Genomic DNA, 144,179 nt, shown 5'->3' with positions numbered 1-144,179 from the left:
GATTTCTTGCCGTTTTAAAAAACGTCAAAATTTTTTATGAAAATGCGGAGGTGGGACGAATCTTTGAAAAGTTTTTCACTATGAAACCTTTCTTGATGTTTAAAAAACACCAAGTGCTATGTACTTTTTACTTGATGTTTTTAAAACATCAAGTAATATATGTTAAATTCTTGACGTTTTGAAAATTTTCAAAAAGTGTTCACGTTACAACCTTTGTTGAGACTTTTAAAAATGTCAAGTGGTATTTAAATTTTACTTGACGTCAATAATACTATAAAAATATAAATAATACTTTAATATTAACAATTTAGGTCTCCAAAATTAATTTCTCCGTTTTTGTGTTGGTGAATGTTTGAATTGGTATTATTTAAACATTTTTTGGTATTATGTAAAAAAAAATTAATAATACCAAAAAATGAAATGAAAAAACAGTTTTATTTTTTTTTAAATGAAACTACACTAATATTATTTGTTTTATTTTAAGAAATCTTCATAAATATAACAAACAACTCAAATTTTTACAACGTGGTAAAGTTAACCATTTTTTTAAAGGTTTGTCTTCTCGTCCCGGTTTATCTTTCTGTCCTTATTTTCCATTCCTTTGTTTCATTGTCTTTCTTATTATTTTTCTTTCTTTCTTCTCATTTTCGTCTGTTCCATCATGTTTCATTCTTCTCGTCTTTCATTTTTTTCTTTTTTTGTTCAAGACGGTGTAATTTATAAAAGACTGGACATTTGTTCCGAATGGTTCTATACATAAAATATTTTGATATTTTTGAAAATACACCTCTATTTTATTCTATTTTAAATAAAACTACAATCGCACAAATCTCTACCGCCTCCTCTAAAACCCCTATTTCTCCAGCTTTGCCGTCTCAGCTGCTGCACTCTCAATCACCGTCTCCATTTCTCTTTCGGTTCCTCTCAGTCGTCGTCTCCATCTCTGCACTCATATCGCCGCTCCTTCCAAATTCGCCGCACCGGATTTCTTCGACCTCCCGAACTCGGCCGACGTGAAGGCGTTGGAGCTTCGCATTGGCTCGGGTGAAACCCCCCACTACTAGAAAATGGCTGGAAATACGAATCGAAGAACATAATGGCTGGAAATTTGCGAAGCAATCCTCGTGTATTTCGTTGAGGAGGTCATCACTGGATTCGATGAGAGCGATCTATATAGCTCCTGGGTTAAGGTGATCGATTATTTCACTTGTTTTTACTCTGATTTACCAAACTATGGTGTTCTTTTTTCTAATCTTGTGTTGGTTGTCCTGTTTGTTCGTTTAAGGCGGCAGCCACCAGAATATATCGGAGTCCTTCAAAGCCCTTGCAGCCACTGTAAATGCTGAAAATACCACGGTCGAGGTTGCGCTGTTTTCTCGAGCCTGCTCCTTCATTTCGCCTCTTTTTGGTTGCTTGGGCATAGCATTCAAATTTGCAGAAATGGACTGTTGCAATGGTCTTTGTATTAGTTTCTATCTTAATTTTTGATGTTGTAGCTGCCGTTTGGTCTTGAGGAACTATGGAAGATGAATTGGTGTAAAGTTTGGTTCTAGAATTTTTAGGCCTGTCTGTGATTGCCCAAAATTTGTAGGTTGTGGAAACCCAAGACTTACGTGGAAACGCAAGAATCGGAAGAACTACGGTAAAAAAGGAGAATAAATAGAGTACAATAGGAGTAAGAAACGAAAATATTTAGAAAATAAAATCTTATATATTATTCTTTTCAAAAGTAAGCCAAAATCCTACTTATTATAACACTAAACTATGTCCTTTTTTTGTTGTGTAACTACTCGTTGGAGAGTTTATTTTGTTGATATATATGTCTTATTGAAATGAATGTACGTAATGCAGGAAATGAAAAATGAAAATTCAGTATATTTAATATATTAATAACAGTATACATGACGTTAAATACATGTAAAGTATATTATCTTATCTCACATGTAAAATGAATCAAATATAGTATTTTATTTGACGTGTACACTAGAACAAATCTGGTCTTTAATGTCGGTTGGAAAAAATGAAAAAAGAGCTTTAATGTCATTTTTGAAAAGGCGGATGTTTAATGTCGGTTTTAAGCCGACATTAAAGCTGGAGCTTTAATGTCAGCTTTAATGTCGGTTTAAAACCGACATTAAACATCCTTGTTTTGAAAAGCGACATTAAAGCTCATTTTTAATTTTAATTTTAATTTTTTATTTTATAAAAAAATGACTTTCTCTCTCTTACTTTACTCTTTCTCAATCACCCACACGATTTCATCCTTCCAATTTCTTCTTCACTCCTCATTCTCATCTAACAATCTTCCCTTTCTTCTCTGAACAGTCGCTGCCACCACCACCACCATCGTCCCTCGTGCCCAGCCCGTGCCCGCCACCATCGTCGTCACTCCTCACGTTCTTCAAACACTGTTATGCTTGTCACCACCGTCGGGAGTCCTTTTCTTCAACCATGTTCATGTCCAGCCCTCGCCACCACCGTCGCCGTCTGCGTTTATCTCACAAGCTCCGATCTGGTTGGCTTGTGGCCAGATCTGTTGCAGAAGAGTCAATTAGCTGTTGCAGATATATGATGTTTTTTGCACTTTACTACATCGGCGAGCCAGATCTACAATATACTTAAGAAAATTGAATATCCTCCCTACATCGGCGAGGAGGATCGGTGTGAAGCGACGTTTCACGAGGACCCTAGTTGGAGTACTTCTTCCTCCATGGACGATCTTCTCATGTTCGATGTTCGTAGTACGATTCATTCTTCTTCTTATGAGTTTTTTCAGACCCGCCTTTGTTGTTCCTCCGCCGTGGATGGTGGAGCTCAGCCTTCTGCTTCCTCCTTCCGACTGAAACAGAGGAAGATGGCAGCCGATGATGATCTCGAAGATACTGCCACTTCTCCTCCTCATCCTTCCATTGTTTCCAAGGTACTTTCTATAGCAAATTAATATCACATTTGTGAATAATTTCAGAAGTAATTTAATATAATTCTTTTTATATTTTTCTCTGGAATATATTTACTTTCGTTGTTATCACAAATAATTTAAAAACTTTAAGGCAAAATTTGAAAATCAGTAGCATTTTTCAAAACTAAATATTATTGTTTGCTTTTAGCATCTTTAGAATTCAAATGTTTTCTAAATGATATGGAAACAACTGTATGAAAGGGTGAGATAACAAATTTTGATATTTTTTTAAAAATAGGTTTCTTTAATAACTATTTCATTCTTTTTCTTTTTCTTTTTTTAAATTAAACTTATTGTGTTATGCATTTTTGTTGAGTAAAAAAAAATTGAATTCTTTAGCCAAATTTCAAATAAAATAAGTTTTTTTAATTTTAAAATTTAGCTTGGATTTATCACTTCTAAAATGTTGACAATAAAACATAAAAACCAATAGATAAGATGCAATACTGTTTATGTACTTAATTTTAAAAGACAAAAAATCTAAATGAAATCAAATAAATACAAACAGGAGTTTTAGCCTAACAAAATATAACATAAATATAACATATTTTAGCCTCACTTCACAGCTTCACTTTGTGCATTTGAGGGTATCACAAATTCTTCTTGATTGGTTTTTTGGTTTTGCAGTATCTTCCTCATTTATTGAAAACAAAAAAGCCAATCTATGATCAATATTCGGTGTTATTTTCAATTGTAATCATCTGGCTATATGCACAACTCTTAACTTCAAGCACTGTTTATAATCACAAGCCCGCAACAACCCAGAAAAGTTGTCGCACAGATCAAGTTGGACTTTTGAGTACTGCTCCTTGGTAAAATATAGCTACTGAATCAGAATGTTCCTTTCAGAATTGTTGGAGAGTTCTTATATGGTCTATATTATCTCATTTCATTGCCTACAGGATTTACATTCCCTATCCATTTCAATGGGGAGGTCCAACTTTCAATGCTGGAGAAGCCTTTGCAATGATGGCTGCTTCTGTTGTTTCCCTCTTTGAGGTCAAGTTCTTTGACTTCATATGTATTAATTATATCTATCTTCTTTTCCATGAGCTATTTACCTCCTAGTCATCTTACTTCTAATAATAAGATATTTCAGAGTACCGGAACATTTTTCGCAGCATCAAGATATGGCAGTGCGACTCCAGTGCCTGCATCCATCATCAGCCGGGGTAGCGGTTGGCTGGTAAGATGTGCCATGAATGTCTAATTTGTGCTAGATTGGCGTCTAAGTTGTGCTAGAATTCTTCTTTTGTTCTTTACTTTTCTTATTAGCCATGAAATCTTATTTTCTCATCAATTCTTCTTTAATTTCAGGGAGTTGGAGTTTTGCTCAATGGCATGTTTGGTTCTGTCACTGGCACTTGTGCATCTGTGTAAGATTAGGATATATTTCACTATTTCGCATGATTTAACAGAATTATATGGTATGGTTGAGAATGGTTGGAATCTAAGATTTCGTCCAAAATTCTTCAACAATATCACAAGATCAAGTTGGTTGGCTATTGCTGCTTGAAATACACTTTAACATGTGCAAACCATCATATACAGTAAAATTGGAAGTGGAACATTATATATGACACGAAAATGGATTGGATTGGATTCTTGGTAAAAACCAGCCTCATTTATCACATGTTGTACTGTTCTTCTCTGATGGGTTTTAAAAAGTGTAGGGAAAATGATGGTCTATTAGCTTTAACAAGAGTTGGTAGCAAAAGGGTCATCCAAATATCAGCTGGCTTCATGATTTTCTTCTCTGTATTTGGTAGGCTAGCATGATTGTGACTAAATATTGATATATAATTTTTTAGCCTTGGAGTTAGTCTACTTTGCCTTCCTTTTTGCCTAACAAATTTGACTCCAATATCAGGGAAATTTGGAGCACTTTTTGCCTCAATTCCTCTTCCAATTATTGCTACCTTGTATTGTGTCTTTTTCGGCTATGTCTGTACGTACTCCCATCTCTCTAACCATATGTGAAATCTGATTCTAAAATTAACAAGACTAGATACATGGTTTGCAATTTGTCAATCGGTCCATATCTTTGTACGATTATTTTGCCTCATTATAATCCGAGTATTATTTTTTCTTTTAATTATCAATGAAAAGTGTTGTTTCCATTTTTAAAAAAATTATTGTTGAAGATTAGACACTGCTGACATTGATGTAATTTCCTACAGCCTCTGGGCTTGATTTTCTCCAATTCTGTAACTTGAACAGTTTCAGAACAAAATTCATCTTGGGCACCTCCTTCTTTTTGGGTTTGTCAATACCACAATACTTCAGAGAATATTATCACCGAGATTTGAATCCATCAGAGCACATTTACTCTGGCCAGGGATGGGTAAGCAAGCTGGAAGACACAAAACAAAGAATCAACTATTTGAATCTTTTAACTTCATTCTGTTCATATAAGTTCGTATCTCTCATTGTATCTTCTCTAGCATTTGTAGAAAAGCATATTTTCCCTCTCTCTTTCCATTAGCTTCCAAGTCTTCATCCACTCATGGAGAACCTGAAGAAGTCAGTGATCAAAATCGCTTACAGCAGAGACCATGCTGACCTCTCTCATCTGCATCGCTCTTTCATCCCCTTCCTCTACATGGCGTCTTCTCTCTACAAGCTCGCTCTCTCCCTTCGTCACTGTTTCTACCTCTACGGCATACTCCGCAAGCATCGGTAAGAATGGGATTTATTTTGAACTGTTTGATTATCACTTCTTATTCTTATTACTATTCGACGTTAGGAGTAGGCTTACTCGTAGTCAACAAATTTGGCTTATTATTCTGCCAATTCCTAGTCTGGATGTTGTTTTCTGTTGGGTTTCTAAGTGGCAATTTGGGGGCATGATTGAGTTACTTGAGCTCTAGGTAGTTTGTTTTTTTGAATGATTTTGCACCGTAATAGGGAAGGAAAAAGCTCGAGATTAATGCATTGGATTGAATTAATGTCTATTTGGATATTGTTTGTAGATAATTGAAGTCATATCGGGTTGAAAGCTAAGCGATTGTGCAGAGATGGCCAAGAGACCGTTGAAAATTGAAGATTGAGAAGGCATTTAGGATTTTTAATTATTTAATTCTTGTATTAGAATCTTTTTTCATGTACTATCGTAGAATATATAAACATAATATTAAGATTTTATTTTGTGTATGTACAAGACAAATATTATAGTTTCTAACATAATATGAATTTCATTGATTTGTTGGCATGTGAAAAACATATTTATCTACATTGACCCAATGTCGGTCTATAGGACAATAATGTAACAATTAAATAAAAATAAATTTGTAAAAGTGAATCCAAAAACTAGGCTTTAATGTCGGTTTTAAACCGACATCAGAGTTCAACCGACATTAAAGGGCTTTGATAACACTATCAAAGATGTCGGTTGAAAACTGACAAACCGACATTAAAGAGGCCTTTAATGTCGTTTTTAAACCGACATTAAAGCCCAACCGACATTAAAGGAATTCAATAACACCATCAAAGATGTCGGTTGAAAACTGACATTAAAGGCCTTTAATATCGTTTTTAACCCGACATTAAAGAGGCCTTTAATGTCGTTTTTAAACCGACATTAAAGCCCAACCGACATTAAAGGTCTTTAATAACGCTCACAAAGATGTCGGTTGCCAAGTGACATTAAAGGCCTTTAATGTCGGTTTTAAACCGACATTAAAGGCCAAAATTCTTCTAGTGGTAAATAGAGTTAAGTATACAATTTTACTTGATGTGTAAATAGTGTCAAGTATATTGTCTTATTTGATGTGTAAATAGTGTCAAGTATACTATCTTACTTGTCGTATAAAAACTGTCAAGTAAACTATTTTACTTGATGTGCAAAAACCATCAAACACATCTTACTTGACACAAAAATGACGTCAAGAAATAGAATACTTGACGGTTTTATAGTGTTAGGTAATGAGACTATACTTAACAACTAATTATTTGACGCTTTTTAAAACGTTAAGTATAAGTTTACTTGACACTGTATTAACGTTAAGTAATCCAAATTTTGTTGAAGTGATAGTCATCATAATTTCGAAACTTTAATCGGCATTCATATACTGATTATTCTATGAAGATGTAAATAGTAACTATATAATATATACTCTTAATTCAACTGAGATTTTAGGTATGTTTACATTAAGAAAGAAAATTAAGAATATCATTCTTCACAGAAACAAGAATTTTAGGTAAATTTCTAAATGGTACCTCTGAAATTGACCAAACAATGGGTCCACATTCCACGGGAAGAATCATTATTATACTTGAGAAATCACTTTGCATGAACAACCAGACCCGTTTGGATTGATTTGCTAAAATCAAGAAAAAAACGCAAAGGGAAGAAGGGCACAAATCGAAATTCTTGTATTCTTTTAACACCTCCAATTATGCTTTGCCTTTCCTAACAAAACTCTCCTATTTCACCAAAAATCTAAATTCTTAATAAATATAGTCTATATATATAATTATAATTCATTCCGATTCCTCCAAAAAGCCAACATTTTCTTTCGATGTCCTAAATCAATTTAAATTATCGATTCCTTTAATTAGTCAAATCATTCTCCAATAATCAGTTATTTTAAAATTTAATAAATTCAACCTGAATTATCTTAAATTAATAAAATTTCTCAAAATTTTTTACATTTCTTTTTCTAATAATTATATTTTAGTATATAATAATCAATCTTTTATTTATTAAGAACATTTTCAAAAATAGCAAAATATTAAAACGACTATTTACAAAAGTTCATCAAATGAAATAATTAATATCATATTCCATCAAAGATTAAAATTCTTAATAAATATACATACCCATATATATATACTTACTAATTCCAATTCTTCCAAAATCAATTTTTTCCATTAGTAGAAAAAGAGTATATGATGACAGTTAAATGCTGTCATAAAAAGATTTCGTGACAGTTATTTGTTGTCATTGATGCGACAGTCATGGAAAGCATTTTATGACAATTTTACAAAACTGTTACGAAATGTGTTTTACATGACAAAGAATAAATGTCACGAATCCTTTATTTTATGATAGATTATAAATGTCATTATTTAGATTTTATGACAAATAATAACTGTAATTGTTTATATTTTATGACAAATTATAAGTATCATTATTAATCTTGTTTGACAGATATTAAATGTCATTATTTATCATTTATGACTTTTATTAACTGTCATCATTTCACCTACCATTCTTGCCCTATTTTTAATTGAATCCCTGTTTTTCTTGTCCCCTTGCCATTACACACCAATACAATCACAAAATATTACATATATACTTTAAGATATGTACAATTGTTCTTAAAGTGTTTGTACATTGAAGCAATGAACAAGATATTTAAATAAGTACATTTGAACCAAAATTTCGCTACCAAACCTAAAAAAAAAACCTATAAATCAATCAATTGCCGCAAAAAAATAAACATACACAGATAAGTCCCAACCGCAAAGCCATGTAATCAGCTCAATTAATAGAACTCCAAAATTGGCGGATGAAACAGAGCTGCAAGTTAGTATAATTAGCTTTAGAATCATCAAGATAGGAACCATCGAGTTTTGAGTTCTCACTAACATAATAAAGTGATAGTGGTTGACTTGAGTATGAAGCGTTGTAAGCCTCTTAAGAATAATCAGTTCGATAATAGCAAGTGCAAGAGAGAATTTTGAGAAGTAGTGCAATAGTAATACTCAAAAGACTGAACATTAAATCGATGAATAAATGAAGTTCAAACTTTCTTTTAGGTTTGCAAACAAGTACTTGTAAAATTTTCCTTTTGTGGAAATTGGTTTTTCTCCATCAAGAGCTCCGAGGAAAACAAAGAAATACTAGCCAAACAAGGACTCTATGTTGATTCCATGGATGAGAAGTATGGTGAAAGACAAAAGTTGATAGTCGCCTTATGTTTAGTCCAGTTGATGGTGCTTGTGCAGATTCTTCTGAGTTGAAATTATGAAAATTGTGGGTCAAAATTACATTTAATACAATTTCTTCAATGCATCTGTAATGACTCAAACAAATTCCAAAGCTTAGAAACTAGAAAAATGGTTTGGTGCAATTTCATTTACCTTGAGCGTTTCAAATGGCCAAAGCCTTAGTGTAACGCCCCGAATTTCGAGGTAAAATTTTAGCATTTATGTGAATTTTCGGGATTTTTAAAATTTTGTAGATGATGAAATAATAATATAATATTACTTATCTTATTATCATTATTTATTATTATCATTATAATTTAATATTAAAACCTTTATTTATTTATTTATTTATTTATTTATTTTTATTTTTTTATTTTATTGAATATTATATTCATTATGTGATATTAATGTTATTTTAATTAATTAATATTAAAAATTTTATTATTAATTTTATTTTTATTATTTAATATTTTCTTTTATTATTTATATTATTATTATTATTATTTTTATATATGTATTTTGTTTAATATATATATATATATATATATATATATATATAGTAATATTTTTTTTAAACATACCCTAAAGGCGCGCGCGACCCCCCCCCCCTCTTTCAAATTCGTCTTCTTCTTCCTCGTATCACGCCGCCGCCGCCCCCTCCGCGTCTTCTCCTTTTTCCATTCTCCTTCTTCAGCCGACGCGACATCAGCCCTTCTTCTCCTTCTTCTCCGGTCAACCCGGACCTACAGCCGCCGTTCGTGGAAGCTTACCTTCGCTTCCATTCGGTTTCGTCGTCGGTCCTTCCAAATATCCACTTCGTATCCAGCTAACGCCACCGCCGCCACTGTCCATTCATTTCCACCGCCGAACGTCTCTTTCGTTGGCCGTCCGCCGCGTTGAAGCAAGTTGCATCGTTTGCCAAGCGGCCGACGACGAGCCTTCAACGATCGTGGAGCTCGAGTCTTGCAGGCGCCCGTGCGAAGCCAAGCCGAGTCGTGAATCCCAGCCGAGCACCAAGCCGTACCTGAGCCGAAAACCAAGCCGAACCGAGCCGCGAGCCGAGTCGCGAGCCGAGTCAAGCCGCGAGCCGAGCCGCGAGCCGAGTCAAGCCGAAGACCGAGCCGAGCCCCAAGTCGAGCTGAGCCGAGGACCAAGCCGAGCCGTAAGCCGAGCCGTGAACTGATCCAAGCCGAGCCGAGCCGCGAGCTGGCCAACCCAAGCCGCGAGCCGAGCCGAGCCGAGCCGAACGCCTCCAAGCCAAGCCGAGCTCCCTGTTCACCGAGCCACCTAAGCCTTCCTTCCTCCACTTCGGGTCACGGTGAGTCTTCAGTAAGGATTGTTTTTGATGATTTTCCTAATGTTGCTACATCCGATTCGAGTTTGAATATTGGAATAAGATTTGGTCCTACCTTTCATCCCTTGAAGGTATTAAGGAGTTGACGTTCAAGTTCTCGGGTTCCGCGGCAGGCTTGTTTGGAGATAGCTTTCTTTTCCTTGGGTAAGTCAACGGATGTTGCTTAGGACCATTTAAAATGACTTCTACTAGTATCATCGATTAAAACCTTCGTGTTTTCGTTTAGGTGGATCCGTTGAGCGTGGACTCGATCGAGGGGCATAACCGAGTATCAGGTAAGGGTTTTCCTACTACTGGACCTCGGATCGAGGCTGGAAACGTGGTAATCCACAGGGGATTACACGTTAATAACTGTACTGAATAAATGCATGTGAGTTTGACTTTAAGTATCGTTGCTATGTTCTTGTCTGATGTAAAGGTAACGCGACTGTTAGTTGTAGCTTGTGCGCCATCGGGTGTAAGGAATTGTGTACGGATAGGCACCGATGCCGGATGTTCGGTATATCGTAGTTATGTTAATGGGTTACGTTGTGGTTTGGAATGGTATGTCGAGGGACCTTAAAATTTTACGGTTAGGTACGTGGTAGTCTTTTGTCTGGATTTTGGTCATGGAGTCTGGTCGTGGAAGGACGGTGAGTCCGGTTTTGATTGACTAGTTGACTGGATCTAGGTATATCACAATGGTGTGCGAAGCGGAGACGCATATAACTACCGAGGATGTAGTTGTCTAAATCTATATTATCTGACTAGCGAGGCCTATGGCGAAATTGTAATATGAGTGTTGTTGGGGTATGACTGTGGTAGACGGTTTAGTATGCACTGAGGGGTAACGGTTAGCTTCATCTATGGGGTAGTGTACCTTACGGATATGTACATCCTTCGGGAGCACTAGACTGATATGTGCATCATGTGGGAGCACTAGACTGATATGTGCATCCTCCGGGAGCACTAGACTGATATGTGCATCCCTCGGGATCACTAGACTGATAGGTGTATCCTTCGGGATCACGAGACTGATATGTGCGTTCTACGGAACCACTAGACTGTTATGTAGGGTATCCCTGAATAGGAAGTTAACTGTTGTTCCCTAATGGGCCCAGTAGTGGGTCCCTTACTGGGTATATTTATACTCACCCCTTTTCTCTTCTTTAATTTTTCAGGTAAGGGTACAGCGAGGGGCAGACCGACGAGAGGCAGGAAGGATGCGTGAAGGCCATATGGACGCGTCTGGTTTTCTTTATGCTTCCGCTGATGTATTTTGTTAGAACATTTGGTTTTGTGATTTTGAGTTGATGACCTGAGTATTTTATTTGAAACTTTTGTGACTGTGATTTAAATAGGGCCCGAAACTTTTTTTTTTTAATATTTCTAACGTTTTAATGAACCGTACGATCCGTTATGAATTTTGTGTTTTGTGGTCGAGTCTTAGCACTGAGTAGTGACCTCAGCTTAATCCGAAAAGTTGGGTCGTTACAGTTGGTATCAGAGCGTAAGTTTTAGGTTCTGTAGACTGACTTATGATGTGAGTCTGTGTTTTGTGTCCTTATGGCTAAAACGATCCTTGTCACTCGTCAGGTACGCTCTCATGAAATTATATGTATAACTCTATATGCATTACCTTACCTAAATTAAACTGCGAAGTAAATTATCACTCATGACTAAAGGGATCATTGGTGGTTGTTAGGGGAAATGCCGCCAAGGAGGGGTGCACGTAGGGGTGGCCGAGGAGGCTGAGGAAGGGGAGCAGGACGTGTTCAACCTGAGGAGCAGCCGGTGGCCCAAGCCACTGACCCGGCTGCGCCAGTTACTCATGCGGACCTAGCTGCCATGGAGCAGAGGTTCAGGGATTTGATTATGCAGATGCGAGAGCAGCAGCAGCCTGCCCCGCCAGCTCCAGTACCAGCTCCTGCTCCAGCTCCTGCTCCAGCTCCGGCTCCAGTACCAGTTGCGCCCTAGGTTGTGCCGGATCAGTTGTCAGCAGAGGCCAAGCACCTGAGGGATTTCAGGAAGTATAATCCCACGACATTCGATGGGTCTTTGGAGGACCCCACCAGGGCTCAGCTGTGGTTATCGTCCTTGGAGACCATATTTCGATACATGAAGTGCCCTGAGGATCAGAAAGTTCAGTGTGCTGTTTTCATGTTGACAGACAGAGGTACTGCATGGTGGGAGACTACAGAGAGGATGCTAGGTGGTGATGTGAGTCAGATCACATGGCAACAGTTCAAGGAGAGTTTCTATGCAAAATTCTTCTCTGCTAGTTTGAGGGATGCCAAGCGGCAGGAGTTCCTGAACTTAGAGCAGGGTGACATGACAGTGGAGCAGTATGATGCGGAGTTTGACATGTTATCCCGCTTCGCTCCCGAGATGATAGTGACCGAGGCGGCCAGAGCTGATAAGTTTGTTAGAGGCCTCTGACTGGACATTCAGGGTTTGGTTCGAGCTTTCCGACCCGCTACACATGCCGATGCACTGCGCCTGGCAGTGGATCTCAGTTTGCAGGAGAGGGCTAACTCGTCGAAGGTCGCAGGTAGAGGTTCGACCTCGGGACAGAAAAGGAAGGCTGAGCAGCAGCCTACTCCAGTGTCGCAGCGGAACTTCAGACCAGGTGGTGAGTTTCGCCGCTTCTAGCAGAAACCTTTTGAGGCAGGGGGAAGCTGCCAGGGGGAAGCCATGGTGTGCCACTTTTGGGAAGCACCATCTAGGCCGTTGTTTATTTGGAACCAGGACTTGCTTTAAGTGTAGGCAAGAGGGGCATACAACTGACAGATGCCCGATGAGACTTACGGGGAATGCGCAGAATCAGGGAGCAGGTGCTCCACATCAGGGTAAAGTCTTTGCTACCAACAAGACTGAGGCTGAGAGGGCAGGCATGGTGGTGAGAGGTACGCTTCCAGTATTGAGGCATTACGCCTTAGTTTTGTTTGATTCGGGTTCGTCACATTCTTTTATCTCTTCCGCATTTGTGTTGCATGCCCGCTTAGAGGTAGAGCCCTTACACCATGTTCTATCAGTATCTACCCCTTCCGGGGAGTGTATGTTGTCGAAGGAAAAGGTGAAAGCATGCCAGATTGAGATAGCAGGCCATGTGATTGAAGTGACGCTGTTAGTCCTGGATATGCTCGACTTTGATGTAATCCTGGGTATGGATTGGTTGGCCGCTAACCATGCCAGCATAGATTGTTCCCGTAAGGAGGTAGCGTTTAACCCTCCCTCGATGGCCAGTTTTAAATTTAAGGGAGAAGGGTCAAAGTCGTTACCTCAGGTAATCTCAGCCATCAGGGCCAGTAAACTGGTCAGTCAGGGTACTTGGGGTATCTTAGCGAGCGTGGTGGATACTAGAGAGGTCGATGTATCCCTGTCATCAGAACCGGTGGTGAGGGACTATCTGGATGTCTTTCCTAAAGAACTTCCAGGGTTACCTCCTCACAGAGAGGTTGAGTTTGCCATAGAGTTGGAGCCGGGCACGGTTCCTATATCCAGAGCCCCTTACTGAATGGCCCCCGCAGAGCTAAAAGAACTGAAGGTGCAGTTACAAGAATTGCTTGATAAGGGATTCATTCGATCGAGCGTGTCACCTTGGGGTGCGCCAGTTTTATTTGTTAAGAAGAAGGATGGATCAATGCGTCTATGCATTGACTATAGGGAGTTGAACAAGGTAACCGTTAAGAACAGATATCCCTTGCCCAGGATCGACGATCTATTTGACCAATTACAGGGAGCCACAGTGTTCTCTAAGATTGATCTTCGGTCGGGATATCATCAGCTGAGGATTAAGGATGGTGATGTACCGAAGACAGCATTTCGTTCCAGATATGGACACTACGAGTTTATTGTGATGTCTTTTGGTTTGACGAACGCTCCGACAGTATTTATGGACTTGATGAACAGAGTGTTTAGGGAGTTCCTAGATACTTTTGTGATCGTGTTTATTGATGATATCTTGATATACTCCAAGACGGAGGCCGAACATAAGGAGCATTTACGCATAGTTTTGCAAACACTTCGGGATAATAAGTTGTATGCAAAGTTCTCGAAATGCGAGTTTTGGCTGAAGCAGGTGTCCTTTCTGGGCCACGTGGTTTCTAAGGCTGGAGTCTCTGTGGATCCAGCTAAGATAGAGGCAGTCACCGGTTGGACCCGACCTTCCACAGTCAGTGAGGTTCGTAGCTTTCTGGGTTTAGCAGGTTATTATCGACGGTTTGTGGAGAACTTTTCTCGTATAGCTACTCCTCTTACTCAGTTGACCAGGAAGGGAGCTCCTTTTGTTTGGAGCAAGGCATGTGAGGACAGTTTCCAGAACCTTAAACAGAAGCTAGTTACCGCACCGGTTCTTACTGTACCTGATGGTTCTGGCAGTTTTGTGATTTATAGTGATGCTTCCAAGAAGGGTTTGGGTTGTGTTTTGATGCAACAAGGTAAGGTGGTCGCTTATGCTTCTCGTCAGTTGAAGAGTCATGAGCAGAACTACCCTACACATGATTTAGAGTTGGCAGCAGTGGTTTTTGCTTTGAAAATATGGAGGCATTACTTATGTGGTGAAAAGATACAGATCTTCACAGATCATAAGAGCTTGAAATACTTCTTTACTCAAAAGGAATTGAATATGAGACAGTGAAGATGGCTTGAGTTAGTGAAGGATTACGATTGTGAGATACTGTATCATCCAGGCAAGGCAAATGTGGCAGCTGATGCTCTTAGTAGAAAGGTATCACATTCAGCAGCACTTATTACCCGACAGGCCCCATTGCATCGAGATCTTGAGCGGGCTGAGATTGCAGTGTCAGTGGGGGCAGTCACTATACAGTTAGCCCAGTTGACGGTACAGCCGACTTTGAGGCAAAGGATCATTGATGCTCAGAGTAACGATCCTTATTTGGTTGAGAAACGTGGCCTAGCAGAGGCAGGGCAAGCGGTTGAGTTCTCCATATCCTCTGATGGTGGACTTTTGTTTGAGAGACGCCTCTGTGTGCCGTCAGATAGTGCGGTTAAGACAGAATTATTATCTGAGGCTCACAGTTCCCCATTTTCCATGCACCCAGGTAGTACGAAGATGTATCAGAACCTGAAGCGGGTTTATTGGTGGCGTAACATGAAGAGGGAGGTAGCAGAATTTGTTAGTAGATGCTTGGTGTGTCAGCAGGTTAAGGCACAAAGGTAGAAACCAGCGGGTTTATTACAACCCTTGAGCATACCGGAATGGAAGTGGGAAAACGTGTCCATGGATTTCATTACAGGACTGCCGAGAACTCTGAGGGGTTTTACAGTGATTTGGGTTGTGGTGGACAGACTTACCAAATCAGCGCACTTCGTTCCGGGTAAATCCACCTATACTGCTAGTAAGTGGGCACAGCTGTACATGTCTGAGATAGTGAGATTACATGGAGTGCCAGTGTCGATTGTTTCTGATAGGGATGCCCGTTTCACTTCCAAATTCTGGAAGGGTTTGCAGACTGCTATGGGCACGAGGTTAGACTTTAGTACAGCTTTTCATCCACAGACTGACGGTCAGACTGAGCGCCTGAACCAAGTTTTAGAGGATATGTTGCGAGCGTGTGCATTGGAATTTCCAGGTAGCTAGGACTCCCACTTGCATTTGATGGAATTTGCTTATAATAACAGTTATCAGGCTACTATTGGCATGGCGCCATTTGAGGCCTTGTACGGCAAATGTTGTAGATCCCCAGTTTGTTGGGGTGAGGTGGGTGAGCAGAGATTGATGGGTCCTGAGTTAGTTCAGTCTACTAACGAAGCGATACGGAAGATTAGATCACGCATGCATACCGCTCAGAGTAGGCAGAAGAGTTATGCAGATGTGAGGCGGAAGGATCTTGAGTTTGAGGTAGGGGACAAGGTGTTCTTAAAGGTAGCACCTATGAGAGGTGTCTTACAATTTGAAAGGAGGGGAAAGCTGAGTCCCTGTTTTGTTGGGCCGTTTGAGATTCTGGATCGGATTGGCCCTGTAGCTTATCGCTTGGTGTTGCCACCATCACTCTCGACAGTTCATGATGTGTTTCATGTTTCTATGTTGAGGAAGTACGTGCCAGATCCATCCCATGTAGTGGATTACGAGCCACTAGAGATTGATGAAAACTTGAGCTATACTGAACAACCCGTTGAGGTGCTGGCTAGAGAGGTGAAAACGTTGAGGAATAAAGAAATCCCTTTGGTTAAAGTCTTATGGCGGAATCACCGGGTGGAAGAGGCTACATGAGAGCGAGAAGATGACATGAGGTCCCGTTATCCCGAACTGTTTGATGAATAAAACTTTCGAGGACGAAATTTCCCTAAGGAGGGAAGAATGTAACGCCCCGAATTTCGAGGTAAAATTTTAGCATTTATGTGAATTTTCGGTATTTTTAAAATTTTGTAGATGATGAAATAATAATATAATATTACTTATCTTATTATCATTATTTATTATTATCATTATAATTTAATATTAAAACCTTTATTTTTTTATTTATTTTTTTTATTTATTTTATTGAATATTATATTCATTATGTGATATTAATGTTATTTTAATTAATTAATATTAAAAATTTTATTATTAATTTTATTTTTATTATTTAATATTTTCTTTTATTATTTATATTATTATTATTTTTTTTTATATATGTATTTTGTTTAATATATATATATATATATATATATATATATATATATATATTTAAACAAACCCTAAAGGCGCGCGCGACCCCCCCCCCCTCCTTTCAAATTCGTCTTCTTCTTCCTCGTGTCACGCCGCCGCCGCCCCCCTCCGCGTCTTCTCCTTTTTCCATTCTCCTTCTTCAGCCGACGCGACATCAGCCCTTCTTCTCCTTCTTCTCCGGTCAACCCGGACCTACAGCCGCCGTTCGTGGAAGCTTACCTTCGCTTCCATTCGGTTTCGCCGTCGGTCCTTCCAAATCTCCACTTCGTACCCAGCCAACGCCACCACTGTCCATTCGTTTCCACCGCCGAACGTCTCTTCTGTTGGCCATCCGCCGCGTTGAAGCAAGTTGCACCGTTCGCCAAGTGGCCGACGACGAGCCTTCAACGATCGTGGAGCTCGAGTCTTGCAGGCGCCCGTGCGAAGCCAAGCCGAGTCGTGAATCCCAGCCGAGCCGCGAGCCGTACCTGAGCCGAAAACCAAGCCGAACCAAGCCGCAAGCCGAGTCAAGCCGCGAGCTGAGTCAAGCCGCGAGCTGAGTCAAGCCGAAGACCGAGCCGAGCCCCAAGCCGAACTGAGCCGAGGATCGAGCCGAGCCGTAAGCCGAGCCGTGAACTGATCCAAGCCGAGCCGAGCCGCGAGCTGGCCAACCCAAGCCGCGAGCCGAGCCGAGCCGAGCCGAGCCGAACGCCTCCAAGCCAAGCCGAGCTCCCTGTTCACCGAGCCACCTAAGCCTTCCTTCCTCCACTTCGGGTCACGGTGAGTCTTCGGTAAGGATTGTTTTTGATGATTTTCCTAATGTTGCTACATCCGATTCGAGTTTGAATATTGGAATAAGATTTGGTCCTACCTTTTATCCCTCGAAGGTATTAAGGAGTTGACGTTCAAGTTCTCGGATTCCGCGGCAGGCTTGTTTGGAGATAGCTTTCTTTTCCTTAGATAAGTCAACGGATGTTGCTTAGGACCATTTAAAATGACTTCTACTAGTATCATCGATTAAAACCTTCGTGTTTTCATTTAGGTGGATCCGTTGAGCGTGGACTCGATCGAGGGGCATAACCGAGTATCAGGTAAGGGTTTTCCTACTACTGGACCTCGGATCGAGGCTGGAAATGTGGTAATCCACAGGGGATTACACGTTAATAACTGTACTGAATAAATGCATGTGAGTTTGACTTTAAGTATCGTTGCTATGTTCTTATCTGATGTAAAGGTAACGCGACCGTTAGTTGTAGGTTGTGCGCCATCGGGTGTAAGGAATTGTGTACGGATAGGCACCGATGTCGGATGTTCGGTATATCGTAGTTATGTTAATAGGCTACGTTGTGGTTTGGAATGGTATGTCGAGGGGCCTTAAAATTTTACGGTTAGGTACGTGGTAGTCTTTTGTCTGGATTTTGGTCATGGAGTCTGGTCGTGGAAGGACGGTGAGTCCGGTTTTGATTGACTAGTTGACTGGATCTAGGTATATCACAATGGTGTGTGAAGCGGAGACGCATATAACTACCGAGGATGTAGTTGTCTAAATCTATATTATCTGACTGGCGAGGCCTATGGCGAAATTGTAATATGAGTGTTGTTGGGGTATGACTGTGGTAGACGGTTTAGTATGGACTGAGGGGTAACGGTTAGCTTCATCTATGGGGTAGTGTACCTTACGGATATGTGCATCCTTCGGGAGCACTAGACTGATATGTGCATCCTGCGGGAGCACTAGACTGATATGTGCATCCTCCGGGAGCACTAGACTGATATGTGCATCCTTCGAGAGCACTAGACTGATATGTGCATCCCTCGGGATCACTAGACTGATAGGTGTTTCCTTCGGGATCACGAGACTGATATGTGCGTTCTACGGAACCACTAGACTGTTATGTAGGGTACCCCTGAATAGGAAGTTAAATGTTGTTCCCTAATGGGCCCGGTAGTGGGTCCCTTACTAGGTATATTTATACTCACCCCTTTTCTCTTCTTTAATTTTTCAGGTAAGGGTATAGCGAGGGGCAGACCGTTGAGGCTCAGGAAGGATGCGTGAAGGCCATATGGACGCGTCTGGTTTTCTTATGCTTCCGCTGATGTATTTTGTTAGAATATTTGGTTTTGTGATTTTGAGTTGATGACCTGAGTATTTTATTTGAAACTTTTGTGACTGTGATTTAAATAGGGCCTGAAACTGTTTTTTTTTTAATATTTCTAACGTTTTAATGAACCGTACCGGTTCGTTATGAATTTTGTGTTTTGTGGTCGAGTCTTAGCACTGAGTAGTGACCTCAGCTTAATCCGAAAAGTTGGGTCGTTACACTTAGCCTCATTTTCCCACGTTCTCCAGTCATATATCTGAACACACACACACAAAAAGGAAAAATAAAAGGCAAGCTTCAAGATGTCATGGAGATCAAGACAGAAGAATTTGAAGGCAGACTGATTATGAGATACATCAACCTTAATCATAGCCAGGGCAATGGCAATGAAGCTATATAAAACATGGGTGACACCGAGAACGAATATTAGTCGATGAAGCTGCTCTAAACTTTCATATGAAGCAAATGATTCACGACCCTGGAAAGCAAAGTAACAACATATTGAATAACAGATAAAATTTTCAAGTCATCTTGACTCGAACCTTCTGATCGAGCATCATGTTAAAATCAACACTAGCTCACCTAATAAAAAGTCCAAATAGTTATTCTAACATGAATTTAACTATTTCAACTAATTACTAGGGGCTCGTAAAGATTTAAATTCTTCGTCAAATTAAAAAAAAAAGCACATTTTAAAAATTACTTTTAAGTTCCCAAAACTTGGTTTGGATTCTGAAAACGCCTAAATAGTAGACAACAGACCAAAAAATAACTATTAAATAGAAGTAGACTAGTAGTGTTTATAAACGTAAATAGTAAGAAATCGAATGGTTATCAAACAAAAAATAATAATTTAAAGTTAAATGAACTTCATAAAGCAAGCTATCAGAAGTACCTCAGGACAATACTCTCGTATCTCGTCGTTATTGTGCTCCCTTGGAATAGAACCGTTCAAGCTTTGAGTTGCAACAAAAATATGTCTAACTCGTTTCAGATCAATCTCCAACGCACAAGGATAGAAACGACTGCTCAAGACAGATGACTTGACACAAATTCTTACAATAAAACCAATCCAGTGACCCATCAACAATTAAAGAAGTCCAAAGAGCATCATCTTTGTTCAAGAAAACAAAACCCAATCAAGAAACCATTGAAACAAATCAACCCAAAAGAGGAAACTCAAACACCCATATATCTGATTTCTCACCTTCTTTAATCTTCTCCAACGCAACAAGTAATGATTTTCTCTTCGTCCTATTCAACCACTAGCAAAAAAGAACAAAAGGGTCTCAATCAAAAGATTCAAAAAACAAGATTCCATCAAATACCCAGAAAGATGTTGGAAAAACAAACGTTGATCATCGTTGTTGTGCCGTGTCAAATCACTGCCTTGAAAGCAAGCGACCTTGATGCTAAATCGCATATGTCGGGTTGCTCCCGAAGGTTAACACAACTTCCACACTCTAGTATGCACTCGTAAGAGTTAGGAATAGAATCAGAAGGAAAAACGGTCAGAGAAAAAAATTAGAGTTTTGTTTTGTTGAAAAGGAAAAAAAATCCCCCAAAAACTTTTCTTTAAACATATATATATATAAAAGAATTATGATTTTTGAGTTATAAAATATATTAAATAATAACAATTTTTAATTTCCAACTCTTATAAAATAGTACAATGATAGTCATTCCCAACAATCCCCCACGAATGGCTACCATTGCAATCCAATTAAAAACAGTAATAAAGCATTTTCTCTGAGCAAAGAAAGAAGTATTATAAACTTAAACATCAATATCTTTCGATTTGAATTGACGCGTAGTGAGGTGGGGCAACAATCCAATTAAGAAAGTAAGTTACCTTTTGAACTTTCAATAACTATGGTTGAGACCCCACAACACGTTTTACTTCTTAATTTTCCATCGATACTGCAATAAAGTCTATCACACTAGACAACTCAAAATTGTGCTATTTAAGGTCGTGCACATAGAACCTCGGGTCAACGTGAAAACTCTAGAAAAAGATTCTTAAACTTTTTCATAGAAGGCGGCCACACCCTCACAATCAGGTTTATTGGTTCATCAAGTCTATCACAATAGACCACTCAAAACTGAGCTATGAAGACTTCACAATAGTCCACATTAAGACCAACATCATCAAGTCTATCAAAGAAAAACCACTCAAAAAAGGGCTATGGACTATCAAGTCTATCGCAATAGACCACCCAAATAAAGGGCTATGGACCATCAGATGTTCGAGTCTCATACTTGTTGAAAATCCTAAAATTACTCTCTCCTTGTTAAGCTTTTGGAGAGATGACTTACAAGTTTCCTCAAACCTCACATACTTCAAGAAGATAATTCTTTCATTCAACCATCATCTCATAACTCCATGTTTCAAATGAATATGTCTTCTTTTGCCATAATACACTATTCTTAGCAATACCCTATGGCCGTGTATGAATCTTAATACAAATATATTGGTATAGAGGCCCCCCACAATAGTACATCTCCCATTAGGCTTCTATGTCATTCATACTAATGGACCCATATATAATGGTACATTTTTTTTTATTAAGAACACATATCCACTAGTAAAGCTTACCTCGCCATTCTAAGTTACCCGGTTTGCATACACTACCTATTTAGTATGGTAGACAATAATTACAATAAACCAAAATCTATTGGAATCTTAAGATATCTTAATGAATGACGAAGAGCAATAAAATAATCTTAATCAGGATTATGTGTGTATCTCAATCTTCTCACAACATATGCAGCAACATGTCTTGTACAGTTAATCTTTGCATATTCAGATTGAGAAACACTATCTCATTTACTTTCCTTAAGGCTCATTACTGATAAGAGCACTATCAAACAATTAAAATCTATTTAATAGTATTCAATGTGTGATTGACATAAATCAAAAGATTCTCAATAATATTAAACTCATCATATTAGTCTCACATAAATCTTTCATGACTTCAAGATGTGATAACTTTATAGCATTACTAATATTTATGTTTGTATCACATAAATCTTTCACATCAACATATAAACATATAATCACACAATAAACTCCAAACAAGTTTTAGTAAACACATATATCAACAATTTACTACTCGAGACATTGTTTACAGTGTTGTTAATGTTTTTTTTTTTCCTCATCAAAATTTCAGGAACTAGTTTAAGACCATAAAGAAATTTGACTATACCAAGTTACCATTGAGGAATATCATCTTTACATACACTTGATGTATTAGAAGACTACATACAGCTACAAAAGCTTTTAAGGCTCTATAGTGGGTAATTTGGTCGTATGAGAATAAGAATCAAAACATTCTAAATTCCACGTTTGATTCAAAATATTTTTCATTAGTCTAAAGTTACACCTATGTACTTATGATTAGTTTCTTTATCTAATGTGAGACTTTAGTCGCATTCCCAACGATCCTCCCCTCGAACAAAGTTCCAACTAAACCTCCCCTAAAGTAGACATCCATCCATTAAACTTTTATCTAGGCTAACTCCTCTCTAGAGCATATTGCCTATTCAATAGAGCTCAACCATGGATAATACTGTGACTACTTTTAAGGTTCCACTACACCTTTGTTCGACCTAGCTAGGATTATATCAACAAGGCTAAACCAGAACAACATGACTCTGATACCACTTTAATTTGGAGACACCTTAGGGTATAAGTCCCCCATGTTTCTTATAAGATATCACATATTCAATAGTTTATACAATATCTTAATTTTTCATAAGATCCTATGAAATCCATAAAGAATGAATTTGCATATTTTCATACTACTAGCAAACTGTAGTAATATGCAAATAATATTGTACAACCAAAGTTGTTTACAAGTAATAGTAATACTTTCAATTTCATGAAAATTAACAGCCAAATTAATCAACAATTCATGAAGTAAGTCATGCATAACTCTGTCACATACGACATATACATTTCTACCTATGCTAACATGCTCATAGACATGCTCAAGTAGATCACGCTATTCACAAACTGATATATAAATCTAAATATTCACAAACTGATTTGAATATATAAATCTATATGCAACACTATTATGAATATAATCAATAAACATGATCAAGAGTTTTCAATCATGCCGAAGATTTCTTGAATACAAGATATGCTACCTTAGTTAGACGCCCCCACACTTCTAAATTTTTAAATGCAGAACATATTTAAAGTTCAATAATACTATTTTGTTGAGGGGAATAAATTTCATGAACAAATCCATTTAGTTCACAAAACTCTATTCTAAGGTATTCATGATCTTTTTGTTTAATTGACTTTCTACTTCTAATTAATCTTATGCATGATTCATGCCATACATTATTTTCATCCAAGAATGCATAGACTAATTTAAGTCATCACAATAACATTCATTACTATAACATAAATTTGTCAAACTATACAAAATATTATAGTATATACTCATCAAATATATATATACGGAATATTATCCTCAAATATAGCATAGAAATAAACTCAATAAATTCTTAGCCCATATATGTACAAATTAAATTTGTGGAACACAAATCTATATAAAGTTCATTCAAACTTAACCATAAAAGGCTCAATTGTATTAGTTCATATTCGTAAAATAAATTCCCAATCAAAATATCTTCAGAAGAAAATTTCAATACCATTTTTATCCAAATTAACAATATTTGGAAAAATTATATATATGGTAAGCTGAAAACTTTCTATTACACAGTGAAAGCTCAAATGCTAAGTTGCTTACTAATTTATTTTGGTCATTAATTTCTAATTTATTATGTCCAAATATTTACAATTAGATTAGTGTCATAATGCCAATTAACCAAAACTTCAAGATTCGTTATGCACGGTATCTTCCAATTTTGTAATGCATAACAAATTATCAACAAATCATCATTTATATATTTTATTTTACTTATTTATTTTTCATTAATATTTTCCAATTTTAGAAATAATTGTAATGAATAAATTATAGTTTACTAGTCAAATAAATAAATAACAACTTACCAAAATAAACAATAATTTTAGAAAATTACTCCTAAAATTTAGCCCAACTTTTACTAACTTACCAAAATATTGGGACACGTTACACACCTAAAGAGAAAAATTCTTCCATTGTGTTCCCACATTAATCCCAACTTTACCATTTTGAAGTTTTAACTCTCAAATTCTTCATTCCAAGCCGAAAAGAGCATAAAGAACCAAGTAAATAAAGAAAAATAGGTGAATTACATAAAGAAACTGAAGACATACGTTGGCTTCAAAAGATTTTATTCTCAATTTTGCATCAAAGGCAGATCGAAACACATTATCTTATAATACCCACAACAACAGTTAACCCCTTCAATAGATGGTTGTAACCAATTTACACACCTATGATCTAAACCCCAATCAAATTCCCCCAATGAATTCCATCAAAACAGCTAACATTACATAGCCAAACTTCAACAGAACCAATTCTTATCGAGGAAATATCAAGCGATAAGCATTAAATCAAAGAGATAGAAAGAGAGGCAGAAAGGGAATTACAAAAATCAAAACTTGCCAACAACCCAACATGAGAATGAAGATGAATTAGTTGTGGTACTTATCTGTTTTGACATGCCTCGACTCAGGGAAAGATGCTCGAATGCCTTTTCTTTTTTTTTTTTTTTCTTTTCAGATTTGATTAACATTTGAGAATTTTGCTTTCAATTGTTGGAAAAACAAACGTTGATCATAGTTGTTGTGCCGTGTCAAACCACTGCCTTGAAAGCAAGTGACCTCGATCCTAAATCGCATATGTCGGGTTGCTCCCCAAGGTTACACAACTTCCACACTCTAATATGCAATCATAAGAGTTAGGAATAGAATCAAAAGGAATAACGCTCAGAGAAAGAAATTAGAGTTTTGTTTTGTTGAAAAAGGAAAAAAAAATCACCCAAAAACTTTTCTTTAAACATATATATATATATATATATATATATATACACATATATATATATATATAAAAGAATTATGATTTTTGAGTTATAAAATATATTAAATAATAACAATTATTAATTTCCAACTCTTATAAAATAGTACAATGATAGTCATTCCCAACAAAAGAATCATGATTGATTTTACGTTTTTGGTCGAAGAAAAATCCAAGAGAAACCATGAGAGTGACCACTGTGGCAAAAGCCCAAGTGGGGATAATGGCCAAGGATCGTCCCTCTTCTCCCATTTCCACAGCTTGGACCGATCAATTAATTCATCTTCTGCAAATAATCGTTTCAACCGTCTCCTCAAGTATGGGATTCATCAGAAGAAATCACATTAATTGCAGCAACGAATGGTGGGCTATAATGTTAGCTGAAAACAGAGACCATCAGGAGGTGGGGGGTCAGGAAATTAAAGAAGCCACCAAGCATTATTAGATGTTTCAAAGCTAACAAGCCAAATGGGGTTTCCACTTGGTGTTGTGATTCTTCAACTGTGGCTTTGAAATTTCTAAAACTACGAATGTGAGTGCATCTGTCGTTTTCCATTCCTGCATAGAAGAAAGGTTAAAGAAGTCATATCATAAAGAAGACAAAAGAAAACCGGCAAGGGAGAGCTTGAATCGACAAGTGAGAGAGTTTTAAAGAGAGAAGAGGAAGGAGCACGAAATTTGGGATGCTGCAATGTTGCTAGTAGAGGAAGTAGATGGTGACGGAGTAGTCGAAGAGAATAAGAGGGAGCACTTTGACCAAAAAAAAAAAAGAAACTCAAATTCCATCTCTCTTCTTTTTGTTTCTTTTGATGTAATTTAAAATAAATACTTATAATTTAAAAATTTATATTTAATGATATTTAAAAACTATTATAGACTCATAACACTTGAAAATTGTCATAAATTCTTTAAATCCAAAAAATTCCATTTTTTCTCGCAAAAGACGCGTACAGTAATTTCTTCCCTCCTTTCAATTTGAGATAGGCAACTATCATAATAGGTGGTTTTTCTTGTATGTCCTTAACTCAAATCCTCCATTCTTTTAATTAACCAAATCTACTTCAATAATCACTTATTTGAAATTCCATAAATTCCAATATGAATTATTTTGACCCAATAACATCCAAATATTTAAGATAATTAATAAAAATTCTCTGAAAATCTAGGTTGTTACATTTCTTTTCTTAATAATTAGATTCTAATTATTGATTTTTCATTTACTAATTAAGGGTATTTTCAAAAATAGCAAAATATTGAAACTATTTAAAAAAATTCATCAAATTCTCTATAGCCCATTTTTTTTTTTTTTATTTTGTAATAGTTTCATTTTGGGCTATTTATAACAATTCTCATATTAATTACATAACCAAAACTATATAATTAATAACATTATCCACCAAATTCAAAAATATTTACTTAAATATACATACCCATATATATTTAATTAATTCAACACATTACACCAAATAAATTCCTAATTTCAATCCATCTAAAACTTCTAATAATGTAATTCTAAATTATTCAAGCAACACAATTATCTTAAATTGTTTGATGTTACAATATCTTTGTGCTCGAAATAACGCTTTGGCCCATTCTCTGGCTTATAAGGCTTTGTAACAAACTTCTTCCTTTTTCTCCTTAACTCGAATAATTTGATCTCTTGCTTCTGTTGATGTATTTTTGTAATAGGCTTGGTGTTGTTTTCTTCTTAAAAATAATGGTTAATACTATATTTCATTAGCTATTATTCATCAAATATTTTTTCCTCCTTTGAGAAAATCAAATATTTTTTCGAGTTCTCAACATAAAAAAAATTTACCAACTATTATTTTTCTATAATTAAAACCAAACACCAAGAATTAGAAAAGGAAGAAGCACTTCCTAACTAAATTACAAAGTTAATCTCTATGATTGGAAAAAAAGTTAGATTTATATTTTTTTTTTAAAACAAGAAAGTTGGAAGTGAATTGTTTAGTAAAATATCATAAATGGTCAATATAATTCTTGTAAATATTAGTCAATCAAGTTATAAAAATATAATTTTAAGTGATATAAATTAAATTCTAAACTTTTTCATAATTCTAAACTTTTCAAATTAAAGTTAAATTTGAAATTTAACCTATAGATAAGAATAATGGTATAGAGGACTCTTTTTAAAGGACACAAATGAAGAATAGCTTCAAGTTAAAAAACAAATAAGGTTTGACATTTTGCTGATATCATTATTTTGTGAAAATAAACTTTAATCATCTCTTCTTCATTCCTTCCTCGTTTTGTTTCATTTTTTCATTTTTTTGTTTCTTTTCATTCTTTATTTTCATTTTTTGTGCTGTCATATTCTTCTTCCATTTTTAAGCTTTCTTTCATATTCTTCTTCCAATTTTAAGCTTTCTTTCTTTTTCTCGATCCCCTTCTTCTTTGTTGTAAACCCTAAATCTCAAAAACCTTTTCAAATCTTTTAAGGACTTTAAAAAATGATTACGAGTTTAGTGGTTAATATTATATAAAAAAAATAGCTTGACAGTTATTAAATCCAAATCATAAAACCTCTTTAGACAAGTGTTGTGACTTTAGTAAAAAAGAAAATTTTACTTCAAGAGTGAGTTAAAAAGGGCTTGACAACAAAGGTGATGGGCATATCATGACAAGAAATTTGTATTGCCATTAAGTAGGAAATGAGGCATGCAAGGCCTTTGAGTAATGCAAGTATGCAGTGTAAAGTATCTAAGTAAGTGGTTTCAAGTATTAGTCATGCAAGCATGTGGTGTAAAGAGGATAGTAGAAGGTGTAAAGCGACCAAGTAGGTGGTGTCGACTAATTCATGCAAGCTTGAGGTGGAAAGTGTAAGTAGGAGGTGTCAATTTCAAACAATGCAAAAGCTTCTATAAATAGGAAACTTTGAAGAAGAAGAGCATCAAATCTACTCGTCCCACTTCCTTATTTTTACTTGTAAGATCTCTTAAATTGAGTCTAGTTGTGATGGTGAGGCTGCAGACTGAAAAGAGATGAGAAGAAAGGCCAAGATTTGAGTTGAAGTACAAAATGTCATTTCTCAGGTAGTTTTGAACCGTGTTCAAGCTACAGGACGAACTTCTGAGGGTTTTGAGCTGAAATTTGGAGTTAAGACACTTAAGACATTTTTAAGCAAATTTGTAGAAGAAAGTTTTATTATTCAAGTTATAGGTTAAGTTATTAAGCTCCAAAGTCAATTTATGGTTTGGGCTGAAAAACCCAGCTTCTAAACATTGCACTACGTGTGGCCAAGCGTCGGGGTGGGGCTGTTAGTGAAGAGGGTGATGGTGCCTTGGGGTGTGCCAGGTGCACGTGACACTACGTGCACTGGGCACGCGGCAACAAGGTAGGCAGGCGGCCATGCGCACGTGCATCTGACCTGTTGCTCATGCCTACGCGCTAACCAGCCTTTTTGGGCATTTTTTTTGGTGTTTTTGCCAATTTTGATTGATGTTTTGGTATTTTTTTTATTATTAGGGATTACTTGGAATATAAATACCCTATTTTTAGGAAAAGTGAAATTTGGTGAAATTTTTCGAGCTAAGGAAGGAATCATCACGTGAGTGAGTAAAGTTGATTTTAAAATGTTATTTGATACCATGATTCAGCATACAAGCATTAGCTTGTGAGTACTTTACTTTGAATGATTTCTAAGGATATTTACAAGTTTAATTGTATGAAAGGCTTTCCTAAATGTCAATGGTTTCCAAGTTGAGGTACAAGCTTATTTAATTGTTTTCATGGAATTATGCCAGTACCATACAATTACCTATGAATGTGTACATTTGGTTCCAATATGATTACATCATTGAAGGCTTTATAGAAGGGCCTATTGCGATTACATCAATGAAGGCTTTGTTACCTATGGGAAAAAGGTTCAGTAATATTTGACCTATGATATGAATGTATAGTAGGAGACTTAGTATAATATGATAAAATGTTATGGATGTTGGAAAAATCTTATGAAAAGTTTCTAGACGTTTTATTGTACTATGTTTCAATGATTTCTGTATTTGAAGCCAAAACTATTTGAAATTTATGGTTTGAAAATATCACTCACCGGACATTTTAAGCTTATTCTTTCAAAATTATCTCTCTTTCCAGGTAAGGATTACTGCCCCAAGTTAAGCTTATTACTGTCATGCCAACAAGTCTCATAAGAAGAAATTATAAGTTATTGTAGATAGGTAGTATCGGGTGGATGTTGTATAGAAAATTGTATAGAAATCTAGATAGTCAAAATCTCTACAAATAAAATTATGTATATTTTAATATTATAATGAGTTGGGTTGCACTTGAACGTCATTAAGATTAGAATGAGGTTTATGTTTCCGCTGTATTTTTAAAAGATTAAAGGAGTAGGGTCCCCAAGTATCATCGAGGTAAGAGATGGTATCTTGACCATACATTGTCTCTCGAATCTTGAGTAGGTGTTTTGGGAGGAGGTACGACATCTGTTCTCCAATTTTTTCTTCATTCTATAGAAGCTAGAAAAAGAAAGAAGAATCTGAAGAAAGAAAAAAAATCAAAGAAAAATGAGAAATAGGTACTTGAAACAAAAAAAGAAAAATAGAAATGAGAAGTTATTCATGAGCGAGAAATAATATTTAGGAGAGAGAATCAGAAACAAGAAATAGGTACTTGAAATGAGTAAAAATAACAAGAAGTGAGAAAAAGGCCAGAGTTGAAAATTTTAAATATTATGTTGGACAAGAATGAGTATCGGAGGACGAGAATAAGAAGCAAGAAATAAATAGTAACATGAAGAAGTTTGCAGCGAACTGAACTCGTGCATATGGAATTATTTTGATAAATTAAAAGACAGTTGACATCATCAAAAGACCATCTTTGATTAGATTTCGAAACTGGACCAATTTTTATTTGGGCCTTTGAAGGAGCTATCCGTACAAAAACCCAAACAACATGGGTAGAATCCCACCCGTATCTACGAACTGAGAAAAACACAAAGGCAATCATCTTTTTGTGGTTCTTTTTTCTGTTTTCCATAGAATTATGATTCGACTTCCATTTCCCTGATTAGAAAAATCGTGGGAACTTGCTTTTTGAAAGTTTGTTTTGATTAGAAAATCGAGTGTCCAAGTTCCCATCCTCACTACCGAACTATTATTATGCATTACAAATTCTCAAATCCCATTTGTTCTTTTCCAATTAATTAAGTTGCCTTTATCGATCGCCAAGATGTATTCCATTACTTGATCTATTCCTCTCTCTTTCCATTGCCATTGGGTTCTCCTCGATTTTTCATGTCCCTTTAATTTGTTTTCACATCCATGGCCGATTCGCCCAAGAAGATTATCATCGACACCGACCCTGGCATCGGTATTGTCTCTGATTTTGTCCTTTTTGTCTTTTTTTTGGAGACATTGATATTAAAGATTCAACTGAGACTTAAATTCCTACACCTCTATTCATATTCGATACTAATTGAACAAATTTTTGAATTTGATCCGGTTGGAGCCTGATGATCCTTTTTTGTCTGTAGATGATGCTATGGCGATTTTTCTGGCTTTACAATCGCCAGAGTTAGAGGTGCTTGGATTAACGACTATTTTTGGGAATGTTTATACTACTCTTTCTACAAAAAATGCGTTGCATCTGGTGAGTGATTGATAAATTGAAATGATAAAATTGCTCTTTAATCTACCTTCGCTTAAGATTGTTTATCTCTTGCGTTTTTTTCCTTTCTCCTTCTTTCTCACTTCCCCTTTTGTTATATTATTATATGACGTTAGTTTTTGCTTGTTCATCAGTTGGAAATTGCTGGTCGGACTGACATCCCAGTGGCTGAAGGATCGCACGTCACAATAACTGTAAAATAATTATCTTACATTGAGTTGTTCTCAGATCATATCTACTTGTTTTGTTTGGTTGGGTCTTGACTTTGACCGTTTAAATATGTTCTTTTTCTGTCAAAACTTCGCTCATTTTTCAATCTTTTTGTTCAACATTCAACTTTTAAGAGTAATGTGTGAAGGGGATGTTGAAATACCAATTTTATGAAAATGCTATATTCGTTGGGTGGGGTGGGGGGGATAAAAAAATCACTTCAGTTCATAAAATTTTACACTTAACAAACTATAAACATCACTATTAGTATTTATATTCATATAACACAATATTGTTCATGTTTCATCTGGCCTTTTCATGACCTTTTGAGTAAATAGATATGGTTCATCATATCAACATTTAACCCTCTGCTTTATTGAAACAACAATATCACCCTCTGAAAATATTGTGTATGAGTATGTGTGTATATATATCAACGGAAGTTTTAGACGTTTAATGTAAGGCCTTCGGGAGCCGAATTTATTGTTAAAAGAAGTGTAATATTTTCTGCATGATACTAAGGACATTAGTTAGCAAAGGTTAACACCCAACTATGATTTCCTTTTTCACACATTGACATTTGAGATGCAAATGCTAAAATCTAACTTGATGAATGAATACTCTCTTTTTTCTTTTTGGTTGAGATATTTGTTAATTGGATTTGTTATTCATATGAAGAATGGTACAAAGCTTCGTGTTGCTGATTTTGTTCATGGGAACGATGGACTTGGAAACCAAAATTTTCCACCTCCAAATGGGAAGCCAATAGACCAAGCAGCGGCTGTTTTTCTTGTTGAGCAGGCAAATCTTTACCCTGGAGAAGTAACACTTGTGGCACTAGGACCACTTACAAATATTGCACTGGTCAGATTCTAAATTCCTAGGCAAAATGTAAATTTCACATTTCTTCAGTCCAATTTACCCACATAAGGTTGATATAGGCCTTGCAGTTAGATTCTGGATTTGCAAAGAAAATTGGAAAGATTATTATTCTTGGCGGCGCGTTCTTTGTCAATGGAAATGTAAATCCTGCTGCAGAAGCCAATGTAAGTTGCTTTACTCTTTTAATGCCACTATAACTCTTATGACTCCATTCTCTGCTCCCCCTGTCACTATTTTTACGCTTGAAACTGTATTTCTCTACCTTGTGTTTCCTACTTTTATGCATATTCTTACGATAGTGAGACATCCAAGTCTATATATATATATATATAAAAAAAAGTCTATATCAAAGTGTTTTAAGGATTTGAAACTACCGGATTGAGAGAGGAGGTTATAATGGTAGAGGAAAATGCTCTTTTGTTCCCTTCAATTAAAAACAAATCTAAAATTCCTGGTTAAAGCCAAATAGAAGTCATTATAAAATTGATTTAGGGATTTGAACTTGGCACATTAAAATAGAAGAGGTTATAATGGTAGAGAAAATTTCTCTTTTGTTTGCTTTCATTGAAATTGAAGAAAATATTTAAAATTATTGGTAGATAGTCAAACGAGAAGTCATAAAATAGATTTTCTTTTCTAACAATGTCACCATCTAAAACCAAATTGCTCCTATCCTACGACAGTCTATCCATCCTCCATAAAAGTTTCCTTTTACTCCCGAAATCTATTAGAGTATGTCGGAATAGAAACAATGAACTGTAGGGAGGGAAAGAGACCATCAAAGTTAAAGAGGATGGTTTGAAATAGAATCCGGGAACCGATAGATGAGCATAAAAAGAAAAGAGACTAAAATTTTTTAGATTTCACTAAATAGAGATGTAAGTTCCTTCATGGCGAGTGGAATTCTCCAAATTGTGGAGCATACTTGTTAAAAGAGAATTTAGAGGTCAGGAGGTTGTCGGGTTTTGTGAATTATTGAAGCAGCTTGAAGGAGAGTCATTTACTGGAGGTGTAGATTTGAGAGCGTGGAATTTGGGTATCAGCCGAAGTTTTAGTTAAAGCATTGGACAAGGACATAGGTGGCATTAAGTTGCAAAAGAGTTTTGAATTAGTCTTTTAGAAATTTAAATGTCTCAATATTGAGAAGTTAATCATTTTGCGTATTAAAAAGTTTTGATAATTTTGAATAGCTATAAGCCCGTTTGATAACCTTTCCATTTCTGTTTCTTCTCTTTTGAGAACAAGAAGCAAGAATTATGCTTGATAACTATTTTTGTTTCCTGTTTTTGGAGAAAACAAGACATAAACATACATTTGTGATATATATAGGTATGTCATACGTTAAACATAAAGAAATAGTTTATCAAAAGTTTATCTTATTTAATACAAGAAAGTCTGGATGTCAACTAAAATATAATAATAAATTGTAGCATATCCTTTATATATTATCCAAAATGGATTCATCTCTAACTCAAGTCATTTGTCTTAAATGATGTCAAATCGAATCCAACTTAATTATATAATTATGTAAATATCGTAGTTGTAAAATATTAAAGTTAAGCTAAATTAGAAACATTTATATTAAATTCTAGGTAAATTTTCATAAATATAATAAACTACTAAAATATTTACCGCCCAGTAACAAAACTCATAAAGTTAGCAATTTTTTAAATATTTTAGGTTTACTCTTCTGTTTTTCTTCTCCCCTCTGCTACGATTTTTTTCTATATCCTTTTTCCTTTTTTTTTTTCGTTGCGATTTCTTTCCATTGCATTTCTTCTTTTCCTCTTCTTTTTTTATGTTGTTTAGATTTGGGTAACCAAATTTGATTTCTTTCTATCGTCTTTCTTCTTTTTCTCTTCTTTTTTTCTTTTTCTTACTGCAATTTATTTCAATCGTCTTTATTCTTTTCCTTCTTTTTTACGTTTAAATTAACCAAATCTGATTTCTTTCTATCGCATTTTTTCCGCTACGATTTCTTTTATTGTCTTTCTCTTTTCCTCCTATTTTTTTACCTCGTTTAGATTAGGGTAACCAAATCTAAAAGATCGTGTATAAAGAATATTAAAAAAAATTGTTTAGATTGGAGTAACCAAATTTAAACGTCCGTGTACCAAAAGAATTAAAAAAAATTGTTTAATCAAGTCTAAACGATTGTATACCAACAAATCTTGAAAAAAATAAACGATTGTGTAAACAAATTTAAATGATTGTGTACCAAAAGAATTTTGAAAATTTTCGTTTAGTCAAATCTAAACGATCGTGTAACCAAATCTAAACGATCGTGTAACCAAATCTAAACGATCGTGTAACTAAATTAAACGATCGTGTAACCAAATTAAACGATAGAACTGAAAAAATAAGTCGTTTAGATTTGACTATCCAAATCTAAATAACCAAATCTAAACGATTGTGTATAAACAATAGTCAAATCTAAACATAGTGTACCAAATATATTACATGCATTGTTAACAGCGTGGTTGACGGGACATTTTTGGTATTTTTCATTGTGGGTCTGTGAGCTTTTTTTCCGTTTTTGGGATTATTTTATACGGTGTAAATATTTTGCCAATTTGTTATATTTTTTAAAAGTCCCCTAAATTCTACTCATTGTTCTCTTAAAAATAATTCTACCTAATTTCAAATCATATACTAAAAATATTAAAATTAAAATAACATATAAACACGTAAGTTGTAAAATTTAATATTAAAAAATTGAATTGTAAAAAAATTAATATACATATTGAAAATTAAAATAAGGAAAATTTTCATAAATATAACAAATCGGTAAAATATTTACGACTCATGTAACAAAATGAAAAAGCCTATGAAGTTAACCATTTTTTTAAATATTCTTGGTTTGCCCTTCCCTTTTATCGTCTTTCTTCTCCTATTCTTCTGTGATTTTTTTTCTTTTCCATCATCTTTCTTCTCTTTCTTTTTTTTTTTCGAACTGTTATTTGGTTTAAGATTGTGTATCAAATATCAAAAATCTATTTTTTTTTAATTTTTTTCAAACTGTTATTTGGTTGCTCAAATTCGTATACTAAATATAAAAGATATTAAAAAAAACGTTGTTTAGATTCCAAATCTAAACGATTATGTACACAAAATAGCCAAATATAAACAATAGTGTACCAAAGAATTTGCCAAATCTAAACGATCGTAAAAGAATCTTGAAAAAACCGTTTAGCAAAATCTAAATGATCATGTAGTAAAATCTAAGGGGGCGTTTGGGGGAATGGTTGGATTATGGGGGGGTTAGGGTTATGTAATCCAACCCCCGTTTGGGGGAAGGGTTATGTAACCCTAGTTTTAACTCCTTAACCCTTCCTCAACCCTTCTTCAACCCTTCTTAACCCTTCTTAACCCTTCTTCAACCCTTCTTAACCCTTCTTCAACCCTTCTTCAACACTTCTTCAATCATTCTTCACAACATTATCATAACACTTCCTTCATAACCCTTCCCCCAAACACATCTTATCATAACACTTCCTTCATAACCCTTCCCCCAAACACATCTTATTATAATCCTAGGTTTATCTTAACACTAGGTTTATCATAACCCTAACCCTCCATAACCCAACCCTTCCCCCAAACGGCCCCTAAATGATTGTGTATCAATGAATTTTGAAAAAATATCGTTTAGATTTGGCTACCCAAATCTAAAGGATCGATCGTGTAACCAAATTAAACGATCGTGTATAAAAAATCTTGAAAAAAATCGTTTAAATTTAGTTAACCAAATCTAAACGATTGAGTACCAAACAATAGCTAAATCTAAATGACCGTGTAATTAAATTAAACGATCATATACAAAGAATCTTAAAAAAAAAATCGTTTAGATTTGTCTATCCAAATCTAAACGATCATGTATTAAACAATAGCCAAATTTAAACGACATTTTTGGTATTTTCTATTGAGAGATTTTTTTCGTTTTTGGATTGTTCTATACAGCGTAAATATTTTGCTACAAAAACCCCTTAAATAAATATAAGTAAATAGTAGATAATTTTAAAATTCAAAACTAAAATAAAATAAAAATATAGATTAATTAATTTTTAAATTACAAAATCAATAGGGGCACTTGCAACAAAAAGCAAAATAAGTTATAATAATCAAGTTCATAGCACACAAATTTAGTGTTATACAAAATGTAAAATGTCACAACTTGATATACATTTGCCACTTCTTGATAACCTTTAATACACCTGATTACTGATATACATTAGATACATTTGATGTATATAATGCGCCTAATATCCCTTGATACATATATAATACGCCTAATATCCCTTGATACATATTTAATACGCCTAATATCCCTTGATACACCTGATACTTCTTGATATACTTGATATACATTTGACACTTCTTGATAACCTTTGGACCTTGATACACTTGATGCACCATGATACTTTATGATATACTCAATATCCTTTGATACATCTGAAACATCTTGATACACCTAATATTCCTTGTTACACTTGATTCTTCTTAATACACTTGATACAATTAAAAGCTTCACTAATGAGTTTTGATACACTTGATGCCCTGCTAATAAACTTGTTATGATTCATTGGTATAGTCCACAAACTTGATACGCTTGATGCATGTGATATGTTTGATACACCTGGAGTACTGCAAATACACTTAGTATTCTTTTCACTGATACACTTGATTGATTAAATACATTTGATATGCTTGAAGTCTTACTTGTACAATTGATACACTTGATTGATTAAATATACTTGATATGCTTGAAGTCTTACTTGTTTTGCCAATAGAAAGAAATGTAGTTTTGCCAAACCCAAGGTTAAATACCTTGGTTATATAATATCAAAACAAGGAATAGAAGTAGACCCAGAAAAAATCAAATCAGTAGCCAAATAGCCGTGTCCAACGAATATGAAAGAAGTGCGTGGATTTCTTGGTTTGACTGGGTATTATTGAAGGTTTGTTCGTCATTGTGGATCCATTGTTGCTCCTCTAACTCAGCTACTCAAAAGGGGGGATTTAAGCGGTCCAGTGAAGTAGAAGAAGCATTTGAGAAACTTAAAAAGGCTATGATGACTTTTCCTGTTCTAACAATGCTTCATTTTCTCTTCCGTTTGAAATTGAGATAGACGCATCAAGGTATGGGATAGGAGCAGTGCTAGTTCAAATGAAAAGACCTATTTCCTTTTATAGAGTCATACTTTGGCCATAAGAGATAGAGCACGACCTGTCTATGAGAGAGAATTGATGGCAGTGGCTTTTGCAATCCAAAGGTGGAGACCGTATCTGTTAGGGACTAAATTTATAGTCAAAACAGGTCAGAAGTCATTGAAGTTTCTACTTGAACCTTGTAGTTCAACCACAGTGTCAGAGATGGCTAGCCAAACTTTTGGGATATTCCTCCGAAGTGGAATATAAGCCAGGACTGGAAAACAAGGCAGCCGATGCTCTCTCCAAGATATCACCCGACATGAACCTATGCAGCTTGTCAGCTCCAACTATTGTTGATCTTGAAACAATTAAAGAGGAGGTGAAAAAAATCACAAGTTGCAAAAGATCAGCAAAGATGAGTGGCTCGGGTGAAGCAACCGAAGGAAATTTCTCAATCCAGCATGGGATGTTAAAGTATAAGAATAGGCCGGTAATTTCTAAATCTTCATCCTTAATTCCTACTATACTTCATACATATCATGATTCGGTTTTCGGAGGCCACTTGGGATTTTTGAGAACTTATAAAAGATTGACGGCTGAACTATATTGGGAGGGAATGAAAGCTGATGTAAAAAAAATATTGTGATGAATGCTTAGTATGCCGAATAAATAAGGCACTCACTTTGTCTCCTGCTAGTCTACTTTTACCCTTGGAAATGCCTAATCAGATTTGGAGCAACATTTCTATGGACTTTGTAGAAGGATTGCCTAAGGCCCATGGTTTTAAGGTGATATTTGTTGTAGTTGATCGACTTAGCAAATACGACTATTTTCTATTGCTCAAACATCCATACACAGCCAAGACAGTAGCCGATGTGTTTATCAAAGAAATAGTGACGTTACATGGCTTTCCTTCTTCAATAGTATCAGATCGAGACAAGGTCTTCCTCAATCATTTTTGGAGAGAACTTTTTCGTTTACCAAGAACTAAATTGAACTGAAGCACGGCCTATCACACTCAAATAGATGGGCAAACTGAGGATGTAAATCGTGGAGTAGAGAACTATCTAAGATGCTTCTATAGTGAAAAGCCAAAGGAATGAGTGAAATGGCTGCCATTGGCTGAATATTGGTATAATACAACATACCAGAGAGTGTTGGGGATAACACCCTTTCAAGCGGTGTATTGACGGCAACCTCCTCCTTTAATCCATTATGTGAAAGAGAAACAACGAATTCCACTTTGGATGAACATCTCAGAGAAAGAGATGTGGCTTTAGGTGTTTTAAAAAAACATCTAAGGGTGGCATAAGAAAACATGAAGAAATATGCTGATAAAAAGAGGAGGGTCGTGCAATACCAAGTAGATGACATGATGTTTCTTAAATTGAGACCCTACAGGCAGTCGTCTATAAGAAAGAAAAGGAATGAGAAACTCTCCCAAATTCTTTGGACCTTACAAGGTTATTGAGAAGATTGGTCCTATGGCATATAAATTGGAATTACTAGTTGGTACATCCATCCATCCGGTTTTTCATGTTTCTCAATTGAAGAAAATGATCGGTGAACATGTGAATGTGTATCCTACAACACAATATCTAACCACACAATATCTAACTGAGACTCATGAGAGGAAGGTTGTCCCTCAAGAGGGTGTTGATTATCGGAAGGATGAGTCAGGGAAGAGGGAAGTGTTGATTAGTTGGGAGGGACTACCGCAACATGAAGCAACATGGGAGAATATGAAGAAATGCAGATGCTATATGCAAATTTTTACTTAGAGGACAAGGTGAATTTGGAAGGAAGGAGTAATGATAAACCTCCAATTATTCTACAATATAGTAGATGGGGGAAAAAGAGCACGTGTAAGAAATAGCAAACTATGATAAGCTATGTTAGTTAGTTAGTTAAGGCAGTTAGTTATTAGAGAAGTATAAATAGCATAGTTCGACGGGAAGAAAGGTATGATTTCTGTATTAGAGAAATTAGGCTTGTTCATCCTTAAAAGAAAGGAGATCAAGAAGTGTAACCCTAATTCATTGAATTGAGATCTCCTCAATTCAATAGTCCTGTAATATTCTATCAATTTGTTGAAATAAAGAGAGTAATTCTTTTGTTAGTTTCGGTATTCATCATTACCATCTATAATTTAGGGACCAAAAGTGCTTTTTAATCAAAATATAAATCCTCACAACCGAAGTCTCTCGAGAATAATACATCTGTATTATTAATATTATTATTAAACATATAGGACCTGTTTGATAACGCGATTCTTTCTTGTTTCCTGTTTTTTGTTTCTTGCCTTTTAAGAAACAGACACGTTTGATAAATGTTTTCTGTTTCTTGTTTCTAAAATTTGAGGAACATTCCTCAAAAGTGAAAGATATATGGGAGAAGAGGGAAGATCCTTGGCCATTATCCTTGCTTACTAATTTATTTTGGTGATTTAATGATCGACGCAATAACCTCTTCGTTCTGCAACTTCCCTCTCACCTTCATGTTCCCTCGATCATTCAATCCTACCATGGAGTTGATTGACAATTCAACACAAGTTGTGTTAATTCCCTTGACTTCTACATTGTTTAACTCTTTCCTGTCTGTTTCCTCCTCTTCGATAATTTCAAATTCCTCATTATTATCGGTTACTACAAACATTCGCAACTCTCTTTGATCTCTCATCTTCCATTTGTGATGGGCCGAATATTTCTCATTGCACTTGAAACACAAGCCTTTCTCCTTACGGGCTTGGAACTCAGCATCAGGTAGTCGCTTGAATGTTCCTTCTCTTTTAACTTCATTGGTATTTGATCCTCTCAAAGTAATGGTTCTTATAGGGAATGTAGTGTTTCCCCTGTTTTCAGTTACAGAGGTGTTCCCAGTAGTTTTCGAAATTCCTCCAGAATTTGGCGGGTATTTTCTAGTCGCGTATCCATTTAAATTGGCTTCCCCCCTTATGATTTCTCTATTCTCAACTAACTCAGCTATTCCCTTTGGTCTACAAAACTCTACTTCGGCTTTTATCCAGGGGAACAATCCATTCATGAAAGTTTCTTCAATTACTCTTTCTTGTAAATCAGATAAGGGAGCTACTAGTTTATGAAACAAGTTTCTATATTCTTCTACAGTGGTTTCTTGTTTAATTCGAAGGAACCTTCCACATATTAATCCTTCTCTCATCGATCGAAAACGTATTAATAATCGATCCTTCAAATCCGCCCAAGCCTAGAAACTTATTTCTCTCCTCTTGTGATCGGTACCAGTTTAATGCTGGACCTTTGAAACTAATGGTTGAAACTACGATTTTCTCGAATTCACTAAGTTTGTGAATTTGAAAGTACCTTTTTGTGTGGAACAACCACAAGTCAGGATCCTCGTCGTTGAAGACTAGCATCTCAACTTTCTTGAACTTGTTTCGGTCGCCATTGTTATCCTCTGTATTAGACTTCTTATTGGCTTTTTCAGAACCAGTTTCGCGATTGGTAGATGGTTTGTTTTCTTTCGGGCTTGTCGCTTGCGATTCGCGCGCCATAGATTCCGATGACCTTTCGCTCATCATCGATCTCTCATTTGCTACCGTTTCCATGAATCTCAATATCGCCCGTTGTTGCTTCTTGGATTGCAGTTGCATCAATTCCAGATTCTTCGTGATTTTGGTCCGGCTAAATTCGATTGCAGGAATTTTACTCATCTCTTTCTTCATTTCGACAATCTCTTGATCGATCAATTCCATTCTTTCCTCAATTCTTGTCTGAACCATTTTGGATTTCTTCCCCAGAATTCGGCTCTGATACCAAAATGATGAATATCGGAACTAACAGAAGAATTACGCTCTTTATTTCAACAAATTGACAGAATATTATAGGACTATTGAATTGAGGAGATCTCAATTCAATGAATTAGGGCTACACTTCTTGATCTCCTTTCTTTCAAGGATGAACAAGCCTAATTTCTCTAGTACAGAAATCATACCTTTCTTCCCACCCAACTATGATATTTATACTTCTCTATTAACTAACTGCCATAGCTAACTAAATAACTAACAAACACAGCTTATCATAGTTTGTTATTTCTTAGACGTGCTGTTTTTCCCCCTTCTACTATATTGTAGAATAATTGGAGGTCTATCAGGTAACAATTTAGCTTTAAGCTTTACCATAAGTAACAATTTAGTTATTGAATTGTAATAAGTAACAATTTGTCTATCGACTATACCATTTGTATTGATCCTTTTCTTAAAAATAAAAATTTATAAAGGCTTAAGTTATTGAATAGCAAAAGTTGGCGCTTAATGTTGAAGAGATTTTTCATGATAGGACTGAATAGCTACAAATTTCAAGGTATATGGATTAGATTTTTGCTTATTAAAATTTAAGGCAAATTGTTACATATCTAAAAGTACCAAACTGTTGCCAACTAGAGTTAAAGAACTAAACTGTTACTTTTATGAAAGTTTAAAGCTCAAAAGTATTTTTCATTCTAATATTTAATATGATATTGAAATACTATTACTCATCAATATTATTTGATCATAATTATAGTAACTAGTACTAACAATATGAATGGATGGTATGAGCATAAATATATAAAACCTAGAGAGTTATATAGTCTATGAATGGCTTTTCTATGCCTCAACACCCTGTCCTGTAATTAGTTCCATAGCACCTAACCTAGTACTGACTTTGTTGCCAATCATTTTTGTTAGTTTCACGTTTACTGTGAAAATACTAAGAAATCCTTCTATACAAGCATAAATCTTTTGTACACTAAGGAATGTTGTAATAAACCCGATAACTTCCACTATTACTATTTTATCTGTTTCTAAAACTATATTCCTCGTGGTGAAGTTTAAAATGGTGCGTCTTTTAACATTCCATGAAAATTATATTTGGTACAAATGTATTTTTTGGTGTGTGTTTCTCTTTTACTTCATGTTTTCCATTAAAACATTAAATAGTTATTAAATTTGGTTAGCTATTTGATTTTTGGTTTTTAGTTTTTGAAAATTAATTACAAAAGCACTACTTTCTTCTACCAACAAGTTTTTATATTTGTTATCAATTATGTAAAATTATGTTTAAAAATCATGTTTTGATATTAGTTTTCGAAAATTTATTTTTGTTTTGAAATTTTGACTAAAAAATCAAATCTTTCTTCAAGCGAAGTGAAATTTTTTATTAGAAAATTTGGAGGAAACAAAAATAAATTTCAAAAATAGAAAACTAAAAACGAAATTGTTACTTCTGTGGTTGAGCAAAGAGGAATAGAAAAGGAAAAACAATCTTAACTATATGATGGAGTCTGGTTTAGTGATTTCAGTTCTAACCCTTGAGATTCGACAAATAGATATTTGGGGATCCAGAAGCTGCAGATATGGTATTCATAAGTGGGGCTGACGTGATAGTCGTGGGGCTAAATGTTACACATCAAGTTGTCTTGACAGGTAATTGTTTTTTGTGTAAACTAAAGGATTGAGGAAACTTATTTGGTAGGTTAATTTCTGAAAACTGTTTTCAATGTAAGCAATAGCAAGGAAATGGAAATTACGTTTCGTTTCTTCCACTTGTTTTCTTTGTTATTTCAGTTAGCTGTTCGGATATAGTTATCTTCTTCCTTTCAGATAGATTTTAAAATTAAAATATTAAAAAACAGTTTTAGAATGCAACATTTTCTTTTTCATATTCTGATGGTTAAATAAATCATGTGAATTGTCTCAGCATAGTCTGTGGTTGTATAGAGCAATGTCATGTCTATGTTTTAATGATAAGTCTGTTTTATTCTTTAATAACGTCAATTAGCTTGTATAGGCTTGAACAAATCTATGTTGAAAGAATGGATTTAATAGAACCTAAATGCATTGCAATATGATAAAGAACTAAAGAACCACTCAAGCCTAAACCAACTTAACAGTGCATACGATCCCAACTTCTATCCAAATAGCTTTCCTATCAGAAACTGGGTTCGTTGTTCTACCAATTATCTGTTTATCTGGATGCATTCTAATCTTCTATTGAAACTTTTCCTAAATGCTTCCGTCAATTTGTCACTTAAATGTGTATTTTTTTTTAGTACTCCCAAGGATTTTAATCTCTTTTCTGCTCATCTCCTTAGCTAATTTATAAAGTCATTTGTTTTCCCTTGAATTTGGCTAAGCTCTGTTTCACAAAACAATTTTAGAGGCTGATCGCGACAAATTGGCACGTTCAGGCGGGAAATTCGCCAAGTATCTCTGCCAAATTATGGACATTTATTTCTCTTATCACAAGGATTCATACGAGATAAAAGGTTAGCCTAACCCTAATGAATAAATAGGGCCCAAAATAAGCCCACAGATTCAGGAGCAGATTGTTTGACTTATTATTGTTGCATGCCGCTAATATGCGTGTAGGAGTTTACCTCCATGATCCAGCAACTTTGATTGCGGCTGTCGATCCCTCACTTTTCACATACACCGAAGGAGTAGTTCGAGTCCAAACGACGGGCATCTCAAGAGGACTCACTATTTTGTACAACAAGCAAAAAAGGTAAGTTTGTTTGAGTAGGCTGTTTCTCCAACTTATTATTTGTCAAATAGTTGGTCCTTTTAAAAGTTTCAGCTATATATACAAAAAGGTCGGTAATTGGTTAATTTGAAATAAACCAGGTTTGGTGAAGTGAGTGAATGGTGTGATAAGCCAACTGTGAAGGTGGCAATCACAGTCGATGCTCCGGCTGTTGTTAAACTGGTAATGGACCGATTAATCGACTCCTAGAAAACACAAGAGTTACCAGTTAGAGATTACATATTCAGGAATGTAAAATTGTATCATTCAGGTTTTCACTTTCATTGTCAATGCAATAATGAAAGCTCTCACAGTACAAAGGCCGTGTCACTATGAATTAAATAAATTGTACGTCGAAGTTGGCTGATCAACTTCTTCTCATGTAATTTGATATTGAGTTTTACATTAATCTTTAAGAACTTAGAAAGGATCTCTCTCAATTATCCTTATTTTGCGTTTTCTGTTTATGAAGAATTTATTTCATGTAGTTTGTGGGTGATGGTTTGGGATTGATGTTGGAACAGCCTAAACAGTATGGCCCAAAAATCACTTTTAATTGGTAGGATAATAAAAAGGAGAATTCGTGAAAATAGCAAATATGAGGATAGAAATTGAAAAATAACAATCTGTTATATTATTTTGATTTATGGCAAAACTAACTTCTATAAATATTTTTCCACTCTTTTTTGGCCCGAATTTATCACTTATAGATAACAATTGTCCATATACAAATACAATGTATTTGTTAAGATTAAAGAATCAAATAAAATATCACATATCACGAATACAGTATATTTGTAAACACACTTATCTATGATAATTCTTAACTAAATAAAAAAAAATTTTATATTGTTCTGCCAGTTGGATTTTTTTTTCCAATATTTTTGTCTGAGCATACCCTTTACAAAGGATATTACGAATATAGTGTATATGTAAACACATTCACTTTTGCTAAATCTTAACTAAACCAAAAAATATTTTCTTGTTGCATAAGATTTCACCACGTCACAAGAGATATGACTTTAGTTTGAACACCCCTAATTATTAGGATTTAAAAATATTAATTCATAATTTTTTATATTTCATATTATATATCAAAAATTTATTAAATAATACACATTACAAAATTTTATTAACAATTTGGATCTACAATTTATATTATTCTCTAAAATCCTCAATTTGAATTCAAATTTTACCTCATATCCCTAAAATAACAAGCATAAATTCAACTATTTCGCATTTTTTATTCTTCAAACTATTTATCAAAAAATAGACATAAATTATACATAATACATTTGATATTTATTAACCTTTTGAGTTTAGAAATATATATCTCACCCTAAAATAGTTAGTTTTAATCTCAATTTGTAATTTTATTTTTATTTTTAAATCTAATTTTTACACTTTAATTTTAAATAATTAGTTTGAATCCCTAAAATTATGGTAAAGATACCAAACTTAAATATATAGATTATCATCCTTAAAATAATACTAAAACAACAAACTTCGTCTACAACATTTTCATTCCTAAATTTTGTTGATTTAAAAATAATTTTATAAATAATACATAATATGGAATTTTTATTTTGAATTCAAATTTTATGCATTATCCCTAAAAATGATGCAAATATATCTACAAGATTATGGGGTCTGTTATATTTTAAACAATTTATTAAATGGCCTTAAATATGTCTCAATGGCATTTTTGTAATTAATTGAATCTTATTCTTAAGAGAATCGTCGACTTCTCTCCTTCCATTAATTTCACTGATTTGAAAGACAACGTCTGAAAAGTTTGAAGTGGGACGAGATCTATATGAAATCGAATTAGCAAAGGTTCTCTCTAATCAACCTACTCTTAGTCGCAAATTCCTCCAGCACAATGACGGTAATTCGAAGAACCGGCGGAACGACATTCCTAGACTTTGCTTTTTCGACGATCTCCTTCATGAAAGATGCGTACTGCCCACCAAAGATGCGTACTCTCCTCCTCTGTTTCTACTCTGCCAACGTCGACTTGTTTCCTATTCAAAGCTTTCATATTTACCAGAAGGAGTAAACGTTTCCTATTCAAAGCTTTCATTTACCAGAAGGAGTAAACGAGCTCAAGTTATGGGTTCTGTCCCAAATGTGCCGAAGCATGTTCTTCAAACCAAAAACTAGCTGACGACAGCGACGACAAGATCTCCGAGGAAATTAAGAGATGGGTTGTTGGGATTGAAGGAATTGAAGGATTGGAGGATGGTGAGGGAGTGATTTGAGAAGGGTTTAGAGATGAAGAAATCAGGGGAAAGAAGGAGCAAGACGAAAATCCCAAAGTTTTTTGTCAGAGGAGCTAACAAGAAGAAAATCCAAAGACTTTGAAAAATTTGAAGGAGATGAGCTAGAAGCTCCAATAGTTTCTGCAAGATGAAAGTTTGATTTTAACTATAGGGTATTTGTAGTTTCTTAAATAATTGTATTTAGGATTCAATTTTTTCAGTTAGGTAGGGGCATTTAGGACATTATTCTAACAATTAGTTTTCCATATTTTCTGATTTTGCTATTTTACCAATTTAAATAAAAATTTGTCATTTATCCAAAGTAAACCTTCTATTTTGCTATTATTCTTGTCAGCCCTAATAAAAAATTACGAGGTTCTCACATGCTTCTTTTGGTGATTGCAAAACGTTTTGCTTTTAAATTGACTACTATTTTATGTTAACAATGTTTTCATATATTTTTATTAAACTGAATTTTCATACGTCTAAAATTAGAGGGTATCAAAATATTTACAAAATATAGTAAATTATAGTAAATTATTACAATCTATCTACGATGAATTGGCATCGACATAGACAAGATAGACTCTATTTGTGTTTATCTGTATCATGATAGACATAGGTATGTCTATTTTAGTCTATCGTGGTCAATCATAGATAAATTATGATATTTATTGTATTTGTAAAATATTTGTAGAAATTTTGTCATTTAAAATAATTTTTTTAAGTGGAGAACAAAATAATTAGAAAATTGTATTGTGTGATTGACTACGGTGGATAACTAGAGTGAATGAGTATAAAAATGGATGTGTTCTTGGTTGACCTTCTTCTTGAGTTAATTGCATAAATGATAAAAATAAACCTAAAATAATGGTATATATAGCACAAGGAAAAAGTAGTAGTATATCTAGCACAAAAATTAGCAAAAGACTAAAATATTAATGTGTTGTCACCATTTATCATTGATGGCATATGCCACGAATAGAAATTATAAGTGGTAGTCACTATCACCGATGTTTGCTATCAATGATAGATTTGAATTTGAGATATGTGGTATCAATTGATATCATTAATAGCGACTATTAGCAATAGTTTCTATCAGTAATAACTACTAAGATCATACTAATTTTTGATTTGAGAAATGTACTATCAGTTGTTACCACTGATATCTTTTATAAGTGATGTTGCTAACATAGAAGGATATCATCTCTACAAGTGACATCCATAATAGGCTACTATAAATGATATATCAAGGTAATGTTTCTATAAAGTGACATTATGATTATTTGTTTTTAACATAAGTGGACAAAGAAAAGAAATAGGATGAGCCTCCTATGAGTGATAACTTTGAATCACTAATATCATTAATCCATGATTACTTGTATTACCGATAGTATAAATGATATCAAACTTTATTTACCTTACTAATAGACGTCATGTAATTTTTAATTTATAATTGCAGATTATTGGATATATTCTTAAAAATAGTACGAAAATGAATAGATCAGATGTTATAACTGAAAAAATGGATGACCTTGTTATTGAGAATAGACGAACAAAACCAACCAAGAAAATTTTAGAGAATACAAAACAATCCAAAAAAGACAAAAAAAAAAAAAAAAAGCAAAAAAGAAAAAGTATCCAAACAAAGCTACAAGGCATTCTTCAAGATGGAATCGTGACGCTCCAAACTTGGATATTAAAATACCACAATGTAATAATTAGGTGTTTGCTTGACATTTGATAGATTTTTGTTTGACAATAAATTGTTACAGTTTTGTTTGACATTCGATTACAATGCTTAAACTTTTGTAAACCAAAACGTCAAGAAGATATAGTGGATATAGTTTTGAAATGAAATTGATATGGTTGCAACTTTTGTTGAAAAAATTATTGATTTCAAGTTATCTGATGGAAAAAACAAAACAGAGACATGCAGCAACGGAAAATAAGGATCATGCTTTACTCTATATGCATCTAAACGATTTAGAAGCTAACATGCATATGCTATGCGTTGGACCTAAACGAAGTGAGAGGAAGGTAAACGATGAACTTACCTTTGTAGTTCTCAACTTCTTCTTTGATCCAAAGCTTTTTCTCTTTTTGAAAATCACGAGCAAGGACAACCACCAAGCTGACCTACTATGCTTAGGACCAAGAACTGAGTTGTAGGACTCGGCTATGTGAAGAGAATTTTTGAGAGAGAAGGGAGTCAATCATTTTAGGTGTTACAAGAGCAAAAAAACCCATTCTCTTCTCATTCGGTAATGAGAAATTTTTATATGAAATCTACATGCAAATTACATGCAATATCATTTCATATAAGTTCAACACCTCACTAATCCATTAATTATCAATGGGATTAGTAGCTTCAAATTCACAATTAATTGCCACATTTCCCATTAACCGTTAATTAATAGAATAATTAATCAAAGGGGCATTTTGGTCATTTGATCAACTTTAGTTAAAGTCAAACTTTAACTTTTCTTAGTCAAAAGTCAACTTTTTGACTTTTTACTAATTTTCCCGTCTTGACTAATTCTAACCTCCCGAGTATGAATCCGTATTCATTTCTCTAAAATTCAAATCATATTTGAATATAAATTTGGTCAAAGCTCAAAATCAACATGTTGACTTTTGACCGTTCTCTAAACTTTTAAATATGAATCTATATTCATATTTATTTAAATCATATTTAAACAAAAAACTTAAAGTTTACTTCTACCGACTTATATATTATATATATTTGTCGGTTCCTCTCTCTTATCTTTATTCGAACAATTCGAATTACTTCAACATACTTGTTCTTAGTTGAATCCATATGAGCTAGTAGGGGAACCTAATGGATCTATAAATCATGGGCTCCAACGATCTGAGATTAACTGGCTAAACTCTTTTAGACCAAAGTTAATCAACATTCGTTAACTCAAGAGTCATTCCACTAAAGACTCTTAGTTGTACTCCCCTCACTATAGATATATTTCTGTCCACCTGATATAACCATAATGGGTAAGTTGATCCTTCACAGGTTGTTCATAATCTTGGCTGGGTCAAAATACCGTTTTACCCCCGAGATTACATCTTGCTCCTTAAGACCCACTGATCCACTATTGAACAATTGATTTAAGGTCCAACCTATGAATCAGAATCCTTTTTGGGCCAATGAGAAGGTGGGGTCCCTTGTTCAAGACTTGGATTCAGTCCTTAAAAGAACAACCTATCTACTATCCTAGAAGTGGGTAGGAGTGAGTTTCATCTTGCACCATATGTCCCTAGCTATCCACTCGATCTTACCCTAGAAATGGGAGGCTTATTGGGCCAGCGATGTTGAGCTGCCCTCATCTATGCAGATCTAAGGATACTACCGAATGAACAAAAGTTTATAGTTAGCTCAGGATTAAGATCAAGTTACCTAGGCTATCATAAATGAAATAGTCAGTTTATAGTTTATGGTGTTATAACTAAAAGTGACTACTTCGTGGTTCCAGTCTTATGCAAACCATTTACATAGGATGCCCCCACTCCCATGTCTCTACATGAACGATTCAGGATTACATCATTTGTACTAACTACGAAGTGGGCGCATCCATAGTGTTTATCCAGAATAAGGTGCACAAGCTTATTCATACACTATAGACCATTTGGGCTATTAACTTGAACTTAATCCATGTTTATGTTTTTACATAAAGCTCAAGTATATATGACAAACTAGTAAATAGCCTCGGGACCTTAAATTTATTGGCTTTAAGATGCATTCAATAATAAATTTTATTGAATCAAATAACAAAGTATGAGTTTTAAGACACAAATTCCAACACTATCATCCAAAGTTCAAGCTATTATAGATTCATGAACAACATATTGACATATTGTCATTGATGTTATTGATAGAAGTCATCACTAATAGCATGATATTAGTGATATATAGAAGTCATCATTTATAGCATGAGAGAAATGAAAGTCGAGGAGAAGGAGACTAAAGGGGAAAATTAACATCTAAAAAAATTCAACATATGACCAGTAAAAAGTTGTTTTTTTTTGCTAACATGAGTTAGCTCAATTGGCAACTGTATGTACCCATGAACAAGAGATCTTGGGTCCAAATATTTCCATCCCTACATTTAATTACAATACATTTTTTAAAAAACAAAGTTGCTTTTTTGCAAATATTATTTCCTTGTGCTATAGATTTTATTTACTTTTCTAAATTGTGCTATTTAATGCAATTTTACTTTTGTTTTTTCTTTTATTAGATAATGTTCTCATTTTTTACTTTAGGAAAAATTGCATCTTTACTCCTCAAGCTTTGAAAAATATATGTGTTTTGTTCATGATTTAAAAAAAGTACTTTTTAGTCTTCAAATTTGTAAGAATAGAATTTGATCTCTGAGTTTTCCAAAAGGATGTTTTAGTTCATGAGTTTTTAAAAGTAGGTTAAAAAATGGGATCTTTTCAAAAGTATAACAAAGTGGCAAAGTATTTACACTGTATAGAAAAATTCCAAAAATGGAAAAAGCCAAGAGGCCCACCGTGTAAAATACCAAAAATGCTCTGTCAACCACATTGTAAACAATGTGCGCGTAATATATTTGCGATCGTTTAGATTTGGTTATTGTTTGGTATGCGATCGTTTAGATATGACTCAATTTATATTTTCAATTTTATTGTTTAATTTTGTTACACAATCATTTAGTTTGGTTACATTTAAATTTGATTACATGATCATTTAGATTTGAGAACCCAAATCTAATCGATTTTTTTTTTAAATTTGGTACACTATTTTTTTAATTCTTTTGGTATACGATCGTTTAGATTTCTCTAAATGATAATTTTTTTTTACACAATCATTTACTTTTTTTACACGATTGTTTACAGTTGGCTACTCCAATCTAAATGATTTTTTTTCAAGATTCTTTATACACGGTCTTTTGTTTTTTCTACACGATCGTTTACTCTTTTTATATCATCGTTTACATTTGGCTACTCCAATCTAAATGATTTTTTTTTCAAGGTTCTTTATATACGATCTTTTATTTTTTTACACAATCGTTTACTTTTTTTACTCGATTGTTTACATTTGGCTACTCCAATCTAAATGATTTTTTTCAAGATTCTTTATATACACGATCTTTTATTTTTTTTTTACACAATCGTTTACTTTTTTTACACAATCCTTAGATTAAATAACCTGGGAGAGAGAGAAAAGATTGGAACTATGGACTAGGGTGGGGCTAAATATATCTTTTTCTTTTTCAATAAAATTACAAAGGAAAAGAAAACGGCCTAATTTTTATCTTCAAAATGTCCAGCCCTTTCCAAAATACTCAAGAGCCCAATTTATAGTGAATTTACATGCAAAGTTCATGTACATGTAAGCTCATGGGCCAACACATAACCCACTAACAATTACTGGACTTAATGTCTTCATAGTGTGGTAACACCTAGCCCACTATAGTTAGTTGGATTTTTTCACTAACTTTGGTCAAAGGGCAAAATTGTCATTTGGTCAAAGTCAAACTTTGACTTTTCAAAACAAAAAATCAACATTTTGAATTTTTATAACTTTGTATGTCTTGACTAATTTCGACCTCCAAAGCATGAATCCACATTTATTTTCTTAAGGTTTAAAACACATTTAAATATATTGTCGATTAAACTTTGATTTTTCAAAGTAAAAAATCAACATTTTGACTTTTTACAACTTTGGCTATTTCCATAATTTTTGAGCTTCGTGAATCCATATTCATACCTTTAATATTTAAGTACCATTTAAACATAAAGCTTTATCTGTAATCTGAAATTCGATGTCTATATCACATATAATTGTTGGTTTCTCTCTCCTCGCATAATTTAAACAATTCGACTCATTCCATCATACTCTTCTAAGTTTATTCCATATGAGCTAGCAAGAGACCTAATGAATGGACTTATAGATCATGGGCTTCGATGATTCGAGATTGACTGACTAAACTCTTTTAGACCGAGCTAATCAACATTCTTAACTAATGGGTCATTCCATTAAAGTCCCCTAGTTGTACTCGCCTCATTATAGATATATTTATGTCCATTTGATATAACCATGATCAGTAAGTTAATCTTTCATAGGTTGTTTGTAAGCTCCAATCCTTCCTTTTTGTGTTGACGGTTTTCTATAAGATATTTCTTATCTCTCGATTAGAAGTTTCGGCTTGTCCGTTCGTTTGAGGATGGTATGGTGTTGAAATACGGTGTTGAACATCATATTTTCTCATCAAGGCTTCAATGGTCCGATTGCAAAAGTGTGTTCCTTGATCGCTAAAGATTGCCCTTGGGATGCCAAATTCGTTACTAAGTAGTTTACAATATCGGCGTACCATGGTGCTTGAAGATTTGTTTGAAAGAGATGTTCATTAGGGAAGTCTTCTTGAATTGGCATACTTTCTTGCTTTTGTAAATTCGACTAAGATGGTCGGCTACAGAATTGTTGGCTCCTTTTCTATCCTTGATGGTTGGGTTAAATTCTTGCAAAAGTAAAACCCATTGAACAAGCCTTGGTTTTGATTCTTTTTTTGATATAAGGTACCTAACCGCTGCATGATCAGTGTAAACAATTACTGGGGAGCCAATAATGTAGCTTCTAAACTTATCTAAAGAAAAAACGATAGTAAGAAATTCTTTTTCAGTTGTGATGTAGTTAGATTGTGCTTGGTTAAGGGTCCTAGATGCATAGTATATAGCATGCAATTTTTTATCTATCCTTTGTCGTAAAACAACTCCTAATGCTAAGTTGCTTGCATCACACATTATTTCGAAAGGTAAATTCCAATTAGGAGATTGAAGGATAAGGGTAAAGACTAACCTTTGTTTGAGATCATCAAATGCCTTCTTACAATTGTCATCAATCAGAAATGGTACATCCTTTTGCAAGAGATTAGTTAGAGGCAAAGCAATTTTAAAAAAATCTTTTATAAACCGTCTATAAAAGCCGACACTACCAATGAAGGATCTAACATCTTTTAAACATGTTGGATATGGCAATTTTTGTATAACATCAAATTTTGCTTTATCTACCTCTATTCCTTTTGAAGACACTAAGTGTCCTAAAACTATACCATGAGACACCATGAAATGACACTTTTCATAATTCAAGAAAAGGTTAGTTTCTATGCATCTATTTAGAATTAATTCTAGACTGGTTAAACATGCATCAAAACTATCACCATAAACTGTGAAATCATCCACGAAAACTTCAATGCATTTTTTAATAAAGTCGAAAAATATGCTCATCATGCAACGTTGGAATGTACCCGGTGCATTACAAAGACCAAATGGCATACGCCTAAATGCATAAGTTCCATAATCACAAGTAAAAGTTGTTTTCTTTTGGTCTTCACATGCTATATGAATTTGGTAAAAACTAGAAAATCCATCTAAGAAACAAAAATATGATCTACCCGCTAAGCGTTCTATCATTTGATCAAGAAATGGTAAGGGGAAATGATCCTTTTTTGTTACCTCATTGAGTTTCCGGTAATCTATGCACATTCTCCAACCATTTTGCATTCGCATCGAAACCATCTCACTTGTGTCGTTCTTTACAACGGTCACCCCGGTCTTCTTTGGGACCACATGAATTGGACTTACCCATGTACTATCCGAGATGGGGTAGATAATTCCAGCATTTTTTAGCTTTAGTACCTCTTTCATGACAACTTCCTTCAATGTTGGGTTAAGTCCTCTTTGTGGTTGGATTTTGTCTTTTGCTCCCTCCTCCAAGATAATACGGTGCATGCAAAAAGTGGGAGATATGCCCTTGATGTCGTTAAGAGTCCAACCAATGGCTTGCTTTTTTTTTCTTCAAGACTTCGATAAGTCTTTCTTCTATTTTTTGGTTTAGTTCCCTTGAGATGATTACGGGGAACGTATTCTTTTTTCCTAAGAATATGTATTTCAAGTGTGGTGGGAGAGTTTTGAGCTCAATCCTTAGTTTCTGTGGAGAAAAGAAAAGATTATCACAATTATTTTTTTCTAAAGCACAGTCAACATTGGGTTCTCTCTATTTTCAACCATTTCTTATTTAAAAAATTCATCATGTATAGACAATTCACAACTTCATCATGCAATTCTAATGAACATAAAGACAAGCATTCATCTGGATATCTCATGGATTAAAAAATATTGAATGTGACAATGTCTCCATCAAACTCTACACTCAAGGAACCTTTATCAACATTTGTAATGGCTTTTGCAGTTTTAAGAAAAGGTCTTCCTAATAAAATAGAGTGAGATGGTTTTAGGCATGCTTCATTCATTTCTAATATGTAAAAATTCACCGGAAAAATTAGTTTGTCAATTTTCACAAGGACATCTTCAACTATTCCTAATGGTGAAATAAAAGATCTATCCGCTAGTTGTATGCACACACTAGTTTTTTTGCAAATTATTGAGTTCTAGATCTTTAAAGACATTGTATGACATGACATTTATGGATGCTCCTAAGTCAAGCATTGCATGAGAAATTAACCTATTTCCTATTACATAAGGTAGAGAAAACATACCGAGGTCATTGCATTTTTCTGGAATATTACTCTTTAGAAGAGCCAAAACATTTTGACTTACCACTGCTCTTTCTTTTGTTTTCCTCTTGTTGGTACACAATTCCTTTAGAAACTTTGCATACCTCGGGACTTGTTGGATTGCATCGAGAAGGGGCAAGTTGATTTGCACCTTTCTAAACATCTCCAAGAGTTCTTCCTCCTTGGGTGTTTCCTTCTTTTTTGGAGCCAACCTAGAGGGAAAAAGAGGTTTAGGTATGTAAAGAGTAAAATCATTAAGAGGAGATTTATCATTTTTAGAATTAGATGGTGAGGGGTTTGTTTCAACCTTTTCTTCCTTGGACTTATTCTTACTATTAAGAGGTAAGGGTTTGGAAGTTACCTTTTTCTCTTTGGTGGTGGGGGTTCAAGAATCTTACCACTCCTTAATGAAATGACACTTACATTAGCATGGTCCAGTTGAGCCGAAAGTTTGCCTTTCCCATCCATCTTGCTTATGGCGGTAGTAAGTTGAGTCATTTGTTGTTTCATCTCTTATTGAAAAGAAAGAGTGTTAGTTGCCAGCCAAAGCTTTGATAATATCTTCAAGATTCATACCTTGGTTTGAAGAGGTGGGTGGTGCTTGTATATGCTTTTGGTTGTCATTCCCCCATCTTAAGTTTGGGTTGTCTCTCCACCCCGAATTGTATGTATTACCGTGGGGGTCATATTTTCGAACAATGTTTATATCCTCGATCACCTCGGGACATTTGTCATTTGGATGACCAACCAAGCCACAAACTCCACACTTGGTTACTTTAAGAGGAGTACCTTGTAATAAAGAAGTAAGAAGAGTAGTCATATTTAACATTTGTGATTTTAATTCACTTACCACTTTTGTTAGAAAATTTTCAAGCTCCGATGCTCTATTCCCAAAGCTTTGAGAATTTTCTGTCATTCTTGAAATGAGCTCCCTTGCTTCGGTGGGGGTCTTGTCGGCTAGAGCTCCTCCAGCCGCCGCATCTACCATATTCCTGTCGGAAGACAAAAGACCGGAGTAAAAATATTGAATTAAAGAAGGGTCGGAAATATGATGGTGAGGAAAGCTAGCACAAAGCTCTTTGAATCTTTCCTAGTATTCCAAGAGGGATTCTCCAAAGGCTTGTCTTATCTCATAAATTTCTTTCCTAATATTTTTTGCTCTAGAGGCGGGGAAAAATTTCTCTAAGAATCTCTTTTTTAGACTACCCCAAGTCGTTATGGAACCCGGTTCTAAGTAGTAGAACCATCTCTTTGCTACATCCGTAAGGTAAAAAGGAAAGGCTCGTAAATTTAGTTGTTCTTCTGAGATGTCGTGAGGTCTCATGGAATCATAAACCATATGAAAATCCTTAAGATGTTTGTGTGGGTCCTCTCCGAAACTTTCTTTAAAGATGGGCAAAAGATGGATAAGTCCCGGTTTTAATTCAAAAGGTTGAGTGGTTGGGGGTATGACTATACAAAGAGGTCTTTGGTCCTTCATCGGGCTTGGCAAGCTCTCTAAGGGTCTTTTCTCTAACTTCATCCATATTCCCTCTACCAAGGTTTGGATCTAATGGAGAATCTAGGCTAGATTCTAAACCTCTTAAAGGTTCTTGGTTAGAAAGATTGGGGATGCTATTCTCTTCTCTCCTTTCTCTTCTAGTTCTACAAACCTCCCTATTTAAATCTTCAAAGTAAGGAAATTCTAAATTTGAAGAATGGGTCATGCAAGAAAGGAGAAGAGAGAACACAAAAAATTCTACACGATCTCTTTATGCCTATATATTTTTTTTCTTTTTTTTTTACAAAATGAATATAAGAATCAAGAAGCTCTAAAAGAAAGTTTGAAATCAAAAAGTCTTGAAAACTACACCGTGCTCTCCGGCAACGGCGCCATTTTTTGAAATGATGTAATTTTTCTTGAGGTAAGTCGTTATCAAAATGATGGGTTGTTATGGATGTAAGTATGCAAAACAAGAATTTATTCCTAGTCTAAAATAAAAGAATACAAGAATAGAGAAAGACTAGATGAAATATGAGGGTTAAGGATTACCTCAATTACCTTTCAAAGTTATCTTTTTAACCCTTCTTACCTTTGTGGAAATTGAGAGTAGTATGGGAAAGAAGGGTGTCGAACCTTATAGAGCACTTAGGATTCAAAACTTCAAAATTTACAAACAAGGTCGATTAGTAGCTTTAAGATCTAAAAGAAAATTAGGAACACAAAAAGGGGGGGTTTGTGGAAGTAATTCTTGAACTATAGTAAAGAACAAGCATTAAGGGATGATTAGTGACAACAAGTAATTCAAGTAAAGTTTTTCTTTCAAGTTTAGTAGAGGGACTCTTTCTTGGGCAATTACCATGTTTCTTATCACTGAAAAAGAAAGAAGATCAATTAATCTTTTCTTGAATATGCAAGAATGAAATTTTTACAAAAAGAAAGTAACCAAATCTCTATTAAAACATGATCAATCTCAGGAACCAAAGCATGTTCAAATTGAGGCAAAATTGCAAGAATCAATTAGTAGAAAATTAAGACAATTTCAACAATTAATTCATCATAACAAACCATTGCAAATCAAAATTTAAGTTCAGCACTTCAAGAGTTTGTAAAGAAATTTCAATGAAAAATTGATGGGAAAAACTTAATTATTTTATTGAAATTTCAAAAGAAATTGCAAAGGGAAACAAACAATAAAATAAAAAATTGAAAGATATCGAAAAGAATTTAATTCTCAAAGAAAACATGGTAATTTAACTCGAGAAAAAGTCTCAAAAGATTACCTTAGCCCATGAAGATTGATGAAATTCTTGAAGAGTTGTTGAGGAAAGAATCCATTTCTTTGACAAAAGTAATCTTTTATTGATAAAGTTTCAAGAATTTTGCGACAAGAATTGAATGAAAAAGAAGATTTTTTTTTTACATTCGAATTTTTCTTTTTTCTCCCAAAAAAATATGAGGGATTTTATAGAAGAGAAAATGGGAGAAAAAAATGGAACTAGGTTAAAAACTGCCATTTTGCAGTTAAGTTTGGGGAAGATGATGAACTGGGTCACGAATAGGCTTGGGTTGGGTCTTGGGTTGGCCCAATTGAAGAGAAAAATAAAAAAGGAAACGCGGCTGCTGAGATTCGAACTCATGACAGGGGAGAGGCGCGCGTGGACGAGGGCTCGACACGTGGTGGACTAGGCGCGGGTGGCAACCGGTTCGTGGATCGGGTTGTCGGATCGTGCGAAAAAATGAAAGGAAAAATAGGGGTGCGCCTGGGGTTCGAACACGCGACTTTGAGGCGGACGCGTGGTGTGATCTGGTGATGCCACGTGGTGCGATCTGGTTCGTCTGATCTTTTCCAATTTTTCAGTTTTGCCCTTGAACTTGTTTTTTATCGTTCTTCTATAACTTCGATTTAAGTGATTTCAGTGGTGTTGGACTTGTATCGGGGTAAAGTTTTATATTCTGCATAAAAATGACATTTTAGTGAGTAAATGGATAAATGTTAGGAAAAATTAGTCTAATAATGTTAGGTCTAAAATAACCCTAACAGTTCTTATAAGAGTATTAATGACAATATATTCGTGTCGAGTGATAGATAATGATGACACATTTAAATTATCAATGTAACGGTATTAATGACAATATTTGTGTCAAGTGATAGATTACGGTGACACATTTAAAGTGTCAATGTAAGGGTAATAATGGCAATATATTCATCTCAAGGTATAGATAACAGTGACACTTTTAAAATGTCAGTATAAGTTTATTAATAACAATATATTCGTGTCGAGTAATAGATAATGGTGACAGATTTCAAGCATCAATGTAAGAGTATTAAAGACAATATATTAGTATCAAGGTATAGATAATGGTGACACATGATTTGTGTTAATGTAAGGGTATTGATGACAATATATTGCTGTTGAGTTATAGATAACGGTGACATATTTATTACGTCAAGGTAAAGGAATTAATGACACAATTTTGGTGTCATCTAAGCATATTTAATGACACATATTTGAAAATATCATTAAATAGGCTTTCTTGACAGTAGCTTCATTGACGCAAAAATTATGTCGTTGAAAGTCTTTATGACGCAAAACTTACGTCGTTAAAACCTAAATTTGTAGTAGTGCCTCCCACTATGTCGAGGCTCTCTCAACTATTGAGAAGGATGCGATTTACCTAATTTACTAGTTTTATCAACTACTTTAGTGGATGAACTAGGAATATTAGTAGTATCTTTGGAAATCTCATTTAATACTAGTTTACTGTGAGGTTGATATTCCTTATGTGGTCTTCCTCTAAGAGTTTGGCATTTGTTGATACAAATACTTTATAATCTTGAGGACCGTAAAACATACCACGTCTTGATTCTTTTGAATAACCTACGAATAGGCATAATTTTGAACAATGTTCTAATTTCTTAGAATTTTGCACTAACATGTGTGCCAAGCATCCCCAAATTCTAAAGTGATGTTGTTGAATAAGAAATTTTGGAACCAATCACAAATTGCCACATCATTTACTAAAATAATTATATTTGGGATTAACTAAAAATTGGCATGTGTCCCAAATTAAATTTAAAGACAAATTGGACAATTCTAATGATGTCACGTGTCTTTATTATGAAAATTGGGTCAAATTAATTATTTTGGTTCAATTAAATATTATTTAGTTAGGCTAAAATTCAATTGAACCAAAAAATAAGCTTAATTAAGCCTAAAATAAAAAATGACCCAAATCCATGTGATTGAGCCCATGGGTATGGTCTATGGACCAGAACAGGCTCAAGTCCATAAAAGCCCACCAGGGAACTCTATAAATAGAGGAGTTCTCTTCATTTGTGGGGTTGAAAATTTTTGACTCCAGAAGGTCTAGAGAGAATTCTCCCAAGAGATAGAAGCCTCCTCAACTCCTGAAGTCGACCATCCTCGAAGATTGAAGCTCCTTTGAAGATCCAAGCTTTCTTCCAAGTCTTCAACTTCAAGATACAAGCTTTCTTCCAAGTCTCCAACTTCAAGAACACCTTCGAAGATTGAAGCTCCTTTGAAGATCCAAGCTTTCTTCCAAGTCTTCAACTTCAAGATACATGCTTTCTTCCAAGTCTCCAACTTCAAGAACACCTTCGAAGATTGAAGCTCCTTTTGAAGATCCAAGCTTTCTTCCAAGTCTCCAACTTCAAGAACACCTTCGAAGATTGAAGCTCCTTTGAAGATCCAAGCTTTCTTCCAAGTCTTCAACTTTAAAAACACCCTCGAAGATTGAAGCTTCTTCGAAGATACAACCTTTCTTCCAAGACTCCAACTTCAAGAACATCACATGCTTCGCTTCCTCAAATCAAGCGTAAGCATCCAACCTAGAGAGAATCAGAGGATCAGATTCTAGAGATCGAACCACATCGCATCAAATCAACATAAATACAACATCAACACAAGTTCAACTCCACGAAACAAATTTCTTCGAAAATCTCGTGTGAACAAATTGACACGTCAAGTGGGACATCTCTACCTCTCATCTCTCTCTCGTCATTCAAATCTACAAGAAAATCAATGGCATCAAAGAAGGCTGCGTCTAACTCTTCTGTTGCGAGCGACGCTTACACATGACCCATCACCCGTAGTCGTTCTAAGGGAATCATTCAAGAGCAGGATCAAGGTTCTAACGTCGCTCAGAGCATTCTCAAGCAATTGATGGAGTCTCCTAAAGCTGGGATTGTCATCAAAGAAAATCCTTTGTATGATAATTCTGATTCTGCCTCTAGCAAGTCAAAGAAGGAAGCACATCCTGACGTGATGTCTGTCATGATGGCTAATATAACGGCCGAAGCTGCCATGTCAGAGATGGAGAGGAAAATTAACTTCCTGATAAAAGCTGTGGAGGAACGAGACCATGAAATCACAGCTTTGAGGGAGCAAATGCGGACTCGTGAAACTGCTAAGTCAAGTCAAACTCCTGTTGTCAAATCTACTGATAAAGGAAAGAATGTGGTACAGAAAAACCAACCACAAGAACAATCAGTCTCTGTTGCTTTTCTTTCAATTCAGCAGCTACAGGATATGATCGCGAATTCCATTAGAGCTCAGTACGGAGGACAGCCGCAAACTACTTTCATGTACTCTAAGTCGTACACCAAGAGAATCGATAACTTGAGAATGCCACTTGGGTACCAACCTCCAAAATTCCAGCAATTCGATGGAAAAGGCAACCCAAAGCAACATATCGCCCACTTCGTCGAAACATGTGAAAATGCAGGATCAAAAGGAGACCAACTTGTCAGGCAATTCGTTCGAAGCTTGAAAGGAAATGCCTTCGAGTGGTACACCGATCTGGAACCAGAAGTCATTGACAGCTGGGAACAATTAGAAAAGGAGTTCCTCAATCGTTTCCATAGTACCAGACGTACCGTAAGCATGATGGAGCTTACAAACACCAAACAGCGGAAGGGAGAGCCAGTCATCGATTACATAAACCGATGGAAAGCTCTAAGTCTTGACTGCAAAGATCGACTCACCGAACTGTCAGCGGTAGAAATGTGCACCCAAGGCATGCATTGGGGACTCCTCTACATTTTACAAGGGATAAAGCCAAGCACATTTGAAGAGTTAGCAACTCGCGCTCATGATATGAAATTGAGCATTGCCAGCAGAGGAACCAAGGATTTTCCTGTTCCTGAAGTGAGAAAAGATAAGGAGGCAAAGAGTGCCGAAAAGGTAGTGAAGAGCTCTATGAAAGAATCTATGGTCGTAAATACGTCCCCATTGAAGTTCTCTAAAAGAAAAGAAGGGAGAGCTGAAAAGAAGGATGATGGAAGCGAGAGACGACGTCTGACTTTAAAAGAAAGACAGGAAAAAGTCTACCCATTTCCTGATTCAGATATTGCTGACATGCTAGAGCAACTATTAGAAAAGCAGCTGATCCAACTGCTGGAATGTAAGCGACCTGAGCAAGCAGGAAAGGTGGATGATCCCAATTACTGCAAATATCATCAGGTCATCAGTCACCCGGTAGAGAAATGTTTTGTGTTGAAAGAGCTAATTCTAAGGTTAGCTCGTGAGAAAAAGATCGAGCTAGACCTGGAGGAGGTAGCCCAAACAAACCATGCTGCAGCAATGATGATGTCAGAAGCTCTTGTGCCAAGATTGATTTTTTAGCAAAGGGAAAGCTTGGTCCAGTTCGGAACCTTCGAGCCTGTAGTGGTCTGATTCCATCAGGAAGTTATACCCGAGGATTCTCAAGAAAAAGAGATTGATCGAAGAAGACAATGAAGGGTGGACTATTGTGACCCGCCAAAAGAAAAGAAAGTCAACTCCGATCCAAAAAGAGCCTCGCTTCTACAGAAATTATAAAAGAGGGAATAAGGCTCAAAAGAATAAGAAAATGAAGAAGACTTGAAAGCTTAAACTCATGCACGAGGAAGATAAGGATTTCCCTCGAACTCAGCGCTTAGTAACCTTGGCAGACTTCTTTCCAACAAGATTCCTTGGTGATCATCAGGATGAAAACCCAGGAGTTGTTGCATGTCATGCTATTAATGCAACCGAGGAAAAAAGCATCCCGCTAAGATCATTAGAGGAAGGAGTGTCAAAAGACCTATCAAGGTTCAATGTGGATGATTTGTTATCACTTCCTCAAGAAACCAAAACCATCCTCATTAATATATTGTTGAATTCAGCAGCATCAAGTTTGAGTGCTCCAACTGTGACATACGAGAGTACTCCTTACTGCATGTCTATAGACTTCTCAGATGAGGATTTACTATTGGGATCTAAACTTCATAATAGACCCTTGTATGTTTCTGGATATGTTCGAGAACAGAGAGTTGACCGAATTCTCGTCGATAATGGATCAGCTGTCAACATAATGCCAAAATCGACTATGAGGCAATTAGGCATCTTAATGGAGAAACTCTCAAATAGTAAACTAGTAATTCAAGGTTTCAATCAAGGCAGCCAAAGAGTAATAGGTATGATAGATACCCTTAGAACTCATAATTGGTGCCTGAAGGCTAGTGCATTGTTTCATGGCATAGATTCGAGGACCACTTATAAGTTGTTACTCGGTCGTCCTTGGATTCATGGAAATGGAGTAGTAACATCGACACTACATCAGTGCTTTAAATTTTATCAAGATGGTGTAAAAAAGGTTGAAGCCGACTCCAACCCATTCTCAGAGGCTGAATCTCACTTTACAGATGCAAAGTTTTATTTAAAGAATGACAGTAGCCCAGAAGCCGTGTCTATAGAAGTTCCTCTTGTAAACAGAGAAGATAATTTACAGCTAAAATCACTTGCAAGCAAGGAACCACATAAAAGTATAGGAACCTTTCATTCTGGAAAGAGTGAGGCGTCCACAAGCACCGCAAAAAGTGTGATCTTGATGGATGAAAAGACTTCAAACCCACCGATTTTGCGCTATGTCCCCCTGTCGAGGCGCAAGAAAGGCGAATCACCATTTGTGGAGTCCCCACAAGGCTTGAAAGTTGGTGACATTGAAATCCTAAAAGAAAGATTCACTACACCGCTTACCAAAATAACTAAGCAAGAAATAAAGATAGACCTAACAGAAGCAAGCTTGCCTTAGAGGCGGACGAAAGACGGGTTCGACCCCAACGCTTACAAATTGATGGCAAAAGTTGGTTATGACTTCACAGCTCACACCGAGTTTAAAAGTTTGAAAATTCACGAACAACCTAAGCTTTCCTCAACCCAAAAGAAGCTGTTACGTGAAGGACATGCTATACCCATGTCAAGAAAAGGACTCGGATACAAGTCGCCAGAGCCAATTCGTATAACTAGAAAGGGGAAGGAAAAAGTGGTTGACAACAATCATATAACTGTAAAGGAGGTCGATAGCATGGAAGAAAAAGAAGGTGACAGTCAAAGAACCTCAGCATTTGACCGAATTAGTCCACATGTTGCACGCGCCCCAGTATTTGAAAGACTAAGCGTGACAGAGGCAGAAAGAAAAGATCATCAGTCAACATCTAACCTTGATCGACGATCGGCCTTTGAAAGGTTAAGCATAACTAAAAAGAAAAATGCACAAACACCTCGTGCTCCAATCATTAATCGTCTTGGGGATGAAGGCCTACATGTCCAGACTGATTCTAGCATAGACACAAAGAAGAAGGAATCAACATCTCGCGTGTCGGTTTGGCGTCGAATTAGGCATATAAACGTCGAGAGTCGCCATGGTAAGGAGTTTCCTTGTGAGGAAAAGGGAGAAAGAGAAATTCGTAGCAAAGTTCCTTCCCGAATGAAAAGAAAAACTTTTGTTACTCTCAATACAAGTCAAGGTTCCTTGAAAGTGAAAAGACATGATGTTATATTAACTAATCCTGAAAAGGAAGACTGAGAACAAGGAGAAGGTGAAATCTCATGTCATCACATCACCATTCTTGAGAAATTAGAGATTGAAACTCCTGAAGAAGATGCGGAAGATGCCCCACAGAGTCTAGAGGATGGTGGCCAATCTATTGTAGACGAGCTGAAAGAGATAAACCTTGGTATAATAGAAGAACCACGCCCAACTTTCATTAGTGCATCTCTCTCTAGTGAAGAGGAGGGTAAGTAAATGAGTTTGCTTACAGAGTATAAGGACATTTTTGCTTGGTCGTACAAAGAGATGCCAGGACTTGATCCAAAGGTAGCAGTCCATCATCTTGCAATTAAACCAGGGTATCGACTGATTAAGCAAGCACAACGACGTTTTCGACCAGAGCTTATTCCCCAGATCCAGGTTGAAGTCAACAAGTTGATTGAAGCAGGATTCATTCGCGAAGTCAAATATCCCACATGGATAGCAAATATTGTCCCTGTCAGAAAAAAGAACGGGCAGCTTCGTGTTTGTGTAGACTTTCGTGACCTGAATAATGCGTGCCCTAAAGATGATTTTCCTTTGCCCATCACAGAAATCATGGTTGATGCAACTACTGGACACGAGACACTATCCTTTATGGATGGGTCGTCTGGATATAATCAAATACGAATGGCCCTTTCAGATGAAGAAATGACAGCTTTCAGAACCCCAAAGGGAATATATTGTTACAAGGTGATACACTTTGGATTAAAAAATGCTGGTGCCACTTATCAACGTGCTATGCAAAAAGTGTTTGACGATATGCTACATAAGTATGTCGAGTGCTACGTTGATGACCTTGTGGTCAAATCCAAGAGACGACAAGACCATTTGAAGGATTTAAAAGTTGTGTTCGACCGCTTGCGAAAATATCAGTTGAGGATGAACCCTCTCAAATGCGCATTCAGTGTAACTTCAGGAAAGTTTCTTGGCTTTATTGTAAGGCATCGAGGGATTGAGATAGACCAGTCCAAGATTGATGCCATTCAGAAGATGCCAAGGCCAAAGAGTTTGCATGACCTAAGAAGTCTCCAGGGACGATTGGCTTACATTCGAAGGTTCATCTCCAACCTGGCTGGTCGATGCCAACCTTTTCAAAAGTTGATGAGAAAAGGAGAAAATTTTGTGTGGGATGAGGCTTGTCAGAATGCTTTTGATAGCATAAAGAAATACTTGCTCAATCCCCCAGTATTAGGAGCTCCAATACCTGGCGAGCCATTAATATTGTACATTGCTGCACAAGAAAGGTCTCTAGGCGCATTGTTGGCGCAAGAGAAGGAGAAAGGAAAGGAACATGCTCTCTACTATCTAAGTAGAACTTTAGTTGGGGCGGAAGTTAACTATTCTCCCATTGAGAAAATGTGCCTTGCACTTTTCTTTGCCATCGATAAGTTGAGGCATTATATGCAAGCCTTCACGGTTCATTTAGTAGCAAAGGCAGACCCTATAAAGTATGTTGTGTCTAGGCCGATTATCTCTGGACACTTAGCCAAATGGGCGGTTATACTCCAGCAATATGACATTGTCTATATTTCCCAAAAGACGATAAAAGGACAAACGTTGGCAGATTTTTTGGCGGACCACCCAATTCCTTCAGATTGGAAGTTATGCGAGAATTTGCCAGACGATGAAGTTTTCTTCACGAAAATGGTGGAACCTTGGACTATGTATTTTGATGGCGCAGCGCGAAGGAGTGGTGCGGGGGCAGGCATCGTCCTCATTTCTTCTGAACAACATATGTTACCTTATAGCTTTATGCTTGCTGAATTGTGCTTAAACAATGTGGCTGAATATCAAGCCTTGATAATTGGCCTTCAAATGGCATTAGAAATCAGAGTATCATTCATAAAAATTTACGGCGATTCAAAGTTGATAATCAATCAACTCTCGCTTCAGTATGATGTGAAACATGAAGACTTGAAGCCATACTTCACTTATGCTAGACAATTGATGGAAAGGTTTGACAGTGTGATGCTGAAGCATGTCCCTAGAACAGAAAACAAAAGAGCAGACGCATTGGCAAATTTAGCCACTGCCTTGATGATGCCGGATAACGTAGCTCTAAATATACCACTTTGTCAAAAATGGATTATGCCTCCACTTTTGCTTGAATGTCAGGAAGCGAACGTAACGAAATCTCATTTGATTAATGAAGAAGATTGGCGTCAACCCATCATAGAGTATCTTGAGCACGGAAAACTTCCGAAGGATTCTCGTCATAAAACTGAGGTACGAAGAAGGGCTGCACTCTTTATTTATTACAAAGGAACTTTATATCGCCGTTTTCTTGAAGGACTTTTTCTTAGATGTCTTGGACAGAAAGAGTCGATAAAAGCTCTAGAGGAAGCACATGCAGGTGTCTGTGGAGCACATCAATCGGGACTAAAGCTTCAATTTCAGTTGAGAAGAATGGGCTATTATTGGCCTAAGATGGTTCAAGATTCAATGGACTATGCAAAGAAGTGTGAAGCTTGTCAATACCATGCAAACTTCATACATCAGCCTCAAGAGCCTCTACATCCATCTGTGGCTTCTTGGCCGTTTGAGGCTTGGGGACTCGATCTGGTTGGTCCTATTACACCAAAATCATCTGCAGGACATTCTTATATCCTTGCAGCAACAAATTATTTCTCAAAATGGGCTGAGGCCATTCCTTTGAGAGAGGCCAAGAAGGAGAACGTGGCAAACTTTATTCGTACCCACATCATCTATCGATACGGTATTCCTCACCGAATTGTGACAGATAATGGAAGACAATTCTCCAATAGCATGATAGATAAATTATGTGAAAAATTCAAGTTCAGACAATACAAGTCATCTATGTACAACGCAGCTGCGAATGGCCTAGCAGAAGCATTCAATAAGACGTTATGCAATCTTCTAAAGAAAATTGTCTCCAAGTCGAAGAGGGATTGGCAAGAAAGAATCAGTGAAGCATTGTGGGCTTATCGAACCACTCATCGCACTTCTACGAGAGTTACACCATATTCGCTTGTTTACGGTGTAGAGGTTTTCCTTCCTCTTGAAAGAGAAATCCCATCATTAAGAATGACAGTGCAAGAAGGATTGACTACCGAAGACAATGTCAAGTTACGTCTTCAAGAGTTAGAAGAACTTGATGAAAAACGATTAGAAGCTCAGCAAGAATTGGAATGTTACCAAGCCCGAATGTCTAAAGCTTTTGACAAACATGTAAAGCCCCGATCATTTCAAGTTGGTGATTTAGTACTTGCAGTAAGAAGACCTATCATCACGACAAGGCATATGGGAAATAAGTTTACACCTAAATGGGATGGACCCTATATTGTCAAAGAAGTCTACACAAATGGTGCATACAAGATTGTTGATCGAGATGGATTAAAAATTGGCGCAATCAACGGCAAGTTTCTCAAGAAATTTTATGCTTAACGTCATTATATAAATAAAAAAATTGAACTACGTTATGACTTGATCCCTATATTATAAAGGGTACGTAGGTAACTTAAGGGAAACCTTAATTCAGTCCAGTAAAAAAAAAAACTTTTGAACTACGTTATGACTTGATCCCTGTATTATAAAGGGTACGTAGGCAGCTTAAGGGAAACTTTAAGTTCAGTCTAGTAAAAAAAAAAAAGAACTTAGTTGAGAAGAATGGAAAGCAAGAGTAGTGTCATGATTACATAAAGCATGGCATTAGCAATTGATAGTTTTCGTTCTCATCAAAGAATATCAACTTAAAGTTGAAGATGCCTTACTGGGGGCAATATAACAAAATTAAAAAAAAAAAAAGGTGTGCCACTAGGAGCAAGATGTTGATACTTATAAAGTGGCATCATTCTTTTGAAGTTCAGCACTCCATCGCCAAGTTTAGAAATTCCTCAAAATCAAATTCGAAGGATTTGTTAATGTTTCTTAAAATTTAAGTTCACAGAAGATTAGAAGTTCCTCAAAATCAAATTTTGAGGCTTTGTTGATGTTTCTTCAAATTCGAGTTCAAAAAATTTCATAAAGAATCATTAAAATGCAAGACTGAAAACTTCACCAGTGCTCCACTGACTTTAAGGATTGCACTGTTATTTTTTTTCCATGTACAAGATCGAAGGTTTCATCGATGTATTCTCATATTCAAGCTCAAAGGATTCTTCTTCAATTTAAATTTAAAAGTATTGTCTTCTTCAAACAAAAAAAAAATTAATTAAAAAAAAGACTTCATCATTGCCTTTTCAAGCAAGTTTGAAGACCTTAGGCTTCATTGGTGTAGAGGTGGCTTTTCCTCCTCTAAAAAAAAGACAAAAAAAAAAAAAAACTCTATCTCATTTCTAATATGTTATAGCCTTGAGAGGACGACAACGGTGCAGCTCTACCATTGCTTCTCCAAGAAGACGTCGATGGTACAATTTTGCCTCCACCTCTCCAAACGACGAACGTGCCCGATCGCTCCTACAAGGGGGTGGATCTGACGGCAAAAGCCCGATCATCCCCCGATAGAAGTTGGATCGCTGACGGTAGTACCACCTCTCTAAACGACGAAGGTGCCCGATCGCTTCTACTAGGGGTGGATCTGACGGCAAAAGCCCGATCGTCCCCCGATAGAAGTTGGATCGCTGACGGCTGTATCACCTTTCCAAATGACGATGGTGTCCGATCGCTCCTACCAGAGAGTGGATCTGACGACAAAAGCCCGATCGTCCCTCGATAGAAGTTGGATCGCTGACGACAGTATCACCTCTCCAAATGACGATAGTGTCCGATCGCTCCTACCGGGGGTGGATCTGACGGCAAAAGCCCGATCGTCCCCCGATAGAAGTTGGATCGTTGACGGCTGAATCACCTCTCCAAATGACGATGGTGTCCGATCGCTCCTACCAGGGGTGGATCTGACGGCAAAAGCCCGATCCTCCCCCGATAGAAGTTGAATCGCTGACGACAGTATCACCTCTCCAAATGACGATGGTGTCCGATCACTCCTACCAGGGGGTGGATCTGACGGCAAAAGCCCGATCGTCCCCCGATAGAAGTTGGATCGCTGACGGCAGTATCACCTTTCCAAATGACGATAGTGCCCGATCGCTCCTACCAGGGGGTGGATCTGACGGCAAAAGCCCGATCGTCCCCCGATAGAAGTTGGATCGCTGACGGCAGTATCACCTCTCCAAATGACGATGGTGCCCGATCGCTCCTACGAGGAGGTGGATCTGACGGCAAAAGCTCGATCGTCCCCCAATAGAAGTTGGATCGCTGATGGCTGTATCTCCTCTCTAAATGACGATGGTGCCTGATCGCTCCTACCAGGGGTGGATCTGACGAAAAAAGCCCGATCATCCCCCAATAGAAGTTGAATCGCTGACGGCAATATCACTCCTCTAAAGGACGAAGGTGCCCGATCGCTCCGATCAGGGGGTGGATCTAACGACAAAAGCCCGATCATCCCCCGATAGAAGTTGGATCGTTGACGGCAATATCACCTCTCCAAACGACGAAGGTGCCCGATCGCTCCTACCAGGGGGTGGATCTGACGGCAAAAGCCCGATCGTCCCCCAGTAGAAGTTGGATCGCTGACGGCGGAGTTACTTCTACAAATGATTTAAAAACAAAAAACAAAAAAAAAACAACAATAAAAAAAAATAAATCCTTACCTTTTGACAATAACTCTAGTTCCTAAAAAAAAAAGATGGAGAGTGAAAAAAAAATTATTATTATTAAAAAAACAAAAAAACAAAAAGGGAGAAGAGAATTTTTTTTTCTTTTTTTCTTTTATACCTTTGTTCTCCTCAATGAGAAAAGAATGATCATGGTATGAGTCTATTTATAAGGCTAACAAGTCCAATTCCTAATAGGATTTGGAAAGGTTTTAATTTCCTTTTTAATAATAAATAAAATCAAAATCCAATTTCTAATAGGATTTGAAAAGGTTTTAATTTCCTTTTTAATAAGAAATAAAATTAAAATCCAATTCCTAATAGGATTTGGAAAGGTTTTAATTTTCTTTTTAATAAAATTAAAATTCAATTCCTAATAGGATTTGGAAAGGTTTTAATTTCCTTTTTAATAAGAAAGAAAATTAAAATCCAATTCCTAATAGGATTTGGAAAGGTTTTAATTTTCTTTTTAATAATAAATAAAATTAAAATCCAATTATCTAATGATATTTTTTATTTTGGAATAAAATCTCGGACTCCACTTTTAAAATATTCAAACATATTTTAATATTTTAATTTTTAAAATGAAATTAAAATTCAATTATCTTATATTAAAATTGGTCATTACAAATTATTAAAATCAAATCAAATCATCATCAAACTTAAATTTTTATCCTCAAATTAAAGTAAATTTTGGATAAAACCTTATTAAGGATTTGCCATATCCCAACTATTATTTCAAATTTAAATCAAACTCATGCACTAAATTCATAGTTTGATTAATTGGATATGTCAAATTGAGCAAAAAAAAAAAAAAAAAAAGCTCATATTTGAACTTTAAATTTATCTTTTCGAGATTGACCCACTCATACACATGCATAAATCTCGAAATGGGGCATTTGTTGAATAAGAAATTTTAGAACCAATCACAAATTGCCACAACATTTACTAAAATAATTATATTTGGGATTAACTAAAAATTGGCATGTGTCCCAAATTAAATTTAAAGACAAATTGGACAATTCTAATGATATCACGTGTCTTTATTATGACAATTGGGTCAAATTAATTATTTTGGTTCAACTAAATATTATTTAGTTAGACTAAAATTCAATTGAGCCCAAAAATAAGCTTAATTTAGCCAAAAATAAAATATGACCCAAATCCATGTGATTGAGCCCATGGGTATGGTCCATGGACCAGAACAGGCTCAAGTCCATAAAAGCCCATCAGGGAACTCTATAAATAGAGGAGTTCTCTTCATTTGTGGGGGTTGGAAATTTTTGACTCGAGAAGGTCTAGAGAGAATTCTCCCAAGAGATAGAAGCCTCCTCAACTCCTGAAGTCGACCATCCTCGAAGATTGAAGCTCCTTTGAAGATCCAAGCTTTCTTCCAAGTCTTCAACTTCAAGATACAAGCTTTCTTCCAATCTCCAACTTCAAGAACACCTTCGAAGATTGAAGCTCCTTTGAAGATCCAAGCTTTCTTCCAAGTCTCCAACTTCAAGAACACCTTCGAATATTGAAGCTCATTTGAAGATCCAAGCTTTCTTTCAAGTCTTCAACTTCAAGATACAAGCTTTCTTCCAAGTCTCCAACTTCAAGAACACCTTCGAAGATTGAAGCTCCTTCGAATATTGAAGCTCCTTTAAAGATCCAAGCTTTCTTCCAAGTCTCCAACTTCAAGAACACCTTCGAAGATTGAAGCTCATTTGAAGATCCAAGCTTTCTTTAAAGTCTTCAAGTTCAAGATACAAGCTTTCTTCCAAGTCTCCAACTTCAAGAACACCTTCAAAGATTGAAGCTCCTTCGAAGATTGAAGCTCCTTTGAAGATCCAAGCTTTCTTCCAAGTCTCCAACTTCAAGAACACCTTCGAAGATTGAAGCTCCTTTGAAGATCCAAGCTTTCTTCCAAGTCTTCAACTTCAAAAACACCCTCGAAGATTGAAGCTTCTTCGAAGATACAACCTTTCTTCCAAGACTCCAACTTCAAGAACATCACGCGCTTCGCTTCCTCAAATCAAGCGTAAGCATCCAGCCGAGAGAGAATCAGAGGATCAAATTCTAGAGATCGAACCACATCGCATCAAATCAACATAAATACAACATCAACACAAGTTCAACTCCACGAAACAAATTTCTTCGGAAATCTCGTGTAAACAGATGTAAGCTTCCTTTACGCCCTTTCCATAGCTCATAAGGTGTTTTTTTGAAACACTTTTAGAGGAAGTGTTATTCAAAATAGAGATAGCCGTCTCTAAAGCATATGCCCAAAAAGAATCTGGCAACTGAGCAAAACTCATCATGGAGCGAACCATGTCCAACAAGGTTTGTTTCTTCTTTCTAATACACCGTTCTGTTAAGGCATACTAGCTAGAGAACAAATTTGGGTTTTAATGACGCTAGATTTGCGTTATAAAGAGTTTCAACGACACAATTTTTGCATCATTGACGCCACTGTCAAGAAAGGCTATTTAACGACACTTTGGAAAATGTATCGTTAAATTTGATTAGATGACATCAAAATTTTGTCATCAATACCTATATCTTGACACTATAAATATGTCACCGTTATCCATAACTTGACACAAATATATTGTTATCAATACCCTTACATTGACGCTTTACATGTGTCACCGTTATCTATACCTTGACACCAATATATTGTCATTAATACTCTCTCATTGACTCTTTAAATGTGTCACCCTTATCTATAACTTGATACGAATATATTGTCATTAATACCCTTACAATGATACTTTAAATGTGTCATAGTAGTCTATCACGCAACAAGAATATATTGTTATTAATACTATTACATTGACAATTTAAATGTCTCACTGTTATCTATCACTCTACACAAATATATTGTCATTGCTGCCCTTATAACAATGCTTAAATGTGTCACTTTTCAATATAACTTGACACTAATATATTTTCATTGTAAATTTCGTTACACATAATTCTTATAAAGAAATGTGTTTTGACGACATTGTTTCTGTTTAATAAAGACTTATATGTTGACACATGTTTGGTGTCGGTATTCTTCATTTTCGCAACACATATTTTTCTTTCATATATTCCTTCAAAAAAATTTAATATTAAATTTCAATATTACCACATATGTTTAGAAAGATATTTATATAGATAATAAAAAATGTAAATTACATTGTCGGTAAAGGTTTTACAAAAATCAAAAAGATTAATTAACTGTAATATTACATGTATGTGTGACCTAATCTAATCAAATTGACGCATAAATGAACTTGATCGATACCATGGTCCATGGATTCTTCAACTAACTGCAAATTTGAAGAAAATGAACCTTAGTCAACTTTCATTATAGAAATTAAATGCATAAGCATAAGCATAAACATTAAGTACTAAATATAAATCACCTTTTTAATAAGCAGATTATGAACTTTTCAAAATAAGCACCCAAGGTTTTTAATAAAAAACCCACAAGGAATGCAAAAAAAAAAAAAAAAAAAAAAAAAAAAAAAAAAAACCACTGACTACATAAGCATAAACATAAGTATAGGCATAGTATACAGGTGTTGCAAATATAAGCTTCGATTTAGTCTTTCTAAACCTTCCATTAAAAACAAGCAAATCAGAGTAATGGAAGAGACATAGGATCAATCAACAATGTGACCACGTGAAATAATCAAAGTCAAAAGAAGCAAAACTACATCAAAATTGTAGAAAAGAAAAAGAAGAAAGTGAAATGAGATGAAAAATTACATACAGATCAACCATGAAATTGAGTTCATTTGCAAAAAAATAAAAAAAATCAACGTATATCTTCAATTATTACTATCGGATATGATAATCATTTGAATTCAAACAACATAACCTATAAATCAACCAACGAGAACAACTCCTTAAATTGATTTAAATAATACGTGAGGGACAAAAACGAAAGGAAACGAGTTAAGAATAGGACAGGAAATAGAAGAAATAGAAGCATACCACTTTTCAGACTTCAGAAACAATAGAGAGGACTTGACCTCATTTTTCTAAAAAAGTCAAGCTATGGCCATATGGTAGAGCCAGGGTTGAAGAAACAAGCATATTTAAATGTTTTTTCGTCACAAAACAGGCAAAAATGAAAGGAAACAAAATTAAGAACAAAACAACAAAAAGAAAAAAAATAAGACATCGTTGTCTAGACTTCGGAAACCATCGAAACGACTTGATCTCATTTTTTTAGGAATGTCAAGCTATGGTCATTACCTGTGTCAAATCTAGAAGATAATAATAATATATAAAAACAAATAATCTAAAATGTACTCCCTTAAAAAATTATGGTGCAGCAGGTTTAAATAGATAGCATAAAGAGCCATAAAAGGTGAAAAAGTCGTCCCCAGTACCATATTGAACTAACAAGGGAGAGAACCACTCTCATAGCCACTTTGATGAACGCTAACGATCCCCTTGAATGAGTTCTCTTAAAAATTGGGGAGAATGATGCAGTAAAATATTTTATTATATATTTTATCAGTGAAGTAATTAGAGTTGTGGTTAATTAGTTTATCTGAATTTTGGCTTTAGCTATTCAAATCTATTGCATCTGGATTCCATCTCATCAAAAACAATTCAACAAGCATTTTCTGCAGACACTGAAAGAAAACAGTGGAGGTCAAGCACGCAACATCACCAACAGTAAGGATCCATCAAAATATTTGTGAGCTAAAAAGTGTGGAAAACTCTGATATAACAAATGAAAATATAATCAATCAAATCCTACTGTATCCAGATGGAATTACAAGGAAAATGGATCGTGAAAGCAGGAAATAACATTTCACTCAGAACAAGTCAAAACTCGAAAATACTCTTTATGCTGCTTGAAAGAAAATTCCAGTTAGATTATGAAGCACGAGGAAGTTAAAAGATAGCAATTATACCTCGAAACCATCGGTAAAATCTTCACGGTAGAGAATGTCGGTTCCAATAGAAATGTGAATCTGAACAATGAGAAGATCATAAACATTACAATGGATAAAAAGAATTCTAAAGTAGGTATATCTTGAAAAAAAAAATCAAAGTAGGTTTCCCAAATTTTTCTCCTTGACATCTTGGAAATATTGTTTAAATTGAGTATCTTGTTCAAAATTCATTTGATATATATTTATTAGGAGCTTTTTAAATATAGAAAAATAGGCTAAACTATTTACCTGTTATAGAAAGATTTTTTACCTTCTTATTGCCTAGATAGATACTAATAGATCCTAATAGAAGTTTATCAATGATTAAGTGTTATTGATTGATTGGTTTGTTTGAAGGTGTGATATATATATATAAGAAAAAGAACCAACTTAGCTATACAAAACATGCTTCAAATAATACTCATAGCCAGAGAACAAAGAGAACCAACTTAACTTAGTTATACAAAAAACTAGGGAAATTGCCAAAAATAACTTAAAAAAGGAGGGTTAAATGACTTTTGGGATAGTTTTTGAAAATAAAGAGTTTTAGGACAATTTAGGTGTGAATGTACAAAAATGTCCTTCATTAAATTTCTCTTTCCCTTTCCCTTCTCTTCTACGTAAAAACTTTCAGCTTTGGCTTTCCCTTCTCTTTCGCGTACAGTTGTTTCTCTTTCCCTTCTCTTTCGCGTAGAACACCTCAAGTAAAAAAAAAAAAAAATCGCCTTTTGTTGGCTTTTGAAATTTCCCGCTCTATTCCTACACTCTGCTCTTCGAAGATACTTCGATCGTTCATCACTTGCCATTCATTGGTCCTCCATTGCATTTCGTTGCTTCTCCTTTTCGAACCATTAAATCAACTTTGAGCCTTTTCTCTTATTTCGGTGAGTTTTATCTCTAACCCATTTTTAATTTATTTGCTGTAAATGTTTGGTTTAGGTATTTGTTGTGAGTTTCATCCATCTGGTTTAGGCTTTTTTGGAATCGACTTATTTGCTGGAAATTAGTTTAGTCAAACACTACAAGAAAATGGATTATTCCCGACGCAGAAAACGACGTCGACATAAGAAACGTCGGGAATAAGGGTTTTCCCGACGCCGTGAACACCGCGTCGGGCAATGCGTCAGGAAAACACTATTTCCCGACGCACCAAGAAAGCGTCGGCAAGGATTCGTCGGGAGAAGGGTAAATTAAATTTTAAAAACAAACTATTCCCGACGCCGTGCACAGTGCGTCGGAAACGGCGTCGGGAAAAGGGATTTTTCCCGACGCACTATTAGGCGTCGGGAAAACCGTTTAAAGAGCGTCGACAATGCCCCTTGTCCCGACGCTTTTAGGGGGATTTCCCGACGCCACGGCACTGCGTCGGGAAATCCCCTTTTTAATCGTTTCAGTTCTGTAATTTACAGAACCGAAACCGAGAGAGAAAACGAGAGGAGAAGCCGAGAGGGGAGAAGAGAGAATCGCGTCCCCGTTCCGTGTTCTGCCGCCGTCGCTCGCCGTCGTCCCTTGCCGCCGTCTGCCACTTTAGGTAAGTGGAAGTTTAAATTTTATTTAGTTTAAATTTAGATTTTTGTTGATTGATTTATCCGTTTGTAATTTTTCTCCATCGTCCTCCCCTCCTCGTCCTATTTGGCCACCACCGGTCTCAATAAATGTTTGTTTGTTTTTTTCTTTTTTTTGTTTCAAAGTTAAAAAAATGTATGTATTAAATTAACGTATATTCAAATTGTTTGCTAGATAGAGTTTATTGAAATTGTTTAAAGTTCTTTTTTGTTTTAGTTTTAGTTTTGCTTTAGTTAATTAGTTTTAGGATTAGTTTTAGAATTTAGATTTTGAAATAGTTTTAGGATATAGATTTTGAATTAGTTTTAGGTTTTAGTGTTGAATTTGAATTTGAAGTGGTTTTAGGATTTAAGATTGACGTTGAGATTAAAGTTGAAATTGAATTTGAGATTGATAAAAAATTTGAATGTGTAGAGATTTTTGAAGTTATATTGAATTGGGGGGGGGTGTTTATTGAATTTGAGATTGTGATTTAATTTGAATTTAAAATTGATTTTGAGATAAAGATTTAATTTGAATTTTGAATTTGAATTTAAATATGCATACGAATATGAATTTGAATTTCAATTCCAATTTGAATATATATATATATATATATATATATATAGATATAGTGTCTTCATTTATTGAGACCCTATTATATATATCTTTGTCATGCCAACAAAAAGTGTCTTCATGCTCATTCTATCATTTTGTTTCTTTATGTATAATATAAACTTCTTTTTGATATCCTTCCATTATTCAATTCAATAATAAACTAGAAGCCAAGATATAATTTGTCCAAAATGCTCTCTATTTCATTTTCAACAACAACTACAACAATAATTATTATGAAATGGAATTACTACTTATCTGGGGAGAGGGAGGTTTAAGTTAAATTGAAAATGTTTGTTTTCTATGTCCATAGCCATTATGTCATATCGACGATCAAATTTTATGGAGACGGACGATATGTTCCTCCAGTTTGAGGACGATTTAGATAATAACATCGTGGGAGGGTCATCATCTGTGGGCGACAATACGGGTGAGTCTAAGAATTTTCTTCATTTTAACTTACAATATTTCATGTTCTTTTTTCTAACTTTATATGTTATTATCGATTTATTGAGCAGAGTCTTCTTCTCAACAAGCGACTCCGACTCCTAGGAGACGTGTGCAGTCTCGACTCTTGGAGTTAGAGCGCCATGTTGCAATAAATGGGCGCATTCCGATGACGATCGCCCTTGGAGCGGAGAAGCCTATTTCTCCACACGCCGTTCGCTTCAGCCAGGCAATAGGCGTGTGCGTGCGAAAGACATTTCCCGTCCGCTGTCTTAAGTGGGAGGACGTTGGGAGAGAATACATTGAGGTCGTCAAGGGCGACCTCCAGGTAATTAAATGCACTACACATTTATATATGATTTCATTTGAAACATATCTAACTTTAACCAATCTAATGTGTTATGTTTGTAATGTGTAGCGATTGTTTGTGCTTGATTTCAATGATCAAGCGATGAACAGGTTTGTTGAGCATCAAATGCTCACGACCTTTAAAGAGTTCCGGGCTGACTGTCATAGATATTTCAAAAAGTACAGCGACCCGGAGGAGGCTCGTGCCAACCCACCAAACGCATTGGTTGGACGTGATGAGGATTGGCACTTCCTCTGCGACCATTATATCAGTCGTGCATTCCAGGTATTTGTCATGATTAATTATGATAACAAGTTTTAATATGTATACGAAATAAACAATATAATTGTTTTAATGCAGGAGCAATCACGGACGAACAAGGCTGCTAGACAGAAGCAGCCTTACAATCATAGTAGCGGGTCCAAGTTGTTTCTACAACGACAGTATGAGCTCGCTGAAAGAAAAGGGGAGCCGGTCGATCGTGTGGAATTGTTTCGGAAAACACACGTTCGAGCTGGGACATTCGTGTCGCAGGCCGCCGAGGATGCGCATGTAAGTTATGCCCTTATTAATTATCCACTTTCATTATATATTTTTGCGCGTTACCTAACATAGTTTTTAAATTTGTTGCAGAATCAAATGCTGGAACTCCAATCCCAGCCTACCCCAGAGGGTAGTCAGCCACTCTCTGAGGATGAGATATGCGATCAGGTGTTGGGTAGACGACCAGGCTACTCAAAGGTGTAGAATGACGCGCATACGCACCTCGTTGGAAGACTTTTTCTTATGTTTATGTTTTTTCTATTTTGAGAACTATATTTATTGTAGTGAACTATATTTTCGTATTATTAATTTTAATTCTATTTTTTTAATTTGTGTTTGTATATTTCTTAATTTATTTTAATTTATATTCAATTTGTTTTAATTTAATCCAAAACGTCAGAACTTTAAAGTTTGGTTTAGGTTCTTAGAAAGTTAAATGGGTAGTGAAATGAATTGAAGTTAAATATAGTTGGCATTTTGCTTCTTTTTCTTGGGATCCCTTCTTTAAATCTGAATTGGCTACCTCTCAGAAGTGCAATTAAAGCTCTTTTATTTTGCAGTGAGTTTTTTTTTATCTACATTGCTTTCTATCTATTGTGTATTATTGTCTTATATTGTGAGCAATTTCATGCCGCTATGGATGCTTCTCAAACCACTCTGGCTCTCACTTTGATCACTTTCACTTTAATCCATTTGGAGTGATTCTATGCATGTTTATATGCATTAGTTTGTATTGTTCTATGCATGTTTAGTTTGTATTAGCCCCTCATGGTTTATCTCGCACATATCTCGCACCTTCCAAACTTTCACTATTTATTTTAAAATCAAATTAGTACACCTCATAATCCATTTAGAGTGATTCTATGCATGTTTAGTAAGTCTCTTAGGCCTTCATGGTTTATCTTGCACGTATCTCGCACACGTCTCACACATTCCAAACTTTCACTATTTATTTCGAAATGAAATTGGTACCCCTGCTAATCCATTTGGAGTGATTCTATTGATGTTTAGTAAGTCTCTTAGGCCCTCATGGTTTATCTCGCACGTATCTCGCATATTTCAAACTTTCACTATTTATTTCGAAATGAAATTGGTACCCCTGCTAATCCATTTGGAGTGATTCTATTGATGTTTAGTAAGTCTCTTAGGCCCTCGTGGTTTATCTCGCATGTATCTCGCACCTTCCAAACTTTCACTATTTATTTTAACTTTCACCATGCTGTTATGACATGTTTAGTCAGTCTCTTATGCAATTATTATTTCATTTGTTCCTTTTTGTTCAGGCTTCAATTATGACATCGACATCGACTGATGAACCCACGTACAAGATTAATCCTTCCCATCCTTGGCCAGTTGTCATTGTCGACTCCATTCCACTACAACGAAATAATAGTGATTGTGGCGTATTCACCATTAAGTATTTTGAGTACATAGCTTGTGGTTTTGATTTAGATACATTATGTCAAGAAAACATGTCCTACTTTAGAAAACAATTGGCATTTCAATTATGGACCAACACTCCTATGTATTGAACTTTGTTGCGAGATTTGTAGGAGTTGTATATCATGTATGTTGCAAAATATGTATCGATTCTTCTCTATAATGCACAAGTATAGATGCTATATAAATTAGAATAAACGTAGTTTATGAATGGTCAATTGATGACATTCAAATATCATATTTGTTTGCAAAACTACTTGTAGGTAAACGATCGCTTAATATTTTTTATGTTTATTAAGAAAATCGTTTAAACTTTACTAAACGATCGCTTAAAGATATATGCACGATCTTTTACATTAGTGTGATTACATATAAACGATCGCTTAATATATAAATTAAAGCAGTTGAGTAGCAAAGAATTAAAAAATATATAAATTAAAGAATTACAAACTAAACGAATAGTAGTGTGAAATATATAAACGATCGTTTAGTTATTTTAAACGATCGTTTAGTTACGTTAAACGATCTTTTAGTTACATTAAACGATCGTTTAGTTACTTTAAACGATCGTCTAACGAGTTTGTTTATTAAACAAATTAAAATCTGTGTCAATACGTTTGTGTTTTTTGTGTTCCTAAATGAATAAGCCAGTTGTTATTTTCGTCTTCTTCATCTATCTAGAAGCACATAAAGTAAGAATGTTTGAAGACATCATTAAGAAAACACATCCAGATAGATAAATAACAAACTAAAAGAAAAGTAACAATCATTAATTAGTGTAATAATTAGTACATTGGTAGAGAAATTTTTAAATTTGTATGCTGGACTTCTCGGTATATGAAATTGTATTGGTACACGTTAATCTGTTGTGACCTATTTCTTTACATCGACCACACTTATGCAATTTCGGAGCTTCACCAACACTTGGAATCCTTTTTTTCTTCGGTCGACCAACTCTTTTGACTACTTTCGGAGGTAAAACAATCATATGTAGATAGTCTTCGCTTGTCTTCCAAGCTGACTGATTTACAATTAGGTAGACGACCTCCGCATATGCTGCCAACAAACATTCATTGGTGTAATAATTAGCACATAATCTATGAACATTTATATTGCGATCTCGTGCTGCAGCAATGGCATGTGAGCATGGTAGTTGCTCAACTTGAAACTCCTTGCAAGTGTACTCTTGCAAACTAAATCTTTTACTTCAATTCATTTTTCACTACCCATTGAACTTTCTAAGAACCTAAACCAAACTTTGACTAAACTAATTTACAGCAAATAATTCCATTCCAAAATAGCCTAAACCAGACATTTACGGATGAAACTCGCAACAAATACCTAAACCAAATATTTACAGCAAATAAATTAAAAATGGGTTAGAGATGAAACTCACCGAAATAAGAGAAAACGCTCAAAGTTGATTGAATGGTTTGAAAAGAAGGAGCGACGAAATGCACTAGAGGATCGACGAACGACAAGAGACGAATGTTCGGAGTATCTTCGAACGACACTAGAGCAGAGCAAAGTATCGGAGCAGAGCGATATTTTTTTTTTTTTACTTCAGGTGTTCTACACAAAAGAGAAGGGAAAAGGAAACAACTCTACGCGAAAGAGAAGGGAAAGCGAAAGCTGAAAGTTTTTACGTGGAAGAGAAGGGAAAGGGAAAGGGAAAGGGAAGGAGAAGGAGAAATTTAATGAAGGACATTTTTGTCCATTCACACATAAATTGTCTTAAAACTCTTTATTTTCAAAAACTATCCCAAAAGTCATTTAACCCTCCTTTTTTAAGCTATTTTTGGCAATTTCCCAAAGAAACTACCAAATTTTCCAACAATGTTCTAGTTTCCATCAAGACTATTAACTGTCCAAAAAAACCAAAGAACTCAATAAAGACCGGTACCAATACCTAGAAAAACATAAAAAAGAGAATAAAACTAATAAAAATCAACTTTGTAGATAAAAAACAACCATAACTATAGTTTGTAATCAACTTCCAAGACTACACTCATATTCATACCATACCGGAAAAATACAACAGGCTAGATAAAAGAAATCGCCCTTTGACATTTGTGTGCATTAGTTGAATTAGAATGCATGCAAGAACGATAATGCACTAACCAATAAGACATCGGTGAAATTAATTTATGCAATTCAATTGCCGCAAAATTGTTTAGTTCAAAGAAGCTTAAATTGAATTCTTGAACTATGAAAGAAGCTTCTTTGAACTATGCCTAATCAATCAGGCCCCATAAAGTGTGTATATGTGGAAAGAAAATTTCACGAGCACAAGAGGAGACTTTTGACTACTTCATTTCAAATTGGTCAAGCAAAATCCTAATCACTCAATCATACATGGTGAATCCTAATATGATGTACCAGTGTTTTAAAAGGCGCGCTGAGGCACGCGCCTAGGCGCAAGGCGCATCCCTCGCGCTTATTTGTGGAGAGACGAGGCTACGATGAAGAGGCGCGGCTGAGGCGCGCACCTTCCTCCAGGCGCAGTAGGCGCAAAAAGCCCATAAGCGCGGGCTTTATTATGTGGGCTGGGGTGTAATAAAAAAAAACAAAAAAATTTATACCGTTTTAACTTTTACTTAATATATTTACCTATTACGTGTAACTTGGGTGTGAAGAAACGAAACGACGGCTCGACTTGAAGACCCTCTCTGCGGCTGACAACGAAACGACCGTTTCTCGACTGTCATTCCTTTCTATAGAATTTCCGTCCCTTTCTGCGGAAATTTTGTCATCAGCGGTGGTGCCGGCAAGGGCCACCGGTACCGAATCGACCACCTTCTTCTTCTTCTTCTTCTTTTTCCATCCAATCTTATTCGTATTAAAAAAAATCCTTTGGTGCTGCTGCTGTGCTGCCATTACTCTGTTTTTTGGTGCTTCTTTTTCTTTTTCCATCCAATCTTATTAAAAAAAAATCTTCGGTGTTGCTGCTGCCATTACTTTGTTTTTTGGTGCAAAAACAAAGGAGAAGAGAAGACAAAGAAGTAAAAACATGGCTGATGAAAGTTCTAAAAAAGATCCAGCATGGAAATATGGTCGATTGCAAAATGACCAAGATATAAATACGTTTGTCTGTGAATTTTGTTCGAAAGTAACAAAAGGAGGGGTGTATCGATTGAAACAACACCTCGTTGGTGGTTATAGAAATGTCACAGCTTGTAGAAAATGTTCGGATCATGTGAAGGAAGAAATTAAAGATTACATGTCCAAGAAAAAGCAGATCAAAGAACAAAGAAATTTGATTGTGGACATTGATGTACAAGATTATGGTATCGAGGATGAAGATGAAGGGAGTATTAGTGTAAATAACAGAGCAACATCAAGTGGCTCGAGCTTGAAGAAGCCAAGACAAAAGGGTCCAATGGATGCATTTTTTACTCCCAATCCAGAAACTGTGGTTCAAAATAGAAAGAACGACAAAGGAAAACAAACTTCGTTGAATGCGGCGTACAAGAAGGAAATGAGGGAGCACACCATCCAAAGAATTGCTCGATGGTTTTATGATGCAGAAGTGTCTTTGAATGCTTGCACATATGATAGTTTTATCCCTATGATTGAGTCAATTGAGAAATTTGGTCCTGGATTGAAACCACCAACATATCATGAGTTGAGAGTCTCATGTTTGAAGAAGAAATTAGAAGCAACAAATGAGTTGATGAGGAGCCATAAAGCAGAGTGGGCTAAGGTTGGATGCACTGTTATGGCTGATGGGTGGACCAATAGAAGAAATAGGACATTGATTAACTTTTTAGTTAATAGTCCTAAGGGCACCATGTTTATTGAGTCCATCGATGCTTCATCTTATGTGAAGGATGGAAAGAAGATGTTCGAGCTACTTGACAATTTTGTAGAGCGCATTGGAGAAGCAAATGTTGTACAAGTAGTTACTGATAGTGCCTCAACAAATGTGATGGCAGGTAAGAATGTAAACTATTATGTTAACAGGAAGATTGTTAGATTTAGTGAGTTCTATGCTAAATGTATACTTATTTTCTTTGTTAATAGGGAGATTAATAGAAGCAAAGCGACCACAATTAATATGGTCTCCATGTGCTGCTCATTGCATAGATTTGATGTTGGAGGATATATACAAGATCTCCAATATTCGCAAAGCATTGAAAAGAGGCATGGAGATTAGCAACTTCATCTATGTTCGTCCTAGATTATTAATAATGATGGGACGATTTACTAACCAAAAGGAGTTAGTTAGACCAGCTAAGACTCGCTTAGCTACTGCTTGCATTACATTATCGAGTATACATCATCAAAAGAACAACTTAAGGAAGATGTTTACTTCAGATGAATGGAAGAATAGCAAATGGAGCAAGGAGCAACAAGGAAGGCGAGTAGTTCAGATTATTTTGTTGGCTAGTTTTTGGACTACAATTGTGTTTGCTCTTAAAGTATCTGGCCCACTAGTTCGAGTTCTTAGATTGGTTGATGGCGAAAAGAAGCCACCTATGGGATATATTTATGAGGCCATGGATAGAGCTGAAGAAGCTATTGCTAAGTCGTTCAATAATAATGAAGAAAAATACAAGGACATTTTCGCCATAATTGATAGAAGATGGGAGCTTCAGTTGCATCGTCCTCTGCATGTAGCGGGGTATTATTTAAACCCGTCATTCTATTATTCGAATCCTAGCATCCAAGAGGATGATGAAATAGTTAACGGGCTCTACTCATGCATAACAAAAATGGTAGCTTCATTAGACGTCCAAGACAAAATACTTGCAGAACTAAGCAAGTATAAGAGAGCTGAAGCATTGTTTGGACAACCTTTAGCAATCAGACAAAGGGACAAAATATCTCCAGGTAAATTTCAACTAACCGATTAGTCGATTACTCAACAATAATTATGTTATTAATATATATATTTTGCCTATAGTGGAATGGTGGGATAATTTTGGACAATCAACTCCAAACTTGCAAAAGTTTCCTATGAGAATTTTAGGTCTTACTTGTAGTGCTTCTGGATGCAAACGTAATTGGAGTGTGTTTGAGCATGTTAGCTTTCCTCTCCTTTACATGCAAATGTAATTTTGTTGATTCACTGGCAGTGACAATGAAATTTTCTAATTTTGTAGCTTCATAGCAAGAAACGAAAAAGGCTTGCTCAAAGTCGTTTGAATGATTTAGTGTTCATCAAATACAATAGAGCATTAAAACGTCGATACAACCTTCGAGATATCGCCGATCCCATCTCTTTAAGAGATATTGATGATAGTAACGAATGGTTGATTGGAAGATTGGATGATGATTCTGAGGAAGAGGATGAGCTGGTATTTGACGATGATACTTTAACGTGGGGTGATGTTTCAAGAGCTGTCGGAGCAAAAGAACCAACCTTCTATTCTAAAGCTAGGGCCTCAGGAGCGACTAATGTTTCATGTTCATCCTCGTCTACCACACAACCCACACCCAAACAAATAAATTTGGATGACTCTGATCAGGAAGAAGATACCGATGGCTATAAGTCCAACGAAGGAGTGAATGAAGATGAGGATCAATTTAGTGATGATGAGTTTGATCTTTAGGAATGAACTTTTATTTTGATTGTTGTTGAATTCTGACTAGTTTTCTATTGTGTTTTGTTTTTTGGATAGAAAACTAATATTATAATATTTTATACATTAGAGTTAAATCTCATTTCTACATTGGTTATTTACTTATATTTTATACATTGTTCGTCCTTTCAATTTTGTATATATATATATAGTGCGCCTCATGAAAAAAAAGCCCGTGCTTTTTTGTGCGCCTTGCGCCTAGGCCCTAGAGAACCATTGCGCCTTAGAGCGCCTTGAGCCTTTAAAAACACTGTGATGTACTAAAAAAAAAGTCACAACCTAGAATGTCACACCCCCTCCCGGACTACCTGGTAGCTTAGATCGAAAGACGGCGTGAAGCCGACCGACAACACTTTTCTCTATCGATATCTGTCGACTCTGTTGAATTCTTTAACGTGATAAAGTTGCTAATCTAGTATATAAACTATTATACATGCAACACAACACAGCAAAACCTAGACTAATCATATACATACATGAAGTGTAGCCCGAAAATAACTGATTTCGCAAGTAAATCTGGAGACACCTTAACCAAAACATAACCAACAAAGGTTTGCACAACCGCAGCTCCTAAAGCTTATACAAACTGTAGAATATCTATATCATACATAGATATATACATCGTAACACAACAGGCTCTATGCACAACTCTAACCACGCACTGACAATCGATATTGGAGCTGCAGTAGACTAAGGCAATCTATTAGGCACCGGGAACTCAATCTCTACCTAGAAAGTGGGTAAAACATTTTAGAAGAGTAAGCTATAAAGCCCAGTGAGTGACATTACTTTAAAACTGTAAATAAGAACTCATGATAATCTTTGAAAACTTATAAATCTAACAAGCAAAGAGTTAACTGTAAATATTTTCATAAAACAGCTCATTCAAACATTCAATATGTATATCTATAAAATCTAGCAAGACATTTCCTGTTTATAAACTATTTAACTAACATGACTTCATTACATTGTGTTGGGTATATCCAGTACAACCAACGTTTAATAGTTCTACGATGTAGTGGGGCTCGCCCAACACTCCCATTGTCTTTGTCGTAGTGGGACTCGACCAGCACTCACGATAGTATCGTTGTCACGGAGTACATTCAACGTCAACAACGAAACGTAACCTGTGTACACGGTATCCTCTAGCCTCAGGCTCAAGATCTCAGTCATGTAGTCAATGGAAATATCATAAAGCATATGAAAACATTGAAACATGTATGATTATCTTACTTTGCATAAACTCAAACTTATTCAGCTTGTTTGTGGAAAAACCGAAAACCTTAAAATAATTCTTACTTAAACTATATTTTGCTTAAACAAATGTCATTTCAACTGCTTTTCAGAACTCATTAATTACGTGCTAACATGTGGATTCCATTATGAAATCTAAGCTCGAAACTCATACTCGAAAGCTAAACATAGAAATCATATATCATTTATAAACTTGTAGTCAAGCACGTTAAAAATTTAGTTACAAGAAACAGTTTTGTTTTAAAAAAAAAATGAATCATTTTCAAAACTTGTTTTTGTCACTTACAGTCTTAGACTAGTTCCCCGGTGTGTAAACCCGACCTATTTCCTCTTGGCCTGTCAAACAACTAAAACCGAGTATTGGAAACCTAAATATTATGATCTTCAAATGTTATGCTTGGCATGGCTCACTAAAGATGATGCTTAAGAAGTCTAACTTTAAGAAATAAAACCATATTTCACACATTTCTCAAAATTTTCCAGATTCGCAGCATGAAATTCAAATGATCATAACTCTTCCAATACTTAACCAAAATGAGAGTTCTTTACGTCAAAATCTTCATTTTGAGGTCCTCTATAACTTACCTCCAGACATGTGAATTTGATTCCCTATGTATAATCTCAGACATCCCTCGAAACAGAACCACTCCAACAATCGCGTACACCACGACCCCTTTAATTTGTCCCTATAATTTAACTTATTTTCAGTTGTCTTTGGTTCGCGATTTCTTCATGAAAGTTGTAGTAAATTAAATACGCTTTCTAACTATACCAAATAGAGATCTTAACTCTACCGGTACATCCTGAAATACTAATAAAACCTGAGATCTCTTATTTTCGTGTGAAAACAACCTGCCCTGTCTTCTCTATCAAAATTCACCCAATGAACATCAGAATTTTCTCAAGTTTTCTTCATAAAATTTATTCAAAAATGAATTAGCTTTTAGTAAATTTAAACCTCACTTATTAATTCTTTTTGTATAGCTCGACATCAATAAAAAACCAGAGATGTGCTTAATGAATTATAGAGAACTTTGTCTTACAAACTCCTTATCTTCTTCAACATACAAATTTTGAAATTCTTCTTCTTCCTTTCTCAGCCCCTTCTACTCTTGAAACCCCACTTAAATTTGGTGAAGAAATGGTGAGAAAAAATGGTGAAGAATGGAATGAAAGAAGCTTGGCGGTGAAGGGAAAGAGAAGAAAAAGGAAAATTGAATTTCTCCTCTCTATTCTTTTTTCTTACTTTATATCTTTTCTTTTCTCTCTCTTTTTTTTTTCTTTTTATAAAAACCATTAATTATATATAAAAAAAATTATGTACCTAATTTCCATTTTTCTTTTATTCCTTTCATATTTAAAAAAATAAATCCAAAGAAAATATCGGATTTACACATAATCCCATCATTGATTGTGCAGGAAATTGTCAAAGACCTAGTTCAAGTTCAAATCTAGCTCAGAATCAATTAGGATACGAATTACTAACAAAAGCAAATCTAATTCATATATCAAATATTGGATAATTACTACTGAAATGAAAATGGTATTACTACTGAAATGCTCATCATATAAAGTGGAGAACTTGAGAATAATTACTACTGAAATGAAAATGGTAATGCATTAGCCATGTGAAAAGAGGAAATACAACCTGACAAAGTTCAGGTCATCATTTGGTGAACTATATTTAGACCAATCTTCAATGTGAAGCTCCAGATCTTTTATAAGAAAAAATTTATGCAATTAGACTTGAATTCATGATGAGAATCTGACAAAATTTGACAGGAGAATTTTTTTTAATGGGCAGTTACAAATGTGTAATAGCATGAGTATACAAGTCGATTCAAATTCGATGCCTGAACGTCTAGACATGCAATTTTTCTGAAACCATGAAGTATTAAATAGTAGACTATGAGCAAAACTAACTACATTAGCAAGTTATTTAATGTTCATAAAATCTGGACTAAAAGTAAAAATAAAATTTTACCAACATACAAAGGCAATCATAAACAATGGAGTACAAAAATGATGAAAAAAAAAAACCATGAAGTATTAAATAGTAGACTATGAGCAAAACTAACTACATTAGCAAGTTATTTAATGTTCATAAAATCTGGACTAAAAGTAAAAATAAAATTTTACCAACATACAAAGGCAATCATAAACAATGGAGTACAAAAATGATGAAAAAAAAAACCATGAAGTATTAAATAGTAGACTATGAGCAAAACTAACTACATTAGCAAGTTATTTAATGTTCATAAAATCTGGACTAAAAGTAAAAATAAAATTTTACCAACATACAAAGGCAATCATAAACAATGGAGTACAAAAATGATGAAAAGAGTAATTGCCCAAACCGTCGGCTCGCTACCCTCTCCCACAGCATAAACATCGACTTGCCACCATTTAAAATCACTTGGCCTGCCTAAGAAAGAATCGACTTTTAGGAATAAGATACACACATTATGAGCCCTAACACTTTCTTCTTCACATCCAAATAACATTAGGATTAGAATCAAGAAACCCTAATATCATAATATTCCATTCCTCTCATGATTAGAAACTTAACATACCAACGTGTTCATGGATGGTTCAAATTAGAAACATAAAAATGGGATTTCTAAGTCTTAAAAACTACTTCAGGCCACAGAGTGCAGAAACAAAAAAATCTAATTTGTTTACTAAAAATTCCCTCTACAAATTTCTTCTATTTAGTCACAAACCGGTGAACTAAAACATTTCTATACAAAAGACACCTACACATAACTTAACCCAAAAAATCAACAAGCCATTTCAACATAACCAGTATGAGTTCAATGTTTTTAGAAATACTAATATACTTCTAACAAATCTAAGGAACCTTTTGCTAGCTTCATAACAAACTACCATCTCAACAATTTTAAGAACGTTCAAGAAGTATGAATTTGAGAAAGAATTGATAAAAATATAACTGATAGAAAAATTGTAGGCTAAATATGATTATTAAACAATGGCATACTCCTTGAATCGTAACTATCACCACTAGACAACATAACTTGATAGCGATCTGCAAGAGTGCATTCTGCTAGGCATTCAAGTATAAGATAGTTTAGGTTTTCGACCCTCTGAAGCAATTTAAGAGCTGCAATTGGCCTATCGCCTCCAAAACCAGCACCACAGCCAATGCACACCTTGTCTCTCTGTTTTTTAGGATTTACTCTATGTAAACAGACACCACCGCCTTAATTCTAACAGTTATTTCATCAACTTGTTAACAATAAAAATTAGTAAGAAATTAAGAATAGAATCCGAACCAGTTTAGTTATGCAGTCATGCATGCCAGCTTGACTACGCCTCTCCATTAAAACCTAGCAACACAAAAGCAACTGATTCTTAATTTCTTTTCAAGTGAAAACTTAGATGATAAGTTTTTTCAAGGAAAAGAAAAAAAAGAAAAAAAGAATTACATACCTCCAACATATTAGTCTTTACTATTAAACATGTCTCGTCATGTTTCAACCACACATTCTTGTCACATTACAAGATCACGTCACATCTCTAAGTAGCGGTCTACTACAATTCTATACCTACCACAAACTTTGTTAACACATGTTTTAAAAGCACTCAACTTGTTTAAGTTGATGAAGCTATCCATTAATCACCTGATATATATTATCAGATTTTGGATGTGATCGATCAAAAATTGTAAATTCATGAACCTTATTGTCGACCTCAATGGAACTAGCTAGCACACGACGGTTTTTAGTTCCAATACTCCGCATTCTCAACCTCGTGTTGGAAACCCAGTTCCAGCCCCCTGCCGTAGCATAGCATATATGTTATGCTAGGGAGTTCATTCATCATCACCTTCGATTTCGAATTCACAAACAAAACGCTCCATCTGACCGTTCTTCTAGTTTGTCTAAAGTCGACTGACTAAGAAATAGTACGAAATCAAGAGAATCACCAATGCTTTATCTTCACAATCCTTGAGATCATCGTTATTGTACCGTTGTTGAAGAAGTAAACAATTTCGAAGATGAAGGCCACAACCAAATGGATGTTGGACAAGAAGATCGTCTTCTCATGCATTGGATTGGTTAAAGAGAGGTGTTTCAGAGGCTTGTCTTCAAATACGTCTTCATCGGATATGGAGAAAAGGAGACATGACCATGGCTAGATTTCTCGGTTCAACGGCGTTGCGACCCAAGATTTGATGGACGGCAGTGGCTAGATTTGTGGGTTCGACGGCGTTGGCTTATTGCGGCATTTGGACGGCGGTGGCTGGAGCATTGTTTCAACGCCGATGGGTGGAGGAAAATTGGACAGAAGGATTTTTTTAGGGTTAGTGGGTTCAACAATTGATTTTAATTGCGTGAGTCAGGGAATTAAAAAATTTTGGAATTTGAGATATTTTTAGTTCCAATTTTGTTTAAAGATACAAAATTTGTCATTAATCAACAATGGAAAATTTGTGTCAAGAAAAATTATATAACGATGCAAAAAATGTGTCACTAAAAATTAAATTTCGCATTTTTTTATTCTTAACGACACATTTTATTTGTTTGGAGAAAGAGTTATGATGGTAGTAATTTGAAAAAATAATAGAATTTGAATTGGGTTATTTGGGTAGGATAATATAGGATTGTAAGAAAGGAAAAGAGAGGAGAAGATAGGGTTATTTGGGGATTAGGATCATTTATCATAACCATTAGGCCAAACACAGTTTGGTCCAATTTCCTAACCATTTTCCCTCTAAAACCCAACCCCAAACATACCAAAAAAAAAAAGTAAAATAAATTTTGCCTAGGATTCCCCCGGGGTATCCTCCAATGCTAATAAAAGCTCATTTCTTGTATTGTACATTCTAACTATGTATACATTTCAAAACAACCATTGAATTTAAAATTCTTCTACGGGATTATTGGTTAAAAGAACCTAACTTGGATTTATAAAAAACCTATTAATGTTCTACGTGTCATTTGATTAAAAATAACTTTTCTTTTTGTTGGTTATTTATTATTCTACGAGGAATTCGTGAAAACTTCATAATTTGCAACTTTTTTCCAACTATCATGTTTACCCTATTTTGAAAGCATTAGGTTTAATTTCTAGATCGGTTATAAAAACACAATTAATTTACGATGTTTAAGAGATTTTTTTTACAACCATCTCAATTTAGTATGAATCCTAAAAATGTGGTTTTATATATAGGTGGTTTGAAATTTCAAAACAACTACTTGTGAACGAGTTTTTTTTTTTTTTTTTAGTACAACCCTAGCTAATGAATTAAAATGGTCTAGAAGAATTTAATGTCGATTGGAAAAAATGAAAAATGAACATTAATGTCAGTTTTGAAAAGGCAGATGTTTAATATCGGTTTTCCACCAACATTAAAGAGTAAGCTTTAATGTCGGTGTTAAACCGACATTAAATGTCATTCCTTTTGAAAACTGACATTAATGCTCCATTTTAGTTTTAATAATTTTATTTTGTAAAAAAATAACACTTTCTCTGTCATACTTCACTCTTTCGCAAATAGTTCTTCTCTTCAACTCAATCACTTTGCTCAAGCCCTTTCTTCTCCAAATGGGATCACCTCTTTCTTCTCCGAATAACCATCTCTGTCACCATTGTGCTTGCTGCAACCATTGTGCTCGCCTCCACCATTTTGCTTGCCACCACCATTGTCGTTGTGCTCGCCTACACCTTCTAAACAAATTTGCCCGCATTTCCCTCCTTCTAAACAAACTCATCCGCGTCTCCCTCTCACATTCTCACCCGAGACTATTAATGCCGCTCCTACCTTTAACAGTTACAGCTTCTGCACCTATCTTCTAAACAAAACTACCTGCATCTCCCCCCCCCCATTCTCACCTCTTTGTGAAATCATAGTTGTTGTTGGTGAAATCACAGTTGTCGGGGCCTTCACCATGCTATTCAAGCTATAAGAGCATTCGACGACGACGTCCCTACTCAACGCTAACATCTAACTCCAACGGTGGCGGCGGAACCTTCACAGCAACGGTAATTTCCATCTTCTTTCAAGTGGTCATGATTTTTTTGATCTGGGGTCTAAGCTGCAATGTTATTTTATGTCGATTTAGACTGCAAACAACCCATCAATCTCAAAATTGAACACTTGTTGTTTCAATATTTGAGTCCTATACCAGATGTGTGTTTATGAGTTGTAAGCTTTGGGTTTTATATTCTGTTGGATCTTTCCTTCAGTTCGACTTTTACAAATTTGAACCTTTGATATTGTCATTCTAATCTGCTTACTCAGGTTATGGAACCTGTTGATTTTAAGATCGTGTAGTTTAATATCGTATAGGAGATTAAATTGTAGATTAAATTGCATCTCATTTCTTTTTTAGATTAAAATTTATATTTTTGTTTAAATCATTATATAATGTTAGATATTCTCTACCTTTTTCCATTTTATATTCGTTCATAGTAAATTCTTTTCAATTCAGCTGCATCTGTGTGTAAATTCTTTGCACGATACATTTTATGACTGCTTTATCAAACCAATATACATTTCATCAATTTGTGAGTGTATTTTTGCCCATTTATTTGCATCTGCATCTGCTTCATTCCAACCCATTTTTCTTCCTTCATACCAACCCATTTTTCTTCTTCAAGATCCTTCAATTTCTTGCTAATCTTTCTCTTTCTCCATTGTTAGGGCTATTTTGGACCTAACATTATTAGACTAATTTTTCCCAACCTTTATCCATTTACTCACTAAAATGTCATTTTTATGCAGAATATGAAACTTCACCCCGATACGAGTCCAACGCCACTGAAATCACTTAAAATCGAAGTTATAACAAAGAAGAACGGTAAAAAAACAAATTGAAGGGCAAAATCGGGAAATTGGATAAGATCGGACGAACCAGATCGCACCATGTGGCATCACCAGATCACACCATGCATCTGCCTCGAAGTCACGTGTTCGAACCCCAGGCACGCCCCTATTTTTCCTTTCATTTTCCGCACGACCCGAAATCCGACGGGCAACCCAATCCGAGAACTGGTTTGCGACCCACGCGCTAACCACAAGTCGATCCCTCGTCCGCGCGCGCCTTTCCCCTGTCGTGGGTTTGAATCCCAGCAGCTGCATTTCTTTTTTTATTATTTTTTTCTCTTCAATTGGGCCAACCCAAGACCCGATCCAAGCTTATTTGTGACCCAGTTCATCATTTTCCCCAAAATTATCTGCAAAATGGCAGTTCTTAAACTAATTTCACTTTTTTCTCCCATTTTTCCTTTTATAAAATCCCTCATATTTTTTTGAAAGAGAGATAAGAAATTCCAATGTAAAAAATCCTCTTTCTCATTCAATTCTTGTAGCAAATTCTTGAAATTTTATCAATAAAAGATTACTTTTGTCAAACAAATGGATTCTTTCCTCAACATCATTTCAAGAATTTCATCAATCTTCATGGGCTAAGGTAATCTTTTGAGACTTTTTCTTGGGTTGTTTTCTATGAGAATTAAAATCCTTTCTATATCTTTTCAATTTTTTATTTAATTGCTTGTTTCCCTTTGCAATTTCTTTTGAAATTTCAATAAAACAAATAAGTTTTCCCCATCAATTTTTCATTGAAATTTCTTTACAAACTATTAAAGTGCTGAACTTAAATTTTGATTTGTAATGGTTTGTTATGATAAATTAATTGTTGAGATTGTCTTTAATTTTCTACTAATTGATTCTTGCATAACAAGTTTGAAATGGGCATTAATTTTGCTAAGGGTAGTGTCTATCCCCTCCTTAGTAAATCTTGAATAGGATAAATTTTGCTTCGGTTTGAACATACTTTGGTCGTTGAGATTGATCATGTTTTAATAAAGCTTTGGTCGTTGAGATTGATCATGTTTTAATAAAGATTTGGTTACTTTCCTTTTGTAAAAATTCCATTCTTGCATATTCAAGAAAAGATTAATTAATCTTCTTTCTTTTTTAATGATAAGAAACATGGTAATTACCCAAGAAAAAGTCTCTCTACTAAACTTGAAAGAAAAACTTTATTTGAATTACTTGTTGTTACTTATCATCCCTTAATGCTTGTTCTTTACTATAGTTCAAAAAATTACTTCCACAAAATCCCCTTTTTTGTGTTTCTAATTTTTTTTAGATCTTGAAGCTATTAATCGACCTTGTTTGTGAGTCTTAAAGTTTTGAATCCTAAGTGCTCTCTAGGATTCGACACCCTTCTTCCCCATACTATTCTCAATTTCCACAAAGGTAAGAAGGGTTAAAAAAGATAACTTTGAAAGGTAATTGAGGTAACCCCTAACCCTCATATTTCATCTAGTCTTTCTCTATTCTTGTATTCTTTTATTTTAGACTAGGAATAAATTCTTGTTTTGCATACTTACATCCGTAACAACCTATCATTTTGATAATGACTTACCTCAAATAATATTTTTTTCAGTAATCAATCGAGTAATGGGGGTTTTACAGGCACTTGATTCTCAGGTTCTCATTTGTTTAGCAGCGGCGTTGGTTGCCATTGTTGTTGGTGCTGCTTTCTTGTTTTACATCCAAAGGTTTCTTCCCATTTCGGATTTGCTTATTGTAAATGAATTTTTTTGGGGTTTATCCATTTGTTGGGTGTTTTGTTGAACTCTTTGTTCAATTTGAAGTTTTGATGATTTGGGTGTAGATTAATCTAGTTTTTGGACTGTGATTCACTGTTTCTTGTTGTTTTTTGGACGTTGGGATACATCTTGCTAATTGAAGTGTTGAGGTTTTTTCAATTGTTGTTTTCTACTCTTATGATTGTTATTTTTTTCAGTATAAAAATGATTGAATTGTTTGATTTGGTGGTTGTTGAAGTCTATCTTGGAAGTTTAGTATCGTATAGGAGTGGTAGCATTCTTGGAAAAGATCAAGTGGTTAGCTAGGCTTTTAGATGTGCTTGACTTTCAAACTAGTTGAGTTGATTGAGCTGTCTTCTTATGTGTTGAGCTCTTGGTTAATATGAAATGGTAGACGTTGTGGGAACTGGGAAATATTCATTTTCAAGAAGGTATTGTTCTTTTCTTGCTTCGTCCCTTGTGGTGGGATTTATACCTACAGTGTTATCTAATAAGCAGCCCTCGTTACTAAGAACAGAGGTAGGCTTTAGCAACTCATGTTTGTTTCCCCCTTTTAAAAGAATTAGTTGACTCTTTAAGGATATGGAACCTGAGTACCGTTCCAATTTTAAAGAAGCCTGGAAAAGAAGCTCCTAAACTAGCTAAAAATGAGAAGTATGAGTGTATAATATAGAACTTTTTGGTTTGGGTTATATAGAACTTTTTTGTTTTTGGAATCTGGGTAAGAGTTTAAGTTTACTTAATTTCGTTGTTTTCTCGACTTTTTTTTTGTAGATTAAATTGCATCTTATTTATTTTTTTAGATTAAAATTTATATTTTTTGTTTAAATCATTATATAAATGTTAGATATTCTCTGCCTTTTCCCATTTTATATTCGTTCATAGTAATAATTTGTAGATTTCAATTTTGTATCTTGATTACAAATATATGCTACTCCTCATCAATAGTTTATGCAATTTTCCAGAGTTCTTGCTCTAATGCTTAGAAAGATAGATTTTTTTTTTTAATTTATACTTAAAAGAGATATGTAAATTATAATGTTCTTAAATTTTGGGTTTAAATGGAAATTCAAAGGGAACTATGGCATTTTGATATAGACTTTTTTGAATATTTAGGTTGTGAGTTTTTGTGACATATGTTTGTACATTATCCTTTGTTGTTTTTGATATATTATTAAAGAGATTTATAGATTGTTTGAAGCGTTGAGTTGAGATAGGATGTCAGAAGTTCATATGTATGTGGAGTTCATCATATGTTTGGGAAAGTCATATGTCTGTTTTTGGGATGCAAAGTTGTTTTGTTTCATTAAATTGTTCATTGGTTTGATAAGTTTTAGAAGAAGAAGCCTTTTTTTTTTCTATTTTTATTCCTTCAGATTTTTTATTGTTCAGTTTTTTTTTTTTTTTTTTTGTTCTAATTTCTTCTTCACATCATTGAATTGTTTGTTGGTCTAATTCCTTCAGATTTTTCCTCTGTTAGAATGTGAAGCGATTTTTTGGGAAATTTTGGTTTGGCTATCAAGGAAGAAAAATCACGATTTTTCTTCGTGGTTTTCGTGTTGGTAGATAAAAGAAGTTAAATGTAAGTTTTTTTTTTTGTTTGTGTACTGTTCATGTTTGTTATAAGTTCTTTTTAGTGTTTTTAGGTTATGTTTCCTAATTCATTGGGTAGAATTCATTGGTTTTGTGTAGCTTTTTTTAGTGTTTTTAGGGATTTATTATCATGTGTGCATGGCAAGTGGTGGGGTGTGGTTCCATGAAGTTCTATATATTGTCTCAAACTCTATGCATTATATTGTATCGACCCCATAATTGAGTTTTCATTCATATACTCTTTTTCTTCCCTTACTATTCTATATAAATGCATGACTTATTGCACTTTGAATGAAGTTCAATCAAAAGCTAAGCATATAAAAGAAGCAAATTTATCATTCTTCTCCCATGCAGGCTTTAATTAATAGAAGTTAAGCAGAATTAATTTTAGAAACAAAATGAAGAAACATAATAAATAGAACAAAATCTTCCATCTAAACCTAAATCAAGAGCCAAGATCCATCAAATTATGTAACAAAAGTATAGTAAATTTAACATTAATTACAATCTAAGCCTAAATCAACAAAAATAGGGATCTCAAGAATTATACGTTTAACAAATACAAAATAATTAATAAAAACAAATAGAATTTTAAAAAAGAAGAAGACGAAGAAGAAGAAGGGTAAAAGAGCTTATGGTTATGGTGTGATTTTATAGGTAGCGAGACTCCGATCAAAACTTTACCACAATTTGAATGAGCAAGTTCACGAGCTTATGGTTGAGTGTATAATATAAAACTTTTTGGTTTGGATTATGTAGAACTTATTAGTTTTTGGAATGTGGGTAAGAGTTCAAGTTTACTTAATTTCGTTGTTTTCTTGAATTTTGTTTGTAGATTAAATTGCATCTTATAATATGGATAAGTTATGGATGAAAAAGAATAGAATGTCAACGAGTATGCTTTTGGGGTTGAGATGTTTATTAAAAATGGGTTGGAACATTCGAAGACGTCGAACATCATGGCCTGTCCTTGTTTAAAGTGCGTGAATGCAAAAACTTTAGATGTGAATACAATTAGAGATCACTTATTTTTTAACGGCATTGATCAGAGTTATCAAGAATTGATTTTTCATGGTGAATCACTACCAATAAAGAGAAACAACGAAAGTGTCTTTAGTAGTGTAAGAGAACAAACTGACGAGGACGATGTTGATGACACAATTGGAATGTTTGAGGCTGCGCATAATTATTTTAGTGACAATTCAGAAAATTTTGAGGAACTAGTAGATGATGCCAAGAAACCATTATATTCTAATTGTACAAACTTTACCAAAATATCTACGTTGATAAAGTTATATAATTTGAAAGCTAAATTTGGATGGAGTGATAAGAGTTTCACAGATTTGTTACAATTAATTTGTGACATCTTACCTACTCCCAATGAATGCCCTACTTCTACTTATGAAGCAAAAAAGATTTTGTGTACTCTTGGAATGAAGTACAAGAAGATTCATGCTTGTAGGAATGATTGTTGCTTTTTTAGGAAAGAACTGCCTAATGCAAATGTATGCCCCTCTTGTGGTATGTCAAGATGGAAGATTCCTAAAAATTTAAAGAAGGAGGTTAAGAATGTTCCAATGAAAGTCATGTGGTATTTCTCCCCAATCCCAAGATTTGAAAGAATGTTTCGAAGCAAAGAAACATTCAAGATTATTGATGTGGCATGACAGAAAAAGAGGAGTGAATGATTTATTACAACATCCAAAAGATGCATTATCGTGGAAAAAATAGACAATTTGTGGCAAGAGTTTAGGTTGGAACCTAGAAATTTACGTCTTGCTCTTTCCATAGATGGGGTAAATCCACATGAAGATCTTAGCAGTAGATATAGTTGTTGGTCAATGATGTTAGTGACATACAACCTACCTCCATGGTTGTGTATGGAGCAAAAATTTTTGATGTTGACCGCACTAGTATCTAGTCCCAAACAACCAGGAAATGAAATAAATGTTTATTTAGCTCCGTTAGTTGATGATTTGAAAAAACTTTGGCATGATGGGGTGGAATGTTACGATGCATATCAAGATCAATGTTTCATGCTAAAAGCTATTTTATTATGGACCATTAATGATTTTCCTGCGTATGGCAACTTATGTGGTTGTACGGTCACAGGATGCATGTCCAATTTGTGGGGAGAAAACTTCATCCATTTATTTGCCAAAAGGAAGGAAGATGGCATATATTGGGCATCATAAGTTTCTACCACGTCAACATCCATATAGGAAACAAAGGAAAGTTTTTAATAGTGCACAAGAATTAGAATTAGCTCCAGAACCATTGAATGGGGAAAAAATTCTTGTATAAACAAGTAAGTATGAACACTCATTTGGTAAGAGAACTATCAATGAAAAGAATAGTGAAATGAGTTCTTCAGGAATTTATTGGAAGATAAAATCTATTTTTTTTAGTTAGAACATTAGAAGTACCTTGTTGTGCGGCATTGTTTAAAAGTGATGCACATTGAAAAGATTGTGTGTGCAAATCTCATTGGCACATTGCTTGATATTCCTGATAAAACGAAAGATGGAGTAAAAAGTCGATTAGATTTGGTTGAACTGAACATTAGATCAGAGTTAGCCCCTCAAGTAGGGGAGAAAAAAGATCTTTTTACCCCAGCATGTTATACATTATCTCGAGCAGAGAAGTTAAGGTTTTGTAAGACACTATCTGAACTTAAAGTACCAGAAGGCTATTCATCAAACATTCAAAGCTTAGTGTCAATCACAGATTTGAAACTGTATAGACTTAAGTCGCATGACCATCATTTAATGCTACATGTAAGAGGACAATTGATACATCACACTTGAAAGGAATGCAAGAAGATGTAGTTATCACTTTATGTCTATTGGAAAAGTATTTTACACCATCATTTTTCACTATAATGGTACACCTTGTAATGCATCTCATAAGAGAAATTGAGTTTTGTGGACCTGTTCATCTAAGGTGGATGTATCCTTTTGAACGATATATGAAAGTCCTGAAAACTTATGTGTGAAACAGAAATCGACTAGAAGGATGTATGGTAGAAAATTATATTGTTGAAGAGGCTATAGAGTTCTGTTCTGAATTTATTGCTGGAGTTAGTTCTATTGGACTTAACTCATCTATAATAAAATGGGATTCAAACGTGGATAGAGCATTATCAGCTTCTTCTTTTATCAGACCGAGTAAGGAGTAGTTAAATCAAGCTCATCTTTACGTCATTCAGAATGTAAATGATGTTCTACCTTACGTCGAGTACGTGTTAAACCCTATCTATTCTCATTCTACATAAGTTAGTTATGTAATTACTTAACAACTTGTCATTTATGACAGAAAACATATGGAGAGTTTGTGTAAGCTTAACTTTGGTAAAGCTCAAAGTAAAAAGTGAATTCAAGAAAAGCATAATCACACATTCAGTCGGTGGCTGTTCACATGGGTAATCACTAGAATCAAACTCTTTCATGTTTGTTTTAGATCTAACTAAATCCAATATATTGTGTAGGTTGCACTTGATCTCAAAGTACCTAAAAATTCCATCACGCCTTCTTTAAGATGGATAGCTCACGGACCTTCTATAGATGTGGCCACTTATTCTCGTTACATGATTAATGGTTATTACTATCACAGAAAAAGGCGTGATGATATTAGGGGAGTTCAAAATAGTGGAGTTAGTATAACCGCTACTACGATGCAAGTCTCTAGTTCTAAGGATAAAAACCCTGTCATGTTAGATATGACGTTTTATGGTGTAATACAAGAGATATGGGAGATTGATTACCATCAATTATCTTTTATTTTATTTAAGTGTGATTGGGTTGGTAACAGAAGTGGAGTCGAAGTGCATGAGCTTGGGTTTACCATTCTGGATCTCAAACGTATTGGGCATAAATCAGACTCATTTATTTTAGCCACCCAAGCAAAACAAGTATTCTATGTCCAAGATTCTTAAAATCCTGAATAGTCAGGGGTTTTAACATCTCCACAAAGAACTATTGAATAAGATTTCTTTGAAGATGAAATAGGAGATATGCTTCAAGAGTGTGGTTATGGAACCATTCAAAGGATGCCCAATGTTGATACACCTAACGAGATTGATGATACAACTTCAACTTATATTAGACATGATTGTGAGGGTCGATGGGTAGAGAAGGGTATGTCATTACTTTACTTTAAAATGTATTTATGTTTAGAGTTCGTAATATAATTGATATGCTTATGGTATGTCATTACTTTGCTTTATAATGTATTTATGTTTAAAGTTCGTAATATAACTGCTATATTTATGGTATGTCATTACTTTGCTTTATAATGTATTTATGTTTAAGTTCGTAACATAATTGCAATGCTTATGATATGTTAACTTTGCTTACTAATGTGTGTCCGTCTTTTGCAGATTTATAGATGGAGGATAGCAGTGAGGATGAAAGAGAAATGCTTCTAGAAGTAAGAAAGAAATCATTTGTTCCACATAGGCCAACTACTATGTTTGAATTGGCATCATTGATAAATTCTGGGCAACGGTTGGCTATATGATTAAATGAGCACGGGCAACTGTTGGAGCCACTTCTAAGAAAATGCAAAGTTACATTAGTGTGTGCATTCGACAACAGATTCTTATCACATACAACTCTTGGAAAGAAGTTTCGAATGAGCTAAAAGATAAAATCTATGATTGTATATTGGTATGGATTCTATTATTATGTTTTTCATATAATGTAGTTTGCTTTACACCCAAAGTCCAACTATGTTTTTTTTTTTTTTAGATGTCGTTCGATTTACAACCTAATGCCAAACATTTTATACTTGTGTCTGCATCAAGAAAGTTTCGAACTTTCAATACCACGTTAACTCAGAAGTATATACTTTCGTCTATGGATCAACCATCACTCTTGCACAGTTTCCTCCTAAAATTTATTCTCATATAAATGAAGAAGATTGGGAATTGTTTGTGGATGCTAGACTAAGTGAAGAATTGGAGGTAAATAATTTTGATTACATGTTCACTTTAATATTGTTTTGGTATCTACCTACAAACTAATGCGTTGTACAGGATTATAGTCGTATTCAAAGGAAAAGAAGGTTGAAATGCGTATACAATCACCACATGTCTCGTAAGGGATATGCTAATCTTGTTGATGAACTAGTGAGTATTTGTAATTAAATTAAAGAATTTATCTTAATATGTTGTTGTTAATTAGATATGTATCTTTGGTTGTAGAAAATAACGCATGGTGTTTCCTATCGTTCAACTCTTTGAAAAGAAGCACGAAAAGGAAGAAATAATGATTATTTTGATGATGTTACTCGAGATTGTCTCTCTCGGATTGTAAGTATACTTATGATTACAATACATACTCTTTTGTTAACCTACATTCTATCCGATCTCTCAACTAATCCGACTCATTTATTCTTGGAACAACGCCGTGGTGGTCCGATCCGCGATCACCGATCCCAATCCCACTCTGAATCTAAAACTGATGATGAAAATACTTGTATTGTTTTATAGGATGAATTAGTTGCAACACATAAAAATGAGGACATCTTGACTGACGCATTGGGTTCTAAGGAGCACGATGGACTTGTAAGAGGTGTGGGTGGTTTTGTCTCTCAATCACAATATTTCAACACAGTAAAAGGGAAGGAGAAAATGATAACTCCTTAAGTTGAAATATGTCATAAAGAAGAGGGTGACTCGAGATGCAAAAGTGACAAGAAGAGAAGTAATCACTCGAGGTCATCCATTGGAAGTATTAACATAGATCTTGATGTCGATGAGGATCTGGTTAACACACCTAGCAACAAAGGAGTGGAGGTAATTGACTTTGTTGTCACTTATAATTTTTTAATGATATAGGATCAATTGTTCTTAACGATGCTTTTAATATTTGTAAATGGAACACCATGCCAGTTGTCTATAGGATCCATTAATAATATCGTTGTAGTAGCCACGATAGTTGAGGATAACATTGGTTGTCCCAATGTTAAAGTTTTAGTAGACGTGGTTACGGGAGAAAATTTGACTATACTCAATCCAGTGAATAGAAAGATAGAGACCTTAAATCAAGCATTGGATAACATTATAGAATGACCTTGTCGGCTTGTTTCTATGATCAATGACAAACAAGTGTGTCTCTTTTTTTACTATTTAAGTTTTAATTTTACTTGTGGATGTATTTTGAATTTTTAGAACCTTGGACAAGGTAGGAGCATTCAACAAGGAAGGATGTCGTGTATTCTTCAAATTATACTGACATTAACAGGACCATTAAACTTTTAAATAGACATGTCGTGAACAACATGAAGGATGGAGACATGATTCGCATCCCAATGAACGAGCTAATATTTGGAAGTGACAAATTTATTTATTTAGCTCGTGAAGATTTGTTGCATTATTGCGACATGGTTAAAATCGGCTATATGTGTATACTAGCGTACATTACGTAAGTATAAGATAACTTATTCTCATCTTTATCTTCAATACCATTGTTGTAGTTAGTTTGCTCATATTTTAACTATGGTTGCTTTTACTTAGATATCTTTGGGATAAATGTGACTATGCAAGGAAGTTTTTTGTCATTAACCAATAAAAAATATTGTCACATATCAAGGATCGTGATCTTCGATCCAGAAATTTAGCCAACCAGTTAGAAACAGCTAACTTGGAACAAAAAGTGCTAATTCCATATAATACTAAGTAAATAAAGAAGAGGAACACATTAATTTTTTTCCATTGAGCTTAAATGTGTACTCACATTGAAGATGTTGCTTATTGTAGTTTTCATTGGATGTTGCATGTCATCGATCTTCGAGAAAATTACGTTTATGTCTTGGACTCTCTACAGAGTAAAGTCAATGAAAACATTCATGGAGTCATATATGTATAAGTGTATTCACTTTATTACTTCTTATTTCACTTTATTGTCTTCAAATGTTTTAAAATATTTATAGGGTTGAAGACATGGCAAGCGAAACACGATCTACAATGTTATCGGTCAACTCCAAAATGGAGACTTGTAAAGGTAATTTGCATTTACACATAATTATTTTTTATGAAACATAAGATTAACTTGTATTCAATTTATATACATGTAGTGCCCTCGTCGATTAGATTCTGTAGGGTGTAGGTACTACGTGCAAAAGTACATACATGAGATAGTGCATAATTCTAGTACTTCTATTACTAGCCTTGTAAGTTTTTACTTTCACTTTTTACATATTACAATTTATGATCTAAACTCATACTTTCCATATTTTTCTCTCTGTGTGTAGTTCAATACCAAAAGTGCATATAGGTAATAGGAGATTGACGAGATTCGAACCAAATGGGTAGGTTATGTTAGCATATTTGTGTAAGCTTTTAAATGATTTTTTTGGTCGAGTTAAGTTAGTAGTTGATTTTCATAAATACTTCAGGTTTCGGGTTTTTCTGCTTGAAGTTTTTAATTAAGTTTTTGTAGGAACGAGCAGTCTTATAGTTTTTGGAAGGGTAGGCAGTCCCGTACTAATTGTTGTTTGTTAGATGGTTTGTACGTATACTTTAATTAGTGGAAGAACTTTCTTTTGTACATATACATTTGTTATTAATCACGATCTTATATATTATTTTTAGAATTTGAGTTTTCACTTACTGTTGGAAAGCATACAAACGCAGCGGAAATATAATAAAAAAATACTCTATATGCAATTAAACATTTTAGTGATTAACATGCTTTGAACTACCCTAATTACACTAATTATGGTTAAAAGAGAATTCTTTACCTTTGAAACTCCTGACGTCTGTAATTTTTCTTCTTCACGAACCCGAGACCACCACTAAAGTTGACCTGCTATTCTCCGGACTAAGAATCGGGTTGTGGGACCCGTTAATTGAAGGAATTAGAGAAAGAGATGGAAATATGAGGAGAAAGATGAATGCAATTTATGAGAATTTGGGAACAAAGGTTTGTTTTGTAATTCAAAATAACAAAATTGCAAAAATCGTTTTTTAAGTTGAAAAACAACCCCTTAAATAGACTAATTACATGCAAAATTGCATGTAATTTAGTTTATTAAAATTCAACAATTAGCATTCCACTAACATTTAGTGGAATTAATCACCATTTCATTATCTCTTAGTGGGTTTGGTGTCATCACCATATGCTTCCACATGACCCACTAAGAGATGGTGGGATTATCCAATAATCTTTGGTAAATGGGCAAAATGGTCATTTGACCATTAATGTCAAAGTCAAACTTTGACTTTTTCAAGTCAAAAGTGAACCTTTTGACTTTTTACCATTTTGTCCGTCTTGACTAATTTCAACTTCCCAAGCATGAGTCTGCATTCATTTTTCTGAAATTCAAATCATATTTGAATATAAAGTCGATCAAAGTTTGACTTTCAAAAGTAAAAAATCAATACTTTGACTTTTTAGAAGTTTGATTTTTTCCATCAATTCCGAGCTTCCAAATATAAATTCATATTTATATTTTTAATATTTAAATCACACTTAAACTATAAAGCTGTATAACAAATGACTATATCACATATATTCGTCGATTTCTCTCTCTACCTAATTCTGACAATGTTATTCCAATAAGTTGTTCTTAGCAGGGGAACCTAATGGACCTATAGATCATGAGTTGCAACGATCAGAGATTAACTGGCTAAACCCTTTTAGACCAAGCTATCAACATCCGTTAACTAACGAGTCATTACACAAAAGTCTCGTAGTTGCACTCCCCTCACTATAGATATATTTTTGTCCATTTGATATATCCATGATCAGTAAGTTAATCCTTCACAGGTTGTTCGTAACCTCAGCTAGGTCAAAATACCGTTTTACCCCTGAGACTACTTATTCCTTAAATCCCACTGATCCACTATTGAACATTTGGTTTAAGGTCCAACCTATAAACCGAGTCCCTCTCAGGCCAATAAGAGGGTGGGATCCCTTATTTAAGACTTGGATTCAGTCCTTAAGAGAACAACTTATCTACTAACCTTAAAGTAGGTCGGTGTGAATTCCATCTTGCACCCTATGTTCCTAGCCATCCACCCGGTCTTACCCCTAAAATGGAAGGCTAATTAGGCCAGCGCCATTGAGCTGCCCTCACCTATGCAGATCTAAGGATAATATTGGTTGAACAGAAATTCATAGTTAGCCCAGGATTAAGATTAAGTTACCTAGGTCATCATAATCGAAATAGTCAATTTATATAGTCAACGGTGTTATAACTTAAAAATGACTATTTCATGGTTCCAGTCTTATGTAAACTCTTTACATAGGATGCCCCCACTTCCATTTCTCTACATGAACAATTTAGAATCACTTCGTTTGTACTAACTACAGAGTGAGCCGCATCCATACCGATTCTAAAATAAGGCGCCCAACCTTCTTCATTCACTATAGACTGTTTGGGCTATATACTCGAACTTGATCCAAGTTTATGTCTCTACATAAAGTTCAAGTCTACACTAGATACCCTCTAGACCTTAGTTTATTGGTTTTAAGATTATAAAATTCTATTTTCACTAATAAGTCCTCAATAACCACTTTATTGTGTAGGACATAAATTCCAACACTTACATACGTGTGTTTATTCAAATATGTGATTATATATAGGTGTTGGATGATTGTATTTGTTGTAGTACTATATGGAAGTGTGGAAAGGTGTGCTAGTATTTTAGGTGTTGGATGATTGTATTTGTTGTAGAATATGGAAGTGTGAAAAAGTGTGCTGGTATTTTAGGAGTTGGATCTTGATTGTAGGTGTTTATTATTGGTTTGCCATGGAGGGCAGCATGCGTTTTTTGATATATGTGATTATATATATATATATATATATATATATATATATATATATATATATATATATATATATATATATATATATATATAGGTGGATATATTGGATGATTTGGAGTAGGTAGACTTATGGTGTTGAATATAGTTGTGTTTATTGATATGTGATTATATGTAGGTGTTGGATGATGAGTATTTGTTGTAGTTTTATATGGAAGTGTGGAAAAGTGTATGCTGGAATTTTAGGTGTTTGATCTTGTGCATTATATGTGTTTATTATTAGTTGTCATGGAGGACAACATGCGTTGTTTGATATGTAAATATGTAGGTGGATATAATGGAAGATTTGGAGTAGTTGGTCTTATGGTGTTGAATATAGTTGTATTTATTGAAGTGTGATTATATGTAGGTGTTGGATGATGTGTATTTGTTGTAGTTTTATATGGAAATGTGAAAAAGTGTATGCTGGAATTTTAGGTGTTTGATCTTATGCATTGTATGTGTTTATTATTGGTTGTCATGGAGGATAACATGCATTGTTTGATATGTGATTATATGTAGGTGGATATATTGGAAGATTTTGAGTACTTGGTCTTATGGTGTTGAATATAGTTGTGTTTATTGATATGTGATTATATGTAGGTGTTGGATGATGTGTATTTGTTGTAGTTTTATATGGAAGTGTATGCTGTAATTTCAGGTATTCTTGTGTGCAATTTAGGTGAAAGAGTTATAAGGTTTGCCATTGAGTAGTAGGCATTCTATAGCCAGCGTGGAAGCAATTATTTTAGTTTTTACAATATATGATGACGAACATTTCCGGACGTAATTCGAGCCAAATAATGTTGGTTTTGCCGTCATAAAAAATTGTTTAAATCCGATATTAAAGGTATCTTTAATGTCGGTTTCAAAACGACATTAAAAACATCTTTAATGTCGGTTTAAAACAACATTAAAGACATCTGTAATGTCGGTGTAAAAATGCCATTAAAGATATCTTCAATGTCGGTTCATAAATGACATTAAAGATATCTTTAATGTCGGTTCTCCACCGACATTAAAGACCAACCGACATTAAAGACCAACCGACATTAAAGGTCATCAATAACACTATCAAAGATGTCGGTTTATAACCAACATTAAAGGCCATTAATGTTGATTATAATCCGACATGAAGGCCCAACCGACATTAAAGACCTTTAATAACGCTCGCAAAGATGTCGGTCGCCAAGTGACATTAAAGTCCTTTAATGTTAGGTTTAAACCGACATTAAAGGCTAGATTTCTTCTACTATGACATGCTTAAGGCAATATGCAAATTAAGCAATAAACAAAACTATTCTTCACATAGTATTAAGCAATGAAAGAAGTAAGGAAATTATAGCTAGCGTTTAATAAATAGTCATAAAGACGGAAGAAACAAAGGAATTTATTACAAAACTCAATTAACTAGACCAAAATAGAACGATTTTTTAAATGTACATAGCTATAACCATAGTACATCTTTTACGAATGGTTTAAACATTATAACCTGAAAATACACAACAAAATATTCTATGTCAGTACATTACGTAATGGAAAAAGAACAAAAAACTCGTACTAAACATACCTTAACCGAAAGAGAACCTTACAAATACATAGAGTACAATAAATAACAGAAGCGTTAGTACATAATGTAAGGGAAAGAAAGTAGCTTCAGAGTTAAGAAATTCCCATAAAGGCATTCAAGAAGATTGCATTTGTGGTAGAATTTTGTGCGGTGGACTCGATAACATCATATTTAAATGCAAAGCAAGCAAAGAGAGTGAGAAAGCCAAGATCATTCAAAACAGCTACGGAAATATGGGAAACATGGTAAACATACACAATAATTTCATCAGCGGCATAAAGAAGGGCAAGCAAGCATTGTGACAAAATCAAGAGGGAGAAATAAAACATGTGAGTGTGTTGTAAAGAATGAAAATATAGTGGATAAAGTAGCCAATTGAGGGAGAAGGTAACATGCTAATTAAAGATGCTAAACATACACAATAATGGTGAAGTAGCCATAAAAAAGGGCAAGTAAACACAACGAGCAAACCGAAAGGAAGAAAACATACAAGTGAATGGGTTGTAAAGAATAAAAATTCAGTGGCTAAAATTGCAAAACTAAGGGGAAAGTTAACATGATAATTAAGTATGGTAGACACACAATAATGGGGAAATAACCATAAAAAAGCCTAAGTAAACACATTGAGCAACGAGGAGATAACATACAAGTCAGTGGGTTGTAAAGAATGAAAATACAGTGGCTAAAATTGCAAAATAAAGAGGATGAATTAACATGATAAGTGAGCATGGTAGAAATACACAATAATGGTGAAATAGCCATAAAAAAGCCCAAGTAAACACAGTGAGGAAACTGATAGGGAGAAAACAGAGTAAGTCATATCATATTATTTTGTGAAAAACAAATAACAAGGTGACAGTGGATGAACATGCCAATGAGGATTGAAAATACAACAAAAGGCTTAACACTTGGGAATGGAATGCAAGAAGGAACAAGGGCTAAATATATAGTAAAGGGAAGATAATAATAAATAAGGAAGGAAGCATTAAAGACCAACAAGAATCCTATAAAATAGGAGATATGACAATTGAGGGTGACACCGAAAAGTGATAGTCAAAGTTGAAGACCTAATCTTGGAGAATCAGGTAATTAGGTATCTACATAATTTTCAACATAAATATAGAATAGGCATCACATTGTTGACATAAAAATAGAATTCTAGTGGAATAGACAGTGTTATCATAAATCAGAAGGTTGTAACCACAAATGAATGCAACAATGGAAACACAAAACTAAGTGGAACAAATGAGGTAGTAACCAAAGAAGCCATCTAATTACAAAGTAGGCAAAGGTTGAACAAAAAACTATACTAATGTTTGTTAAAATAATAATCGGGCAATGAATAAATCGAATGAATCACAAAAAAGAAAAATGGAGATGTAGTAAAGATAACATGGAATACGGGTGAGGACAGATTGGATCACATAGTGAGGAACATCGAAAGGCATACATGTGAGGAACACAAAGTGAGGAACACCGAAAGAAATTCACAATGCAACAATTATAAAAAAACTTAAAACGAACTTTATATAAATCAAAGAGTGACCAACATACAACTCATCACCGACAATGGAAAAAGAAATGTAGACGAGACCCAAAAAAAGTACAAGCATGAAAAAAGCATCAGAGAGTGACGGCCAATTAACTCATCATCGGCTGTACATACCTTCATTGTTGACCAGCGACCCTTTCATGCTCCACTATTTCCTTACTCAGCTTTCGTTCATTCAGTTCGTGTAGCATCTGTCATTTAAAATGCCCTTGGGTCGAAACAAAAGTGCAGCGAATGCGTTCTCGGAGCGACAAGGGTCGGAAAGGGCAAGGTTCATCGAAAAAATTATGAGGGTAAAAAAGGCAGAGCCATTAATGGAAAGATGGAGAGAAAGGATTGTTTTGGGTGCTAACGCACATTTGTGGCAACCAGTCAACAAAATCATCAGATAGAGGATAAGAACCATTTTGGAGGTAACGCCGAAATGCAACCGTCACAAAACAAAAATATGTTTCAACGACAGGGATAGAAAATCGGAGGGAGTAGTACGACGACCATTTGAAGACGAATAGAACAGACCGAACATCGAAAATGGGAGGAAGGAAATCGAGATTTGCTTTCATTTGATTCACAACAGAGAGGAAAGGGAAAAGTCAACGAAAAATGAGGAAGAAATCAAAGGAAAAGGGAAGAAAATCACCCGAAGAGGAGAATGGGGAAATCAGCCAAACATTGTGTAGGGTAATATTGCGTAGGGTAATGTAGGGTTGTACGAAAGGAAAAGATAGGAGAAGATAGGGTTATTTGGGGATTAGGATAACCCTAATCTCCATTTACTATAACCTTGGGTCGAATTGTTTCTAACCTTTTTTCCTCTAAAACCCTAGCCCAAACATATCCTTATTAACTATGATTTTCAAATTTTTTTTAATAAATGAAAATGATACCTTACTCATATTTTCAATGCATTATCAAGTAAAGAGGTCATGTAATCTTTAATTAATACAATAATAATTCATCATAGGATGATATTGAATAGCAATCAATACGGTTTAAATAATTAATTATTATAATTAAAATAATTAATCACCATGATTTTTCACAATCAATCTAAAAAAATTTGGAGCTTTAAAATATGTTTAATAGATTTTAAAATTTTTCGCCTCTAATTGAAGCTTTTATATGTATTCAGGAGATGTTGCAAATATAGTAATCAAGTCATTTTAAGAATTGTACCGTATAAACAATTAAAGATTTATTTGGCACAAAAAATAAAGGGGCATTTGCAAAAACAACAAAAAAATTTATGATAACAGGATCTATGTCACTACATTTTCTAAATTGCAAAAGTAGCAAATTAAAAGCGGATAGCCCTTCAAAAGGTATCTGATAGTCGTATGATATATCTAATTACTTGTCATATTTTTCATATTTGCAATATGAAAAAAGAGGTGTTATGGGCTGCTTTTTTCTAAAAAAAGTTTTCATATGAAGCAATTTCCGAGAAAGTAATTGTTTTTTATTAAACTCATTTAATGTTTAAAATTTATTATAAATGAAAATAAAAAATTGTTTGCTTAAATAATTTAAATGGATATATTTTGCTAGTTTTAATGATAATTTTTGGCAAAGTAATAAAAAATAAGGAAAAATTTTTAGATAGCAAAATTGAAAATATCTACAAAAATAGGAAAATTTTACTTTAAGGGATAGATTGCGGTAAATCTAGATTGAAATCTATTAGGTAAAAAGTAATTTTTTTATTATATATGAAAATAAGAGAGCTCATTTTACTGTATTTTAAAACATACATAATAATAATAATAATTCAAACCTAATTATCATTGATCCATCTTAACATGTCAACTGAATTCTCAATTTGGTTACAAGCATCCATAACTTTATATTAATTGAAGCTTAGTATGGTCGTGTACACCAAAAAAATTCATTTTGTCATCTTAGATCTGTTGTCATAGTTTCAAATTTTTTACCTTTAATTCTATATCTGTAGTGAACCATATAATAGAAAATTAAGGAAGCCAAACTACAAACATGTTATGGATGCCAAAAAAAAAAAAAAACTTACTCTAGGAGGGTAGTAATTTAAGATAACTTAATTTGTTAAAGTATATATTTACGATTAAAAAAAAAGTAGAAGTTGAACTAAAACAACATTTATTATATTTTTTTATTGTTTGTATCTAATTGGACATATATTTTTATGCTAAAACAAGTATAACTAAGTTGACTCGAAATGGCAACCAAGTACTCAAGTGCAACAACTAAAGTGCCAAACCAACCAAGTAGTGTCCAAAAGGTGTCTAAGGTTTAAAGACAACTGTAACGCCCCCAATACTTTGAGGTAAAATTTTTGTCGTTTTATGTAAATTTCGGGGAAATTAAACTTTTTGGGGGTTAATTCTTTTTGTTGGTTTTGGTGAAGGAAGAAAAAGAAATCGAAGTGTATGAATTTTTTTTTATTTAATATGGTGTAAATTAATAATAATAATAATATAATATAAATTATATTATTATTATTATTAATTATGTTGTTGTTGTTGTTGTTGTTGTTGTTGTTGTTGTTGTTGTTGTTGTTGTTGTTGTTGTTGTTGTTGTTGTTGTTGTTGTTGTTGTTGTTGTTGTTGTTGTTGTTGTTGTTATTAAGTATAGCATTATTATTATTTTTATTATTATTATCATTATTATTATTATTAACTATATTATTATTGTTGTTATTATTATTATTACTAATTACATTATTATTATTATTATTATTATTATTAAATATTATTATTATTATTTAATTTAATATATATATATAATAATTTTTTTAAAAAAAAACCCTAACGCGCGCGCCGACACGACCCCCCTCTCGTCCGCCTTCTTCTTCTTCTTCTTCCGCATTCGTCCGTCTTCTCCCTCTTCCTTCCTCGCCCGACCGTCGCCCGACACAACCCCACTGTCTTCTCCGTCAGCGCCAGTAGTCGCCTCTTCCTCAGCCGAACGTCGACAGCAGCGTGCGACAGCTTCCTCTCTCCAGCCCTTTCGACTTTGGTCGGCCTCCAGATCTGTCAGAGCCGCGACCACCACGGAGACGCGAGGTTGAATCTGTCGTCGCTCGTTGTCACTCTACGAAACAGTCGGTCGTCGCTCCTCCGTGCGTCGTCCGTGAAAAGCCACCGCCGTCGTTCGCCGGAAAACCAGTCGACCGTGGTTGCCCCGGCTTCAAGCGATTCGAATCGGGCCAACCAACCGACCCGACCCGAGCCACCCCTTATCAATCTGATCCGCAAAGACTGAGCCGAGTCGCGAGCCGAGAATTGAGCCACGCCGCGAGTCGCAAGCCAAGTCGAGCCAAGCTGCGATCCAAGCCGAGCCGAGCAGCGATCCAAGCCGAGCCGAGCTGCGATCCAAGCCGAGCCGAGCCGAGAACTAACCAACCCAAGCTGCGAGCCGAGCCGAGCCGATCACCTCCAAGCCAAGCCGAGCTCCCTGTTCATCGAGCCACCTAAGCCTTCCTTCCTCCACTTCGGGTCACGGTGAGTCTTCGGTAAGGATTATTTTGGTGAATTTCCTAATGTTGCTGTAACCGGTTCGAGTTTAGATTTTAGAGTAAGACATAGTCCTACCTTTCGTTCCTTGAAGGTATTAGGGAGTTGACGCTCAAGTTCTCGGGTTTCGCGGCAGGCTTAATTGGAGATAACTCTCTTTTTTCTCGGGTAAGTCAACGGATGTTACTTAGGACCATTCAAAAATGACTTTTACACGTATCATCGTTTAAAACCCTTGTGATTTTGTTTAGGTGGATCCGTTGAGCATGGACTCGATCAAGGGGCATAACCAAGTATCAGGTAAGGGATTTCCTACTATTGGACCTCAGATCGAGGCTGGAACCGTAGTAATCCACAGGCGATTACACGTTAGTAACTGTACTGAATGAATTGATGCATGTTTGACTATTAAGTATCGTTGTTATGCTCTTGTCTGATTAAAGGTAACGTGATCGCTAATTGTAGCTTGTGTGCCATCGGGTGTAAGGAGTTGTTTACGGATAGACACCGATGCCTGGATATTCTGTATATTGTAGTTATGTTAATGGGCTACGTTGTGAACTAGAATTGTATGTCGATGGACTTTAAAGTCTTAAGGTTAGGTATGTGGTAGTCTATTGTCTGGATGTTGATCATGGAGTTATGTCGTGGAAGGACTATGAGTCCGATTCTGATTTGACTAGTTGACTGGATCTAAGGAATATCACAATGGTGTGTGAATTGGAAACAGATATAGCAACTGAGGATTTAGTTGTTTAAACCTATACTATCTGACTGGCGAAGCCTATAGCGAATTTGTAATATGAATGTTTTCGGAGTGTGACTGTTGTAGACGGTTTAGTATGGACCGAGGGGTAATGGTTAGCTTCATCTATGGGGTAGTGTACCTAACGGATAGGTGTATCCTTCGGGATCACTAGACTGATACGTGCATCCTTCGGGATCACTAGACTGGTCTGTGCATCCTTCGGGATCACTAGACTGATGCGTGCATCCTTCAGGATCACTAGACTGATATGTGCATCCTTCGGGATCACTAGACTGATAGGTGTATCCTTTGGGGTCACTAGACTGATACGTGCATCTTTTGGGATCACGAGACTGATGTGTGCGTTCTACGGAACCACTAGACTGTTTACGTAGGGTACCCCTGAATAGGAAGTTAACTGTTGTTCCCTAACGGGCCGAGTAGTGGGTCCCTTACTGGGTATATTTTATACTCACCCTTTTTCCTCTTTAACTTTTCAGGTAAGGGTACAGCGAGGGACAAACCGACGAGGGGCAAGAAGGACGCGTGAAGGCCATATGGACGCGTCTGGTTTTCCTTTTTGCTTTCGCTGATGTATTTTATTATTCGTTATTTCCTTTGTTGGATCGAGTCATGTTTGGAATATTTGGTTTGGTGATTTTTTGTTTGATGATTTGAGTACTGTATTTTGAAACTCTCATGACTGTGATTTAAAATAGGGTCCGAAACTGCTTTTGTAATATCGTAAAAGGTTTTTAATGAATTGTAACTGGTCCTTTATGAGTTTTTGTGTTTTGTGGTCGAGTTTTAATACTTAGTAGTGACCTCAGCTTAGTTCGGAAAGTTGGGTCGTTACAGTTGGTATCAGAGCCAAGTTTTAGGTTCTGTAGATCGACTTATGATGTGAGTCTGTATTTTTGTGTCCTTATCGCTAAAACGATCCTTGCCACTCGTCAGGTACGCTCTAATGAAATCATATGTATAACTCTATATGCATTACCTTACCTAAGTTAAACTGCGAAGTTAATTATCACATATGACTAAAGGGATCATTGGTGGTTGTTAGGAAATGTCGCCAAGGAGAGGTGCACGTAGGGGTGGCCGAGGAGGCCGAGGAAGGGGAGCAGGACATGTTCAACCTGAGGTGCAGCCTGTAGCCCAAGCCACTGACCCAGCTGCGCCAGTTACTCATGCGGACCTCGCTGCTATAGAGCAGAGTTTCAGGGATTTGATTATGCAGATGCGGGAGCAGCAGCAGCCTGCCCCGCCAGCTCCTGCTGCAGTTCCAGTTGTGCCCCAGGTCGTGTCAGATCAGTTGTCGGCAGAGGCCAAACACTTGAGGGATTTCAGGAAGTATAATCCCACGACATTCGATGGGTCTTTGAAGGACCCCACTAGGGCTCAGCTGTGGTTATCTTCTTTGGAGATTATATTTCGGTATATGAAGTGCCCTGAGGATCAGAAGGTTCAGTGCGCTATTTTCATGTTGACCGACAAAGGTACTGCATGGTGGGAGACGACGGAGAGAATGTTAGGGGGTGATGTGGGTCAGATCACGTGGCAACAGTTCAAGGAGAGTTTCTATGCGAAATTCTTCTCTGCTAGTTTGAGAGATGCCAAGCGGCAAGAGTTCCTGAACTTGGAGCAGGACGACATGACAGTAGAGCAGTATGATGCGGAGTTTGACAAGTTATCCCGCTTCGCTCCTGAGATGATAGCGACTGAGGCAGCCAGAGCTGATAAATTTGTTAGAGGCCTCAGGCTAGACATCCAGGGTTTGGTTCGAGCCTTTCGACCCACCACTCATGCCAATGCACTGCGAATGGCAGTGGATCTCAGTTTACAGGAGAGGGCTAACTCGTCCAAGGGTGCAGGTAGAGGTTCGACCTCCAGACAGAAAAGGAAGGCTGAGCAGCAGCCTATTTCAGTGCCACAGCGGAACTTCAGATCAGGTGGTGAGTTTCGCCGCTTCCAGCAGAAACCTTTTGAGGCAGGGGAAGCTGCCAGAGGGAAGCCATTGTGTACCACTTGTGGGAAGCATCATCTGGCCCGTTGTTTATTTGGGACCAGGACTTGCTTTAAGTGTAGGCAAGAGGGGCACACAGCTGACAGATGCCCGATGAGGCTTACCGGGAATGCACAGAATCAAAGAGCAGGTGCTCCACATCAGGGTAAAGTCTTTGCTACCAACAAGACCGAGGCTGAGAGGGCAGACACGGTGGTGACAGGTACGCTTCCAGTATTGGGGCATTACGCCTTAGTTTTGTTTGATTCGGGTTCATCACATTCTTTTATCTCTTCTGCATTTGTGTTGCATGCCCGCTTAGAGGTAGAGCCCCTACACCATGTTTTATCAGTATCTACTCCTTCTGGGGAGTGTATGTTGTCGAAGGACAAGGTGAAAGCATGCCAGATTGAGATAGCAGGCCATGTGATTGAAGTAACGCTGTTAGTCCTGGACATGCTCGACTTTGATGTAATTATGGGTATGGATTGGTTGGCCGCTAACCATGCCAGCATAGATTGTTCCTATAAGGAGGTAGCATTTAACCCTCCCTCGATGGCCAGTTTTAAATTTAAGGGAGAAGGGTCAAGGTTGTTGCCTCAGGTAATCTCAGCAAACTGCTCAGTCAGGGTACTTGAAGTATCTTAGCGAGCGTGGTGGATACTAGAGAGGTCGATGTATCCCTGTCATCAGAACCAGTGGTGAGGGACTATCCGGATGTTTTTCCTGAAGAACTTCCAGGGTTACCTCCTCACAGAGAGGTTGAGTTTGTCATAGAGTTGGAGTCGGGCACGGTTCCTATATCCAGAGCCTCGTACAGAATGGCCCCAGCAGAGTTGAAAGAACTGAAAGTGCAGTTACAGGAATTGCTTGATAAGGGCTTCATTCGATCGAGTGTGTCACCTTGGGGTGCGCCAGTTTTATTTGTTAAGAAGAAGGATGGATCAATGCGCCTATGCATTGACTATAGGGAGTTAAACAAGGTAACCGTTAAGAACAGATATCCCTTGCCCAGGATCGACGACCTGTTTGACTAGTTACAGGGAGCTACAGGGTTCTCTAAGATTGATCTTCGATCGGGATATCATCAGCTGAGGATTAAGGATGGTGATGTACCGAAGACCGCCTTTCGTTCCAGATACGGACATTATGAGTTTATTGTGATGTCTTTTGGTTTGACGAATGCTCCGGCAGTGTTTATGGACTTGATGAACATAGTGTTTAGGGAGTTCCTAGACACTTTTGTGATCGTGTTTATTGATGACATCTTGATATATTCCAAGATGGAGGCTGAGCATGAGGAACATTTACGTATGGTTCTGCAAACCCTTCAGGATAATAAATTGTATGCAAAGTTCTCGAAATGCGAGTTTTGGCTGAAACAGGTGTCCTTTCTAGGCCATATGGTGTCTAAGGCTGGAGTTTTTATGGATCCAGCTAAGATAGAGGCAGTCACCAGTTGGCCCCGACCTTCCACAGTCAGTGAGGTCCGTAGCTTTCTGGGCTTAGCAGGTTATTACCGGCGGTTTGTGGAGAACTTTTCTCGTATAGCTACTCCTCTTACTCAGTTGACTAGGAAATGAGCTCCTTTTGTTTGGAGTAAGGCATGTGAGGACAGTTTCCAGAACCTTAAACAAAACCTAGTTATTGCACTGGTTCTTACTGTACTTGATGGTTCAGGCAGTTTTGTGATTTACAGTGATGCTTCTAAGAAGGGTTTGGGTTGTGTATTGATGCAGCAAGGTAAGGTAGTCGCTTATGCTTCTCGTCAGTTGAAGAGTCATGAGCAGAATTACCCTACACATGATTTAGAGTTGGCAGCAGTGGTTTTTGCATTGAAGATATGGAGGCATTACTTGTATGGTGAAAATATACAGATCTTCATGGATCATAAGAGCTTGAAATACTTCTTTACTCAGAAGGAATTGAATATGAGACAGCGAAAATGGCTTGAGTTAGTGAAGGATTACGATTGTGAGATACTGTATCATCCAAGCAAGGCAAATGTGGTAGCTGATGCTCTTAGTAGAAAGGTATCACATTCAGCAGCACTTATTACCCGACAGACCCCATTGCATCGAGATCTTGAGAGGGTTGAGATTGCAGTGTCAGTGGGGGTAGTCACTATGCAATTAGCCCAGTTGACGGTACAGCCGACTTTGAGGCAAAGGATCATTGATGCTCAGAGTAACGATCCTTATTTGGTTGAGAAGCGTGGTCTAGGCAGAGGCAGGACAAGCTGTTGAGTTCTCCGTATCCTCTGATAGTGGACTGTTGTTTGAGAGGCGTCTCTGTGTGCCGTCAGATAGTGCGGTTAAAACAGAATTATTATCTAAGGCTCATAGTTCCCCATTTTCCATGCACCCGGGAAGTACGAAGATGTATCAGCACCTGAAGCGGGTTTATTGGTGGCGTAATATGAAGAGAGAGGTGGAAAATTTGTTAGTAAATGCTTGGTGTGTCAGCAGGTTAAGGCACCAAGGTAGAAACCAGCGGGTTTATTACAACCCTTGGGCGTACCGAAATGGAAGTGGGAAAACGTGTCCATGGATTTCATTACAGGATTGCCAAGAACTCTGAGGGGTTTTACAGTGATTTGGGTTGTGGTTGACAGGCTTACCAAATCAATGCATTTCGTTCCGGGTAAATCCACCTACACCGCTAGTAAGTGGGCACAGCTGTACATGTCTGAGATAGTGAGACTACATGGAGTGCCAGTCTCGATTGTTTCTGATAGAGATGCCCGTTTCACTTCCAAATTTTGGAAGGGTTTGCAGACTGCTATGGGCACGAGGTTAGACTTTAGCACAACTTTCCATACACCGCTAGTAAGTGGGCACGAGGTAAAATTTTTGTCGTTTTATGTAAATTTCGGGGAAATTAAACTTTTTGGGAGTTAATTCTTTTTGTTGGTTTTGGTGAAGGAAGAAAAAGAAATCGAAGTGTATGAATTTTTTTTATTTAATATGGTGTAAATTAATAATAATAATAATATAATATAAATTATATTATTATTATTATTAATTATGTTATTATTATTATTATTATTATTATTATTATTATTATTATTATTGTTATTGTTATTATTAAGTATAGCATTATTATTATTTTTATTATTTTTATGATTTTTATTATTATTAACTATATTATTATTGTTATTATTATTATTACTAATTACATTATTATTATTATTATTTTATTAAATATTATTATTATTATTATTTAATTTAATATATATATATATAATAATATTTTTTTTAAAAAAAGCCCTAACGCGCGCGCCGACACGACCCCCCTCTCGTCCGCCTTCTTCTTCTTCTTCTTTCGCGTCCGTCCGTCTTCTCCCTCTTCCTTCCTCGCCCGACCGTCGTCCGACACAGCCCCACCATATTTTCCGTCAGCGCCAGCAGTCGCCTCCGCCTCAGCCGAACGTCGACAGCAGCGTGCGACAGCTTCCTCTCCCCGGCCCTTTCGACTTTGGCCGGCCTCCAGATCTGCCAGAGCCGCGTCAACCACGGAGACGCGAGGTTGAATCTGTTGCCGCTCGTCATCTCTTTACGGAATAGTCGGTCGTCGCTCCTCTGTACTTCGTCCGGGAAAAGCCACCGCCGTCGTTCGCCGGAAAACCAATCGACCGTGGTTGCCCCGTCTTCAAGCGATTCGAATCGGGCCAACCAACCGACCCGACCCGAGCCACCCTTTATCAATCTGATCTGCGAAGACTGAGCCGAGCCGCGCCGCGAGCCGAGCTCTGAGCCGATGACTGAGCCGCGTCGCGAGTCGCGAGCCAAGTCCAGCCGAGCTGCGATCCAGCCGAGCCGAGCAGCGATCCAAGTCGAGTCGAGCTGCGATCCAAGCCGAGTCGAGCAGCGATCCAAGCCGAGACGAGCTCCGATCCAAGCCGAGTCAAGCCGAGAACTGACCAACCCAAGCCGCGAGCCGAGTCGAGCCGATCACCTCCAAGCCAAGCTGAGCTCCCTGTTCACCGAGCCACCTAAGCCTTCCTTCCACTTCGGGTCACGGTGAGTCTTCGGTAAGGATTATTTTGGTGAATTTCCTAATGTTGCTGTAACCGGTTCGAGTTTAGATTTTGGAGTAAGACATAGTCCTACCTTTCGTTCCTTGAAGGTATTAGGGAGTTGACGCTCAAGTTCTCGGGTTCCGCGGCAGGCTTAATTGGAGATAACTCTCTTTTTTCTCGGGTAAGTCAACGGATGTTACTTAGGACCATTCAAAAATGACTTTTACACGTATCATCGTTTAAAACCCATGTGATTTTGTTTAGGTGGATCCGTTGAGCATGGACTCGATCTTCGGGGCATAACCAAGTATCAGGTAAGGGATTTCCTACTATTGGACCTCGGATCGAGGCTGGAACCGTAGTAATCCACAGGCGATTACACGTTAGTAACTGTACTGAATGAATTGATGCATGTTTGACTATTAAGTATCGTTGTTATGCTCTTGTCTGATTAAAGGTAACGTGATCGCTAATTGTAGCTTGTGTGCCATCGGGTGTAAGGAGTTGTTTACGGATAGACACCGATGCCTGGATATTATGTATATTGTTGTTATGTTAATGGGCTACGTTGTGAACTAGAATTGTATGTCGATGGACTTTAAAGTCTTAAGGTTAGGTATGTGGTAGTCTATTGTCTGGATGTTGATCATGGAGTTATGTCGTGGAAGGACTATGAGTCCGATTCTGATTTGACTAGTTGACTGGATCTAAGGAATATCACAATGGTGTGTGAATTGGAAACAGATATAGCAACTGAGGATTTAGTTGTTTAAACCTATACTATCTGACTGGCGAAGCCTATAGCGAATTTGTAATATGAATGTTTTCGGAGTGTGACTGTTGTAGATGGTTTAGTATGGACCGAGGGGTAATGGTTAGCTTCATCTATGGGGTAGTGTACCTTACGGATAGGTGTATCCTTCGGGATCACTAGACTGATACGTGCATCTTTCGGGATCACTAGACTGATATGTGCATCCTTCGGGATCACTAGACTAATGTGTGCATCCTTCGGGATCATTAGACTGATATGTGCATCCTTTGGGATCACTAGACTGATAGGTGTATCGTTTGGGGTCACTAGACTGATACGTGCATCCTTCGGGATCACGAGACTGATGTGTGCATTCTACGGAACCACTAGCTTGTTTACGTAGGGTACCCTTGAATAGGAAGTTAACTGTTGGTCCCTAACGGGCCGAGTAGTGGGTCCCTTATTGGGTATATTTTATACTCACCCTTTTTCCTCTTTAACTTTTCAGGTAAGGGTACAGCGAGGGGCAGACCGACGAAGGCCAAGAAGGACGCGTGAAGGCCATATGAACGCGTCTGGTTTTCCTTTTTGCTTCCGCTGATGTATTTTGTTATTCGTTATTTCCCTTGTTAGATCGAGTTATGTTTGGAATATTTGGTTTGGTGATTTTGTGTTTGATGATTTGAGTACTGTATTTTGAAACTCTCGTGACTGTGATTTAAAATAGAGCCTGAAACTGCTTTTGTAATATCGTAAAACGTTTTTAATGAATTGTAACTGGTCCTTTATGAGTTTGTGTGTTTTATGGTCGAGTTTTAGTACTGAGTAGTGACCTCAGCTTAGTCCGGAAAGTTGGGTCGTTACAACAACCACTTAAGTGTGAGCTTTCCCATCTCATAACCTACCAAAAAGTGAGAAAAAATAGCATAATGACTTGAAATGGAAACCAAGTGCTAAAGTGCAACAAATATAGTGCCAGCCAACCTAAGTAGTGTCTAAGAGGTGCCTAGGCTGTAAAGAATAAGGGGGTTTTATTTTTGACAGGTTTTACATGTCAAGTATTTGTGTACTCTTGACACGCTTTCCATGTTAAGTTTTTTTTTCAAATGAAAAATTATATATTTTAAAATATCCATATAATTTATCATGCACTTGTTTTAAAGTACAACAACATTAAAATACACATTAATTAAACAATTGAAATCAACTCAAATTTTCCATCGAAGAAATTGCATATATATATATATATATATATTCAAATTCCTTGCATCGAAGAAAAAATTACTTGTTCCCAAATCTTCAAATTCCTACAGAAAGTACACATTCAAGAGAAAGAGAGACATACGAATGTGAACCAGAGGATAGAGAGATTGAGTTGCTGATTAGCTGAGTTCTTAGAATCGTCAAGACGAGCAGAAATTGTTGGATACTTTGTCTTACTTTTAGAGTGAAATAGGAGAGCGGACGTCAACTTAGACCGAGTCACGTCGGCAGAGGCGGGGTCACGAACTTAGGTGGTGGAGGGAGCTGGAGTCGCCGATGTACGGCGTGGTCACTAGTGCACGCAGATGAGAGAATAGGATTTGGAAATTTTGTGGAGAAGGGAAGAAGAAAGGAAAGAAATTGTGAGTATGGAGAAAGGTTGGAAAGAAATTTGGGGAAAAAATGAAAAAAATATTATTTTAGAGAAAAGTGGGAAAAGAAATAGGTAATTCTTGACATTTAAAATATGTCAAACAAATAAAATTGTATTCGACACTTTTAACACGTCAAGTATTGAGAAAAAAATTGAAAAATTATGTATTTTTTAGCTTTTTCGTTATTCTTGACCCTTTTTTATTTTACTTGACAGTTTTTATTAAAAACGTCAAGTATTTCTAAACTGCAAGCGTCAAGTAATGCTATTTTTGTAGCAGTATCAAGAATTTTTATTTAGCCTCACTCTTTAGGGTTCGACATCCGTGCTTGCACCTATCACTATAAATATTTTTTTTTTAATCTAGGTAAGTACCCTTTTTCAACAATTTTAATTTACGAACATACTTGTGTTTAATAATGACATTACATGCATTGCATAATTCTTTACGCATATAAAATTGCCTTTGCGACCAAGTTCAACAACTATAGTGCCAAACCAAACCTAACTATTCTCCAAAAGGTACCTAAGGTTTAGAGACAACCAAAGAATGCTTAAATGTGGACTTGAAAAGACTAGTATTTGTATTCAACTTGTCGATAGCTCTTTTATTTCACCATTAGGGGTTGTAGAAGATGTCTTAGTTAAAGTAGGAAATCTAATATTCCCCACCGATTCTTACATAATTGAAATGAACAATGAATTTGCATTTACATCTCCTACAATACTTTTAGGAAGACCATTCTTGAAAATTGCTAAAGCAATAATTAATGCTGATAAAGGTCTTCTTAGTGTTGAGTTTGATGGCGATGTTGTGTCTTTCAATATTTTCGATGATGTAAAGTTCTCTAATGATCATGTTTCATTGTGTGAACTTGATACTTTAGAATCATTAAACACATTAGAAGAGCATGATAAATTCAATGAGCTTATAGATCAAGCAACTCTAGAATATGTTGATAATGAAATCGCTAAGGAGGAACCTAGTGATGATGATCTTTCTATCCTCCTTACTTTGTTACTAGTATAAATGATGGGCATGCTTGGTTAATAATGTTACAACCATGAACAACATGCTTTAGGTAATAATTTTGCATCTGGTAATGAACATGATCTAGGAAGCGACATTAAGGAGGATGATGAACAAATTTTGAAAAGCATAGGCATTGATAATGATCATGATATAAGCACCCACATAGAAACCTTTGAAAAAGAGAATGATTCTTGTGAGGTTTAATTGCATAAAGAATGTGAGAATTCTAATTCTAATGAACTTACTTTTTACCTTTGCAGGAAAATGGATATATAGAGCTTAAGGTTCTTCCTTCTCACCTCAAATACGTGTTCTTGGGAGAAAAAAACACATATCTTGTCATAATTTCGAAGGAACTTACAGAAGAACAAGAAGCAAGGTTGCTTGAAACCTTGAAAAGACATAGGCAAACCATTGGTTGGAGTCTTGAAGACTTGAAAGGTATCGATCCATCCTTTTGCATACACCGTATCCATCTTGATGAAGGGGCAAAGAACAAGGTTCAACCATAAAGGTGCCTTAATCCTACCTTAAAAGAAAGTTGTCAAGAAAGAGGTCTTGAAACTTAAAGATGCCGGTATCATCTATCTGGTACCGTATAGGAATTTGGTAAGTCCTATTCATGTGGTACCCAAGTAGACTGGTATGACCATTGTGGAAAATAGCCAAGGTGAGTTCATTCCTACTCGTGTTTCAAATAGTTGGTGCATATTTATTGATTATAGAAAGCTAAATGAGGTAACTCTTAAAGATCACTTCCCTTTACCTTTTCTAGATCAAATGATTGAACAACTAGGAGGGAAATCTTACTTTTGCTTTCTAGATGGATTCTCTGGATTTTATCGAACACCCATTGCATGTGTAGACCAATATAGGACCACAATTACATGTGAATTTGGAACTTTTGATTTTAAAATAATGCCCTTTGGACTATGTAATGCTCCTGTAACATTTCAAAGATGCATGTTAAGCATATTCACTGATTTCGTAGGAAAATGGATAGAAGTGTTCATGGATGATTTCAAAGTTTATGGGTACGATTTTTATTATTGCTTGAATAGTTTAGAGTTGATTTTAAAGAGATCCATTGATATTAACTTAGTGCTTAAATTTGAAAAGTGTCATTCAATGGCCTCTCACAGTATAGTACTACGACACTTAGTATCATTTATGGGAATAGAAGTTGACAAAGCCAAAATTGATCTAGTTCAAAACTTCCCCTACCCCACTTCTTTAAAAGATGTTAGATCATTTTTGCATAGTGCCAGATTTTATAGAAGGTTCATAAAAGACTTTTCTAAGATAACTTTGCCTTTGACAAATTTACTTAAAAAAGATGTCCCTTTTGTAATTGATGACAAATGCATGCATGCTTTTGATACTTTGAAAGATAAATTGACTTCTTCTTCAATCTTGCAAACACCTAATTGGAACTTACCATTTGAAATAATGTGCGATGCAAATTATTATGCATTAGGTGCAGTGCTAGGACAAATAGTAGATAACAAATTGCATGCTACATATTTCGCATCTCGAACTCTGAACTCTGCTCAAGCTAATTACTCCATAACTGAAAAAGAGTTTTTGTCTATAATATTTGTTCTTCATAAGTTCCATAGCTACATAATTGGATAAAAAATAACTATGTATACTGATCATACAACTATAGAATATCTTGCAAAAAAAAAAAAAAAAAAAAAAGAGAGCAAGGCAAGGATTATTAGATGAGTACTCTTACTTCAAGCGTTCAACTTGACAATTAAAGATAGGAAAGGTATGGACAATCCCTTTGCCGACCACCTAAGTAGAATTGTTTAAAAACAAGATGAAAATCTGGTAAGGGAACATTTCTTTGATGAATATCTCTTCAAGTTAGATTTGCACACTCCATGGTATGCTGACATTGTTAATTACCTTGTAACTAGTAAACTTCCTTCCCATTTCTCTTATAATAAAAAAATACAAATTGAAAAGTGAGTCAAAGCATTATGTTTTGAAAAATAGACATAGACGAAGCAGTTAGAAGATGTGTTGCTAAAAATGAACATGATTCTATTTTGTCTTTTTGCCATAAAAGAGCATGTGGAGGACATTCTAATCCTAAACTTAATGCTAGGAAGATTTTAGACTCTGGATTCTACTAGAAAACATTGTTTGCTGATTCTTATGCATATTGTAAAGCATGTGAAAAATGTAAAAAATTTGGCTCTATTTCCAAAAGGAATGAAATGCCATTGAAACCGATTCTCCCTTGTGAAGTTTTTTACATTTGGGGAATTGATTTCATGGATCTATTTCTTTCCTCTTCTAGAAATCTTTACATACTTCTTGCAGCATATTATGTTTCCAAGTGGGTTAAGGAAAATCCCCACTAGAACTAATTCTAGTTGCAAACATCTTCTTTAGGTTTGGTACTCCTAAAGCCATAATAAGCGACCAAGGAACCCACTTTTGAATCTGGATGATTGAGGCATTGATGGAGAAATACAAGGTCCAACATCGAGTTTCAACTCCGTATCATCCTCAAACAAATGACCAAGCAGAAATTTTCAATCGAGAGTTGAATTCCATTCTTCGAAAAATTGTTAATCCCAATAGAAAAGATTGGAGCATTAGATTGAATGATGCACTTTAGGCTTATAGGACAGCTTATAAAACACTCATAGGTACAACACCATTTAAATTAGTGTTTGATAAAGCATGTCATCTTCCTGTACAATTAGAACACAAAACTTTTTAGGCTATTAATGAAAAAGTGCAACTTATCCCTTGAAGAAGCTGGCAAGAATAGATTGTTAGAACTTAGTGAGTTAGAAGAACATAGACTTGATTCTTATGAGAACTCTAAGATCTATATGGAAAACCAAACTTTACCATGATCACTACAAGAAATAAGATATACGATAGCTAATGAAAAACGCTATAATAGACTTTTTATAGCCTTTTTCGAAAGTCCTGACAGCCCATGTTATTAAAAGCCTGGGGCTTTTTATAGCGTTTTTCCGAAGCTATAATGAGTGCTATCGTAGAGTTTGAAGATATAGCTTATAAGTGTTGCTATAAAAACATTTGATAGCGTTTTTCGTTAGAGCTATAATAAGTTTATATAGCTTAAATAATGTGCTATCTTTGAGATATAATAGCCCTTTTTCGACGCTATAGTATAGTATTTATAACTATAATTTTCAGTAATAATAACCTTTTTTTTATCCTATAGTAGAGTATTTATAACTATAATTTTTAACTATAATAGCCTTTTTTCGACGCTATAGTATAGTATTTATAGCTATAATTTTCAGCTATAATATAGTATTTTTAGCTATAATATTAAGTTATAATATAGTATTTCCAGCTGCAATAAAGCTATAATAATGCTATTTAATTGTTTTCAATTATTATAATAACTTTTGATACCATGAAAGAGGTAACGTTTTCGAAAAGTAATTTTTTAAAGAATTAACTTCCATTCATAATGTATTAAAATTACCAAACAAAGTAGTCATTCTAAATGTACCAACCACACAAATTAACAAACAAAATACACATATCAGTAAATAATGTACCAATCACACAAATTAACCCTCAAAATACAAACAAAGTTCATCATAAGTGTACAAGATTATATGAGCTAACTGTCATCGTTGGTTCTTTAGTCCTCTGGTTAAGACAACTCCATTTTATTCACCTACATAAATTTATAATACATGTATTAATTAAACAAGTATAGAAAATCTTTAACAAATGTAGATAAAAAATATTAGAATTAAACAACATACCAATGATCACTTTATCAGATGGCCTTGCAACTGTACTTCCCAAAGCTTCTTCAATACATGTCATTTTTTAGAAGGCATTGGACAAGTTGGAGGAATATTTAGTCGCTTAAGCACACTTGCATGAGCATTTGAAAGTAATATCCAGTAATTCTATCTAACATCTTCGGAGAAGGTTTAAAATAATAATAATAAAAAAACAATTATATTCCATTATTAGGTGAAATCTTGGTACATTAACCTCGCTGTGAAAGCCACAATCATATTCCAAGTTAGCATCATAAAAAGAAAAACAGTGTCCAAATGAAGCAGATGTAACCACACCCCCCCCCCCAACCAAAAAAAACTGGAAAACTTTGGAGAAAGGAACATAACAAATGTAGAAACATCAAAGATCTAAGCTATTGTGAATTTCTAGACTCAAACATCACATTTCATACACAACCTTCAACATCAAAGTCAGAATGCAGAAATAGTATAGAAACTAACAAAAGAGATCTCAATGGTGGATGGAACTCTTCATTCTTTAAAAAGGTGCAAATCACAAAAAATGGGCAAAACATGGTTCATGAAAAGATACAAGTAACCGTCTATACATATTTAGCAAAGCAATGACATATTTAGCTCCCCGTCTATGCATTCTAAGAGATTCAAGTAACCGTCTATGCATATTCAATAAAGCAATGACATATTCAGCAAAACAAAGAAACTGACTGCAAAGTCTATGCATCAATTAAGCAATATTTGGATGATGAAAATTCAAAAAAAAACCAAATTCTATATTTGGACACTGTTGGTGGAAAAGTTGAACACAATCTAAATGCATATTTCTATTAAAACCAGAACAGAGAACTTCCTAAGATCATAGATCTGCAAAACAAGTCAAGAAGAGAAAAAGGACCCATTGTCATTCAAAGAAAACCCAGCTCCTAAATGAACCCACCAAACAAATTTAACAACTACCATTCAAGAATTAAAAAGAAAAAACAAACAAAAAGAGACCATCATGCACAACCCATTTCAAGAAATCAAAATCCAAACAAACTAGCAGTACATTGCAATGGAACTATAGATCAGTAGAAAGCAGAAAAGGGAAATGCTCATTTCATCAAAAAAATAAAAGCACAAAAATGGCAAGAAAATCCCAATTCTAATTAGAGCAGTTACATCACTGATCACTAACTCTTGTGGACATTTCAATAAAAGTAGTACACAAGCTGTTACATTTCAGCCTAATGTTGTCGTTAACAAGCAGGATATTTCATCAACTTAAGGATGGATATAGACCTGAATACATAAAATTCTAGGAAAGAGATTTATCAAATACGTTAATTTATCATCGACAAAGTCCATCTTTGTTCCTATTATGTGCATCAGAGTCTTTGGATCAATCATTATTTTCGCATTTTGATCCTAAACCAACTCATCAAACTGCCCTTTCTCATCTGAAATATTTGAAAAAGGAAACCGTTAAATGAAATACTGCAATCTTAAAGTATTTCAAAAGATAGAGATCGTAACTATAATCAATTTATGCCAAACAGAGATAAAGGATGAATCCTATTTCTTGCATAAAGAAAATGTTAACTATAATGTGATAAAAAAAACTGATGTAATGCCAAGTTAGAAAACTCCATAAAAAATTGAATTGTAAATACTGTTAACTGACAAGATAGTCATATTAAAATAGCATAAGCAATAAAAATTCCCAAGCCACAGAGAGTATAAAATCTTAAATTTCGACCATCAAACATGTTAATAACTATTCTCTTTAAGCTGACCCATGGAGGATTGCTAACCCATTTAACTTCTAAATGAATAGAAATAGCACTTAAGAACTAATAACATTATAATTAACCATAGCAGAAGGGAGAGACAAAGATTCTCAAGTAAATTTAATCGATGCCCAATCCTGCTATGTTATCACAATAGCCAACATTCACCACAATCTAAATGGTGCTTGATGGAAGCAAATATTCACCATAAATTTTGATGGACTGGGCATTTAGTTTGACATTCTGATATGTCAATAACACAATAGGTAAAGGACACTACAACTAAGATTTCAAGCGAGTCTATTCAAATTTGACAAGACTGGAACAAAAAGAGTTTTGAAAATGCATTGATTCCTCTCGAACCATAACTCTAATAGTATAGATCTAATAGAACTTATCCATAAACCATTGATGAAGCAAATTACTCTTAAACTCCAACACGAAACTTCTTACAAAACTTATTAAGAGCCAAAATAGAACAAATCTAGAAAAACCTTTGCCTATAAGATATTTAAGAAGAGTTAAATGGGTAATCCATTAGGAAAAACTCCTTGAACCCCATTAACATACACAACCAATCATCTAAGTTTACCAAAGAATAAAATTACATAGGCACAAGCTATACAACAAGAATTACTCTAGTTTAGAATCAGTAGTCATTGGAAGGAAAGAAAAGAGATAGCAAATCCACATACTAGAGTTAAGAAGAATCAATAGGCACAGGAAGCAACGAAATTAAAGATTGATATAAGAAATCTAAAGTTTGAATGTATGAAAGTAGTAAGTTAACTCAAATTAAGCTTATAAAGACAACACTATTAAAGACTTCACTTACCTAACATTATAACAATTAAAGTCATCGAATTAACCAAAAAAAATTAAATTAAAGCCACCAAATAAACCAAACAAATTAAAAACTTCACTTACATAACAATTAATCTTACTTAAGAAAAGCTCTCAACCTTGAAAGTTTGATGATGTTGTTGTTGCTTGTTTTGTTGATAGTGGTAATGGCGTTGCTGAATATGGTGTTTATAACCAGAATGATGTTGGTGGGAGGTTGAAGGTTGTTAAAACTGCAAAGGCTAGGAGAGTTATGGACCTTATGCATAGGAGGGCAACTTGGTTTCATGCTATACCAAGAGAACATTCCTTGGGCCATAGATTCGACCATTTGGGCATTTGGAGAAGATGATTTTGGAGATGAACAAGTAAATGAAATACTGAATGTAGGTCGGTTAACGGTACTATGGGAGAGTTTTGCATTGGCAGAAGAGCCAGACCATACAATGCCATTGATAGCTTTAAGATAACGTTGCTCGATTTGCTAGGGATTTGAGGAGAATGGTTGAGCCTTAATGACAATTGGGTTTGAAGGAAATAAGAAACATTGAAGCTTTCCTTCACTTTCGAGGCGATCGTACTCATCAAATATATGCTTTAAATCCTCATCAAACCTTACAGAGACCAAAACATCAAGATCTTTAGAAACTAACTGATACTTTAGGACCATATCTCCATAAAATACACAAATGAATAAGAAGTTATGTAGTATTTAATGTTCTTACATATAAGGACAATAAAAATGAGGCAAACCAAACCATGATAAACTAACAGTTTGTGATCCAACAACAATAAGAACTTAGGAACTATAAAAAAAATGAGATTTACCAGAGAAAGGTTGGCTACGAAAAGGGCACATTTGCAGCTCTTCTGTCAGAGTTGATCTGCAATATGGATGTAAATGAAGTGTGCTAATCATTTCAAAATCAAGTAATCTCCTCAAATGTTGGAAGTAGAAGAAATAGTCAATAATTTATAGGCATTAGTACTTATCTCCAAAAAGTACTTGTCAAGAACCTACATGATATTTATACTTATAGAGCCATGCCAGAATTATTTGGTTAAAGAAACATCCTATGGGGATGATACATCCTATAAGGTGATAAAAAGACAAAGGAAAATGCCATAGCCTAAAACAGTAGAAGTGTAGGAAAAATAAGTAAACTTGAAAGCTCAATATTTGCAACCAAATTCTTTCGACAAGTAAAAAACACATTGTGATCTCAAATATCATATGTTGCAAAGTTCATGAAGCCCATGTCATAAGATGATTTTCTCTTAACTAATCATTTAAAGAAATAACTACAACATCGAAACTTCTTTTCCTATTAAAATTTGAAATAGGTGTTTGAATATAACTAAAATGACAGAACTTAAGCTAGCTCTATTTGACATAGAACATTACATCAAGTATAGACCTAAGTTTTATATCAAAATGTCATTCTCACAAACTTAATGTATACTACATATAATTGAAATCATGATTTGTGACCTAAGAAGTGTGAAAGTTTGCAGTGCTGTAATTATATTAGCACAGATAACAAAGTATGCCAGCGGTAAATTTCATAGTTGTTCGTCAAGTGAAGTGTCACCTCAGTTTTCCAATGTAAGAGCTACTTGATCTCAAAATGTTTTCGGCATCCATTGAGATAATATACTCCGTGCTAGTAGTTCTTTGTAGCTTCGTAGAAAGAAGAAACTTTTCATTTGCAACCAGTAGAGAGTTGTACCTTTGAAGTACCGAAACTATAGATAAATTGAATGGCAGCAGAACAAAAGATTAACAAGCCTATTCATAACTATTGAATTTGGATATAAGGTCAGAGGTGTTAGGAAAATATATTCATATTCCAGAAACTGTAGGATTTGGATCTAACATTAGAGGTGTTAGGAAAAAGAAATGAGTTAAAAGAAAGAAGAACAAACCTCCCAAACATAGCCTTGCAGCGGTGTGAGTTATCGCGCGAAAGAATACCCTTAAACTTCAATGAACAGCACCATGATCAATCAAAATGTAAAACTGCTTAATAACATTCATGGATTCTTTTCCTTCTGTTTAAGGATAAGGAGACACATAAAATGATTTAGAGAACTTGTGTCGGTAAAATCTAGATGCTAATCTACATCATGAACTAAGAAATTAAGGAGTGGAGATGCAAATATTTCTCATTCAGCAAGCAGCAGTTGAGAGACAAAGTTATCATTTAAGTTCTACCCAACCGATAGGAATGTTAAATAGATAATGGAGGAAGAGTAAACCGTTTCATATTGGTGATTGAGAAGTAGGAAAATATATTAAAAACATAGAGCAGTGGCATGAAGATCGTTACCAGATAAATTGATGTAATGCGATAGCGGCAGTGGATGAGGTAGATTTAGATAGAATGGCAACACTCTACGAATTGAAGACGAGTGAGCATATTCCTCACTGTAATCAACTATCAAAGGAAACGAATCACAATCGTTATGGCAATCGTCGGGAGCAACCTATGGTAGAGACTTCCGATGGAGCTTTGAGGTTCAACTTTCCGTGCGGCTTGGCGTGCTTTCATCGTCCGACAAGCTGAGCAACAAGGGGGTGGCTGAGCAGTAGCGTTCTCAGGGTTCCTCGTCGGTGCGGGTGCACAACCTATTGCCCGTGGCATGATAAACGAAGAAAGAGATAGATGGTGAGCGAAAGAGAGCATCAGAGAGATAGGGAGAGATGACAATGAGAGGTGGGAGTCTGAAATTTGGGAGGGGAATGATTTTTAGAAAGGGGGTTTCTGAAATTTGGGAGGGGAATGAAAGGAGGGAAAAACTTTGATGAAATTTTAGGGCACATTGTTTGGCTATCTCTTAGAATGAAAGGAGGGAAAGGAGGGAAAGGAAGGAAATCCTTTTATTTTTTAATTTAAATATTTTCTCCTCTCATCTTTCAATAACTCTATTTAAAATAGGCTATCTTCAAGGGCTATTAAAAGACCCATTTCTTGTAATGATAGAAAGATCCTAAAAAAGAGTTTGAAGTAGGGATAAAATACTTCTTTATAACTCATCTTTATCTTCCATGTTGGGCAAACTTAAATCCAAGTGGATTGGCCCATTTATTGTTTCTAAAGTCTTTAACTATGGTGCAATTGAGATTATAAGTGAGAAAATAGAAAAAGTTCTTAAAGTAAATGGGCATAGACTCGAAATCTTCATTGAAGGAGAACCCACATCTTCTCAAGTGCGCAAGATCACACTATTCCATCCCAGCTACATTTGAGTTGTTTAAAGAATAGACGGTCAAACAACCGACCTAAAAATTTTGCACTTCCTAAAGGCAGCCAGGCGTCAATTTTACTTGCTTTATTTAAATTCTGTTTTTTTTTTCATTTGATTTCTAATTCCTAGTTTTTACTTTCCAATAAAACTAAGAAAGTTTTCTTTCTTTTTTCAAGAATAATCTTACCCAAATAAAACTTTGCATACAAATAAAAATTTAATGCTATCTCCATGCAAGCTTTCCACCAAGCAAACATTAAGATATATCTGTACACTGTTCCCCTTTCCTTTCTCTTTCACTTTACTTTGTTTTTCAAAAGCTTTAAGGAGAAAGCAAATTTTTAAGTGGGGAATGGATAGCATGTATAGCATGTTTTTTGATAATTAGCTGTGTATGAATATCTTTTTTCAAAAATTTCAAAAATTGCATATCTGCTCAACCCTTATGCTGAGCTCGGGTCTGTGAATTGTCACATTTTGAATATAATTGTCATATTCTGGATATATTTTTTATTCTGGATATTCTGAATAGATTGAGAATAATGAGTTGCTATCTTATTCTTTTTTTTTTTTAAGTCATTTTTCGCCATACCATATTGAGATATGAATTCTTGAATGATAATGGTATATATGATTGAACGATTGTATGTATTATATTATAAGTGCATGGATACATTTCTAGCCTTGTCTTCTTTGTTGTGTTATTATGATATGTCTATGATACAATTAGTCGAATTCTAGCATAGATAGAGTTCAAAAAGGATAGAGCTTCTTTTTAGAAGTTGAGAAGACTTTAACACTTTTGTCTTCTCAACACGAATTAGGAACCTCTAGTCTAGCCACAACGAACTAGATCCCTTAAAAAAGATTATGCATTGATGAAACTTGTTGTCACCTCAAAAGGAGCAATCAAACTAGAAACTAAGTTTAGATACATAGAAAAGCCTAGTTACCACACTGCATACCAAAGAAAAAACAATGAGGCTTGTAAAAAGAGCAAATGCATATATAAAAAAAAGGTGAGAAAACTAAGAGCTAAAAAAATAATACAAAAAAATGACTGCAATATGCATAAGAAAAAAGATTGTAAAAAAAAGTAAGAAGTCGTGTACGTTAAGTAATTGTGTTGGATTCCCTAACTATCAGAACTTTTGGGGAAAAACTTCACTTTTGACCTAAGTAAAACTAGAAAACGTTCTCTTAGTGTTTTACACATAGCATCTAGTTTAATGAGGGCTTTGAAAAGAGGAGGAATCATTCCTGGTCCATAAGTAAGGGGAAAACAAGTCTAAGGTGTTTTCAATCTTTTCATAGCATATCTAGAATCCGAGTAGCAAAACTTAAGCGTCATTCTAAATTATGCTTGTTCCAAACAAACTTAGTTAAACTTGAACCGTAATCGATAATTTGTAATCTCTTTGATAATTTGAACTAGGTTTAAGCATCGGTTTAGATAGACTGTTAAGGCATTGAGTAACATTGCTTGGATGACTTGTTAGAAATGTATCACCTATATACTTGCATGATTGTTTGTTTTTCTTCCTAAGTTGATGTTTTCTTCTTATGCATGATGCTTGACTGTTTGATATTAGATATTACTTTACTCGGAACAACCAAAGCATAAGTGAGGGGTAATTTGATTGGGCAAATATTGACCTGTTTAAAGATATCTTGTTCTCAATCCATATCATGCATATATTCAGTATTTTAATATGTTTATGCAAAATATGAAAGTAGACTCTGATATAAATGCGACAACATGAAAATCACTTAAATTTGAGTTCAAACGAAGGAGAACAGAAAAATTGAACATCAGGGGAAAATTGGTAAATATTGAAAAGTCGTGACACGTGTCATCAGTCCTACTTCGCGCACGCGTCCCCTTCGTCTCGGGTTCGATCTTCAGTCGATGCAAATAAAATAAAAAGTTTTCCTTGCGCACTAGTAGTTCTTTTTCGCATTTTTTAGTGGCGTTATTGTAATTATTTGCCAACTTTTCCAAAATTTGCCATTTTTCTGAAAAAATCACTCGCACATGGGCCTAAAGGTGATGAGTTCGAGCCCACTTGACAGTTATTTCCATTGTTTTCCATATAAAGCCCTATTAACCCCTAATTTCAAAAAAGAAAGAAATCATCAATCCACCATTTTTCTCCCAAATTCTCTCAAAACTCTACCAATTTTTAGAATCCTATTCATTGTTTTGCCATTTTTTCTCTCTTCAAATTAAATTCCAGATTTCTTGATGATGGAGGGCTACACTCTTGAGGTAAGTGGGCTTAGGTTTAATCCTTTTTTTTTTTTTACAATTTTTCTTCTTTAATTTTTCATGTAATTAGGGTTTGATTCAATATTGATTTTGATGTAAATTTTTGTTGGAATTCCGTTTTTTTTTATCAAGAATTAAACCTCATATCTCAATTTCAATAATTCTTGTTAATTTCATTCTTGATTTCAATTTTGATTCAATCTTTGTATGCAAGATACTTAGGTATGAAAATTCTTGTCTAATTCATTCTTGATTTCAATTTTGATTCAAACTTTGTATGCAAGATACTTAGGTATGCAAGATACTTAGAAATGACTATTCTACAAAAAACTTTACATGATTCTTGATTGTTTCTCACCAATTCTTGAAATTGAATGATGCTTGATGAATTACCATTGTTCTTCGCAATTTTCTTTGAAATTAATTGTATTTTTTTAGTGCACAATTAATTTCCAATTAATTCTTGATTTACCAAAATTGTGAAGGAAACTTCACTTTCTTTAAAGAACAAGAGAAGAACTTTAGTTAATATTGCAAAAATTAAACTAATTCCCTATGAAAATCATCTCTTTTCTTGTCTTGATCAAAATTCTTCGAAAATCAAGCAAGTTGATCTTGTCAAGAATTTTGAATCAATAACCCCTCTTAATTAAGTATGATTCAATTATTAATCATCTATGAATCAATGATAAGAATAGATTAATAGCCTAAGTCCATTCCTCACTTTTCTTATTGAGTTTGAATCTTTAATTTATTTTTTTTTTGTTCTTATTGATGTCCCCTCAAATTGTTTTCAATGCTTTTCTTTTATTTTTGCTACTAATCTCATCTCTTTGAAGCTTTTATTCAAGAAATTTTACTTAGCCTCACTCTCTTGGGTTTGACACTCGCGCTTCAAGGGTAAACTACAAATTTTTTTTTCAAAGCTAATCTAGGTAAGCACCCATTTTCAACAATTTTAATTTTTGAACGTACTTGTGTTTAATAATGACTTTACCTACCTTCCATAATTCTTTACACATATAAAATCCCCTTTGTTCGAACACAACATGGAACTAATCATAAATAAAAGGATGATGAGCTAAAGAGGTGGAAGTTGGTAACAATGATTCTGAAGCTCGAAATAAATGAATTATAGGCTATACACTATCTGTCTTCAAGACTCTCAACCTAACTGTTTGATTCTGTCCATAATAAAATATGAACTAATTAAAATATGCAGGTTTTCTCAATCCTATTGCCAATGAACAGATACAACTAGGGCTAGGAAAATTCTATTCTCATCCATCACCAAACTAACATATACTTCAAATTCACTCAATTTCAATTAAAGGCACTACAATTTCATTACATTCAACATCCAACACAAGTAAACCAATACTCAAGAACAGGAACACTCATTTCCAAAACTCAACAAATCCAAAGCAATTAACACTAAACAATTCGAAAACCAAAATAAAAATTAAAAAAAGTTCAAAAAATATTTTAAAAAACTAAACAATAACATACTTTGATGGTGAGGTCAGGAGGAAGAGCCCAAACGACAGAGTTATGCTTAGTAGCTCGTTTCCTAGCATGTAGCTTCGAGCGAGTAGGTGCCCATTTTAATTGCGCAAACAATGAGAAGAGTCTGCTCCAAGTCAGAAGGCAAGGAGTCAACAAGTCTCTTGAATGAATAGTCAATACAGATGGAAGAAGATTCTGAAAGGCCAACAAAAGCTTAGAGAAGAAGGTCCATCTGAGTAAAAGTTGGTATTATAAGGTTTTGAGATGGACATGGCCGCTTCACCATGGATGAAGGAATCGAGGTTTGGACTTGAAAGAGAGCATCCATAGCATCAGTGGGTGGGCACGAGAGAGAGCGAGAGAGAAGGGGAGAGGGGAGAGAAAGTAGAAAGAGAAGAAGTGAGCTGTTAGAGAAGAATGATAGGGGAAGAAATTTGAAATGAGAGAGATGTAAAGGAGGGTTTTTGTTATAACAAGAGAAGAAGAGAATAATCTTTATGTTATATCATTTTCAAATTTCTTTAATTAATTAAAATGATACCTTAGTCCTTAGTCATATTTTCAATGCATTATCGAGTAAAAAGTTCATGTAATCTTTAATCAATATGATAATAATTCATCATAGGATGATATTTAATAGCAATCAATACAATTCAAACAATTAATCTTTACAATTAAAATAATTAATCGCTATGATATTTCACAATCTAAATTTCAAGCTTTAAAATAAATTTAATAGACTTTAAAATTTTCCACCTCTAATTGAAGTTTTTATATGTATTAAGGAGATGTTTTATATGTATTAATGTAATCTTAAGTTCTTGTCATTTTATTTACTTAAAAAACAAGGAAAGAAAACACCAATCTCTCTTCATATGTTGTTTGTGACAAATAATTCTTTCAAGGAAAATTCTCATAAATATAACAAACTACTAAAATATTTACGGCCCATGTAACAAAGTGCATAAAGTTAGTCATTTTTTTAAATATTTCAGGTTTGTTCTCTGTCCTTCTTCCCCATTCGTCTGTTCCATTGTCTTTTTTGTCTTTTTTTTCTTTCTTCTCGTTTTCTCTGTTCCATCATCTTTCATTCTTTTTTTTTTGTTCAAGATCGTGTATCAAATATAAAAGATATATTTTTTTTCAAACTTTTATTTGGTTGTTCAAGATCATGTACTGAATATAAAAGACTGGAAAAAAACGTTGTTTAGATTTGGTAGTGAAATCTAAATGATCGTGTACAAAAAGTAGCCAAATGTAACCTGTTGTGTACAAAAAATCATAGAAAAAATCGTTCAGATTGGGGTAGCTAAATCTAAACGATCGTGTACAAAAAAAATAAAAAACCGTGTAGAAAAATCTAAAGGGTCGTGTACCAAAACTGTCACACCCCCTCCCGGACTACCTGCTAGCTTAGATTGAAAGACGGTATGAAGCCGATCGACAACGCTTTATGTCAAAATAAGACTTAAAAGTTATTTATGAGATTTCTTTATGTTAAAATCTTCATTTTGAGATCCTCTATAACTTACCTCAAGACATGTAAGTCTGATTCCCTGTGTATAATCTCAGACATCCCTCGAAACAGAACCACTCAAACAATCACGGACACCACGATCTCTTTAACTTATCCCTACAATGTAACTTATTTTTAGTCATTTTTGGTTCATGATTTCTTCATGAAAGTTCTAGTAAATTGAATAAGCTTTCCAACCATATCAAATAGAGATCCTAACTCCATCGGTACACCCTGAAATACTAAGAAAACCAGAGATCTCCTGATTTTGCGTGAAAACAACCTGCCCTGTCTTCTCTGTCAAAATTCACCCAATGAACATCAAAATTTTCTCAAGCTTTCTTCATAAAATTTGTTCAAAACTGAATTAGCTTTCAGTAAATTTAAACCTCACCTCTTAATTCTTTTTGTATAGCTCGAAATCAATAAAAAACTAAAGATGTGCTTAATGAACTATAGAGAAGTTTGTCTTGCAAACTCCTTGTCTTCTTCAACAAACATTTTTTGAACTTCTTCTTCTTTCATTCTCAGCCTTCTACCCTTTGAAACCCCTCTAAAATTTGGTGAAGAAATGGTGAAAAAAAAACATGGTGAAGAATGGAATGAAAGAAGCTTGACGGTGGGTTCTTTTTTTTTTACAAGGAATGCACCGAAAGACCAAATTCGACCTCTCTTTCTCTTTTATTTTCTCTTTATTTTTTTATAAAAACCTTTAATTATAGATATAAAAAATTATATACTTAATTTTCATTTTTCTTTTATTCCGTCTTAATTTTCATTTTTCTTTTATTCTTTTCATATTTTGTTAAAAAAAAAATCCAAAGAAAATATTGGGTTTACCACTTACCTTCCCAAATTTAGATGTCCTTAACTGAAAAGTATCAGATATCTCTTCTTCATACGATCTTCTGGTTTCCAAGTTGCCTCCTTCACTCCGTGATGTCTCCACAAAACCTTTATGAGTGGAATCGTCTTGTTTCTCAAAACTTGTTCCTTTCTGTCAAGGATCTAAACTGGTTCTTCATCATAACTCAAATCTTCTTTCAATTCAATTGGTTGCTCTTGCAACACATGTGATCGATCTGGTATATAGTTCCTTAACATGGATACATGGAAAACATCATGTATTCGAATAAGTTCTATTGGCAACTAAAGTCTATAAGCTGCTCGTCCCACTCGTTCTATTATCTGATACGACCCAATATATCTAGGACTTAACATATCTTTCCTTCCAAAATGAATAACACCTCGCCATGGAGATAACTTCAAGAAAACTTGATCTCCAACTTGGAATTCTAAGTTTCTTCGTTGCCTATCTGCACAACTTTTCTGTCGATCTTGCGCTATTTTCAAGTTTTTTTTATTAACTTAATATTGTTTGTCGTAATCTAAACCAACTCAGGACCTACTAGCAAGCTCTCCCACTTCATTCCAGCACACAGAAGTTCTGCATGGTCTGCCGTATAAGCCCTCATATGGTGTCATACCAATACTAGACCGATAGCTATTATTATAAGCAAACTCCATAAGTGGCAAGTGGGTATCCCAACTTCCCTTAAGTTGAAGGACACATGCTCTCAACATTTCCTCTAAAGTTGGGATGGTCTTCTCAGATTGACCATCTGCCTGGGGATGAAATGATGTATTAAACTTTAACCCTATCCCTATTGCTTTCTGCAAACTAGGGCAAAATTTAGTAGTAAACCTTGGATCCCTATATGAAACTATGGACACTGGCACTCTATATTGACTCACAATCTTATCGACATATAATCTAGCTAGCTGGTCTAACATAGATATCGCTTTAACCAGTATAAATCGTGTCGTCTTGGTGAGTTTCTCTACTATTACCCATATAGCATCATGTCCACTGGATGTACGAGGTAATCTAAACAAAAAATCCATGGTAATATGCTCCCATTTCCACTCTGGCACTGGCAAAGGATAAAGAAGTCCTCCTGGCCTTTGTCTCACTGCCAATGCATAGCATAAGTTGAACTATGAGCTTCTTCTAGAATAGCATCCTTAAGCTTATTGACGATATTCGAAACACATAATCTTCCATGTTTAACAATGGCTCAATCTGTTCTCAGTTCAAACTCCACCTTTAAACCTTTCTTGGATTTTCCAAGCTTCTTTTGTAAATTGTTGTTCTCTGACTGTCTTCTCATAATCTCAGCTACTAGAGAAGACCAGATCTGAAATTAAGCTAACAGACTTCTTGAATCCTCCGCAATCACTACTGCCTTGGAACCCATTAACTCACTCAACAAAGGTGCTTGAATACTACACAAAGCACTCTTCAAAAGTCTTGACTTCCTACTTAATGCATCCGCTACTACGTTAGCCTTACCTGGATGAGATACTCTATAGTACAGTCATAATCTTTAATTAGTTGTAGGCATCGCCTTTGTCTCAGATTTAGCTCTTTCTGATAAAAATAGACTTCAGACTCTTATGATTTGTGAAAATATGGCACTTTTCCTCGAACAAATAGTGTCTCCAGATCTTTAATGCTAAAACAACTGCCGCTAGCTCAAGATCATGGGTAGGGTAATTACACTCATGCTTCTTCAATTTCCTTGAAGCATAAGCTATTACATTCTCATCTTGCATAAGCACATAACCTAATCCTTGCCTCGAAGCGTCACAATAAATCACATAGTCCTTCCCTGTTACAGGAAGTGCCAGAATAGCTTCTGTGACTAATCTCTTCTTCAATTCTAGAAAACTTTGTTTGCATTTATCTGACCACTCAAACTTAGCATTCTTCCTTGTCAAAGTTGTCAAGGACAATGCCAATTGTGAGAAATCCTCAATAAAATGCCTATAGTATCCTGCCAAACCCAGGAAACTACGTACTTCTGTCACATTGGGTGGTCTTTCCTAATTGACAATCGCTTTCACTTTTTGTGGATCGATACTAACTCCTTTTGCAGAAACTACATGACCCAAGAATACTACTTGTTCCAACCAGAACTCACATTTGCTGAACTTAGCAAACAAATATTTATCACGTAGAGTCTGTAGAACAATCCTTAGATGTTCCTCATGGGATTCCCTGTCAACCAAGTACACTAGTATATCATCATTCAACACGATCAAAAACTGATTTAAATACTTATGGAAGATCCTGTTCATGAGATCCATGAAACCGCTGGTGCATTCGTTAAACCGAATGGCATAATTCAAAATTCATAGTGCCCATACCTTGTTCTGAATGCTGTCTTAGGAATATCTGATTCTCTAACCTTCAACTGGTGGTATCTTGATCTTAAGTCAATCTTAGAGAACAATCCTGGTCCCTTTAGCTGATCAAATAAGTCATTGATGCATGGTAAAGGATACTTGTTACGTATTGTAACATTGTTTAACTATCTAAAGTCAATACATAATCTGAGGGTACCATCTTTCTTTTTCACAAATAGCACTGGTGCTCCCCAAGGCAATACACTAGGCCTGATTTATCCCTTGTCAACTAGTTCTTGTAACTGCACCTTCAATTCTTTAAGCTCGCTTGGAGCCATTCTATACGGTGCTTGTGAAATAGGTGCTGTCCCTAGTAACAATTCAGTAGTGAACTCGATCTCTCTTTCAAGTGGCAAACCTGACAGATCATCTGGAAATACATCAAGAAACTCTTTCACCACAAGAACATCTTCTGCCTTCAACGTTTTTGTCTACACTACTACCACGTGTGCAAGGAACACTGTGCAACCTTTCCTCAATAATTTCTCAGCTTTCAAAACTGAGATTAAACTCCTAGGAACAACCTTCCTCATACCTCTAAAAACCACTTCAGCAAAGCCTAGTTTTCTGAAAACCACTTCCTTCCTATGGAAATCCATTGATGCATAGTGAGCAAATAAGAAATCCATTCCAAAAATTACATCTAACCGCTATAACTCTAGTGGTATCAAGTCCACTAGAATACTGATACCTTCCACTAAAACTTGACAATTACGCAACACCTCATTGACAAGTAAAACGTCACCAACTGGAGTGTATAAAGCTAACCCCTCAGGTAAAGGCTCTAACATCCTATTCATATTAGTCAGAAATATATTGGAATTAAAGGAATGCATAGCACCTAGATCAAATAAAACAACTGCAGGTACATTACAAATAAGAATCGTACCAGTAATAATGTTTGGTGCATCCTCCGCTTCTTGTTGAGTCATAGCATAGACCTTTCTCTGTTGCTTGGGTCTTCCAACAACTTTCTTTTGCCTTGCACTGCTGGTGCCCTCTATCGGAACCACTGAAACTCTCAATTGCTCAACTATCTAGGACCCAACTTCCTAATCTCTCTGAACTGTCATGTTCCACTACGGGAAATCTTTCTTAAAATGTCTTGGCTGTCCACACTGGTAACACACACCGACACCTACTAAACATAGACCCCGATGATTCCTGCCACAACTCGTGCATGGGGTTCACCTGATTGTACTAGCAATGGACTCCTGACCTGGCCGCAGTCTTACTGTTGAACTAATGGATTGACTTGGTATTCTCTGGCTCTGTCTCTGAAAAACACTACCATAACTCATGTTCCTCAATGCTTGGCCTCCAGATCGACTCTTAAAATCTTGACGGCCTGAAATATTTACCCCAAGTGAGAATCTCCATTGCTCACGACCTCTAAATCCGCTAGTTGTTGAAGCCCCACGACTGAGCTCCACTTCTGATTTATCTTCTGTTATACTCTACTCCACACGAAAGGGCAATCTCTACTAATTGAGAAAAATCTGTCCACTTAGCAATGGGCTGTAACTGGGGTACATATTTCAAAATGAAACCCTCTTTCAAACCTTCGACACCTTTCACTCTCAGATGCCACAATAACATCAACATAGTGTGAAAGCTCAGTATACTTTTTCTTGTACTCGGCCGCTGAAAGTGATTCTTATTTCAACCCCAAAAGCTCATCCCTCTTGGCCTCGCAGTATGTGTTGGGATAATACTTATCTTCAAATATGCTTCTAAAAGTCTGCCGGTCTAAAGTATGTGCATTACTGCGCCTAGCTAATATGGATTTCCACCATCCTTCAGCCTCCTTCTACAACAACAATGTGGCCAATCTAACTTTTCGTTCCTTAGGACAATTCATCATGTCAAAACATTTTTGAAGCATATTCAACCAATCCTTTACATCAGCTGGATCTGTGGAACCCTCAAACACTGTAGGCCCTATCTTCTTCAGCTATTCAATTCTGTATGCCTTTTCTGGATCACTAGGCTCTCCTCTCTCTGGCCTTCCTATCTCTTGTACAGTTCTTGCAAATCGCTCGTTTCCTGCCCCAACCTGAACTCTTGGGGTACTAGATTTCCCTACAGATTGACCTTGGGTAGAACCTTGAAGCCGTCCTGTTCTGCCTTCGTCGTCTACTAATACATGGTGCATGACTCCTATAATATGTCAACATATTAGACATACTATTGATACTTAAGTCAAATGCATGATACTAAATGTCTACACACATGTTAATCATAACTGGATTACTTCTACCCTTACTTAGACCATACACCACTAGTTCCCTCTAAGCTAACTTGACTTCCAACTATTTACTTTCCAGTTTCTTCTTACAGCTGACTGCTTTATCTTAATTCCCATGGAGTAAACTACTTTGATACCAAGTTGTCACACCTCTTCCTGGACTACCCGCTAGCTTAGACCGAAAGACGGCGTGAAGTCGACCGACAACGATTTTTTCTACCGATATCTGTCGACTCTGCTGAATTCCTTAACGTGATAAACTTGCTAATGTAGTATATGAAATATTATACATGCAACACAACACAGCAGAACCTAGACTAATCATATACACACATGAAGAATAACTTGGAAATGACTAATTTCGCAAGTAAACTCGGAGATACCTTAACCAAAACATAACCAATAAAGGTTTACACAACTACAGCTCCTAAAGCTTACACAAACTTTAGAATATCTATATCATACAAAGATATATACATCATAACACAACAAACTCTATGCACAACTTTAACCACGTACTAGCAATTGATATCGGAGCTTCAGAAGACTAAGACAATCTATCAGACACCGGAAACTCGATCTCTACTTGGAAAGTGGGTAAAACATTTTAGAAGGGTAAGCTACAAAGCCCTATGAGTGACAATACTTTAAAACTTTAATTCATAACTCATGATAATCTTTGAAAACTTATAAATCTAAAAAGAAAAGCGTTAACTATAAATATTTTCAGAAAACAGCTCCTTCAAACATTCAATACGTATATCTATAAAATCTAGCAAGACATTTTCTGTTTATAAACTATTTAACTAACATGACTGCATTACGTTGTGTATTGCACGCCCAATACAACAAACTTCTACTAGTTCTACGATATAGTGGGGCCCGCCCAACACTTTCATCGTCTTTGTCGTAGTGGGGCTCGCCTAGTACTCATTACAACATCGTTGTCACGGAGTACACTGAACGTCAACAACAAAACGTAACCTGTGTGCACACGGTATTCTCTAGCCTTAGGCTCAAGATCTCAGTCATGTAGTCAATGGGAATATCATAATGCATATGGAAACATTAAAACATGTATGCTTATCTTAACCTT

General features: G+C 35.4%; 3 protein-coding genes and 2 long non-coding RNA genes across 15 annotated transcripts; 3 read left to right on the top strand and 2 right to left on the bottom strand.

Moving 5' to 3' along the window:
* Window positions 1-2,710: 2,710 nt before the first annotated feature.
* Window positions 2,711-5,321, top strand: LOC103504278 (putative nucleobase-ascorbate transporter 10; the record flags this gene model as incomplete). The annotated part of the gene is made up of 8 exons (XM_051084946.1): window positions 2,711-2,920; window positions 3,587-3,771; window positions 3,862-3,958; window positions 4,059-4,145; window positions 4,277-4,335; window positions 4,633-4,724; window positions 4,830-4,907; window positions 5,140-5,321. Coding segments are annotated over exons 1-8 (990 nt in total), but the record flags the coding sequence as incomplete, so codon positions are not given.
* Window positions 5,322-29,839: 24,518 nt separating this feature from the next.
* Window positions 29,840-43,832, top strand: LOC103496983 (probable uridine nucleosidase 2). Of its 4 annotated transcripts, none has more exons than XM_008459038.3 (9): window positions 29,840-30,307; window positions 30,471-30,586; window positions 30,739-30,798; window positions 31,493-31,678; window positions 31,756-31,860; window positions 42,188-42,284; window positions 43,019-43,126; window positions 43,230-43,365; window positions 43,485-43,832. In XM_008459038.3, the coding sequence occupies exons 1-9, from the start codon at window positions 30,259-30,261 to the stop codon at window positions 43,591-43,593; spliced, it is 966 nt and encodes a 321-aa protein (XP_008457260.1). In that variant the 5' UTR covers window positions 29,840-30,258; the 3' UTR covers window positions 43,594-43,832. The 4 variants fall into 4 exon arrangements, with proteins under 4 accessions (XP_008457260.1, XP_050941266.1, XP_050941265.1 ...); XM_051085309.1 differs by having other exon boundaries at window positions 29,911-30,307; window positions 31,765-31,860; window positions 42,995-43,126; XM_051085308.1 differs by having other exon boundaries at window positions 29,915-30,307; window positions 42,995-43,126.
* A 38,196-nt stretch (window positions 43,833-82,028) lies between these two features.
* Window positions 82,029-84,573, top strand: LOC127149443 (uncharacterized). Its single transcript, XM_051084945.1, has 4 exons — window positions 82,029-82,953; window positions 83,042-83,851; window positions 84,004-84,020; window positions 84,124-84,573. Exons 1-4 carry the CDS (start codon window positions 82,029-82,031, stop codon window positions 84,571-84,573), a joined length of 2,202 nt encoding a protein of 733 aa, XP_050940902.1.
* Window positions 84,574-85,442: 869 nt separating this feature from the next.
* LOC103496985 (uncharacterized) lies at window positions 85,443-90,240 on the bottom strand. 8 transcript variants are annotated; one of them, XR_007821333.1, is made up of 4 exons: window positions 89,308-90,235; window positions 87,506-89,204; window positions 86,144-86,193; window positions 85,443-85,730 (listed from the first exon to the last, which is right to left on the bottom strand). It is a non-coding gene; the product is annotated as an uncharacterized LOC103496985 (long non-coding RNA). The 8 variants fall into 8 exon arrangements; XR_007821328.1 differs by having other exon boundaries at window positions 86,144-89,204; window positions 89,308-90,240; XR_007821330.1 differs by lacking the exon at window positions 86,144-86,193 and having other exon boundaries at window positions 86,443-89,204; window positions 89,308-90,239.
* A 16,936-nt stretch (window positions 90,241-107,176) lies between these two features.
* LOC127149629 (uncharacterized) lies at window positions 107,177-109,749 on the bottom strand. Its single transcript, XR_007821325.1, has 2 exons — window positions 109,082-109,749; window positions 107,177-107,337 (listed from the first exon to the last, which is right to left on the bottom strand). It is a non-coding gene; the product is annotated as an uncharacterized LOC127149629 (long non-coding RNA).
* Window positions 109,750-144,179: the final 34,430 nt, after the last annotated feature.

The sequence above is a fragment of the Cucumis melo genome, chromosome 5 (genome assembly GCF_025177605.1).
Source record: "Cucumis melo cultivar AY chromosome 5, USDA_Cmelo_AY_1.0, whole genome shotgun sequence".
In the NCBI taxonomy this organism is placed as follows: Eukaryota; Viridiplantae; Streptophyta; class Magnoliopsida; order Cucurbitales; family Cucurbitaceae; genus Cucumis; species Cucumis melo.
Note: the sequence above shows the minus strand (reverse complement) of the source record. Positions and strands in the feature narration are given on the sequence as shown.

Excerpts from the sequence above, each read along its gene's own strand:
- LOC103496983 (XM_051085308.1), top strand. The coding sequence starts at position 30,259 with ATGGCCGATTCGCCCAAGAAGATTATCATCGACACCGACCCTGGCATC. Across the intron at positions 30,308-30,470 it reads CGACACCGACCCTGGCATCG|ATGATGCTATGGCGATTTTT; the intron begins GTATTGTCTCTG and ends TTTTGTCTGTAG. Across the intron at positions 30,587-30,738 it reads CAAAAAATGCGTTGCATCTG|TTGGAAATTGCTGGTCGGAC; the intron begins GTGAGTGATTGA and ends CTTGTTCATCAG.
- LOC127149443 (XM_051084945.1), top strand. The coding sequence starts at position 82,029 with ATGGCTGATGAAAGTTCTAAAAAAGATCCAGCATGGAAATATGGTCGA. Across the intron at positions 82,954-83,041 it reads CTCAACAAATGTGATGGCAG|GGAGATTAATAGAAGCAAAG; the intron begins GTAAGAATGTAA and ends CTTTGTTAATAG.